Source organism: Tamandua tetradactyla, chromosome 9 (genome assembly GCF_023851605.1).
Source record: "Tamandua tetradactyla isolate mTamTet1 chromosome 9, mTamTet1.pri, whole genome shotgun sequence".
NCBI lineage: Eukaryota > Metazoa > Chordata > Mammalia > Pilosa > Myrmecophagidae > Tamandua > Tamandua tetradactyla.
Window position 1 is genome coordinate 49,057,546 of NC_135335.1, and position 143,613 is coordinate 49,201,158.

At 44.7% G+C, this 143,613-nt stretch overlaps 4 protein-coding genes, 1 long non-coding RNA gene and 1 pseudogene across 11 annotated transcripts; 2 read left to right on the top strand and 4 right to left on the bottom strand.

Annotated features, from left to right (window-relative positions):
- Window positions 1-3,673: 3,673 nt before the first annotated feature.
- PDCD6 (programmed cell death 6) lies at window positions 3,674-33,339 on the bottom strand. 3 transcript variants are annotated; one of them, XM_077116779.1, is made up of 6 exons: window positions 33,153-33,337; window positions 32,334-32,395; window positions 25,059-25,103; window positions 21,340-21,492; window positions 9,999-10,108; window positions 3,674-4,142 (listed from the first exon to the last, which is right to left on the bottom strand). In XM_077116779.1, the coding sequence occupies exons 1-6, from the start codon at window positions 33,251-33,253 to the stop codon at window positions 4,044-4,046; spliced, it is 570 nt and encodes a 189-aa protein (XP_076972894.1). In that variant the 5' UTR covers window positions 33,254-33,337; the 3' UTR covers window positions 3,674-4,043. The 3 variants fall into 3 exon arrangements, with proteins under 3 accessions (XP_076972894.1, XP_076972896.1, XP_076972895.1); XM_077116781.1 differs by having other exon boundaries at window positions 21,334-21,492; window positions 33,153-33,325; XM_077116780.1 differs by lacking the exon at window positions 21,340-21,492 and having other exon boundaries at window positions 33,153-33,339.
- LOC143647113 (uncharacterized) lies at window positions 33,338-42,382 on the top strand. Of its 3 annotated transcripts, none has more exons than XR_013157863.1 (3): window positions 33,338-34,598; window positions 35,377-35,481; window positions 41,472-42,382. It is a non-coding gene; the product is annotated as an uncharacterized LOC143647113 (long non-coding RNA). The 3 variants fall into 3 exon arrangements; XR_013157862.1 differs by having other exon boundaries at window positions 41,506-42,382; XR_013157864.1 differs by having other exon boundaries at window positions 33,338-34,465; window positions 41,506-42,382.
- SDHA (succinate dehydrogenase complex flavoprotein subunit A) lies at window positions 40,908-75,108 on the bottom strand. Of its 3 annotated transcripts, XM_077116777.1 has the most exons (16): window positions 74,978-75,108; window positions 70,445-70,534; window positions 68,653-68,814; window positions 67,480-67,623; window positions 67,004-67,168; window positions 65,999-66,147; window positions 65,219-65,343; window positions 53,118-53,286; window positions 51,134-51,329; window positions 50,267-50,438; window positions 48,497-48,615; window positions 45,993-46,104; window positions 45,646-45,776; window positions 43,856-43,969; window positions 42,642-42,761; window positions 40,908-41,303 (listed from the first exon to the last, which is right to left on the bottom strand). In XM_077116777.1, exons 1-15 carry the CDS (start codon window positions 75,038-75,040, stop codon window positions 42,675-42,677), a joined length of 1,998 nt encoding a protein of 665 aa, XP_076972892.1. In that variant the 5' UTR covers window positions 75,041-75,108; the 3' UTR covers window positions 40,908-41,303; window positions 42,642-42,674. The 3 variants fall into 3 exon arrangements, with proteins under 3 accessions (XP_076972892.1, XP_076972891.1, XP_076972893.1); XM_077116776.1 differs by lacking the exon at window positions 40,908-41,303 and having other exon boundaries at window positions 41,805-42,761; XM_077116778.1 differs by lacking the exon at window positions 40,908-41,303 and having other exon boundaries at window positions 41,805-42,761; window positions 70,445-70,531; window positions 74,978-75,104.
- A 51-nt stretch (window positions 75,109-75,159) lies between these two features.
- CCDC127 (coiled-coil domain containing 127) lies at window positions 75,160-101,619 on the top strand. Its single transcript, XM_077116783.1, has 3 exons — window positions 75,160-75,276; window positions 89,608-89,740; window positions 100,356-101,619. Exons 2-3 carry the CDS (start codon window positions 89,620-89,622, stop codon window positions 101,015-101,017), a joined length of 783 nt encoding a protein of 260 aa, XP_076972898.1. The 5' UTR covers window positions 75,160-75,276; window positions 89,608-89,619; the 3' UTR covers window positions 101,018-101,619.
- On the bottom strand, window positions 99,479-100,123 carry LOC143647116 (ADP-ribosylation factor-like protein 6 pseudogene; annotated as a pseudogene).
- LRRC14B (leucine rich repeat containing 14B) lies at window positions 101,425-107,937 on the bottom strand. The gene is made up of 2 exons (XM_077116782.1): window positions 107,057-107,937; window positions 101,425-104,930 (listed from the first exon to the last, which is right to left on the bottom strand). Exons 1-2 carry the CDS (start codon window positions 107,917-107,919, stop codon window positions 104,285-104,287), a joined length of 1,509 nt encoding a protein of 502 aa, XP_076972897.1. The 5' UTR covers window positions 107,920-107,937; the 3' UTR covers window positions 101,425-104,284.
- Between the last annotated feature and the right edge of the window lie 35,676 nt (window positions 107,938-143,613).

Genomic DNA, 143,613 nt, shown 5'->3' on the forward strand with positions numbered 1-143,613 from the left:
GGATACCAGGCCTGGGTGCTGGTGCTGGGTACAGAGGGGACATGTGCAGGTCCACTGGGGTGGCCCTCGTTCCAGGTCTGCATGGCGTGCCCCTTGTAGCCACATACCTGGACCTCTCCAGGCCAGGGCTGCGCTGTGCTGCTTCCTTTCCTGGGAGCCTCTGCTCAGTTGTGCTTCCTGTCCTTCCTCCGACCCAGGTGCACAGGGCTGGATCCAGCCTCGGTTTCTTGATTGTAACCCGGAGGCGCTGTGGCCCACTTTAGAGGGTGGTTATGAGAAACCCAGAGCCTCCTGCAGGCAGAGCTGGGTGGTCTCCGGCCTGTGCTCGAGCCCCCCCCCCCCCCGGCTGCAGGACCAGCCCCCCTGCACTCTCCTCATTCGAAGTGGAGCCCCGGCTCACCTTCCACGGGACCACCCCTCCTGACTCCTCGCCCTGGGCAGCCCCCACCCCTTCCTGGGAGCGCCTCTGCCCAGGGGCTGGAGCCCCAGCTGCCCAACCCTCCCCACCCCGCAGGTCAGACTGCCCAGAGCACCGCCCCAGCCGGCCGCGGGAGGTGGACGAGGAGGTGCAGACGAGGAGGGGAAGCCAGAGAGGTGCTGAGGGGCGCTGTGGCCTTGCGCTGCCCGGGCGCCTCCTGCCGCCGGGGAAAGTGATGGCTGAGAAGCAGCGCGGCGCTGGCTGCTAGAGGTCCACGCCCTGGGCCGGGGCCTAAGCACCTCCAGCGGGGCCCACAGGGGCCCAGGGACCTTCAGGGGGTGGGGTGGGGGCGGTGGGGCGGCAGCGGGTTCAGGGCGTGGAGGGGGGTTGCCCGGGCGCCAGCCTCGGGGAAGCGGACCCAACGCCTCGAGCGCCGCCGCCCCTGCTGAGGCCCAGGTGGGACCCAGGTGCGGGGCACTCCGTAGCTTCCCGCTTTCATCCCGTGGGGCCCGCCCCCCAGCTGGTAAGAAGTGGAGTGGGGTCAGGACGTGGGGTCTGGGTCCCGACGGCGGCTCCTTCGCGGGAATGGGAAAGCGCGTGGGCTGCCTCGCCCCACATCTCGCACCCGCCGGCTCCCGCAGCTCACCGAGAACTCCCCGCCCCGCCGCGGAGCCCTGGAGCTGCTCACACCCCCTGCTCCCTGACCTCCCCTCTCCTGCCTCAGCCTGGAGCCCCCACCCCTCAGCACCACCTGACGTTTGGGGTCCTGCCCCCTCAGTGCAGGGTCTTCAGTAGCAGAAACTTGTCTCCCTCATTCCTTCCAAGCCCAGGACATGGCCTGGTGGCTGCAGAAGTTGGGGGGTGAGGGCAGAGGGAAGGAGGAGGCGGGGAGTAGTGGGGGGTGGGGGGTGGGAGAGGGAGTGAAGGGGGGCCGGAGGGCCACATTTTCAACCAGTTTCTTTGTTGTGCGAGTGCAGACTACTAGAAAGTCCGTGTTCACCTGCTTACTTTTCTTTGACCCTATCACTGCTCACTTCGCCCCTGACACCTGGAAAGTCAGGCTCAATCCCTTCCCCTGCGCTCTCCTAGTCGCTGGGTTTTCCTTGGTGATGTGGCCTTTTTCCATCCACTGTGCCAGGCACTCAGTGACCCTTCCAAATTAAACTCATGCCCCTTACTTCTGGGAACAACATTTTTTAAAAAAAAACTTCTCTACCATTTCCTCTGTCTTTTCTCTGGCAAATCTGTTAGTTGAGCCTTATGGAGCCATCTTCTAACAGTCTTGACTTTTCTTCCCTCCTTTCCATGTTCTTGGTCTTTTACTCCCAGGCCTGGGAACTGTCTGAGCAGGGGTCTCGAGTACGGTGGCAGCCCCCCTCCTCCCAATGCCAGCACCTGGAGCTACTTCCCGGGACCCTGGGGTTCTCTGTGAGGTGCTGGTTTGCCCACAGGGGGACTGGGGGTCAATGGGGTCTTCCCCACCCAGCTCCTGTACCCCTGCCCCAGCTCCTGTACCCCCACCCCCAGCTCCTACACCCCACCTGTCAGAGGCCGTGTGAGGGTTAGGGATGCAGGCACAGACCCAGGGCAGCTGCCCCTGCTTGTGGGGGCTGCATTAGAGGTGACAGGAACCAGGGCAGGGAGCCCCAGGGAGCTCGGCGGCACTCTCCCTTCCCCCATGCCCAGCAGAGGGGGACTGGCCTCCTGACCCTCCCTCAGGCAGAGGAAACTGAGACTCCCCACCCAACAAGGTGGACTTCGAGTGGAGCAGGCCGGGAGCCCTCGGTCACCTTTCTCTACAAGGCACTGCTGGGGGTCAGAGCCGGGAGTATGGCTTCCATGCGCAGCTCAGATGAGGTGGGGATCTGTTCAAACAAGCAGATGCTCGAGGTGGGGTCTACACTGGCAGGTCAGGCACTGCATAGGTCAGGGTCTACACTGGCAGGTCAGGGTCTACACTGGCGGATCAGGCACTGCATGGATCAGTCTACATACAGCACGTGTTCCTCCTTTCCCACGCAGCCAGAGGCACAGAGCGACCCGACGCATCAAGGCTGCAGATGGTAAGTGTCTCCCCAACAACTTTCTTCAGGCAGCTGCCTGCTTTCCTCCCAGGGTTTGTCGCCCACCCCCACCTCCCCAGACCTGCAGAAGCGGCTCCTGGTTGGCGTGGGAGACTCAGCCTGGCCCTGCATGGCAGACTGAGAGGAAGGTCCACACGGCAGAGCCCTGGGACCCGGGGGCTGGGCCCTCCGAGGGCAGACCCGGGTGGGTAGCTTTCCTCCTCCTTCAGGGCTGTGCCCCTGCCCCTCCCCAGGTACACAGGCCGCGGGGGACCCAGCTGGGTGAGGAGGACAGAGTGGCTGTCCAGGGAACGTAGCAGTGGATGTGAGCAAGGAGGGGCCACGGGAGGGCTCCCCACTTGGGGGGGGTGCAGACGGCCGGGGGTGCCCCTCTATGTGCTGAGGGAAAGGCCACTGACCCACTGCACCCATCAGAAGGGGGAGAGAAAACCACAAGGTCAAAAACCGAGAGGCCGACAGGGCAAGAAGGCCATGGGGCTGTGGCCAACGGGCTGGGCTAGCAGAGTGGACTTGGAGGGAAGGGTCAGCAGCTCTCCGGGACAGCTCACCCAAGCGCCGTGCACAGGAGCAGAGTGGGGCCACAGTCAGCAGCGTCCGGGCAGTGCTCAGCCATTGTCCGCTAAAAGGGGTAACAAGCTTGAGAAATGGCCCAACAAAGACCCTCGCGTGCGGGGACTCATCTCCAAACACTGCACAGATGTAGGGGAGTGGGGGAGCCCCGGATGGCGGCTGCAGCACAAGACCCTGACTTGTTCTACTTTCAGGATTGGAAATTTCACCTTAAAAATTCCAATGAACAACAATCACGGGGCATAAAAAAGTAATGAACAAAACATAGTTGCTTCCTCCTTTCAAGAAACAGAAACTCACACCTTTCTAAGCAAAATCAAGATTTGCAGGCCCCGACAATTTGTATAGAATCTCTTCCCTTCCTGTGACAGCAGCGTCTGCGCTGGGTGCCTGGCCTGGCAAGACTCGGCGCAGGGAGCCCAGCACAGCCGTCACGCCAGGCGCAGGCCAGGGACAAACCTGTGACACGGCACATTTCTTCAACCTTCTTAATTTGAAAAGGGGAAAGTTAATCAAGTCTTTATCATTTACTGCTTACATTGCATATTCAAATGAATACAATAAATTCCTTTTTTTAGAAAAGGAAGGCACATGAAAAGCCTTATGTTCAAATTCCATATAACTTTAAATTCCTATTGGCTAATAATAGTGTTTCCACTATAGAACTGGAGATATCAGAAAAGCACATGATGCATTTTGTTCCTGCAGAGTTTCTGAAACATTTTTCCATTTACCTCATGGCACAATTAATTACCAAAGCAAATGTTTGCATCTGAATAATGATACAGCTATTGTTAAGGCTGCAAAAGTGTTAATCAGCTTATCCACACATGTCCGTCCAGTCAGGTCCCTAAGCCTTAGTCATGTTGAAAGGAAAAGCAGCGTGGCGCTGTTCCGTGCTCTCCATCGAGTGAGGGCCAAGCTTGGACCTCTCTGGTCCTCCCTCCGAGTCCCCTCCGCGCAGGCCGGGGCTACACAATGCTGAACACCATGGACAGGTACTGCTCGTAGGACACCTGGATCCAGCCGTCCTGGTCCGTATCGTAGCGTCGGAATATGTCTGTCAACCTCTGGGGAGGAGAAAAAGTCATTCAGACCTTGGTGCTGATGGGACAGAGGACACGGCCTCTCCCAGCGGGAAATGACTGTGGAGAAGAGCCCAGGGGGACGCAGGGTGATTTGATACCCAGGAGGCAGGTTCACCCACCCAGGGGCACCCTGGAGAAGTGGGGTTTTTCTGTGGTCAGGTGAGGTGGGTCAGAGTTTAAGAAGCTGGCAAGAGGCTGGTGGTTCAGACTGCAGACCCAGCTCAACCACCGGCCACAGCCCTTGCAGTCTGGGACGATTCCTGCCGTGGTGGACCCCTTGGGGCACCTCCTCCCCTACAGCTATCCCAGGCGCATAGGCAGGCTCCCTGCACCTACTCCCAGGAGGACCAACCCACAGATGAAGGCCCGGCAAGCGGACCCTGCAGGCCAGCAGTGCCCTGAGGAGCTGGCAAGAGCACCCAGTTCCCTGCCCACCAGAAGCAGATGCTCCATGCCCACTCCGCCCCAAGCAGGCTCCTCGCAACCAAGGCCACAGGAGCTCCCGCTGGGAGGTGAACGCAGAGGTCCTGAGAGAATGGGGGATGCTCAAGCTGTGCACCCCAGAAAAGCATGTTCTTAAACTCAGCCATCCCTGCTGACATGAACCCACTGTGAGCAGGCCTCTTCAAGGTAAACGGGGTGACTTCAGTTAGGGGGTGGCCTGATAGAATTCCGGGTGGATCTCTCCCCCTACAAAGGCATCAGAGGGAAGGCCAGTGGAGTCCAGGGGCCAGGCACCCAGAAACACAGCCCCATGAAGGGGCCCAGGACCACAGCCAGCCCGAGGCCAGGCTTCCAGGAGAGCACATCTTGAGAATGCTTTGACTTGGGGCTCCTCCAGGCCTCAGAACCACAAGCCAACGAATCCCCGTTGATGAAGCCCATCCAGCGTGCGAGCCTTGCTTCGCCAGCCAGGAAGCCAAGACACCCAGCAGGGCTGACAGCACGCGCACAGCAGCAGGTCTGACTTGAAGAATGCTGGGTATTTTCCTTCCTTTATACTTCAATTTTTTTCCCCAAGATTTCTACAAGTTCTCACGTTATTTAGTAAAAAATTAAAAAAAAAAACTATTTTCTAAAAGCCTTTTTCTTTTTGCAAAAAAAGAGATGAAGGAAAACACTTTTGAGGACTATTTCTTTACCTGAGGCCTGGTATTTCACTTTTCTTTTGATCACTGCCCCCTCCAGCCTGCTGCTGAGGGTCTTTCTTGGAGGCCGGGTCAGGCCTGGGTGTCTGCAGACACAGGGCTGGGTCCCGAGGATGTTAAGCCCCAGCAGGCCGTACCCCGGGGGTCCTGTTCTCACCCTCAGGGCAGCTGGGAAGAGGAGGGGGTGCTTCTTGTGGGGCTCAGCCTGCACTGCCCCAGCAGCCAGAGGCAAAGTAGCTTTCCTCAGGCAGAGCCAGACGGGTTAGATCCACCTCATAACTGATCATTTCAAAGGAAAATCTGCTGACCTCACAGCAATTCAGAGACACGGCACAAAACTAAATATTTACATGGCATCTTTTTCTCAAGTGAGAGAGCACAGCAAAATGTAATCCAATCTCACGAGGAACCCTGTGAGGCAGAGATGGGGCAGGGGCTCTCTCCATTTCAGAGATAAGAATATTCAAATGTTAGCAGACTTGGCTCTCTGACAAATCACTGATGAACGAAGGACCAACTAATACAGACACATTTTTTTAAATGAATATTCCATCTGATTTTATTTTCAAATATACTTTCTGCAGAGCTGATAAATATCAGTACAATAAATTAAAAATTATTCAGAAATTCAGCAACTAGTATGAGGTGGATGTGTTCATCTTTGGAAACATACTGTTTTAGTTTGCTAGCTGCCAGAATGTGATACACCTGAAACAGAAAGACTTTTAAAAAGAGAATTTATTAAGTTGCAAGTTTACAGTTCTAAGGCTGTGAAAATGCCCAAATTAAGGCACCCAAGGAAAGATACCTCGGTTCAAGAATGCTGATGATATTCAGGGTTTCTCTTGCAACTGCAAAAGCCCGTGGTGAACGTGGCAATGTCTGCTAGCTTTCTCTCTCCAGGCTTCTTCTCCAATGGCTTCCGCAGGGATGTTTTCTTTCTTCATCTCCAGAAGTCTCTGACTGTGTGGGCTCCGTTGGTTCAGGTGGCTCTAAAGATTTTTCCTAAATGGTTCCCTCTTAAAAGGCTCCAGTAAGCAACCCCACCTGGAATAGCAGAGACACATCTCCATGGAAACACCTAATCAGCAGGTCCCACCCACAACTGGGTAGATCACAGCTCCATGGAAATAACCAAAAAGCTCCCACCCAGCCATACTGAATGAGGATTAGAGGTTTTTTCTGGGGTCCACCACAGATTCACTGATTACACAGCAACCATAAGGTAACTATGGTGGAACCAAGAACTGTAGCTGCTGCGCTACACGGACACGGGTGTCTCTGGCTGAGCACATTGAAGACAGCTGGACATCCCAACGCTATGCCATGGAATCTGTGTAGGAAGGACACTATGAAATGGTGTCTTCCCAGAGCACCGTGCAGCTGACAGACGACAGGCAGGTTGTAACGCAGTTCTAACGCAATCACAGCCTAATTCACAGGTGTTAACATGCTTTTCCCTTTCCAGAAAGAAGAAAGAAGCTAAGAGATTCCCTGGACCAGTGCTGGTGGGCTGCGGCAGCGTCCCTTGCCCTGACAGGCTGTATGCCACCATCATCACAGCTGGCTCCACATATGGACAGCAAAACGACTTGATTTGGAATCTCAGGTAAATTATAGGTAAATGAAAATGCCAGTAATCAAACACTGAGATTAATAAATAGCACTTCAAAAATGAACTGCATGGAAGGCTGAACTTGAAGAGAGGTTTTATAAGAAAAGGCATCCAGATTTGTTTTTAGGAATTGAACAAAAAGTTTTAGAATGAGTCGCACGGCACACCTCTGTGTCCTGAGAGAGAGGTGTGCGTTTCTGGTCCAGGTGGGCTGAGTGTCGAAGGAGAAGCAGGATCAAGGGCACGAGCTGTCCCAAGCAGGTAGGGTCTTGGGCTGAGCCCCATGGCAGCTCACTGTGTCCTTCCTAAGTGTTGGAGATCTGAGGCACACAGGCTTTGTTCTTTGACTGTGTTTCTGCTGTAGTCTCTCAGTAGTGCCAGAGCTTTGGTTTCAAGCATTTCTCGGGCTGGCTTTGCTCTTGTGGCCTGGTAATATTCGGGTGATCACAGACGTTGTTTTGGGGCAGATACTGCTGAGCAAAGAGGCTAAGGAGAATGCAGTTTTCTGACATTCCCCTTTCTACTCTCTTAGAGCAGGTGGGCTCTTCTGGCTGCTATGGATTCATTAGTTTGCACCGGCCATGGAGGCAAAGGGACTTCAACCATACCTCTCTGAGAAGGCTGTCACCTCCAGAGAGGCACCTGAACATCGAACATCGTCACCCTGAGTAAAGAAGGCACAAGGGTGCATCGCAGCTGGCTGGGAACTTGGTGACCATGTTCCCTGACCCACACGGGAAGCCTGTGTCCTGGGTGCTTTCAGGTAACCCCAGACAGCCGCTCCAGCAGACTGTAGCACGGGGGTCTGGGCCAGAAGATGTATCCCTGAATATCCAGGTATTTTCTTCCCACATCTGGCTTGCAGAGACACTCTTGTGGCCATTTCAAAAACCTCCCTCCCTCCATCATCTTTGCTGAACACTCCCGGTACCCCAAAGTACCCAACCTGTGTGCCACGCCCTGTCCTGGCTGACCCCCACCTTGTGTTCTCATGTTCCCAAGATCTTTCTTGATTCCAACAGGGACGATGGGCATGTTGGGACAGAAATGCTCGGCTTCCGGAGTCCACTGTTCTGGGGTATGTCCTAAATAAAGCATTGGTGCTGTGGACGGAGGACCCTCAGTGCAGGCAGGAGAGCAGCCTCAGGCGATCACAGGCTTCCTGCCCATCAGGGTCCCATGGAACCAACTCTCACGGTGCCACCCACTCTCAGACACAGTGGCACTCGCACCTCTGGGAGCTGGCCCCTGCTGAAGATGATGAACGAGCAGAGGCCACCACCAACCACGCCCATCTTCTTCCAACAGCAGCCCTCACCCACGAACAGGCGGAAGGACGCACGGCCGTGTGGCAGATGCTCTACTGCATCTGGGAACTTCCCAAACCAAAGGCCCTTGGACAGCGGCTCTTGGTCCAGCCTCCTGGACCTGCTACACAACCTGCCAGGGCAGAGGCGGGGTGGTGGTGGTGGCAGGGGACAGGACTGGTGGGGGGCGGCGGCAAGGGGCGTGAGCAAGGGTGGGCAGCGGGTCAGACTCAGTGTCAGGAAACTGGGCCGTGCTACCACTCAGCAGGCCAAGTCAGGGAAACAACGTGCGTTATCATCTCGAGTGAAAACACAAAAAAACGGAGACTATTTTCCAAAATGACAGATCAGTTTTAAAAAACTCATTTTGTGCACCTATTTCAATGGAGTCCAAAGCTGACAAGGTGTGACTTTCACTTGGAGTCAAACCTCAAGGACTTATCACTTCAAGACATACGCTGCTGGAACATTTGTGGGAACACTTGCTTTCGACAAAATGGAATCTGTGTCATAATTAAGGGAAAGGAGGGGAGGGCATGGGAGTGTTCTATGTAACTGACCATGAGTTAAGAAGTGTTAAATTTGAGCGAAGGGCATGAGTACAATACACTGTTCATTCCACTGTTGTTTTTACTTGAAATTTGTCACAATAAAAATTTTTAAAGATATGTAAGAGATTAAAAATCAACTTCCTTTCTAAGAGCCAGGCATCTCCTAGAACCAGAAGTAGGTCATGCTGTGGTAGCAGCTGGGGCAGACCCCGCGCACTGCAGCTTTCCGTGCCTCTGCAGCTGGTAGAGCTCGGTGTGTCAGGCAGACCCCAGCATGGGGCCTGGCTGGGAAGACCGGGACTGGCTGGAGGCCCCACCGAAACCACATGCCATCAGCACAACGGTTAGGGTTAGCTCTCTTAACTCACGGCCGGTTACAGAGAAGATTTCCCTGACCTCCCTCCCTCCCTCCCTTACATGCTGTCGTGGTCAGCTTCATGTGTCCACTTGGTCAAGTGGTGGTACCTGTTTGTCTGGTTGGGCAAGTGTTGGCCTGTCAGTTGCAATGAGGGCATTTCATAGAATTAAATCATGATCACATCAGCTGTATCCACAGCTGATTCCATTTGTAATCAGTCAAGGGGGGGGTGTCTTCTGCAATGAGAGATGCTTAATCTAATCACTGGAAGCCTTTTAAGGAGGATTCAGAAGAGACGGGCTCTCTTCCTGCTTTGGCTGGCAAGCCTCTCGTGTGGAGTTCACCCAGACCCTCTATCAGAATTGTTGGCTTCACAGCCTGCCCTGTAGATTTTGGACTCTGTGTTCCTGTGGTCACGTCAGACACTTTTATAAATTTTATATTTGCGAGTGTTTCCTGTTGATTCTGTTTCTCTAGAGAACCCTAAAACACATGATCACAAGGGAAAATTCACACGTCTTCTCAGAGCACACAATGTTTGTAAACATACAATAGGACATGGTATATATGGCAATAACCTGCTGGGTACTAAAAACTCACCTCTCCCAACTGGACTGCTCTATAGTATTTCCAAGGGGACCAAAAATGATTGCGTGCACCTTCATTTAAGAGCACTAAACAGTTACTCCTCTGAAGACGAGACCTTTTATAAGTTCCAGAAACTAAGTTTATCCACGCATGATTCTAAAGTCACAAATTCCAAAATGATACTTCTCCTTTCTTCCCCCCAAATGTCAAGACCAAGCTCTTGTGTCCATTCTGGCAGCTCCCTGTAAATCCAACCCAGCCCCTCAGCTACCTGCAAGACGATGCAGCCTTGAATGAAGTCATCGAAGGCTATTTGCCCCCTTCCTTGTCGGTCAAATTTTCGAATAAGGATATCGTGAAACTGGTCAGAGAGCCGGTACCCTTGAAGAAAGAAAATCAGAAAATTTGCAACCATCTCCGATCTTTTCCCTCTTAAAGACCCCACAAGTCTTTCATAAAAGCTTATAGCAAACAATACAGAGCTAGGTGGGAAACAAGATGTGCAAATTCATTAAAATGTACTCTGAGAGACAAAGGCAAGTTTTCTTCACAAATCAGTCTGAAGGCATCTCTATTTCCAGCCCTGTGAGGTGACCCGGTAAGTCCAGCCACCTTCCTGTAAGGATGGCGAGGAAAGCAGAAGCCATCCCGTGTCGCTTTACACATCCTCAGATTCCTTGACCACGATCATTACATAGTACCCGCAAAAACCACAATCCCACAGGATACCCAGGTTTAATTTCTTGAATTCAGTAGAGTTAATTTTAAAAAGCCCTTTGCTGATGAATTTTGTTATGTTTACTAATACAGACATGAAGGCTCCAAATAACTTGGTTCCCCTGGGACACCCTGTACTGGAAAGTGCTTTGAAAGATAAGAAAATATCACAGGAACCGTACAATTAAATAAAATGCAAACTTGAGGAAATAGGAGCTCAACCAAAGGAGAACCCCCCCCCCCACACATATGTTGGGGCCTCTCTGAAATCACTAATACAGGGGTGAGCTGGCCTCATCACACTGTGACTGCAAAAAGTCACTAATTCTGTTTTCAGCACACCAGATCCTGCCTAGAAGGTCCCCAGCCAGGGAGCTTCTCCCAGCCTGGCAGCTGCTGGGGGCCCAGGGCTGGGCCCAGACGCCCTCCCAGGCCTGCTGAGTGCCGCAGCTGCCCAAAACCAAGACCTGGCAGTGCCCTTCCCCTCCACCCTCTCAGGCCCACTGCCTGCCGTTACCGGGTATTCTTACTTATTCAGGAGACAAGATCCAGGTGCCAAAATAGTTTTACTGGTTTTCAGTCTTGCAGGAATCTTTGCAAGGATGTATATACCTACTGTCTGGGTGAATTTCACAGTTAATTACCTGTACAAATGCTTAACCACTTTACTGATAAAGATGTAAACATGCAAATGTTTATAAAGTACCTTCCAGAGAGCCTAAAGCACTGGACCCCCAACCCTATGGCTCAAATTTAGGGGAGTCTCCTAAGCGTTTGCTGCAGGAGTCCCTCCAGGCCCCCACCTGAGTGAGGAGAAGCTGGGCCGGGGAGAGGTGCCCCTTCTCCAACGCATTAGTCTCAGTCCCCTCACATGCAGGACCTACGCGCGGGAGGGCTCAGAGCGCCCCAGCTGGGGAGCCCCCGGGGTGTCAGCGTGGTTACAACTCAGTTCCCAGACACAGCTGAGGGGGCACCACTGAGCCAGGTGAGGAGGGGGGCACGTGAGGCAGGCAGAGGTCCCAGAACCTGGGGGCCCAGAGCTGCTCCCCCTTACTGGGCACCTGTCTAGGCCCTGCCTGGAGAACAGACAAAACGGTGACACAGATAATCCATATGACAATGGAAGCAGTTCCTACTGCCTCTGTATCTAATTTCCAATTTCCCAAGTCATTAATGTTATTGTAGAAGAACAAGCAAAAACAGAACACAAAGACTACAGGAAAGAATTATGAAACAAAGTAACTATAAAAAGGATGTTAATCTGGGAGCAACCTGCTCTCTAGGATTTCCCCTAAAGAATAGCCAGGTAAAAATTCAACACCTTCCAATAGTGAGTACAGGCGCCCTGAGCATGCAGAGGGCACAGAGGTGCAGCGACGCTCCTCTCTCTCCGCCTTGCTCTTCTCTCTGCTGCTGCCTGCTGCACCTGCAAGCAGACCACCCTTCTGTGTGCTGAGACCTCCACCCAGCCCCACAGCATGGCTCACACACACCAAGCCACCTGCCTGCTCTTCTCCAAGAGCCAGCCAAGAACACAGCCTCGGGGCATGGGGGCTCTGTCACCTTCTCAGCCCGGTTTTCTCTTTGACAAAGGAGCACCACAGCCCACATCCCAGGGTGATTTCAGGGTTCCAGCGAGACCCAGGGCAAAGGCTCCCGTGGAGCCAGCATGCCCCAGCACTCCTAGGCCTACCCCCAAGGTGGCACAGCCTGCTTCTCCCAGGGCACCTGTACCTCAGTGGTTGCGAGGGTGTCGACACCTCACTTGGAAACTGGGCACAAGAAGATGCACGGATGCCCCCTCCCCGGGCATCTGTACTTGAAGGTGACAAGAAAGCCTGGCCTGGTGGCTTCAGGGCCCAACCCTGTGCAGCCAGCAGGGCAGTCAGGCAGGGCGCCAATGGAAGGAAGAGCTGGATGGTGGACACTCCATCGGCCACCAGGACACTCCACAGCCACCAGGACAGCTGACATGACATCCTGTGAAGCCATGGCACACCTCTGAAAGAGCTGGACATCAATCAAGCACCTCAGAAAATATGAGCACAGGAAGAGACCTGTGACTCGCACAGAGACAGGCAGACAAACTGGCCAAGTGGGACTGTGCTCTTCAGCAAGCCTATGGCAGTAACAGGCAGGAGAGCCGGCAACTGTTCTCGGAAGTAACAGGCAGGAGAGCCGGCAACTGTTCTCGGACCTCGCTTAGGTCCTAATTCAGGCAAAACTGTCATAAAACGACACTGCTGAAACAAAACTCTGAGAGGGCAGGATCTGCGATGATGCCAGGAATTATCATTAATTTTCATGACGAATTAACAACACAGACCTCCTAAGTGCCTGCTGTAGAGATACAGAACGGAGCATGCTGGGAGAAGGCCCTGGAATCGCTCTAACGTGCTTCAGCAATAAAAAGTGGCATCAAGCAAATGTAACAAGAAGACAGGTAATTGAGTGTGGGTGTCCAGCAAATGGTAGTTCATTGCGCCTTTCCACACTAACTGTCAGTGCCTGCTGGTGGGCAGGCTGGGGTGGAGGGAGGGAAATGTTCCATACCTCGACTGCCTTGGTATGGAATTAAATGTAAATTAAACTGAATGCAAATTAAACTTCCATTAATCAAACTGTTTCCCCCCCCTAAAATGACAGCAAAACATTTTATTTCCTGGTGCTCTGTACCTGGCACAGAGAAGTTCAATAATAAATGTTTTAAAAATGCACGGATGGGGTGGGCGGCAGTGGCTCAGCAGGCAGAGTTCTTGCCTGTCATGCCAGAGACTCGGGTTTAATTCCTGGTGCCTGCCCATGCAAAAAAAAAAACAAAAACAAAAACCATGAACTAAGCAGCAGATGGTGAGAAGCTCCAGGATTCAGTCCTTTCATCAAATGAAGTGCTCAGCCCACAGGAACTGCAGCAGCACCTGCCTCAGGACCCGGGACAGCACCCAGGAAGAGCCGGAGAATGTGCATCAACTGCAGCAAATGCAGGTGAATTTCATCCCCCGTGCAGGGACCACCACTCCACACCCCAGAGGCGATGATGGGCCGCAGTGGGCCCTGCAGCCCAGTCCCCCAGTGCCTGAGCAGACAATGAAGACCCAGTCCTCCTAAATCCAGGGTCTGACCATTGATCAGTGCTTCTGATTGGCTACTTCAGACGCTGGGGGTCCAGTTCCAAAGACAACCACTGCTCCAACCCCACACAGGAAATAACACATGATTCTAAAAGAGGCAGGACTTTTCTGGAGCAGAATTAGATTCTGAGTTTAAAAACACAATACCCTGAATGTCCAGTTCTCAATTCTTAAATTAGAGGAAAAAGTTAAGTATGTGTCCAAAATCAGCCCTGAGGAAGCTCAAACATTGAATCAGTTAGTCAAAGACTTTAAATCAACTGTCTTAAATACATCAGTGAATTAAAGGAATCCACACTGGAAACTGGCAAAACATGTCTGAACAAAACAAAGAGACAGAAATTATAAAAGGAACCAAAGAGAAATTGTGGAGCTGCAAAATACAGTAATTGAAAGGAAAAACTCATCAGATGGATTCAACAGCAGATTTGAAGCAGAAGGATCAGCAAACTTGAAGATAAGACCACAGAAATCATGCAGTAAGAAGCAGAAAAGAAAAATGAAGAGAGCCTGAGGGACCTGTGGGCACTTGTCAATTATACCAACATGTGCACTGTTGGAGAGGGATGGGCAGGAAAGTATTTACGGAAGTAATGGCCCCAAACTTTCCAAACCTCATGAAAGACATGAATATACACATCCAGGAAACTCAATGAACTCCAACCATGACAGATTCTCGAAGAGACCAACACCAAGAGACTGTATATAAAAAACTCTAAATCCAAAGGATTTTGACAGTAGCAAGAGAGAAGCAACTTTTCATACAAGGCATCCCCAATAAGACGAACACAGAATTTCTTACCCAAGCCATGGCAGCCAGGAGGCACTGGGATCCTCAGAGAAAAAATCTGTCAGCCAAGAATTCTATGTCTGACAAAATCACCTTTCCAACTGAATGAGAAATTAAGACATTTACAGATAAACTAAACCTGGAAGGTTCAGGACCAGATGACCTGGGCTGCAAGAGCTAGAAAGGAAGTCCTTCAGGCTGAAACAAAGGGCCATGAGGCAGAGAGTGTAGGATAGAAGTCACAAGAAGAAATAAGACCCCTGATAAAAATAACCACACAGGCAATACAGAAACCTCTATTGTCACACTTCTGTTTCTAACACCTCTGCTGCCCTATATGACTTAACAGGCAAAGATGTAAAATTATACTGAAAATCACGTTAATGGGTGATATATAAAGATGTAATCTGAGACAAGAAAGATGGAACAGAGATATCTAAGAGGAGAGAGTTTGTATTCTATTGAAGCTAGGTTGGTATGAGTTGAACTAGATTGCTATTAGTTTTAAGACGTTAATAAGTACAAAGGCAATCACTAAGGAAATAGCTAAGAAATACAGAGAAAAGGAAAGAAGAGGGGAATCAAAATGGTTCACTACAAAAGAGCAACTAAATACAAGAAAAGGCAGTAATAGAGTATTTGAGAACAAAAAACATACAAGACAGAAACAGCTAAATGGCAGAAATAAATCCTTCCATCTCAGTTGTTACCTTCAAATGCCAATAGACTAAATTCTACAATTAAAAGGCAGAGATTGGTAGACTGGATGAAAATGCGAGATTCATCTATACACTGTCTACAAGAAACTGACTTGCATAATCACACAAAGAGATTGAGAGCAAAAGGGTAGAAAAGTATGTTCCACAAAAATAGTCATCAAAAGCAATCCAGAGAGGCTATATTATGTCTTAGAAAACAGACTCTAAATCAAAAAAGGTTACAAGAGACAAAGAAGGATATTATATATTGATAAAGGTTTAAACACCAAGAAAATACAATGATTACGAACATGCATGCACCTTACAATACAGCCCCAAAATAAATGAAGCAAAAATTGACAGAATTGTAGTGAATAATATTTTAAGTTCTACAATAATAGTTGGCGATTGCAAACACTACTTTCAATAACTGACAGAGCATATAAGTAGAAGATCAACGAGGAAACCAAGAACTGGTCAGCACTATTCACCAAGTGGACCTAATGAACACACAGAACAGCCGTAGAGCACACCCTCCTCTCAAGCAGACATGGAATATCTCCCAGGATAGGCCATTTGTTATGCCACAAATCAAACCTTACTAAATTTGAGTTATACAAAGTATCTTCTTGGACCACAATGGAATAAAGCTAGAAACCAGTAACAGGAAGAAATCTGTAAAATTTACAAATACGTGGAAATGAAATAATACGTTATCAATCAATGGGTCAAAGAAATCACAAGGGAAATTAGAAAATATTTTTACACAGATGAAAATGAAGACAAAACATACCAAAACTTACGGGATTCAGCAAAGGCAGTGCTCAGACAGACATTTACAGTTCTACAAGCCTACATTAAAAAAGATCACAAATCAATACTGAACCTGAAATTAGCAGAAGGAAAGAAATAGTAAAGATTGGAGCAGAGATAAACAAAATAGAAAAGGGAAAAACTGAGACTATCAACAAAACCAAAAAGGGTTTTTGAAAGTATCAATAAAACTGACACCCTTAAGCCAGATTGCGAGAGGACACAACTAATTAAAATCAGGAATGGCAGTCGGAACAGTGACAACCTTACAGAAACAAAGAGGATCGTAAAAGGGCACCACAAACAATTATATACCCACAAATTAGAAAACCTGGATGAAATGGACAGATTTTCTCGAAACATACAAATGGACTAATATGATGCAAAAAGAAATAAAAAATCTCATTAGACCTATAACACGTCAGTAATTTAAAAAGCATCCTGGGGGTGTGCCATGGTGGCTCAGCAGGCAGAGTTCTAGCCTGCCATGCCGGAGACCTGGGTTCGAGTACCAGTGCCTGCCCATGCAAACAAACAAAAAACCCAAAGAAAACTGGAGTAGATAGAACTTCCTCAACATGACAAAGGGCATTTATGCAAAACTCATGGCAAATATTATACTCAACAGTGAAAGACTGAAAGCTTTCCCCCAAGACCAGGAACAAGACAAGAACGCCCACTGTCACCACCGTCATTCACCACTATGCTGGATGCCCTAGCCAGAGCAGGCAGGTGAAAGAAGGGACTAAAAGGCATCCAAACTGAAGAGAAATAAGGTAAAGTATCCCAATACACAGATGACATTATCCTATACACAGAAAATCCCAAAGAACCACAAGAAAGCTACTAGACTAATAAACGAGTTCAGCAATGCTGTAGGACATAAGATAAAAACACAGAAGTCAGCAGGTTCCAATTCACCAGTGATACATAATCTGAAAGGAAATCAAGAAACGATTCTATATTCAATAGCATCAAGAACAAAATACCTGGGAATAAATTTAACCAAGGAGATGAAAGACTTACACACTGAAAACAACAAAAACAATGCTGAAAGAATTTCAATAATAAATAAATGGAAAGACACCCATGTTCATGGATTGGAGAACTGAGTATTGTTAAGGTGTCTGTACTGCCTAAGGCAATTTATAAATGCAATGCAATCCTTAAGAAAAGTCTGGCAAACTTTTTTGCAGAAATGGAAAAGTTGATCCTCAAATTTGATTCGAACTGAAAGCGGTCCCAAACAGCCAAAACAACCTTAAAAGACGAACAAAGTTAGAAGACTCACACTTCCTGATATCAAAACTTACTACAAAGTTACAGTAATTAAAACAGTCTGGTGCTGGCAAAAAGATATACATATAGATCAATGGAAGAAAACTGAGAGTCCAGAGTTAGAACCACAATCTATGGCCAACTGATTATCAACAAGGGTGCAAAGCCATTCAACAGGGAAAGTACAGTTCTTAAAAAAATGGTGCTGGGAAAACAGAAATTCCCCCCACAAAAAAGTGACTGTGGAGCTTTACTTCTCACTATATACAAAATTAATTCAAAATGGATCAGACCTAAATTTAAGAGCTAACACTATATAACATTCTTACAAGAAAACAGGCAATCTCTTCAGGATATTGCAGTAGGCAGTGGATTTTTAGGTTTTACACCAAAAGCACAAGCAACAAAATAAAAAACAGATGAAATGTACTTCATCAAAATTAAAAACTTCTGACTTTGGTACGTCCAAGGATGTTATCAAAAACATTAAAAAAAAAAAACAGCCTACAGAATGGGAGGAAATATGTGGACATCATGTAAGGGTGTAATATCCACACTACATAAAGAACTACAGCTCAACAACAGCAAAAAGATGAACAACCCAATTTACACATGGGCCAAGGATTTGAACACCACTTCTTCAAACAAGATAGTAACTGATCAGCCTATGAAAAGGTGCTCAACATCATCAGCCATTAAGAGAAATGCAAATTAAAACTACAAAAAAGATACCACTCCTCTAGGATGGCTGTTAGAGAAGCTGAAAACAAGCATTGGCGAGGATGACAGAAAACAGCACCGCTGGGGTGCCGGCAGCAAGAGCGTGGCGGTCCCGCAGAAGAGCCTGGCAAGCCCAGTCCCAGGTGCATGTCTAGAGGCAATGAGACTCCCACAGGCAAGGTTCATCGCAGTATCGTTCACTACTGCCCAAAGTATCATTCGCAGTATCATTCACTACTCCACACCTGCCCATCTAGATGCAATGAGACTTCCACAGGCGAGGTTCATCGCAGTATCATTCACCACTGCCGAAAGTATCATTCGCAGTATCATTCACTACTACACACCTGCACGTCTAGAGGCAATGAGACTCCCACAGGCGAGGTTCATGGCAGTATCATTCACTACTGCTGAAAGGCGGAAGCAACCAGAGTGATCCAACAGCTGACCGGATAAACAGAGCCATGCACGTGCACACTGTGGAATTTATCCAGCCGTAGCAGGACGTGAAGGGCTGGTATGCATCACAGCGGGGAGCGGATGGACCCTGAAGTTACCAGTGTTGTGTGAAGTGGATTTTAGGGTGATAAAGACAGTCTGGAGATGGATGCTGGTGAGCTATGCTATCAATGTACTTAATGTCAAAAGACTTGTCCACTTAAAATGTCCAAAATGATTTTTATATGATATATACTCTACCGCAATTTTAAAAAATTATATATACATAAAAGAATGACTTATATAATTCAACAGCATGGCCATGTTGGTGATTCCTGGCAGGGAGCGTGCGGGGCTGCGCTAGGGAGTCCTTTACGGAGCCAGTGGGCATGTTATGTGTTCTCGGGAGTCAAAACTGAATAGGAATTTTTATATCTGAGGTATACTTCGCAAACATTTACTTCCAAAATAATTATGCAAAAAGGATCATAAGATCATAAGATCAAAGGATCATAAGATCATGCAAAAAGGATCATGATCCTTTTCAGAGAAAATGATGAGTAACTGTAGGAGCCAAGGGTTAAAACAAGACCTGCAAAATGTGTTGGGAGCAGCTGGCGTTAAGCGTTAAAAGTGGCGGCAAGAATTGAGGAGACAGTTATTTGCTTAATGGAGAACAGTCTGGGAGAGAGAGTGTTTGTTTTGTCTTAGCCCCAGGTTCTTTGTGTTCATCTTAAGTAAGCACTCTGTATTCTCACCAGGTGCATGCATACTCTTTGTCACCTGAACCCTGCAGTATATAAGCAGGAACCAGTTAAGAATAAAGTTGTCTGATGTCTCTGGTCTGTTATTGCTGAGTTTCAGACCCCCTGAACCCATCTGTGTCTATCTTTCATTCTTTCTTTCTCATCATTCCTTAATATCCTTCAAGCTCCGTTTCATAGGAAGCAACAGGAAACAGCACTGGAAAACCTCACTGCTCCACTAAGGTTTATTTCCCATTACTAGAGGTAAGAAACAAAAACAAACATGGGAAAAATTTAAAATAATGTTTAAAATAACCAAAGAAATTCTACAATATTTACTTTCTAGAGAAAAACCTTGGGAAGCCAGAGGGCATTTCGGGCAGTGGACACCAATGCAGGTCCTGCAGCTGTGGCCATGAGGGCGGGGGCGTCTGGGGAGAGCTGTCCATATTCAACATTTTCCAGGGAATTTCAAGCCCAAAGGCCATCGGTATTGAGTAAAACGAGGGTTCTAGGGCCCAGCCAGTTTAGGAGGTGATGGCAGCCTGTGACGCAGCTGTGGCTTGTCTAGAATGGCCTACAGGAGCCATTTATTACCGCCTCAAGCGCACAGCGCCAGCTCTGCTGTATGCGTTGCTTCTGCGGCCCAAAGCCCACTCTCTGTCAAGGAGGTCTCCTTTCTAGCCTTTTGTGTTAGTTAGATTCAGTTGTCAACTTGACCAGGTGAGCATACCTAGTTTTGTTGCTGCGGACATAAGCCAATGGTACGTGAACCTCATTTGTTGCTAATTACATCTGCAGTCAGCTAGGAGGCGTGTCTGCTGCAATGAGTGACGTTTGACTTAATTGGCTGGTGCTTAAATGAGAGAATGCAATGTAGCACAGCCTATCAGCTCGGCATTCCTCATCTCAGGCACTAGCAGCTCAACCCAGGCCTTTAGAGATGCAGAAAGAAGTCACCCCGGGGAAAGTTGTTGGAACCCAGGGGCCTGGAGAGAAGACCAGCAGAGACCATCTTGTGCCTTCCACGTAAGAAAGAACCTCAGTGGAAAGTTAGCTGCCTTTCCTCTGAAGAACCAACAGAATAAATCCCCTTTCATTAAAAGCCAATCCGTCTCTGGTGTGTTGCATTCCGGCAGCTAGCAAACTAGAACACCTTTCCTCCCCTTCAGGGCAGAGAGGCTGGCTGCAATCCGAGTTCCTGGTCAGGCAGCATGCGGTCAAAGCTCCTGCCCCAATCCTGGACCCGTCCTGGGTAGCTCAGAGCACAATTCCCTGTGGGATGTCAGCACCTCTAACGGATCCTGGGCACAAGGTCTTAAGACAAAAAAGGAAAGAGAAATGGAGGAGACAGCTACAAAGTACATGCAGGGGAAAAAAAGGATATAAGCCACTTTAGTTGCCAAAAGTACAATGTAGTTTTTATTAACTTAAAACTTCAAAATATGTAGAATCTATTAAATGAAAATCTGTATTTTTTTCTAGAAGGCAATTGCAAGCAGCTTTTTTTAAGCACAACATATAAGGTAAGACTAGACTGGCCCTGGGTAAAACCATTCCAAACTGCAATCTTGGCGTAACTACTCAGAAGACATGGACTGGCCCCCAAACGTTTCCGGTTTCCTTTGTATATAAAAATTACACTGCTTCCCATCCTCTCAAACCCAAGAATAACATTAGAAGAGTGCTTTAATTCAGTCTGGAAAGGTACTATATAAACAAGCACATACCATTACACAGCATGCATGAATCCAAACACACACATGGCTCACACTCACTTGAGAATGGGAGAGAACACATTCCTACTTTGGAACTCTGTATTTGAGTCGTAGGATTTTTACTGACCAAAGGTTAGACTGGATAATTTACAGAATCTCTTTTTACGGCTATTTTATCATCTTTTCAATATAAATATTTTATATGAAATATAAGCTAGCGTCCAAAATTTTTTTTTCACTTACTTGCTTTATAGAGTTTGAAATCCCACATTCTCACTTTTGTTCATGACATCATTCCACTTGACAGAAGATGAGCTTTGCATAGTCCCTATCTCATTTTGGATGAAAATCTACATAACATTTTCATATCAAATATATGCCTCATGATATAAATATTTGTATTAAAATATAAGCCTGAATGATATAAACAAAAAATTTATATGAACTAGGTTTAAAAAAAAAAAAGCAGTAAGCTGAGCGAAGTAAAAAAAAAAAAAGTTCAATCATACCTAGGTTCCAAAATGAAATATGCTATGCAATCAAGATAAGTGAATTACCAAAACCTGAGAGTGCTTGCTTGAGCTCGTTTTTGTCAATCATCCCAGAATTATCCCTGTCATAGGTGCGGAAGACGTTCTGCCAGTCTGTGATGTACTTCCAGACGCCTGTGAACTCGCTGAAGTTCACGCCAGCCTTGTTCTCTCGGTCAAACATGGCTGAGACAAGAAAGAACACAGGAAGTGCCTGTCAAATTCAAATCCTTCAAGTAGCCGGAGATGCAGTTACAGCAGTCGCTTCAAAGCTCCCCCAGCAGACCTTGGGTTCCCTGAGGAACCCTGCAAGGACCCCGTCCGCTAATCACTAACGGAAAAACATCAGCTGATACAAGTTTATGAGCTGCACTGGAGTTAGATTCCCAAAAGGCTTGTGACTTTTGCCTGCAGCGGGATGGAGACCCTAAACAATGCTGGGAGACCATGCAAAGGAAAGTGCAAAACATGCTGGCAGGCCCAGAAACAGAACTTAACACAGGAGCAGGTTCTCCAAAAGCACATACACATGTGGTCCTTGCTCCACAACAGGAGAAACTGAGGTGAAGAGAAACTGAGGGGACGTCCCCTCCAGCTCTCTCAGGGCATAAATTCTGGACCCCAAAACACAGTCGTAACCCACCCCAGTGCCCCTCTCGTGTGTTCCCAGGGAACCCTCATCTACCAAGGAAGGGTCAGGAGCCTCAAGTACAGGGAAGTCTAGTTGCATGATTTTAAAAAAAAGGCCCTAGTCAGACCATCTTACTAACTTTGTGGTTTTTTTGCATGGACAGGCGAGAATTCTGCCACTGAGCCACCACTGCAACGCCCTCTTATTAGTTTTTGACCTTTTAAGATAAAACCTGCCTCTCTTTTAAAAAAAAAAAATCAGTCTAAGGTAGGCAATGGTGGCTCAGTGGCAGAATTCTCACCTGCCATGCTGGAGACCCAGGTTTGATTCCTGGAGCCTGCCCATGCCAAAAAAAAAAAAAAAGTAAAATCAGTCTAGCTCCACATTCAAATCTATAACTATATTTACACGTAATTGTAAAATGGCCAAAAAATATACACATAAAAATTCAGTCTATACTGCTTCAGGGAAAATTATAAATAACTAGTTTCTTTTCAAGTACAGAGGGTGAAATGAGACTGCAACATAAGTGCTCTCAGTTTGGTCCAATTAATGAAATTTCACATAAAAGTAACATGACAAACTGAATACTGTTTCCTCCAAACAGCTGATGGCACGCTGGCAGTCCTAGCCTGCGTGGAATGTCCAGTACTGGGGTGCACTGGCAGCTGCAGGCCCACAGACACTCCCCGACCAGCCCGGCTGAGCGGAGGCCACTGAGATGGGGATGCAGGGTGGACAACGGCCCAGAAGCGAGGCCCGGTCACCACGACGCCACCACTCTGTGACGCAGGTATGACGAAGCAGCCCGTGATCAACAGCGAAGTACAGCTGGTAACAGAACCTTTTAAAAAGCCCCCAAGCTACAATACCAATAGAAGTCAGAAAACTGTATGAAACACACTTTGCAATACACTGCTGAACTTACAGGAAAATAAGGGAATAGGGAATCCTCAAAAGAAAAAAAAAAAGACGAACTGAACTGGAGCACAGTGTCAGGCTGCTCTGGGAAAAGTCCCCTAAGGGGAACATTGTATTTGGGCGAGGGGGGACTGAAACACAAAGAAGAAAGGAAACTAAGGCTGCAGAGTTTGCTCTGCTCAGCCGGCGTGGGCTGCAGGAGGGCCTTGCTGCTGGACTGTAAAGTGCACACTCCCCTGGGAGGACAGGCTACCCTCCCAGGAGACGTGCTCTGATAAACTTATCCAGGGCCCAGGAAGCGCCTCTTGGGCCCAACCCAGTTCCCAGAGGACCACCTGGGCCCGGTCATGTAAGCTAATTGGAATCTGGCCACTACTGTGCAAAAACACCACACAGGCCGCCTGCAAGCAGTCAGACTTCGGAATCGCACCCAAGAGGAGGAGGCTCTGCCCAGGGGGTTCCGGGATTTCCCAGTGTTCTTCTCTGGGAGTTAGTAAATTCCTGCCTTGTGATGTAAATGACTTTATTTTTCTGTCTTTCTTCTATTAATCAGTAAATAACTATTTGCTTAAATCCGAGCGAGCACCCCTACTCACAAATCTGACCATGTTCAAACTGAAGCCTCATCCCACACCTTCACCCAACTATGGAGTCAGGAGGGTAGACTTTTAAAAGGACCCAACCTCCAGCAAAGGAAAACTTCCAGAAATCAAGGGATGGGCTAATCCGATAAATTTTTCCTAAGAATATGCAGCCACAGGCCCATCTTCATGTGCAGTTCAAATCCATGCTACCTGCACAGCCGTGAAACCTCAAACTGAGAAATAAACACAGCCCCAGGCTGGCCGCACCCTGATCCCTAGGGGAAATAAACACAAATCCTCTTTGAAAGAACACATCTGCAGACTGGGTCTTGGGATGTGCACTAAAAACATTAAAGACAACCATGTAAAATATTTGATGAAACATAAAAGGACTCACAAAAATGTCAAGCAATCAGAGATTATAAAAAATGACCAGGTAAAAAGCAAACAAAAATAAGAACAACCAGGTAAGTATTCTTTAGTTTAACATTCGTTCTCAAAATAAAGAAGTCAGAAGAGGCACTGCTTCAAGATTCTCGTAGACTGGGAGAAGGATCAAAGGAGGAGGAGGAGTTATAACAGAGAAAATGGGATTTAACTAATGACATGACTGATGAATCACTCCATTGGTATTTCTTCTAGTCCTAGTGTTTTGGAGCAGACAGAAGGAAAAATCTGAAATAGTGGAATGTAACCCATAAAAAACTCTGAAATCCGCTCTGTAACTACTTGTTGAAGTGTGCTTTGAAAATTATTGTTTTTTCTTTCTTTTCTTTGTATATATGTTATATTTTACAGTAAAAATGTTTTTAAAACAACCAGGTAAGACTTGAAAAATAACTAAATAACTTAGGGGATAATCTACCAAGAATAAGTTAAACATGAAATGAAACAAAGTATCAATGGCCGAGAGATTCCAAACAGAGTCAAGAGGTTATCCTGGAAGTTATTCTTATGCATTAAGTAGATATCACCTTGTTATTCAAGATGTAACGAAGAGGCTGGAGGGAACTGCCTGAAAATGTAGAGCTGTGTTCCAGTAGCCATATTTCCTGAGGATGACTGAATGATATAGCTTTCACAATGTGACTGTGTGATTGTGAAAACCTTGTGTCTGATGCTCCTTTTATCTACCTTGTCAGCAAACGAATAGAACATATGGAATAAAAATAAATAATAGGGGGAACAAATGCTAAAATAAATTTAGTTTGAAATGCTAGTGATCAATGAAAGCGAGGGGTAAGGGGTATGGTAGGTATAATCTTTTTTTCTTTTCTGTTTTCATTTTATTTCTTTTTCTATTGTCTTTTTATTTCTTTTTCTGAATTAATGCAAATGTTCTAAAAAACGATGAAACTACAACTAAGTGATGATATTGTGACTTACTGATTATACATGTTAATGCATTATTTGGTTTGTTAATTTTTTAAATTAATAAATAAACTAAAAAAAAAGAATAAGTTAAACAGGTTAAAGCATTAGTGAGGAGATAAACGATAGGGAGGGTAGAATGAAAGACACAAGCAGCACCACTTCTAGCTAAGGAGAAGTAAAGGAAAGGAGAAAAAAAAAGGAGCAGCTCTTGTCAGGCAGCACAAGAAGACACTTTTACTTACATATGATTGACCGAACAGTCACAGGGTTAAACGGAGTCCATGTACCTGAAAAGAAACAACCGGGATTAAACTGTAAGAAAAGCATTTCTACAGACACCTGTAAGGGCTTCAGCCAGGGCACTAGAAGCAGAGGGAAAGTAAGTGGCATGCGGGAAGCCCCGAGGACAGTGGTTCTCAGCAGGGCAGCAGAGCCCCCCAGGCACCCCAGATACTTCTGGAGGGATCCCACAGACACCAACAGGACTCCCTCATGTCCTGCAGACATTCGAAGCAGTTCATAATTATTGAGCCTGGAAGCTCATTTTTGCTCCACAGGCAACCAAGAACGCAACCACCAGAAAAACTGAAAAGATCGCACTTGGTTTTTCGGTTTTTCAGTAACTGCTCACCACTTCAGAAAATCACATCACTACTCATAGTATCTAAGTCACACTCCTACAGAAGCACACCTCTGTAGATGCGGCATTCACAGCCAGTCTACCTGTAGGCGCAAGCATTGGACTACTGCATGATGTTTTCCCCCAGTAATTCTGCCTATGCATACTGAAAAACACAATAAACCTACTTCTAAGTTTTCCTCCAGAGTTATGTCTGGACATAGTGCTATTACCCTTGAAAGTGTAAACAAGCAGATACTTCAGAACAATCACAGGGAATTACCAGAGGCTTGTCATAAAGGGGACCACTGATCTGAAGACCCAAGACCTCTGCATTGAACCTCTGTCAACTGTATATCTTTATGCCCAAGAATCCATTTCCATAATGACTTGTACCTTTATTTTATACTCACTAAGAGCAAACTGAAAGATTTTTACAGACGTGTGAGGGGATGAATGGAAAGAGATTCTGTGTTTATGGACAGGAAAACTTGATATTAGGATGTCAATTCTTCCCAAACGACCTACAGATTCAATGCAATTCCAACTGAAATTCCAGCATGTTATTTTGTGGATACTGACAAACTGATTCTGAAATTTATAGGGAAAGGGAAGAAAACTCAGAATAGCCAACATAATACTAAAGACTGACACCATAAAGCTACAGTGGTCCATCATAAAGCTACAGTGGTCCATCAGTGTGGTACTGGCCAAACAGCAGATACAGCAATGGCACAAAACAGGGCCAGAAATAGAACAACACTCTGTCAAGGTCTTTGACAAAGAAGCAAAATCACAGAAGTTTCACTCACTAAGATTACTTTCCAGAAATCTACAACCTCCAGATGGGCCCCTGGACTAGCTAAGTCTTGAAACCCAGAGGGGCCAGCCCTCCCAGAACATCAGCTGGTTCCATCCCCCATCCCATACTATCAACAGCCCTTTCCAACAGGAGAAAGTTAGACTGGGCAGAGCCCAACTACCTTAAAGACTGGGAGAAGGATCAAAGGAGGAGGAGAAGTTATAACAGAGAAGACAGGATTTAACAAATGAGTATGAGTGCTGAACCATTACACTGATATTTCTTTTAGTCTCCAGTGTCTTGGAGCAACCAAAAGGAAAAACCTAAAATTGTGAAACTGGAACCCATACCAAACTCTGAAATCTGTTCTATAACCACTTGTTACAATGTAGTCTGATATTTATTGCTCACAATAAATAGTTCACAATAAGGTTCACAATAAAAAAAAAAGTTTTTAAAAAAGTTTATATGACCCACAATGAAGATGGACACTGCACTTTGCAGGCATTTAATACCTTGCTTATATTATGGTTAAACACACCTGAGGGTCCAGCACCACTCAGGCTGCAGAGGATAAAGACCTTGTGACATCTGAATAGAACACTATGGTCACCTCATTTGCTGGTTTGAAAGGAAGTGTGTCCCCTAGAAAAGCCATGTTTTAATCAAAATCCCACTTCAAAAGGGCAGAATATTCCCTATTCAATACTGTATGTTTGAAACTGTAATCAGATCATCTCCCTGGAGATGTGATTTAATCAAGAGTGGCTGTTAAACTGGATTAGATGACGCCATGTCTCCGCCCATTCGGGTGGGTCTTGATAAATTTCTGGAATCTTATAAAAGAGGAAACATTTTGGAGAATGAGAGATTTGGAGAGACCAGAGCAGAATGACATAGCCACGAGAAGCAGAGTCCACCAGCCAGCGACCTTTGGAGATGAAAAAGGAAAATGCCTCCTGGGGAGCTTCATGAAACAGGAAGCCAAGAGAATAAGCTAGCAGATGACGCCATGCTCGCCATGTGCCCTTCCAGATGAGAAAAACTCTGTGTTCACCATGTGCCCTTCCACTTGAGAGAGAAACCCTGAACATCATCGGCCTTCTTGAACCAAGTTATCTTTCCCTGGATGCCTTAGATTGGATATTTCTATAGACTTGTAACTGGGACATTTTCTCGGCCTTAGAACTATAAACTAGCAACTTACTAAATTCCTCTTTTTAAAAGCCATTCTGTTTCTGGTATACCGCATTCCGGCAGCTAGCAAACTAGAACACCTCACCTACAGGTCTTGTCGCAATTTCATCTCAGAGGAACAAAAAAAAACAGAAACATTCACATTATCCTCCATATAAACCAGTACACTTAACTATTTCCACAGATAATTTGGAGATGGCACTAATGTCATGGAAAATAACAGTCAAAAAGACTGAGACTGAACTAAAAAGCCACCATTCTACAGACACAGTCAATTACCATCCTAATGCTCTAGTATTTTCATATTTCCGGAATTTATACATACCTCCCTTTCCAAGGCCAGGAAAAACCCACCTGACCGCCTCTTCTGCATTAATGCCATGCCCTTTCACTCTCCAAAGAGTTTCCTGCCTCCTAATAATGTCCTGTTGACCAGAAGCTTAAATGCTGGTTAATGAAGACTTTAGTGAATAAGCTGGGTAAAAACTTCACAACCACCAGCATGCATACAACTGGAAAACAACTTGTAACCTTTTGGGAAAATACAATAAGCCTTGAATCACACCTCTCTGAGGCTGCTTTCCACATCACACCCTCAGACTCCAGGACCAGCCCTTCTGTGCATTTCTGCCAAAGGGCAGAGCTATGTAAAAAGGGCATGGCATTTAATGAAGAGTTAATGGAGATTTAACGAAGTATTTAATGAAGAGACCTGCTTGATCTTTCATTTGAGGCACCAGAATCCTGAACAGCCCACAACCGGACAGACGCTTAGCAAAAGCAGCCTGCAGCGTTTACCATGGCACCAACGATGCTTATACCTTAATCTGACAGGTCTCACTCTAGAAATTTGTCTTATGAAACTCTGGAACTAAACACTGCAATTTGCAGGCATCTAATATGCAGCACTGATTAAGGAAAATCAGAAATAACATGATTTTCAGATACAGACAATGGCACAGGACAGAGTCAAAAATTTAATAACATGGAAAAATAATCACAACACATTAAATGAAAACGCAAATCCTAAATCTATCTATTATACCATGTGTGTGAGAGAGTAAGAGATAGAAAGACCAGGGAAAAATACACCAAATGATTAAAATTGGTTAACTTTCGACAGTTGGAATAAAGTTGATTTTTTCTCTCTTTAACAACTTTAAGCTTTTTTAGAAAATCTTACAAAAACCATATGTTACTTTTATAACCAGAATAAAGCTATTCCAATCCTTAAAAATAAATTAATTTCTCATAATTGCAAGAAATAATGTGAAAATCAAAACGAAGGAACCAAACTCAAGATTGTGACAAGCTGCTTCAAAGAGAAACAAGATGTATTAGTTAGGGTTCTCTAGAGAAACAGAATCAACAGGGAACACTTGCAAATATAAAATTTATGAAAGTGTCTCACGTGACCGTAGGAATGCAGAGTCCAAAATCCACAGGGCAGGCTGTGAAGCCGATGACTCCAATGGATGGCCTGGATGAACTCTACAGGAGAGGCTCACCAGCCAAAGCAGGAATGGAACCTGTCTCCTCTGAGTCCTCCTTAAAAGACTTCCCATGATTGGATTTAGCATCACTAATTGCAGAAGACACTCCCCTTTGGCTGATTACAAATGGAATCAGCTGTGGATGTAGCTGACGTGATCATGACCTAATCCTATGAAATGTCCTCACTGCAACAGACAGGCCAGTGCTTGCCCAATCAGATGAACAGGTACCACAACTTGGCCAAGTTGACACCTGTCCCTAACCATGACACAAGATATATGTCAGCACAATAAAAACGAATACGTTAAAAGAGAAAGAAAATGAAACAAAAGACCAGTTCCCTGTGTGCCTCTCTTCATCCCTGGTGACTGCAGACTCAACCTCAGGGCAGTGTTGAGACGCCTTCCTCGAAAACAGGGCGCATGAAAGGACCCACTGTAAAGAACCAGCAAATAACTTCTCAGGATGCTTTCAACTGGATTTTAACAAAGTCCGAGGCACAGATCTAATTGAGGTGAGAGGCCATACTATTCTGTAATTTCAGTTTTCCCACCAGGAATAAATGGATTAAAATCATTTTAATCCATTATTCCTGAAATAGCCTAATTTCAAAAGTCCAATCACTGGAAAACATTTAGAAACGCTACAGTAACTCCAATCATCAATGATTATAACACGATGAAGAGAAAGATAAAACGCTGAGGTGGTTATAAAACTCCGCAGAGAACCTGGGAGGCAAGGGGTGGGAAATGCACCTGTAAAGGGCGGGCAGCATCCAGCAGGTGGCATGGGAAGGAGTCTCTCAGCCAGGGCAGGGGAAGGACCAGGCAGGTCAAGGGTATCTGAGGGGCACAAGGGCTCCACGTGGGTGAAGCTTTTGGAGAAGCAGACAAGAAAAGCCAGGGTGGAAAGAACTAGGGGCCTCAGAGCAATGCCTACACGTGGGTCCTGGGGCACAGGGAAACCCTGGCTAGGCTGAAAGCTGCCACACTCAGGACCAGGAAGCCTGTGTGAGCTCGTTAAAGGACTAAAATCTGTGCTTACTAACAATCTGTCTTATTCCAGAAGGAATTAAAAGAAATTTATGAAGATACTCAAGAAATAGCAAAACAAAGTAAATTTTAATCACGTTACCTGGGAAGAGAAAAACACAAGGATCAGAAAGTAAGGAGTCCAAGAACAGTTCAAGAAATTCATCCCAGAATTCTAAACACTTGCTGGTGCGTCAAAAATTTTGACTTAAAATTTCTAGCAGCTAAACTGAAGAGTAAGATGTAATCAGTTAAAACACTCAGGGTTTATAAGATAAAACAAAACACGAGCATGTTTGCTCAGAACACAGGAACCCACTCTTTCAGAGGAGAGGAGGAGGCTGCCCAGGGAAGGCTGGGGGTTGTCCTTCAGTGCAGTCAAGGAAAGGGATTTATGGGGCCCTGGGAGCTGGCCTCCGTGCGTATACATGAGCTTGGACTAAAGCAGGTACTGTTTCAATGCACTTTAGGAACGGAGGACGGAAAAAGCCTTTAGCATTGTAAGTCCTCTCCAGGGGCTCGGTCAGCGGCAGCCACCACGAGCACCGCTGGCCCCCAGGAACACTAATGCAACACTAATGCTCCCACCCCCAGCAGGTCCCACCCCCGAGTGCATGCCATGTGCCAGGTGGGCAGAGTATGGGCTTCCTTGACTTGTCCTCCCAGTAACCGAGAGGGCACTAAGACACAGAAACCCATGCCCGAGGTCACACTGTCAGAACAGGAAGAACCAGACTGAATGCAGGCAGGCTGACCCGAGCCGGCCCATGTGACCCTTTAGGGGGATAACTGCCATGCTCATGAGGTCAAGTATTTGACCCCCAATCCTCATAGTTTGAAAGTTTCACATGAAGCCTAAACCTGGCCAGTATTCTCAAAAATTCAAAAAAAGGAGAAAAAGGACTGTTCCAACAGATCACAAATCTTTCATCACTCACTGGAAAACACCTCCCAGTGAATGCCTTCAGAAGCATTACCTCCGAAAAGGGGTGCTTATGCAGCACCTGTCACTGCAGTGAGCTGCCACTTGAGCCTGATGGTCATTTGGTCATATTTACCATATGACATGAAGAGATTATCTGTACGGGTCAAAACTTAGTAAGTCAGGATATGCTAAACTGCCGCCTTTCAAATTCTAGGCTCTTTTGACATCTTTCTGGTAATCTTGTTTTTTTGCCTCTCTCAAGTATAACTCAAACATTGAAGGCAAATCAAAAATAAAAAGAGGTTAATAATGATGAGAGAAGTCCTCAGGGCAGAAGTAATGGGAGCATCTTAATTTCCAGAAAGTGATCTATATAATTTCACATGAAATATACGCCATTATCTATGGCCCACGTTCACTACTGTAAGTCTGTAAACAACGTCAGTGGTCTCTTACCTTCTAAAAAGTAAAGATATTAATCTGCTACGACAAATGCCCAGCCTGACAGTGTCTGCCAGGCAATAGAGAAGTGCACGCCAACTGCCTGGCCTAGGCCCAGCACCCTCAGACTCCGACTCCCTCTTCCTACCACTACAAACTGCTTGCCATTAACGAACATTATTAATTCACCTTAAAATCAATTCCTTTTCTAGCTTAAATGGCACACCCTTGGAACAGTTAGCTACAAATATAAGAATCAGAAAAGACACTGCCTGAGATTAAAAAAGGGCAACATCCTAGGCAGGCATTTCGTGAGGGTCCTACTTCAGATGATCCTGGCTACCAAGGGCACACCTGGAGACTGGCCACCACCTGACACTCCCGACAAGAGCCTCAGAGGCACCTCTGCTCGCAAAACCCTCATCATCCTCACACTGGTAAGTTTACCTGCAGGCAATCCCTCCATACCCACCCAGTCATTTCTGACGCAATTTAGTCCTAGTTTTGGCGGATCCTACAGCTACTACTTTACGAATGAAGTGTTGCAGGGACCTTCTTCAAACCCTTCAACGAGCCCTAGCCAGTGTCACCTGATAATCTTACCAGTGCCCTCTGTGACCCTGACTCTCCAGAGGAGTCAGTGGAGTCAGGGACCTAAGAAATTAAACTATCTTGAATATACCTGAAAAACACCTTCTGTACAAAGGTGAATTGCTTATCCCTGCCTTGGAACCTCCACCCCAACTTCCATCTCTAAAGAAGCAAATCCCTGTGCTCGTCCATGCAGCCAACCAACCAGTTCTGTGAGGCACTGGAAAAGCAATGCAAGCAACCAGGAAACCTCGTAAAAAAAGAAACCAGGAAAAACCTCTACCACATACCAGTAATAATCTGGTCTCAGTGACTCCTTCATACTTAGAAACAAGTTTGCGAAAGGCAATTAATTACTGAGGGTGGACTGGGTTTGCAATTTTGAAGTCCTTGTGGCCATAGCTAGGTCCCACTCACCGTTGGATAGTGCTTGCTGAAGCTCACCGTCCGATATCACACCACTCCTGTCTTTATCAACCCTAGAAATCAATGAGACCAGTTAATATGTCCATTAAAAGTACAGGCAATGCAAATCACGGCAAAAAGCTTAACTCCCACTAATCCTACGTGAAACCTGGAATCCTGGCATGTTCCTTCCCAGGCTCTCACTGTTCTGCTCCCACCAAGCTCGCCCGAAGTACCGAGGAATAAGGAGATGAGGCGTGCCTTCGCTGCATCCTAAGCACTTCCTGTGCCAAATTCCAAGTCTGGTTTTCCCCAAAGACACTGGATCTTCTTTCCCATCTGAAGTCTTTTATTTTCCATTTTCCTATCTACCATTCCGACCCTCCCATCGGCACCAGTTTCTTATTCGCGGAACGGGAAATGTTCTCTCGAACAAGTGAGCCACTCAAGTTTCCGTCATTCGTTCACTCAAACCCCACTCAGGACAGAAGGCTCACTCCCCGAGCGCAGCCGTCTTCCTGCTTCTTCCCTGGCTTCTGGCATTTTAACAGCACCAGAGGAGAGGGTCGGGTTGCTATTTTCCTAAAGCAAGCTGTCCGGGAGACCACCCGGGAGCTCCTGGAACTCGCTCCTCAACCGCGGGGCACTCGGCGGAGGCCGGAAGGAACCCGGAAGGAGACGGAAGCCGGGTTTGGCCTGTGGTCTGGGGAGGCCGACGACCAGGCCAGGGACGGAGGGTCGTGGTGAGAGACGCAGGGGTGGTGGGGGGTGAGGAATGAGGCCAGGGACGGAGGCCGGTGGCGGGGAAGCGGCGGGCAGCACGGCCCTCACCTCTGGAAAACGTTCCACAGGAAGCTCTGGTCCGGCAGCGCCGCGCCCGCAGCTGGACCGTGGCCGGCCCCGGGGCCAGGGCGGTACGTGTAGGCGGCCATGGGCCGTGGCGCTAGGAAAGCCAGAAAGACGCGCGGGCGGCTCAGCTTCCGCCTCTGCTGGGGGCGAGGCCTGAGCGTACGTCACTTCCTGGAGCACAGGATGTGCGTGCCCTCCGGAGCGGTCACGGGGCCTGGCGCGGCCAATCCGAGCTCAGCACGTGCCGGGGGCCCCCAGAGGCGGGTCCCGAGCGAGGGTGGCGCCGTCTGTCCGGTGATTCACGGTACTTGCGCACGACGCGTTTTCTAGAGCTTTCTAGAAGGTCGCCTTGAGGCCCCAAGTGGAAGTGCTTAAGTATGAAACGCAGTAATGGAAGCAAGGGCCAACGGCGGCCGTAGGAGCTGGGCGGGGCGGCAGGGGTGGGGCCTCGACCTGCCGTGGGCATTGGGGTCCTCCCCGCCGCCCTCGGACACCCCCGGCCCGCCGCCAGGTCCCCGGATTGGCCTGAGCTATTTGAAAGCAGCGGTCACCCTCCGCGCGTCCTTCCTGCACTCTTCGCGGCCGGCTGGCCGTCGGTGTGTTCCCCGCGTCGCCCCTCCCCAGCTGAAGCCCGTCTCCGTCCTGGACGCCACAGGGCAGGGTCCGGCGCTCAGCCTGCATTTCTAGAGCCGGGGCAGCCGAGTTCCCACGCCCCGGCGTCCAGAGCAGGGCCGGAAACGTGCCCCTCGGACGGGCTTAGCCCCACTTGTCGGTGTGCGGGGTTGAAGCTCGGCGTCTTCCAGGAAAGCTCTGTGCTTCTGGTCCTGGCCCAGCCTTGGGGGCCGGACCTGCTGCTGGAGTCTTCGGGTTTTCGTGGACGTTGACCCACTCGGTTGTAGGCATGGCCTTTGAGTCCGTGGAGCCGTGACTGCCCGTTCCAGGTGGGCCTCTATTAGCTTACTGGAGCCCTTGAAAAGGGGAAAGCCTTTGGCGCGTAGTTTCAGAGCCAGCAGGTGCAGCCGTTGGAGGTGCCTGGAGCGTGGCCGGAGCAGAAGCTAGGCCCTAGGCTGGAGATGCGGGGCCCAGCAGGGTGGCCAAGAGCTGCAGAGCAAGCCAGCACTGAGCTGTGTCCAGGAGGAGCCGAGGGAAGCAGACGCTGAGAGAGGAAACCACTGGCATCAGAAGCTGGAAGCAGGGGACCAGGAGGGGTGGAAGCCATTTGGCCCTTCTTCAGAATCAGGGTCTCTCTGGATGCCTTAGTTCGAACATCTTTAAGGCTTCAGAACTGTAAACTTGTAAGTTAATAAATCCTCTTTATAAAGGCCAGCCCATTTGTTATGTTGCATTCCAGAAGCTTTAACAAACTAAAACATAAGGTTTTTCAAATCCTGATCCAACTAATCTTCATTTGTTTCATCCTCAGAACTGGTAAGCATTTCTTCTGGTTTTGTTTATTTGTTCTGTTTTTGTTTTTTTTTTCCAGTTGCTTATTAGAATGCTGAATGGAGAGCCAAGGATGTGGCCTTTTACGGGCACCTGAGACTTTCCTCCCGTGGGTGTGGCCCCATTATTTAGTGTTGGGTGCAGCTGTGTCAGGGTCAGCGGTCACTCCTCCCAGCTGTTCTCTGTCCCACGTTTCTCCGTCTCTCTCGGCCAGTGAGGCTACATACTTGAGATTTCTCTTAAATTCTTCAAAGAAATTAAGACACTGTGATTCTGCCAGTAGTTTAACGTAATTAGCCACAAACGTCTTCAACAATGTGTTTTTTTGTTTCATGGCTTAATGAACTCAAGCAGTTTCTAGTTTTCTCCTCAAAATATTCACATTACTTGAATAATCCTTTCTAGAATTTTCCATAGCTCTGAAAACATTCTGAAAAATATCTTTACACTCATCTCTGGACCTTTTTGTCTCTAGGACTCCACAAATATTAATAAAGATTAATTATTGACAATAATTTTGCAGCCCTGTTGGTGTGATTCTTCATGCAGTAAGTAAAGGGAGACTGCAGCAAGAAACAGTAAAGACAGGTCTTGACCTCCCTTTGCTGACAGTGTCGCTGGCTCCACTAACCCTAGGCCTATCAGGCCATTTGTGGTCTTTGTTTTTTGTTTTATTTACACTTTATTTTTTGTCTTATTCTAGGGTGGGAAATTCATTCAAGGGAGGAAGGTCTTATTGCTTACAACTGTTGCTGGATTTCAGGTTTCCAGGTTCTTGGCCATGCTGCAAGAAGGAATTCAAGAGCACAGCATAGAGTAAACAGCTAGAAAGTTGAAGACACACGGGCACTCCTGCAAGAAAAGAAAGGTGAAAGGCGAGAGGCAGTAGGCAATGTGGGGCCATTTGCCTTTATAGATTAGCTTCACTTCCTCCCCCTCCCCCTCCCCCTCCCCCTCCCTTACTGAGGCTCCTCCTCCCCTCACTTCTCTCCAGGGCAGGGATCCAGGGGGGTAGACAGCGCATTTGAGCGGGTGGGTTGGTGTGTTAATTTGCAACCTACTGGAATGCAATATACCAAAACGGGAACAGCTTTTTGGAAGGGGAATTTGATAAGTTACAAGCTTACAGTTCTAAGCCTATAAAAATGTTCAAACTAAGGCATCCAGGGATAGATGCCTTAATTCAAGGAAGGCTGATGGGTCTGGAGCTCCTCTGTCAGCTGGGGAGTCATGTGCTGGCATCTGCTGGTCCCTTGCTGCTGGGCTTCGTTGCCTTCGGCCTCTGTTCCCAAGGGAATTCCTCACTCGGCTTCTCTGGGGCTGGCCTTCATCTCTTGGCTTCCCCTGGCTCTCTCCAGATTCTGGCTTGCTTAACATCTCATGACAATGTCTGCTGGGCTCCAAGCATCTCCAGACATCTGTGTCTCTGTTCTCCAAGTGTTGGAATCTGTGTCAGCTCTGGTCTGAAATTTCTTTTGGCGCTGTTGTTTCTAACTCCAAAATGTTTTCTGTTTTAAAGGAGCCCAGTAAACTAATCAAGACCCACCTAGAATGGGTGGAACCACATCTCCATCTAATAAAAGGTCACACCCACAATTGGGTGTGTCCTATCGCCTGAGAGATAAGCTAATTGAAATTTTCCAACCTACAGTGCTGAATCAGGATTAAAGGACATGGCTTTTCTGGGGTACATAATACTTTCAAACTAGCACTTTCCACCCTCAGGCCCCCCAAGACATGTTCTCTCAACATACAAAATACATTCATCTAATCACAATATCATAAAAACCTTAAATCATTTCAGTAACAATACGAAGTGCAAAAGAGTACAGAATCTCATCAAAGTCAACTACAGGCATGGTCTGTTCTAAGGCAGAAATTCTCTAGTTCTGGAACCTATGAAACGCAGAAAAATTATCAGCTGCCAACATGCAAAAGAGGGACAGTCACAGAATACATGTTTCCATTGCCATAGGGAGAATTTGAAAGATAAGCGGGTCACTAGATCAAACAGTCCCAAAAACCTGCAGGGCAAACTCCATTGGATTCTGGTCATCAATCCTCGGGGCTTTAGGAAGGGGTAGTCCCATCTTCCCCAAAGGCCTACACAGCGGCCTGGTTCTCCCAGTGCTGGGGTGAGCTGTGTCACTGGGGCACCTTGGGGAGACCACCTTCCTCTCAGCTCCACCCTCTGCAAGTCTTTGGGCAGCACCTGGACTCTCATTTCCGGGGGGTGGTAACCAGACTCCCCTAGTCCCCATTTCGTGTGCTCCACCCTCTCCAAGGCTCACTAACTAGCAGAGTACCCTATAAACAGTTGCTTTTTACAGACCAAATTGGCCCATCCTTTTTGTCACTGTCCACTCTGGGGCCCCACCCAGCACACTTCGGGGGTATTTGTACAATTTTTTTTCTTTTTTGCATGGGCAGGCACCAGGAATCGAACCTGGGTCTCTGGCATGGCGGGTGAGAACTCTGCCACAGAGTCACCATGGCCCGCCCTTTGTGCTAGTTTCTAATTCATTGTCTAACACTTAAATGTTGCTCAAATGCCCATGTTAGTATTTACACTTTACAAAATGCTTTGGCATATATATTATTAAATCTATTGCTTGCAATGAAAGCTCTTACTATGGTTTTCCTGAAAATTACCTCCTTCATGATTGTTTAACCAGGTCACTCATGTTGACTTTCCTGGTAACTTGCTTAATCAATCATAATTGTGGCTGAAAATATACTAGGTTTGAGAAGAATGTAAACACATTTAGGATTAGGTTTACTGAAGGCGTCGTTCCAGCCAGGATCCCCTCCCTGCGAGGGGAGCAGGCCAAGGAGATTTACATGCAAGAGGTTTTCAAAGTGTCTTCCCCGGACTGGTTAGGAATAGAAATTCCTAGTGAGTCTGAGGCCCAGTCCCTCCGGCTGATTTGGATCACACCCTAGTTTGCCATTGTATTAGGGGTTACATGCATTAAATTCTATAACTTCTGTGCCAGTTTGAAGCTATTAGGTACCCAGAAAAGCATGTTTGAATCCTTATTCTATCTTGTGGGGGCAGCCATTTGTTTTAATCCTGATTCAGCACTGTAGATTGAAACTTCAGATTAGATTAGATTACCTTCGGGAAGATGGGTGGATGTGACTTTTTGAGGGACATGTGATTCCACCTATTCTAGGTGGGTCTTGATTAGTTAACTGGGCTCTTTAAAAGAGGAAACATTTTGGAGGAAGCTAAGAGCAGAGCTGACACAGATGCCAATGCTTGGATGTTCTAGTTTGCTAGCTGCCAGAATGCAATATACCAGAAGTGGAATGACTTGGGAATTTAATAAATTGCAAGTTTACAGTTATAAGGCCAAGAAAATGTCCCAATTAAAACAAGTCTATAGAAATGTCCAATCTAAGGCATCCAGGGAAAGATACCTTGGATCAAGAAGGTTGATGAAGTTCAGGGTCTCTCATCTGGAAGGGCACATGGCGAATATGGCATCATCTGCTAGCTTTCTCTCCTGGCTTCCTATTTCATGAAGCTCCCCGGGAGGCGTTTTCCTTCTTCATCTCCAAAGGTCACTGGCTGGTGTACTCTGCTCTCTCAGAATCTCTCCTTTTCTCCAAAATGTTTCCTCTTTTATAGGATTCCAGTAAACTAATCAAGACCCACCTGGAATGGGTGGAGTCACATCTCCACCTCATCCAGTTAAACAACCACTCTTGATTGAGGCATATCTCCAGGGACATGATCTAATTCAAACATACAATACTGAATAGGGATTAGAAGAAACAGCTGCCTTTATAAAATGGATTTAGGATTAAAACATGGCTTTTCAAGCCAGAACCTGGAGAGAGCTGAAGGCCGGCCCCAGAGAAGCCAAGTGAGGAGCCCACACAGGAAGAGGCTGAGAGCAACCGAGGAGCAAGGGACCAGAAGGTGCCAGCCATGTGACTGCCCAGCTGACAGAGGGGCTCCTGACCCATTAGCTTTTCCTGAGTGAAGGTGATCTCTTGTCGGTGCCTTAATTTGGACACTTTCACTTCCTTAGAACTGTAAACTTGTAACTTACTAAATTCCCCTTATAAAAGCTCTTCTATTTTTGGTATATGCATTCCAGCAGTTGAATAAACTAATACAATTTCTTACCCTTTTTTTTGGCAGGGATTCTTCAGTAAAGACTTTCCCTAATCAACTAGAACTATTTGGTTTCTCTGAAGTACAATTTGTATTTTCCTTTAACTGTCATTTTCAGTGTTACCAGTTAGCATCCAAGTTACTTCCAAGAGTGAGCAATTATGTTTGGGTTTTTAAAAAAAACTCATTATTCAAACAGAGATGAGAGGTTATCCTGATGCATTATACAGACATCCCTCTTTAGTTCATTGTGTATTGGAGTGGCTGGAGGAAAGCACCTGAAACTGCTGAGCTGAGTAGCCTTGATTCTTGAAGGTAATTGTATAAAGATACACCTTTTACACTGTGACTGTGTGATTGGGAAAACCTTGTGTCTAATGTTCCTTTTATCTAGGGTATGGACAGATGAGTAAAATAACATGGATAAAAGTAAATAGTAGAGGGTAAGGGGTAAAATAAATTGAGTAGATGGAAATACTAGTGGTCAGTTAGAGGGACATGTAAGGGGTATGGGATATATAGGTTTTTCCTTTATTCTGTTTATGTCTTTTTCTGGAGTGCTGCAAATATTCTAAAAATGATCATGGTAATGAATACACAACTATGTGATGATATTGTGAGCCACTGATTGTATACTTTGGATGGACTGTATAGGGTATGAAGATATCTCAATAGAAATATTTAAAGGACTATAGTTATGAATTCATGGTTTCAATATGTTTCACGTGTTTCAATCAGTTGTGGTGGTCACTCTGTCAGCTGGGGTCTCTTCACATTGGCCCCTGTACCCTTTTGACACAATCCCAGGAGTCTTTAGAGTTCCCTTGCTTTGGGCACAGAAAACTGTTTTAGCTTATCTTATGGATTTCCTGCCCCAGCCCAGGAATCAGCAGTTTCTTCCAACGATCCCTGGTCTCTTTTAGTGGGAAATGGTATTTAGAGATTACAGTCTAAATGTTTGAGACAGTTCACTGCTAATGGAGTATCTGAAAAAAAAAATCAACTTATACCTGTATTTCTATTTAAAATTTGTTATTACAGGGTTTTCCCCTAACTCTTTATTCTTGTCTTTTTCTCACAATTATTATTAGCTTTAACTCATGGCATTTAATTTCAAGCAATTATTGCCAACATCATTATTCACAGTGAGACTATGATAGTCCCTAAAGCTGTGCACTAAAAACCCCACAGCATGGCTGCCACCACCCCATCTGCAGCTGCTTAGACGCTGCCGGTGCCCGGCATTCACGCACCCTTGCCAAGGCTCTCTCTGGTTGCAAGAAACACCCCGGCAGGCAGAGGGCCTCAGGTGACAGGCTAGGTGTGCCCCAACCCTGCCCACAGGCCTGAGTGGGCTGAGACCTCGCTGTCCCCAAGAATGGCCTATGAGCCGAGGCCCCTTATGCTGACTTTCTCCCTTATCCTGACTCACTTTCCCACTTTTCTCACGTTGCTTGGGTCACCTTCCAAATTCTTTTCTCAGCATCACCTTCCACAGGAGCCATTCCATGGCAGTTAGGTTCATTCATTTCATTTTCTATTTTTCAATCTCAGGGATTGTCTTTAGTAATTTCAAGTTTGGAAACATGTAAAACGTTTGCACATGATTTCAAAGTCAAAAGCATTATTTCAAAGTGCGTTCAGCCTCACTTTGATCACTGTCCCCTGCATCCTCTTCCCTCAGAGCAACCACTTCCCTTAGTGTTCTCTTTTTAGTGAGTGTTTCAAAAGACAGCAAGCATGTATTCTTGCAGTACATTGTGGATACTGCTGGGCACATGCTTACACTTTCTGGAGGGCACGCATCATCTACATCATAGAGATCTACCTCCCTCTTAACAGTTGCCCCATGTCCCATGGCATGGATGCACCCTGCCCTCCATCGGTGGACATCCATATTGCTTCCAGTACTACAAGTCATGCCACACGAGTAACTGTGTATATAAAGCCATTGTGTTTTTTGCCAGAGTTTCTCTGAAGCGGATTCCTAGGAGCCTAACTGCTGGGTCAATGGTAAATGCATATGTGTTCTCTGTAGATGCGGCCACATTCCCCACCACAGGGCTGAGCCTCTTGCATGCCCGCCAGCATGGATCAGTTTGTTTCTCACAGAGTGCAAAGAATTTATGTCAAACTTTGGGACATTTACCAATCAGAGAGATGAGAGATTAGAATTCAGTATATATATATTTTTTTTGGTTAGCCTTTTTTAAACAGCTTTTTTGGGTATAATTAACAGAGGATAACAAACATTCATCACCCCCAAATGATTCCTCCTGCACTTTCATCATCTCTACAGTCTAGCCTTCTCACAGTCTGCAGGGAACCACTGATCTGTTTACAGACATTACAGATTTGTTTGCAGTCTTTAGTCTTTCCAAATAACGGGATCATACGTGTATTCTTTTTTGTAATTTGGCTTCTTTTACTGAGCATGATTTTGGGATTCATCTATGTTGCTTCACAGACAAACAGTTCATTCCCTTTTATTGCCGAGTAGTGTTGTATGGCATGTACACAGCACAATCATTCTTCCCTATGTGAAATGTGTTGTCTTTCTCCAGCTGTTTACGTCCAACAAAGATATTAGGTGATTTCCGAAAAACAGAATAGAAAAAAATAAAATAATGCTAAATGTAATATGCAACTGACTCAAAAACTCCTAACTTAGTTCTAGTAGCTAGGTAAATGCCAGTTAATCTTATGCTTTTATTATGTCATTTCTGGTCAAGAACCTGAACAAACACTGGTGCTCTGCTTCATCAGATCCCAGCCTTGCTGACTGTCCTGGCAAGCCGGAGGGGTGTGCTCGCCCACCCACCTGAGACTGAACAAACACTGATGCTCTGCTTCATCAGACCCCAGCCTTGCTGACCGTCCTGGCGAGCTGGAGGGTGTGCTCGCCCACCCACCCGAGAACCTGAACAAACACTGGTGCTCTGCTTCATCAGACCCCAGCCTTGCCAACTGTCCTGGCGAGCCGGAGGATTGTGCTTGCCCACCCACCCGAGGCTGACTTCCAGGACCTCTTCGCATTCTCCAGGGAATAGCTCAGCACTGGCATAGACAAGCAATAAGGGATTTAATATTTGAAGAACACAATTACCAAGTACGGGACATAGGAAGGAAACATACTATCTCTTCCTAGAAAAGTGACCTCTATGGGGACAGAGAGCTATTTCTTTCCTACATTCTATTTTTTTTTTTTTTTTTTTGTGGGGGGAGATACATGATTCAGGAATCCAACATTCTTCAAATGTAAAATTAATGCAACACTGCCTTGTTTGCCTTACACAAAGCTTTTCTTACCAAAAAGACACTTGAAGGAATAAATAAATTATTTTGTAATGAAAACTTATGGAAAGAACTATCTGTTCTTTAAAGTGAACTGGACCTATAAAAAGACTAGCCTAAAAAACTGGAGCAGTCCATTTACTCCTACATCAGGTTTAGCATTTGGTTATTTAAATACTTGACATGTTCACCTCTTAAACCATCTGCTCTCTAACAACAAGGAGGAAATGTCAGTTTTCTTCATTTTCTGTCAGGTACAAAAACTTTATTTACTTAAATTACAACAAAGTTTCTGTTTTGTGATGGAAGAAAATAAAGATAAGTAGAGTTGATATTTCAGGTCATTAAAATATGCTGAAGGTCAAATAGTAATGGGCTTGAACATAAACGTTCATTTACCTATGTTTTATTTATTTAAGAACTGTGCCCTGTTTTATCGTTTCATAAGAATGAAGCAAGGGACGAAAGTAAGCTTAACTTCTCCTGGCCTCAGTCGCTGGCCAGCTGCTGGCCATGGGGAGACAAGCTCTTGGAACAGCACTCCCTCCACTGGAGCGCAGAACTTTTAAGAGACGGGTAGGGTGTGAGCGCATGCCATGAGCCGTTACCATAATCGTGAAAGCTGTCTTTACACAGAGTCATCAGTAGGAGCGAATAGCAGGTGGAATCGTGGCACAGTCAGCCTCGTTTAAAGTTTTGTCGATCACAGGTCTGTAATCCAGAGTGACCTTGAAGAGAAAAGTTAGTCATGAGAGTACCGACAGCCACTGCTGTTTTAATCTTTAAAAATTAAAGATAAAATTCAAGGGCAGTGGCAGAAACTTGAAAACGATCTTCACGGGCAGCAGCGAGGCTACGGGGGACACCCATGTGGAAGACAGTCCTTAAAACAGCTGCCGAAGATGCCTCAGCAACGCTCTTGCCACGGGAAGGAAGGAACACTGCACACACTAACACTTTAGGTGCATTTAAAATATGCATTTCTTCCAGTTTTCTCTACCTGCTTGTGATTATTTATATACAGGCATATGTACAAACATGGTAAAAAGTGTGCACATACACATACAGCTTAAAGAAACCATTTCAAAATGGTAAAATAGTTCTTCCTGATAGGTAAACGTCTATTTTCTTATTTATTCTTTTTATACTTTCTACATTTTCTAAAATTAACATGAATGTCTTTTATAATAAAAAAATTCCCAAGCATTTTTAAAATAACCTGTATTAAGAGAGGGAAGTCTCACTTCTATATAATGTCAGAAAATAGCCTTTGATAAATTCTGAAAATTACTGATCCCCTGAGTGAATCAGACATAACAGGCACTCAATATATTAAGTGAAGAAGACTAAGCTCAGTTTAATTTCTGCAGACCCAGATTCCATCCCTTTCAAGCTGAGAAAAGCTTCCAGGTGAGAACCATAGTGTTTCCTGACTCTCAGTGCTGGGCCAGCAGGAGAAGCTGTGCTTCAGTGGACTGCAATCTGAGCTGTGACTCCCCATCCCAGCCATTCTGCCTGCCCTGGGTCTGGGGGCTGCACCCCATCACCTGGGCTCCCCTGCAGGGGGAAGCACAAGGCATGAGGCTGGAGGACAGGAGGGGGCCTGGGGTCTCTTCCCTGCTCCTGCTCTGGGCAGGTTCCTGACAGTGGCCTTGTCCCTCCTGAGCCACAACCTGTGCCCCTGCCACCCCACGCCACAGGGCCTCACTGATGCTTCTCACCCCCGGGGGTGCTGCCAATACACTGCAGTGCCTTTAACCCTCTGCCGCACTACGGAAAGGCCACCACCGGGCCCCAGAGGGGAACAGACTACCACCCATACCTTTCCAGTTGTAGCATCAACATAAGAAAGGGTGTGCTTCCTCCAGTGGTCCTTAAACGGTCTCTTCTGTTGCCCCTCAAGGGGCTTAGAGTAATCATACTCATCAACCCGCACCTGGGGCCAAAGGAAGATGGTCCACGTCAGCAAACACCAGCAGTCAGGAGCGACTTCATTAAAACAACACGCCGGAGGCCATCTGACACGCCTACCCCCAAATCCTTCTCAACAGCCTACAAAGAGGCCTGAACCCTTCCAGGCACACCGACAACAGAACAGTGTGCTGGACTTCCCTACCCACCTTCCTCCCCCTCTACGGTTTCTAATTAGAAAGAAAAAAGGAATCAGCCTTTTGTTTATACCTAGAACTGGGAAGTAGGAAACCTAGTGCAGCCCCAAGTGCGGCTGAGAACACGGCTGACCACGCTAGGCACACCGATGCATGGTCCTCGAGCCCACCCTGGAGGCCTTGCCGAGCCTCCCTGGGGACCAGGCCCCTCCCCAGCCCAAACCCGCCATCCCCCAGCCCCGACAGGTTCAGGATCTGCCTAGTCCCACCACTGGGCAGGGGCAGGCCGAACCCAGTAACAGGATCCCAGGGCTCCACCCTCGTGTTCTCTTTCTAGAACTCCTAAAGGACTCTGTAGAATTAGACTGGTCCTCGATGCATCTAAAGGCTTGTCACTACTTGTTGTTTTGCTCTGCATTCTGGGAGACTTCCTTTAATTTACATGTTTTATATTAACAATTATACTGTTATTCTCAAACTCTCTGAGATGCCAAGTGCTCTTGAGGAGGATCCTGTACATGGTGAACGGGTAAGACAGGTAAGATCCTCTTCCAAGAAAAATGGAGAACAAAAACGCCGGGCAGTTCTGCCGTAGCGAGGTGAGCATGAGGGTGGCGGCCACGTGGGGGTCAAGTGCTGCCACACCCCCCGCTGTGCCTGGACAGGCGGGCTGCACCTGCTCCATCGTGAGGCCCTGAAAGTTCACTGCCCTCAGCATATGCAGGGCCCACCCACACGGGCAGGGAGACACCCAGCCCTCTAACCTTCACACACTATTAATCTGCCTACCAATCTCTGAGTACAAGGCAAATTCTAACTCAGCCCAGACAGCGGATGAGAAATGAATACAATTTCACACATCAATAGGACTTCTCTTGCCTGTCCCGTCCTCCCACTTGCCCATACTCAACTGGCTGGGAAAGCTGTCACCCGCAATGGTGCTGCACCAAAGTCTGCAGGTCCACCTTTTGTAAAAGGTCCACCATTTTCACTTGGGTACCAGCCAGACAGATTTTTTATTTATCCTTCTGCTAATTTATTTTATCCTTAGTTTGCATTTGCATCTCAAGCATTCCTTTTAATAATTTTTGCTATGTCGAAGTCTCCTTTCTGGCAGAATCTTACACATATATTTTGAATAAAAGTAAATTTATTTTAAAAAACTAGTGTCTAAAAATCATGATCCACAATCCCTTTCTCAAACCACAGAGCAGGTGTGAAATGATGATTTACACATCACTTTAATTGTGAAAACTAGTGAGTCCGTTGGCCTGGGCAGTGATGCCTTGGCTGCACTTTCAGCCTCTGCCTAGAAAGGGTGAACAAGTTTTGCTCAGAGATGCCGTGACTGGCAGCAAGAGATGCTGAGCCAAAGCTACAAAAAGGCAACACTGGGGGTAAAGAAGGTGCAAACAAAGGTAGGAAAGTTATTCTGATCAACTCTGAGAAAAGGCAGAAGGTGGTGACAGGTGGAGGCGGAGACCCACATGCCATGAAGCCATACCTTGAAATCCTCCCTGGCATGAGCACCTCGTGACTCCTTCCGGGCCTCTGCTCCGTAGATGGTCTGAAGCGCACACAGCAGCAGGTTCTGCAGTTCCAGGCTCTCCACCAGGTCAGTGTTCCAGACCATTCCTGGGGACCACAGCACACGGTGGGCCGGAGACGCCTGGGGCCTGTCAGAGGGGCCGAGCCCCAAAGCCCAGAGGCCCATGGCCCCGTGAGGGCTCTCCAGATGAGGCTGACACACCAGCAGCAGGGACCCCTCCCACACCCTGAGTGCCTGAGACTGGGCCCCCAGCAGATATCCACGCATCCTGGGGATCTGGAGGAACCTGCTGAGCCTCTCACCTCTGTCGAACGTCTTCAGATGCTTCAAGTCTCCATAGAGCTGGCTAATTTTCTCACAGCCTTCCTGCATCAGACTTCCTGTGCGGAACACAGCAGCGTGGTTCTGCATGGACTACAATGCAAAATGCCATTTGCAAACCTTTAATTCATGAGTCATACCAAGAATGTTAAACCTCTAGATTTTTTTTCCTACATTTCATTTTTCTAAAATACTTATGCAAATTAAGTAGAAAAGCCAGGAAATTCAGACTATGAGTTTAAACTTAATTTTTTATTGAATTTAAATGGAATTTCCTGAATTTTAAAACAGAGTTTTGATTAAACCTCATTTAAATGTCCCTGTTTCCATTAGGTGTATGTCTGACCAGAAATCAACACCTCTCACTTGAAGCAGAATACTGTGCATTCGTGGAGCATGGCCAGGAGAGTGAGTGCATGCTGACTGGAAGTGCAATGGAATGGCGTCCACAGCCCACTGGGCACCTGGGATTTGCAGGGACAGGAGGGTTGGGCAGGCAGACGCTTGGGGTCTGGGGGCAAACATGAAAGGAGTCAGCAGATCACCTCTGGTCACACAAAGAGGAAGCCCTGAGGCCACACGGTGGCAAGCAGCAAGTGCTGGAAGCTAAGGCCGCGAACAAGAGGGGCACGGAGGAGGCCTAGGACCCCTCTACCCATCTCCATAGCGGGCCCCGGGGGCCTACTCTCCCAGGCTGTCAGGAGGCTGATGTGAGATCACTGCCAAGTACTTCCCCCAAGGGCCTGCCACAAGCACACGTCTAGCAGGGCTGAGACACTGCTACCGTGCGAGGCGTTCACTCAGATTTCTTGTACATGATTGCATTCCAAGCAGTGTTGTGGATGCTAGGGACACAGCAGGGACAAAAACTGACATCTCTGCCCTCACAGAGCTGGCATTCAGGGTGGGAGGGTGGACCCAGACAAGAAACAAACAAATGCGGGTTTGTTCAATGGCTCTGCCACTATGGCTCCTAATTATTCAAGACCTACATGGCCAGTGAGAACTGGAGAGTAAATGGGAACTCACAGCATGGCATGTCCATGCTACGCTTAGAAAGCACCAATAACTAGATGCTGCGTAAACCCCTAACCAGACAGGAGTCCTCAAAAAAAATCTCCTTTCATCAGGAGCAAGGTGTGAGCTAAAATTATTTTGGTGGGATCATAACTTTAACATCCTAATGGAATGCTAATGGAAAATGATTCTGAGTAATATTCATTTTAGAAAAGGAATCTGTTCTTTTCTGATGAAACATAATTGTTACATTCAATAGAGAAAGCTTCTTTCCTTGAAATAAATGCAGTGTTTTTCCTTCCAGACATTTAAAAACACCCAAATGATATCACTCTGCTGTTGTGTTACCCTTTTGCACTTCCGTGGGGCAAGACCCTCATGGCCCCACAGCACCAGCACCCTCACATTCTGAGCTGCTACAGCACCTTCCCCAGCTCCTGTCCCGTGGGGGGCCTGCTCCCAGCCACTCACTACTGTAACAAGGCCACACGGCCTAAAAAGCTCTGCACAGCTGTCTCTTAAACATGAACGTTCCTGGGAGTTGTTGCCAACCGCCCTTCAGAGAGGTCACACAGTGCCCCTGCACATGGCCGGAGGCGAGCTTGTCATCAGGCCTTTCTCAGTGGGTGACGGTGGGCAGGAAACCACAGTGTCCTCCTATGCTGCTTTTCCTTATGGTTAAGTAGGGGCCACCTTTTCATAGCCTCATGTTTATTTCCGTTTCTTTTCCTATAAATTACTTGCTCCTATTCTGTGATCATTTTTCTAATAGGGTAGCCATTTTTTTCTACCTTTTTTTCTAATAATCTAGAAAATTATTTTGATTTTTAAGAGCTCTGTATGTATTTAGGGCATTAATTCCTTGTATGAAAAACATGGATATATGAGAAATACCTTTGTAACTCACTGTTCTTCATTTAAGGTGTTTGAATTATATGGTTCAGGTGTTGGCAAGTTTTATCTTCCCTTTATGCCTGCTCAGGAGGCTGTGTTTGAAGTCAGACTGACTGGGCGTGGACCTCTGCTAAACCATACACAGGCTGCACAATTGTGAGCCATTTCATTCTCATCTGGGCTTCAGTTTTCTCCAAATAGGCAATGAGCAGTGATTCTAAATGCAGGGTTGGGCATCTGAGAAGCTGTTACTTCAAGGAAGCTGGCCAACAGGGAACTGAACTCCTTCTGACCTTCCACGGTTCCTCCTTCAGACCCGGGACAGTCATATGATGGACCGTGGCGTGGCCTGAGGACAGAAGCACGTGCGAGCACACTACACCCCTGGTGCCATGGGATTGCTGCGTCTGCTCTGGACCGCCCACCTGGCCTCTTATGTGAAGAAGAAATGCACCTTTTAGAAGCAGGTAAACCGAATCCTAAATGACATGACAAGGAAAATGTCCCACTGCTCGTGACCCAAGACAGAGTACGGGGCTGGAAGGTGTTAGAGACAAGCTCTGATCTCTCTTACCTTCTGCATGCTGAGTCGTAGTTCCGATGTTCTTATGCTTCCCTCAGAAAATCTCAATTTGTCAAGATTCATGACGGATTCTTCCCCAGCATTTGCTTTAATTGGGGGAACTTTATCTCCTAATGCAAAGGAAAGCTAGAATTTAATTTTGAAAAACATTTAGGAAAAATGGATGGGTTTTCTTAGAACCTAAATTTTCTATAACACACAGCTTCCTGTTTCTTTTGCTTTTATTATTTTTAAAAAAATTATGATTCAGAAAAACACATTTTCTTCTCTGTAGTTTTAACTGTACCACCACGGTGGGAACGTGGTAAAAACTACCCTTCTGGAGTGAGGTTCTGTGCACCTGCATCAAGGCAGAACAGTGCTAGCACCACAGGGGAGAGCCCGGCAACCTCTGTCTGCTCTTCTCTATCGTCCAGCCTTCTCCAGAACATCACATAAACTAAATCCTACACTGAGTAGCCTTTTGAGGCTGGTTTCTTTCACTCAGCACAATGCATCTGCGACTTAGCTGGTGGTTTGTCCCTTCTCATAGCTGAGTTTTAAAAACTTTAAACATCTGATCCCTCAAATGTTAGAAAATATGGTATTCTTGTGTAACCTCCCTTTTCATTTTTAGAAAGAAAGAGACTCAAATTTTCTGCTTTGCTCTGAGATCTGATCTTGGGCCTCATTGCTTACAAAATGCAGAACCACACAGAGAAATGAGCAGGTCGGAGGTCAGAATATATGGACACGTGTCTTGCCTTTGCAACTGACTGGCAATACCTGGGGATAAGTCCTCATCCCCGAGCGTTTCAGCTTTCTGGAGGTGGTCAAATCAAATGAGAGAATGTCTCTGAAAATGCAACCTTCCATGTTTACTATGTGCATCTTCATAACTACAGCTATAAAAGGGGTAGGCATAACATTTGTTATACCTTCCTGTTGGATGCAACTTAACTAAGGGCCTTACTTAATTAGTGAGTTAATCATGACTGTGGTAATTTCTGTATCATTGCTTCCATCAATTTAAAACTCATACCAAAGCTTTCGGTCTGCAGAAACAGCAGAACTGACAATGAGCAGTGAATCCCAGTGAAATGCAGTGGGACAGGTCTGAGGTCCCCCTGCTGTCCTCGCCATGGGAGCAGCACCCCCTCCTCCCACAGTGGGTGCGGGCAGCAGGTAGGCTGCCGTGTGCCAAGGCCCTGCCCTGCTGTCCATGAGACTTCACTGGACTCACTCTCAACAGATGATTTTTCCTCCTGCCAATTACTTAAGCTACCATAAGAAGAAAACCACCAACTGATATCCACTCTACCCCTGCAGGGAGAAGCAATCATTTATTGTATTTACATTAAGTCATCCTTTTCCCTGTTAATACACAGTAATTAGGTATTTATTTATAAAGGTGCTAAATAATTCTTCTGCAAGTACTAAGAAATTCATTTATTTATTGCAGTTTAAAATATTTCATTGCAAGTAAGTAATTTATGTCTGGCAAGTACCATATAACAAACTTCCCTTCAAAATAACAATTTCCAAATAGTGACATTTCCCAGCAGGATATAGGACTGCAAAGAAAAGGCATGGCCACAGCAGTCCCACCTTCGGGACTGCAATCCCCTCCCACCACACCATGTCTAGACACAACTGTACTACCTCAGGATCTTGGACTTCTCTGTGTCCTCGCTTCTCGGGGAAGAAAAGTCACGTTAAAGAAATCACACTACAACCACCTCTTGCCTTCCGAACAGCCCGCATGCTGGAGGACACACATACCAGGTCTGCAGAACTCCGCAATACTCAGGGCGCACGCGCGGCCGAAGACCACCAGGTCCAGGAGAGAGTTGGCGCCGAGCCGGTTGGCGCCGTGGACGGAGGCGCAGGCGGCCTCCCCGCAGGCATACAGCCCGGGTACGACTTGATCCTGGCCATTCACGTGCCTCAGAACCTGTTGGAGAAAAAGATTTAATTAAGGCAGACCACAAACATGCACGGTCTTCCCAGGCTTGCTTCTTTCAATGGGGTGCCTGCGGGATAGGACTCAGCATACAGGGAGTACAGGGAGCCACCCTCTGCCCCTGCTTTTCAGTTTCTGAATCCATTACACTAGGTAGGTCAAAGGACCCCCACGTCAGCATCCCAACGTCAGTTCTACATGGAAGCTTAGGAGACATCTCACCCCATCTTACTCCCAGACTGTGATTCTGGAAGGACCTCAGACTGCGAGGCAGCAGACTGGGCTATACCCACTCATGCACTTACCATTCATCTATCAAGGGCCAATGACAATCCCCACTCCCTGCACAGGGTGGCAATGAGACGATAATAAAATAACTGACTGGAAGTTCTTTGTTATTTCCCATTCAAAAGGTACTAATTACAAGGTCGTTGTAAAAATACGAGACCATACAGGAAAGAATTCCAAACGTGAAAAAAAACCACAGATGAAATCCCTATGACTATTTACTAAGGAGAAACAACAACTGATTGCTGTTACAGAGACCATCAAAGCATCTGGACATGCCCAGGAGCCCCCCCCCGCCTCGCAGCGACAGCAGCTAAGGGGTGGCAGCCCAGGCAACAAGAGGAAGCCTGTCCTCGCGGAAAGCCTGGAGGGCGCAGGGTGGGTGCCGGCAGCGTCACCTGGCCCCGGTAGTTGGTGGGGATGCCCCCCATGTTGTAGTGCACAGTGGGGAGCACAGGGATCGGCTCCTTGGTGACATCCACGCCAGCAAAGACCATGGCCGTCTCAGAGATGCCCGGCAGGCGCATGGCGAGCTGCTGGGGGGGCAGGTGGTGCAGCTGCAGGTAGACGTGGTCCTTCTCAGGGCCGCAGCCTCTGGCGGGAGAAGGAATACGACACATGAGGCAGAGGACGTTAAGCCACGTCTCATCATTAAAAATTCTGTGATTACAAAATCAGTGAAGCACAGAAGGGCAAACGCTTTGTGATACCAGTAAAATAGGATTTATCATCTCAGAAAGTCATTTCTCAGAATGTCAACAGTTTTATAAGGAGCGAAAAAAGAAAGCATGGCACACTCAGAAATTTTACAAGGTGACTGGCTACACTGCCAACTGCTCTAAGGATGCACCTTCACCCCAGGGCTATGGTATTTTCCTCACTAAAGGAGTAAAAAATTAAACGGTGGAACTTCCACATATTCTTTATGAGGGATAATCTCCAGCTGCTCAGCAGGACCACGAAACCCAGGTTACTGTCTTCAGTACAACACACCCATCCCATCACATCTGGCACGCACACAACCATATAATGGCGCCCCTTCCACACTCTGGCACTAATTCTTTCTCTAGAAGAAAGTAGTAATAGAATTTCTTTCATCCTACCTCCAAATCCAGAAACGGCCATTCATACATCAAATGTCCTCTAAGCATCTACCATCTTCCAGGGAGTAGTCTAGGCCCTGGGCATGCATCAGTGAACACAACAGACACAATTCCTGTGCTCACGGAGCGTGCAGCCTGTCCTGTGGTTCATGACTGGTTGCATTCTCCCCGATAAATGCATGAGAAAGTCCTCTTATGCCAAATACTCCAAAGAACTATTTCATTTCTCTTGATTATTTATACAAAACTTCTTAAAGACCACACTACCTTTCAAGCTGAAGAACAACTCAGCAGATATTTAACAAGTGTTATTATTCAAGGAATAGTACCAGGTACTGGAAGAGCCTAAAGCTTTTTACTGAAGGACAAATAACCCACAAATCTCACACCAAAACATCCACAGGTATACTGAATGCAGTACTGTATCTGAGGCTCTCATGTGAACTTCAGGTTGGGGGGGGCATTATGTCTCTCTTCCTGTCCCACGCTGACTCCAGATCTCATCTCATTCATTCACACACACACTGTTCACACATTTGAGAAAGATTTCCGCCAAACTGGTTAAAGTCCTCAAAACATAGGCCTTCAGAGATGTATCAAGGACTAGTAGACACTGGCCAGGAGTTCCTGGCAGAGGTGACTGTGTACCTGCGCGCTGACAGGGTTGAGTGTGTGCACCTGCACACACAGACGGGTGAGTGTGCGCACCCACGCACACAGATGGGGTGTGTGCACCCACACATACAAGACGGGTGTGTGCACCTGCACGCACAGGTATGGGTGAGTGAGTGCACCTGCACGCAGATATGGGTGAGTTTGTGCACCTGCGTGCACAGGTATGGGTGTGTGCACCCACGCGCACAGACGGGTGTGTGCACCCACACACACAGATGGGTGAGTGTGTGCACCCGCACGCACAGGTATGGGTGTGTGCACATGCACGCACAGATATGGGTGAGTGTGTGCACCTGCGCACACAGGTATGGGTGTCTGCACCCGCGCGCACAGGTGGGGTGTGTGCACTCGCATGCACAGACAGGTGAGTGTGTGCACCCGCATGCACAGACGGGGTGCGTGTGTGCACCCACATGCACAGACGGGTGAGTGTGTGCACCTGCGCATACAGGTAGTAGCTGGCACAGGGAGTTGAGATCCACAAAGAAGTAACACCTACTGAGATGTTAAAATGCAGAGGGGAAGAACAGGCATTGAACAACTGGAAAAAAGGAAAAGACGGGTGTGTGTGCATTCAAACATCCTTGAAGAAAACCGCACAAACCTTCCTTCACGGATTTCCACAGTCATGGAACGGGACACCACATCTCTGGACGCCAGATCCTTTGCAACCGGAGCATATCTTTCCATAAACCTTTCACCTTGACTGTTGATAAGAATGCCGCCTTCTCCACGACATCCTTCCGTAATAAGACAGCCAGCACCATATATGCCTGCAGAAAGCCAAGGAATTCAACACTTAGAACCAACTGCTGCTGTCTGTGTCTAAAATGCCTAATACTTCCTTCAAGATAATTTTGGGGATAAAGGAAAAGGGCATGAAAGGGCATTATACTCAAAACAGAAAAAGAAAGAAAAAGGAAAAAACAGGAACAGTAAAAGGTGTAGTGACAATAAAAAGCCCCAACAAAGCTGGTGGTGAGAAAGAGGCTTGGGCAAGAGTGGCACTGGGCACAAGGAGAAGGGAGCCTGACACTGTGCTGGCAAATGCGATTCACACTTTTTACACAACCACGAATGTGTCAAATGTCTCTTTTTAAAAAATATCTTATTGACACACCTACGCAAATAAAGAGTTTATGCATGGTGTGCAATCAGTGGCTCACAATATCACCACATAACTGTGTATTCATCACTGTTCTGGTTTGCTAGCTGCCGGAATGCAACACACCAGAGACGGATTGGCTTTTAATAAAAGGGGATTTATTTTGTTGGTTCTTCAGAGGAAAGGCAGCTAATTTTCCACTGAGGTTCTTTCTACGTGGAAGGCACAGGATGGCCTCTGCTGGTATTCTCTCCAGGCCCCTGAGTTCCAACAACTTTCCCCGGGGTGACTTCTTTCTGCATCTCCAAGGGCCTGGGCTGAGCTGCGAGTGCTGAGATGAGGAATGCCGAGCTGCTTAGGCTGTGCTACATTGCATTCTCTCATTTAAGCACCAGCAAATTAGGTCAAACTTCACTCATTGCAGCAGACACGCCTCCTAGCTGACTGCAGATGTCATTAGCAACAGATGAGGTTCACCTACCGTTGGCTTATGTCCGCAGCAACAAGACTAGGTATGCTCACCTGGCCAAGTTGACAACTGAATCTAACTAACACAATCACCATGATCATTTTTAGAACATTTGCATCACTTCAGGAAAAGAAATAAAAAGAAAAAATTCATCCACACCATACCATTTAACCCTCCCTCTCATTGACCACTCGTATTTCCATCTACACAATTTATTTTACCCCTTATCCCCTATTATTTATTCATTTTTTATTTTATCCATTTTTTTTTATTCATCTGTCTATACCCTGGATAAAAAGAGCATCAGCCACAAGCTTTTCACAATCACACAGTTTCAAATTTTATTTTACTTTTCTAATGTTCTTTTGTAATAGGAAATTGCAGAGACCATTTTAGATAAGAATACTCAGCTTGGAAAACTCTGACCAAAAGTAACCAAATACCCACAGTAATTATTATAGTTAATACTTACATTGTACTTACTATGCAAAATTTTAACTGGCTTATATACTCACTTAAATTTTACAATGAGGAGCTAGTAGCCTGCCCAGGTCACATAGCCAGGAGGGCAGAGCTCAAACACAAAGCAGAAATGGGGCTGGCCTGTGCTCTCTGACCCAGCCCTGCATCTCTCAGCAAAAAGGACAAGAAACGTCGGGCTCTTGATGTGGGCAAAGGAGACCAGAAAGCAATGCAACATCATTTGAACAGGCCAAAGGGCCACCTCACTTTAAAACAAGAAGATATTTCTGCATTTTATCTCCTTGTCAATTTTCCCAATTTCAATGGAACTTTTTTAGGAGCTTATTTCTCAAATATTGAAAAAGCATAGGAAATACAGAGCTAAATAAACTAGAAGGAATTCAGAGGTCTCATAGACTTTAAAAAAACAAATATTAAGAATTACTGATTGTGGCTCCGGCGGCTATCCAACCACCACCGTGCCCTCTTCTGCCTTCACCAGCTCCTCCGCCACCATCCTCGAAAGCCTTGCCACCCTCACCTTTCCCCCTCCAGAACAGCTACTGGGGGAGCAGAGACGATACAGAGCAGCTCCCGGGGCCAGGACACACATCAAAGGGACGGCGTACCCCATCCTGGAATGGCTGACTGTCTGGGAGAACCAGCTCCGGTGAGATCGCAGAGGGGCGCGGGCTTTCCCGGGCGGGACGGCAAGCGGTTGGAGTCCCTCCCTTACTCCTTCCCAGGCCAGCTGGCAGAATTGGGCAGGTGGTCCCTTTGGGCCGGGGCGGCTGGCACCCTCACCACGCGAGCCCCCAGGACCAACTCAGAGAGTTGGGTCGGAAATCCCCAGATCGCGGAGAACGGTGACCGGAGGGGTCCCTTCCAAACACGTGACTCCCCGGTCCGGCTGGGAACGGTGCACTCTCCCGGGCTGCGGCGGCTGGCGTCCTCCCGCCACGCTTGGCGCCCCAGGCCGACTAGGAAATTCAGTTGGGTGCTCTCCCGGGCTGCGGCAGCCGGCGACACGCCCCGCGTTCGGACCCCCGGGCCGGCTGGCACTCTTCCAAGCCGCTTCGGCTGGCCAACCTCCCCCACAGCGAGAGTTTTCCAAAGTTAAAGGACCCACAGCAACTTTTACTGGTGGAACCCGCAGACAAACGTGTGCCACGAGCGCCACCTACTGGGCAGGATAAGAAAAACAGAGCCCAGAGATTTCACAGAAAAATCTTTCAACCTGTTGGGTCCAACACTCAGGGAAATCTGACTAAATGCCCAGATGCCAGCAGAAGATAACGGATCACGCTCAGAAAATTGAAAATATGGCCCAGTCAAAGGAACAAACCAATAGTTCAAACGAGATACAGGAGCTGAAACAACTAATGCTGAATATACGAACAGAAATGGAAAACCTCTTCAAAAACGAAATCGATAATTTGAGGGAGGACATGAAGAAGACATGGGATCAACAAAAAGAAGAAATACAAAAACTGAAAAAACAAATCACAGAACTTATGGAAGTGAAGGATAAACTAGAAAAGATGGAAAAAACAATGGATACCTACAACGATAGATTTAAAGACACAGAAGATAGAATTAGTGATTTGGAGGATGGAACATCTGAATTCCAAAAAGAAACAGAAACTATCGGGAAAAGAATGGAAAAATTTGAACAGGGGATCAGGGAACTCAAGGACAATATGAACCGCACAAATATACGCGTTGTGGGTGGCCCAGAAGGAGAAGAGAAGGGAAAAGGAGGAGAAAAACTAATGGAAGAAATTATCACTGAAAATTTCCCAACTCTTATGAAAGACCTAAAATTACAGATCCAAGAAGTGCAGCGCACCCCAAAGAGATTAGACCCAAATAGGCGTTCTCCAAGACACTTACTAGTTAGAATGTCAGAGGTCAAAGAGAAAGAGAGGATCTTGAAAGCAACAGGAGAAAAACAATCCATCACATACAAGGGAAACCCAATAAGACTATGTGTAGATTTCTCAGCAGAAACCATGGAAGCTAGAAGACAGTGGGATGATATATTTAAATTACTAAAAGAGAAAAACTGCCAACCAAGACTCCTATATCCAGCAAAATTGTCCTTCAAAAATGAGGGAGAAATTAAAACATTCTCAGACAACAAGTCACTGAGAGAATTTGTGACCAAGAGACCAGCTCTGCAAGAAATACTAAAGGGAGCACTAGAGTCAGATACAAAAAGACAGAAGTGAGAGGTATGGAGGAGAGTGTAGAAAGAAGGAAAGTCAGATATGATATATATAACACAAAAGGCAAAATGTTAGAGGAAAATATTATCCAAACAGTAATAACACTAAATGTCAATGGACTGAATTCCCCAATCAAAAGACATAGTCTGGCAGAATGGATTAAAAAACAGGATCCTTCTATATGCTGCCTACAGGAAACACATCTTAGACCCAAAGATAAACATAGGTTGAAAGTGAAAGGTTGGGAAAAGATATTTCATGCAAATAACAACCAGAAAAGAGCAGGAGTGGCTATACTAATATCCAACAAATTAGACTTCAAATGTAAAACAGTTAAAAGAGACAAAGAAGGACACTATCTACTAATAAAAGGAACAATTAAACAAGAAGACATAACAATCATAAATATTTACGCACCAAACCAGAATGCCCCAAAATACGTGAGGAATACACTGCAAATACTGAAAAGGGAAACAGACACATATACCATAATAGTTGGGAGACTTCAATTCACCACTCTCATCAATGGACAGAACATCTAGACAAGGGTCAATAAAGAAATAGAGAATCTGAATATTACTATAAATGAGCTAGACTTAACAGACATTTATAGGACATTACATCCCACAACAGCAGGATACACATTTTTCTCAAGTGCTCATGGATCATTCTCAAAGATAGACCATATGCTGGGTCACAAAGCAAGTCTTAACAAATTTAAAAAGATTGAAATCATACACAACACTTTCTCGGATCATAAAGGAATGAAGTTGGAAATCAATAATAGGCAGAGTGCCAGAAAATTCACAAATACGTGGAGGCTCAACAACACACTCCTAAACAACGACTGGGTCAAAGAAGAAATTGCAAGAGAAATTAGCAAATACCTCGAGGCGAATGAAAATGAAAACACAACATATCAAAACTTATGGGACACAGCAAAGGCAGTGCTAAGAGGGAAATTTATTGCTCTAAATGCCTATATCAGAAAGGAAGAAAAGGCAAAAATTCAGGAATTAACTATCCATTTGGAAGAACTGGAGAAAGAACAGCAAACTAATCCCAAAGCAAGCTAAAGGAAAGAAATAACAAAGATTAGAGCAGAAATAAATGAAATTGAAAACAATAAAGAAAATCAATAAGACCAGAAGTTGGTTCTATGAGAAAATCAATAAGATTGATGGGCCCTTAGCAAGATTGAGAAAAAGAAGAAGAGAGAGGATGCAAATAAATAAGATCAGAAATGGAAGAGGAGACATAACTACTGACCTCACAGAAATAAAGGAGGTAATAACAGGATACTATGAACAACTTTACGCTAATAAATACAACAATTTAGATGAAATGGACGGGTTCCTGGAAAGACATGAACAACCAACTTTGACTCAAGAAGAAATAGATGACCTCAACAAACCAATCACAAGTAAAGAAATTTAATCAGTCATTCAAAAGCTCCCTAAAAAGAAAAGTCCAGGACCAGACGGCTTCACATGTGAATTCTATCAAACATTCCAGAAAGAATTAGTACCAACTCTCCTCAAACTCTTCAAAAAAATCAAAGTGGAGGGAAAACTACCTAATTCATTCTATGAAGCCAACATCACCCTCATACCAAAACCAGGCAAACATATTACAAAAAAAGAAAACTACAGACCAATCTCTCTAACGAATATGGATGCAAAAATCCTCAATAGAATTCTAGCAAATCATATCCAACAACACATTAAAAGAATTATACATCATGACCAAGTAGGATTCATCCCAGGTATGCAAGGATGGTTCAACATAAGAAAATCAATTAATGTAATACACCATATCAACAAATCAAAGCAGAAAAATCACATGATCATCTCAATTGATGCAGAGAAGGCATTCGACAAGATTCAACATCCTTTCCTGTTGAAAACACTTCAAAAGATAGGAATACAAGGGAACTTCCTTAAAATGATAGAGGGAATATATGAAAAACCCACAGCTAACATCATCCTCAATGGGGAAAAATTGAAAACTTTCCCCCTAAGATCATGAACAAGACAAGGATGTCCACTATCACCACTATTATTCAACATTGTGTTGTAGGTTCTAGCCAGAGCAATTAGACAAGAAAAAGAAATACAAGGCATCAAAATTGGAAAGGAAGAAGTAAAACTATCACTGTTTGCAGACGATATGATACTATACGTCGAAAACCCGGAAAAATCCACAACAAAACTACTAGAGCTAATAAATGAGTACAGCAATGTAGCAGGTTACAAGATCAACATTCAAAAATCTGTAGCATTTCTATACACTAGTAATGAACAAGCTGAGGGGGAAATCAAGAAACGAATCCCATTTACAATTGCAACTAAAAGAATAAAATACCTAGGAATAAATTTAACTAAAGAGACAAAAAACCTATATAAAGAAAACTACAAAAAACTGCTAAAAGAAATCACAGAAGACCTAAATAGATGGAAGGGCATACCGTGTTCATGGATTGGAAGACTAAATATAGTTAAGATGTCAATCCTACCTAAATTGATTTACGGATTCAATGCAATACCAATCAAAATCCCAACAACTTATTTTTCAGAAACAGAAAAACCAATAAGCAAATTTATCTGGAAGGGCAGGGTGTCCCGAATTGCTAAAAACATCTTGAGGAAAAAAAACGAAGCTGGAGGTCTCGCGCTGCCTGACTTTAAGGCATATTATGAAGCCACAGTGGTCAAAACAGCATGGTATTGGCATAAAGATAGATATATCGACCAATGGAATCGAATAGAGTGCTCAGATATAGACCCTCTCATCTATGGACATTTGATCTTTGATAAGGCAGTCAAGCCAACTCACCTGGGACAGAACAGTTTCTTCAATAAATGGTGCCTAGAGAACTGGATATCCATATGCAAAAGAATGAAAGAAGACCCATCTCTCACACCCTATACAAAAGTTAACTCAAAATGGATCAAAGATCTAAACATTAGGTCTAAGACCATAAAACAGTTAGAGGAAAATGTAGGGAGATATCTTATGAAACTTACAATTGGAGCCGGTTTTATGGACCTTAAACCTAAAGCAAGAGCACTGAAGAAGGAAATAAATAAATGGGAACTCCTCAAAATTAAACACTTTTGTGCATCAAAGAACTTCATCAAGAAAGTAGAAAGACAGCCTACACAATGGGAGACAATATTTGGAAATGACATATCAGATAAAGGTCTAGTATCCAGAATTTATAAAATTTAAAAAAAACAATAAAAATTTATTGTTCAACTCAACAACAAAAAGACAGCCAATCCAATTACAAAATGGGAAAAAGACTTGAACAGACACCTACCAGAAGAGGAAATACGGATGGCCAAGAGGCACATGAAGAGATGCTCAATGTCCCTGGCCATTAGAGAAATGCAAATCAAAACCACAATGAGATATCATCTCACACCCACCAGAATGGCCATTATCAACAAAACAGAAAATGACAAGTGCTGGAGAGGATGCGGAGAAAGAGGCACACTTATCCACTGTTGGTGGGAATGTCAAATGGTGCAACCACTGTGGAAGGCAGTTTGGCGGTTCCTCAAAAAGCTGAATATAGAATTGCCATATGACCCAGCAATACCATTGCTAGGTATCTACTCAAAGGACTTAAGGGCAAAGACACAAACGGACATTTGCACACCAATGTTTATAGCAGCGTTATTTACAATTGCAAAGAGATGGAAACAGCCAAAATGTCCATCAACAGAAGAATGGCTAAACAAACTGTGGTATATACATACGATGGAATATTATGCAGCTTTAAGACAAGATAAACTTATGAAGCATGTAATAACATGGATGGACCTAGAGAACATTATGCTGAGTGAGTCTAGCCAAAAACTAAAGGACAAATACTGTATGGTCCCACTGATGTGAACCAAGATTCGAGAATAAACTTGGAATATGTCATTGGTAACAGAGTCCAGCAGGAGTTAGAAACAGGGTAAGATAATGGGTAATTGGAGCTGAAGGGATACAGACTGTGCAACAGGACTAGATACAAAAACTCAAAAATGGACAGCACAATAATACCTAAGTGTAAAGTAATCATGTTAAAACACTGAATGAAGCTGCATCTGAGCTATAGGTTTTTTTTGTTTTGTTTTGTTTTTTTACTATTATTATTACTTTTATTTCTTTCTCTATATTAACATTCTATATCTTTTTCTGTTGTGTTGCTAGTTCCTCTAAACCGATGCAAATGTACTAAGAAACGATGATCATGCATCTATGTGATGATGTTAAGAAATATTGATTGCATATGTAGAATGGAATGATTTCTAAATGTTGTTAATTTTTTCTTAATTAATAAAAAAAACAAACAATATATACATTAAATATTTTCAAATTTCTTGCTCCTGCCATTCCAGAAGGAAGATACTGACAGCAAAGAGGAAAACTGTCCCAGCCTTCAAGCATGGCAGCTACTGCTAATCCCCTGTGAAGTCTCAAAGTGTGGCATCCTCAGCTTATAGACCAGCAAAGAAAAAAAAGAAACACAGAAGGAATTCAGGTTTGGATTTCTCTCTCTCTTGAATCACTTCAGGCTTCATAAATGCAAAGGATTTCTTCTATAAGGTACAGAGTCCACGATGACAAGGTCAATCTGGGGAGAAGCAGGCGGGTCCTCTCTCTGCTGCTTCTCTGGGCACCCTCCTGGTTTCAAGACCCCAGTGATCCGTTTCTCAGGCTCCGCCTGGGCACACAGGTCCACTGAGCACCGTGCCGCCGCCACTTAGCTCTCCAACCTCAGCGGCCACCAAGAGGCCCAGGACACCTTCAGTCCACCAGCTCTCTGCAGTCCCATCCTCCTGACCCCTTTACTTCACATGTCAAATGTGTTTTTAGCATTCACCAAGAAATCTTCCTTCCACTATCAAACTCTGAACCTTTACATGTTATTTTCCTATAGTAACCATGACGACTCAAATTCTTCAACACCCTCTTTCTGAATGGTTTTAACCCACCACCTTTTCTAGATGCAGTGTGCATTCTCTGTGCTTGCTTCATGGGACTCCACTGCAGCAGTTGGTGTATTGGCCACCTCCCTCTTCTCTTAGCATCTGTGAGGACTCTTCTGGTTTTCCATAGTGTCAGCAGCCATTCCTCCTTGCTCTCATTTGAAAGCTACTCTTTCTGTTGAGCTTTAAAAGCCAGGGGTCCTACTTCCGGAAAAGATGGCGGCTTAGTAAGACGCGCGGGTCTTAGTTCCTCATCCAGAAAAGCAACTAAAGAAACAGAAACAACACGAAACAGCTCCCGGAGTCACGACAGAGACCAAAAAGACAGCGTACCCCATTCTGGAACGGCTGAACGGGCAAGGAGAATCCGCTGCAGTGAGATACCCGAGGGGCGCACGTTTTCCTGGCCGGGGCGGCTGGCGACTGGGGTCCCCTCCACGCATGTGGCTCCCCGGTCTGACTGGGAACATTGGATAGCGGGGCCCTCCCGTCACGCTTGGCGTCTCGGGCCAGCTGGGCAATTTGGACCGGCAATCCCCCAAGCCGCGGCCAGCGACCCCCCCCCTCCATGCACGGTTTCCCGGGCCGACTGCCCCGCAGACAAACGACCGCCATGAGCGCCACCTACTGGGCAGGAAAAGAAAAACAGAGCCCAGAGATTCCACAGAAAAACCTTTCAACCAGCTGGGTCCCACACCCAGGGAAATCTGATCAAATGCCCAGACACCAGCAGAAAATAATGGATGACGCTCGGAAAATTGAAGATATGGCCCAGTCAAAGGAACAAACCAATAGTTCAAATGAGATACAGGAGCTGAGACAACTAATGCTGAATATACGAACAGAAATGGAAAAACTCTTCAAAAACCAAATCAATAAATTGAGGGAGGACATGAAGAAGACATGGGCTGAACAAAAAGAAGAAATAGAAAATCTGAAAAAACAAATCGCAGAACTTGTGGGAGTGAAGGACAAAGAAGAAAAAATGGAAAAAACAATGGATACCTACAATGGTAGATCTAAAGAGCAGAAGCTACAATTAGTGAACTGGAGGATGGAACATCTGAATTCCAAAAAGAAACAGAAACTATAGGGAAAAGAATGGAAAAACTTGAGCAGGGAATCAGGGAACTGAATGACAATATGAAGCGCACAAATATACGTGTTGTGGGTGTCCCAGAAGGAGAAGAGAAGGGAAAAGGAGGAGAAAAACTAATGGAAGAAATTTTCACTGAAAATTTCCCAACTCTTATGAAAGACCTAAATTTACAGATCCAAGAAGTGCAGCGCACCCCAAAGAGATTAGACCCAAATAGGCATTCTCCAAGACACTTACTAGTTAGAATGTCAGAGGTCAAAGAGAAAGAGAGGATCTTGAAAGCAGCAAGAGAAAAACAATCTGTCACATACAAGGGAAACCCAATAAGACTATGTGTAGATTTCTCAGCAGAAACCATGGAAACTAGAAGACAGTGGATGACATATTTAAATTACCAAAAGAGAAAAACTGCCAACCAAGACTCCTATATCCAGCAAAATTGTCCTTCAAAAATGAAGGAGAAATTAAAACATTTATAGACAAAAAGTCACTGAGAGAATTTGTGACCAAGAGACCAGCTCTGCAAGAAATACTAAAGGGAGCACTAGAGTCAGAACCGAAAAGACAGAAGAGAGAGGTATGGAGTAAAGTGTAGAAAGAAGGAAAATCAGATATGATATATATAATACAAAAGCCAAAATGGTAGAGGAAAATATTATCCAAATAGTAATAACACTAAAAGTTAATGGACTGAATTTCCCAATCAAAAGACATAGAATGGCAGAATGGATTACGACCCAGCAATACCACTGCTAGGTATCTACTCAAAGGACTTAAGGGCAAAGACACAGACGGACATTTGAACACCAGTGTTTATAGCAGCATTATCTACAATTGCAAAGAGATGGAAACAGCCAAAATGTCCATCAACAGACGAGTGGCTAAACAAACTGTGGCGTATACCTACGATGGAATATTATGCAGCTTTAAGACAGACTAAACTTATGAAGCATGTAATAACATGGATGGACCTAGAGAACATTATGCTGAGTGAGTCTAGCCCAAAACTAAAGGACAAATACTGTATGGTCCCACTGATGTGAACCGACATTCGAGAATCAGCTTGGAATATATCATTGGTAACAGAGACCAGCAGGAGTTAGAAACAGGGTAAGATAATGGGTAATTGGAGCTGAAGGAATACAGACTGTGCAACAGGACTAGATACAAAAACTCAAAAATGGACAGCACAATAATACCTAAGTGTAATGTAACTAGGTTGGAACACTGAATGAAGCTGCACCTGAAATATGGTTTTTTGTTTGTTTGTGTGTTTGTATCTTTTGTTTTTGTTTTTTTTCTTTTTCCTTTTTATATATATATATATTTTATTAGTATTATTATTTTAATTCTCTTCTCTATATTAACATTCTATATCTTTTTCTGCTGTTTTGCTAGTTCTTTTCCTAAATCGATGCAAATGTACTAAGAAATGATGATCATACATCTATGTGATGATACTAAGAATTACTGAGTGCATGTGTAGAATGGAATGATTTCTAAATGTTGTGTTAATTTCTTTTCTTTTTTTTGATTAATAAAAAAAATTAAAAAAAAAAAAAAAAAAGCCAGGGGTCCTGAGGCATCTGGCTCTTCTCACTCCTTTCACCATCTCAGTGTGACATACCCAACTTGGTATCTCACATCTGTACATTCAGTTGTTGGATTTCCCCAATGGACAAGCCAAGGTGACATGGGCCCCCCTGACCCACCTGCCCTCTCCCCACCCAAGACTGGTGACCAGTGCCCTTGCTCTTTAAGCAGGCCAAGCCAAATGCCCAGTGGTCAGCATAGAACCCATCCTGTGCCTCGGGTGCCATCAGGCCCCTGGCCCTGGGTTGCCGCCTGCTTCGTATCCTCACAGCTCTGTCCCAACACTGTGCTCTCATCTGCAGGCTGATGACTGTAGTGGCAGGAAATCTGTTTAGGCCACTTTTCCAATCAAATTTACTGTAATACCCATTGCTCCCTTTCTTCTCCCCAGTTCCCTTGGTAAATGCACACTGGGGTCCCACTCGGGAAGGGTCCTATGAGAACAAGAAATGAGGAGGAAGCCCTCCCTGAAGTGACAGCCTGGTGGGCAAGGAGGACATTAAGCAATTATTTCTTCACGCCTGGGAGAAGGACCACCGAGGTAAGGTTGGAGTTCTTGGGGCCTGCCTAAGGTGGGGACCCAAAGGGCTTTGGGGGGAATCAGGGAAAAATCTCCTAAAGGAAATAACGAGTCAGGATCTGAGAGATGAGAAATAAGGTAGATGGAAATGTACTAGTGCACGGAACTGCAGAGAAACATTCACTCGGATCGAGTGCGAGAAAACCAATCAGCCCTCGGCTCCCCTCATGTGGTCACTTCCTACCTGTGGGGTGGAACTGAACAAACTCCAAGTCCTGACACGCAAGTCCTGCCCTCGTGACCATGGCATTGCCATCGCCAGTGCTGGTGTGGGCAGACGTACAGCTGAAGTAGGTTCGCCCATAGCCCCTGGAAAACAGGCAGTGGTCAACAACAGAGCCCACGGCAGCCCTCAGCAGCACTCATGCAGGACTTCCTTTCTAATCGCACCAGGCAGAGCAGCGTGTGCAGCACCATCTCATACGTACATGCTGTTTGCACCTGCACATGACCTGACGGGGGGGGGGGGGGCATGCTTTCATTTGAATTTCGGTACGCTTTCATACTGTTGGAACATTTTCCCTGATAAGCATATGTTACTTTTATATTGAATGAAACCTCTTCAAAACTGTTTTTTAATTCACTTCAAAAAATGGTTAAAATAACAGACTGTATAAATGAAATCTTTTTTATCACATGAATAAACAGCACTTATCTACCTCAGCCATCAATATAAATACAGTTCCCATTAAAGCAAAAGATATTATGCCAGAAAATGCCATATGACTGCCCAGGCCTCAGCTCCCTCCCAAGACTGAGGGTGAAGAAAATGTACAAGCCTCGAGGCATCAGACACCACCACAGCCCCTTGAAGCAGCAGGACCTCTGGGGTCCAGTCCACAGGCTGTGTCTTAACTATCATGCTCCAACACTCTATCTTTATCAGCATCAAGAAACCCTGAAATCGACTTTCAGGTGACTCGCTTTATAAAGAAGTGGAATACAATAAAAATCAGACTCCTACCCAGTAGCAACGACAGTGTTCTTTGCTCGTATACGGTGTATGGACCCATCTTCTATGCACATTGCGATAACACCACGACACTCTCCATCTTCCATCAGAAGATCCAAGGCAAAATATTCTACAAAATAGCTGGTGTCATATCTAAGAGACTGAAAAAAAAAATCCGCATCTCAAATGACCGCACTGAGTAAGCATTAGAACAATATTTACAGTGACAGCATTCACGTGGATTTCTGGTAACGAATGGCCTCGGTAAACCCAAGGAGAATACAAGGGATTGAGAATGGAGTCAAAGAGCATGACTCACACCCACAGGAGAAAGAAAGGCACTATACTTTCAGTGGTATGAAAGCACATAAAAGACTGTAAACACCTGGCAATACACATTGGGAATAAGACTCTACCTTGGTAACATTTCTAATTTACAAACGTTTCTCTGAGCCAGAGCCTGACCTCCCAGGGTCCCTGGGGACCCACCCCCAAAGGCCTGCACGTGGCACTGCAGAACCTGGGCCAGGTCCCCTGGAGGCGGGCAGGTCCTGGCACACGCCTGTCAAAGCACTCCTGACAGGGAAATTATGGGCATCCCAACACCTGCAAACAATGAGCTGTACCCATTCATTAGAAAACAAGGGTTCAGGATGTTAATATCCATGCCAAAGCTGGCCGGCTGCCCAGGGACTCCTGCCCCGCAAGTCTTACTCCAGTTTTAAAAGCTCATCCTTTTATAATAGTTGCCCTCGGCTTATACTTTTAGTATGACTAATGACAAGTTTCAAACCTACTATGTAATTATTTAATTTTCCAAAACGAATAAAAGAAAATATTGCTTTAAAGACAGCTTTTCACAGAATCTCTGAAGTACTTTCATACTAACAATTAATGTGTACCTCCTAGGTTGAAATATACTACTGCCCTTGGGCCTGCTGCCCAGAGATAATCCACAAGCAGCCACCTGACCAGACCCCTGGCCCCAGTGTCAGCGTGCACCCACAGCTGCCTCACCCTTCCATACAAGGTGTGTAACAGGGAGTGGCCAGTCCGGTCAGCCACGCAGCAGCACCGATGAGCCTGTCCCCCTTTCCCAAACTTGAGGCTCTGCCCACCAAATGCTCGCTGATAAATTTTCCCATCTTCAGTTCTGCTAAATGGCATGCCAAAGTTTTCAAGCTGTGAAACACAAAAAAAAACCATTACCCAAAGGAGTCAAGATATTCGTGGCTTGTTTACACCAAACACCTTTAACATAGACCTGCAAACCCAAAACTGATATATTGTTCACATGAAAATGTTGACATTTCAGAAAACAGGAACGTTTCTTTGGTAAATGAATGGAATAGTTAATGACAGAAAAACATTTTCCTTGACAGATTATTATGAATTTCTTTTTGGCTGACCAAATCTGGTTTTATGCCATAAATATCTTCTAGGACCGTTTTTGCATCAGAGTAGAGGCTGGTGGAGCAACCAAGGGCTTTCACCTCGATCACGGAGGCAGGCGCTTGCTCGGTCATGTAATGGATCGCATCCTGGTCTCCCAGCCAATCCGACCCCTTCACGGTGTCGTAGAAATGCCACTTCCAGTTGTCCTCCTCCATGTTCCCCAGTGCGGCATTGATTCCTCCCTGGAAACACAGCACTCTGAAACACGCCACGGGTGACAGGCCCCTCTGGGTTTCCACACCACTCTCCCGCCAAGGCCCGTCACACTCCCCCACTCTGGAACAAGCAAGCTGCCAGGGAGTGACTATTTGTGACACAGTCTGACTTGAACCTTGCAACAAGGTTCTCTTGGCAGAGTGAGCTGCTAGGCACGACAGATTACAAATCACAGACCTTCCACTCACAAGCAGAGTGTTATGGGCCAAGTTATTGAATCCCTTGGCCTCGGTGTCCTTGTCTATAAAACAGAGAGGAAGCCAAATTCCTTGAAGAGTGGTTTGCAAGATTAAGTGAGAGATTATGTGCAAAATGCCTAACACCTAAAAAAAAAAAGGTACACAATAATCTCTGTAATTTTATGCCAAAACGTTGCTCATGGTGTCCGGGCCTGCACTAAAACCCAAACGTGCTGGACGCCAAATGACAAACAGGGTGTACCTGCTGCAGGTGTCTCAGGGAATCCCCAGAAGCACCTCAGAATCACATCAAGACCCAGTGATTGTCTCAGCATCCCCAGTCACACTTTCCTCAAGAACCAGCATTCAAGGCAAACTGTTTATTTTAAACTCATTTTTATTTCAATAATACTGCACTCAATTCGTGTGTTATTGTACAGTATTAATTAGAATTGTCTTTTTAGGCCATAATTTTGTCCAATAGTGTATGTCATTTGGTTTTGCTTTTATTTTTTTTCACTTATAAAGCAGAGCTCTAAAAGAAGGAGGTGCTCAGAGAATATCTGCGGTACGAAGGGAGTGCCTGAAGGACCTCAGTGGGCGCCCAACGTGCTATTCCACCTCCCACAGTAGGCTCGCCTCCTGTGGGTTCCTGGAACACTGGCCTCCACACACCATCCTCCCTATGAGGAACTGTGTTCCAAGTACTGAACAAAACACAAATAAAATTTTGGAACACTACCTGTATATAAATTGGGTACTACCTACGCTGTGCCTAGAATGAAAGAACAAAAGTACGAAAGCGCTGCACATTACCTGCGCTGCAATAGTGTGCGACCTGGTGGGAAAGAGCTTGGTTACGCACGCTGTGTTAAATCCTGCCTCAGAAAGGCCAAAGGCAGCACGCAGCCCTGCTCCTCCAGCGCCCACCACCACTGCATCAAATTCATGGTCCACTACGGGATACTGGGTAGAAATCTGGAAAAGAAGCACCCACACGTTCAACATTAAGACTGTGGCTATGGTGAAACAGCTTGAAGAAAATGAAAGTCATGATGTTATGCCCCAAGGACTTGACATCCGGTCTGGGAATAGCCTCACAGCACCAGAGGGGTGAGAGCTGTGGTGGGTGTATCCCCACTCAAAAGAGGGATCAACGTGCAGTTCTGCCTGTAAAAGTCTATCCTACAGGACCAGGAAACCTACCATCCATCAGCTGAAACAGCCATTCAGAAAAGCTAAAGTATTAAGGCTCCAATCTGTTAATTCTGTTTACCAAAGCTGGAAACTTCTGAAGCAAAGGAAAGCAACAACACAAATCAAAACATCAGGTCTAAATACAGTTTGTCTTTTCACTTATCATTTTTTATCTTCTCTTTGTGCTTATACTCACATATACATGCTTACAGAAGCAGCTTATAATGTAGTGTAGGCCACGTTTCTCTATTGTGATCTGCAACTTTCTAGGAAAAGGTGAAAATGTTTTTTCATTTAGATAAGCCTATTCCAGCCTGTCAGCAGCCACCTTAGAACTGCAGACACAGCTCTACTTCAGGCCCATGCCTCTGCTTACACGCAAGAAGGTGGCAGCAGCAATCATGGCCACTGCTGTGCACTTAGGGGAGACCTGGTGAGAGGCAGAGTGATGCCGCGTGAAGCCCACGTGGCACAAAGAGCTACTCGGAAGGCTGCACAACCCTCATCTAGGTAGAGATTTTGTCACCACCACAGTGAATACTCTTCACTGGCATTCTATTATTTTGTAACTTTACTTGATTTACATTTAAATCTGGTTTTTATATACATAAGAGCTATAAACAAAAAATCTTTGTCTATTTTTATATTTGTATCACACTTATCTTTTTATATATATATTTTTATTGATAAATCTTAACACACAAACTATCCATACATGGTGTACAATCAGTGGCTCACAGTATCATCACATAGTTGTGTATTCATCACCATTTTTTCAAACATTCGCATCACTCTAGAAAAAGAAATAAAAAGAAAAAAAGATGAAATCCATGTATCCCAGACCCCTTACTCCTCCCTCTCATTGACCACTAGTATTTCCATATACTCAATTTATTTTAACCTTGTCCTCCCCATTATCTGTTTATTTTTTATCCATACCTTTTACTCATCTATCCATACTCTGCATAAAAGGAGCATCAGACACAAGGTTTTCACAAACACAGTCATGCTGAAAAAACTGTATCATTATACAATCATTTTCAAGAATCAAGGCTATTGGATAATGATATAGCTTTTGCAATGTGACTGCGTGATTGTGAAAACCTTGTGTTTGATGTACCTTTCATCTATTATGGACATTTGAGTAAAACATATGAACTAAAAATAAATAAATAATGGGGGAACAAATGTTAAAATAAACTGAGTAGATTGAAATACTAGTGATCAATGAAAGGGAGTGGTAAAGGGTATAGAAAAAAATAGGGGGAACCTGTGCATACCCAGGACATCCAAGAGAATTTTTTCCTTAAAGAGACCAGTATGTTACTAAAATATATTAGAAACTGGTATAGGTCATTACCCCTCTAAACCCAAGGAACAGTTTATAATGGAACAAAATCCATGAACTCACTGAATCTGAAATTTTAGCAGAGGACCTTTTATCTCCACCGACAGTGAAGTGAAAATCACGTGTTCCTGTTTGGAAAGTTGCTGGCCGCTGCTAAAACACAAATGTAGAGCATTAAGTGTCTTGAAGGAGTATAAATAACAAATAACAAGAGCTGTGGGGGAACCTTAAGTAACGTTTCCTCTTCTCCATGTGTTCTTTCAGCCCACCAACTCAACCTCTCTAGACAGCAAGGTACCCCCACCCACAAGGGCTCAGGGAAAACTCGGCCACACCCAAGGCCCCTGGTCCCCACAACCTGACACTCCAGGAAAAGCTGCTTTAGATTAAACTCATCTCCAAACAGGACACTTGCTGAAATCTCCTTAAACCTTTGATTGGAATGTAAAACGAAAAAGGCAACTTTCACTTTAATTTCTTAATTTACGCTCCTTAGTAGAGTGTGGGGAAGACGCCTATATCACACGTGACACGTGACAGGGCTCCACCACCGATGGAGCCTTCTACTGGCGCCGCAGTCCTTTCCACGCACGAGGATCCAGATGTCAGTGAGGTCTTGCGGCTCACTAGCAAGGGTACTAGACATTAAATCAGGAGCCCTATGTTCTGGAAAGGGCTCTACTACTTTTGTGGAACTCAGTAAAAGCTATCACAGCTCTGCAGGATGCGAAGGATACCCCTTGGCTGTGACATGGGGCTCCAGGCCCAGAAGTAAGGACCTTTCTTCACCACTCCCCTCACCGCCCCCTAGGTGTCAGCAGCACCCTCCCTCAGGGCCCCTGTCATGCCCACACACAGTCTCTTTACCTGGACACCTGCCCTGGCTTCACCTGGCTAACCTCTACTAACACTCCAAGTTTCAACTGAAATGTCCCAGCCTATAAACACTTTTTCAAGATACGTTGGTATTAATGAAATCACAATCCAGAGAAAGAGGGTTTGGTACATGCTAAGCACTGGCCAGCCACTTAACGGGGTATTTTTTTCCATTCTTGGTGAATGCATTTTAGAAGACCACTGATACAATGAAGAGTCTTAGAAATATAACAACCAGTTCTAGGAAATAAGCATGATCAGCAATGAGGAGAGGATATGAGAGGCCTTAGGTACTCTACAACTTGGAAGAGATGTTATTCTGTGGAGCAAAACTGCTAGGAAAGAACAAGTAGGGATTATGGGGAGGATTTTAGCAAAATATGAAATGATCTCTAGACTGAGCAGTTTGAAAATGAGCAGACTTCCTTAGAAGGTAGAATTCTCAGGTCAGGGCTAGGGGTGCTGGGCCACAGGAGGCCTGTGAGGAAAGCCACAGTCCAAACGATTGCTGGCACAAACACGGGAGTTCACTTCAGCAGCTCCAACTACCAAGAAGTCTCTTGGATTTTTAAATTCCAAGATCTGAACTGATAAAAGTAATTATTTCTGAATTTTCTAATTTCAATTTTACATCATTCCTTTGTTTTTATTGAGGTTTAAATTTTAATTATTTTATTAATGGTTTTTTTCAGAATATCAATAAAAAAGATTTTCTTCCTTAATATAATTTTTAAGTGGTAAAAATATTTTAACCCAAGAATTAAAGTTCATTGAAACAATTTTAACACAAATGTCCTTGAAAATTTTACAGAGCACAATATAAATTTAGGGTAACGGTAGCAAGAACAATAATAACCAGACGTACAATGTAATTTTTTAAACTGACCCAAAGTAAAATTAAAATAGAAAACGAGATCCCTAACTATTTATTTTTAATTTCTAGGATGTTCATTTTGAATGAATGCATAAACACAGCCAGCTTAAAAAGCAGCAAACGTTAAGCTTTGCGTTTAAATACAATTTTGTGGGAGATTTTAGAATTTGGAGAGCTCAATTAAAATCCAATTTCCATTTTTAGGTAAAACTCATTTAACGTAACTTCTTCAATTAGACAACCATAAGATTTTCTAACAGGGAAACACAAAGAATGAGGAAACCTACATAACATATAACTAAAAATAATACGTGAACCTTAAGACAACAGTCTAACTACAAATGTGTACCTCTCTTCCCTCCTGAGACCCCTATCAAAAAATGATAGAAAAGAAAAAAAGATATATTCTTACTAAATGGAATAAACATTTATCACCTCAAAAGCATAAAAGCAGAAATGACTAAAGTTGGGAGAAAAGTGGGAACGGGTAAGATGTCAATGTTCTCATTGGATAAAAGATAAGGTATAGATCATGAACAAGAAATTAATTTTTAAGTACAATATTTCAAACTACAAAGTAAGGACCTAAAAATGATTGCATACCTCCATCAAGAGGAGAGAGGGGAAGTAGGGTGGTTCGGGTGACCCAAGTCCTCAGCTGTCGGCAAAATCATACCTAAAATTGGTCAGGTTCATCTGCATATCGGCCAGAGATATGGGCACCACCAGGGCTGACACCAGAAACTTCCGAATGGCTCCCCCTGGGGAGCAGGTGGGGGTGGGCTGCTTCCTTTTCATTTATAAAGCCTATACTAGTTGATTTTTACTAAGTACAATTATTTCACTAGGCATTTAAATCTTTTAAAAAACATAGGTCAGAGGGCACTGAGTGCCGGCTACAAGCCCACAGCCATAGGATTCCACAACACAGGGTCCAGATTCGTGTCCAACACCAGATCCGGTACTTTTCCCACTAGCTAAAGTATCTCAAGAAAAATCTGAGAGGGTCTGAACCAAGGGTATATATTGAAAACATGCCATCATTTCTCAAATGTGATTTTAAACACTTGAATGGAACCAGACAAACACCATACAAGCTGTCAAGTTGAATGATACTGCCCGCTGTTATAATCACAAGCAAAACAAAAGATTACTATGAAGGGCTAAGTGTAGAGCTATAAAATACATTCAGAACAATTCATTAAAAGAAAGAAATGGATTTATCCCTCCTAGGACAACTTCTTAAATATTCATGTCATAACATTTGAAAAACCTTACCTAAAGTGAGGAGTTCACAACTATTTAAGGTCTTTGGGTTTTACTTTCCCTCTCTACTGAACTACCTTAGAGCCTTTACAAATTTACACCCAAGCCCATCTGTAGATAGGCCCAAACTTATGGTTCAATTTTGCCATTTCTATGTAACCCACAGGACACTTGTGAGGATTCAGGGAGCTAATGCAAGTAAGTGAAGTGCTGGCAGGTACTAACTGGTTTTTATATGAGAAAAAGACCTCTCCACACCAGAGGTTTCTCCACCTGGACCTGTGACATGCTTACAACCAGACCCTCACTTTCAGCTAAAATCTCACAGCTAAAATTTTTCTCCTCCAGCCTAGATAAAGGACAACAGTGTTTTCACCAATAAATCAATCAAGGGCTGCACGTGGGAGTGGAGGCGCCCCCATTGAGGACAGGGAATGACACAGGAAGGGTCTCAGTCTGCAGAGGGAATGGAGGAGCCACCCGCTGAGAACACACAGCCATGGGCTCTCCTGCAGCTCTGCGATTTACCAACTTCCATTTAGGAATCTCCCCTAAAATGCACACAGGACTTATTAAATGTTAGATGATGTGTGGTTGATTAACTCCCCCCCCAGAGCTTCGTTCAGTGCTTATGGCCCCCCATCCCAGGCTTGGGGAGGGGCGAGGGACCCCTCACAGGGGGCACAATCACGGCACAGCATCTAAACGCCTCCGGGGTCCCCTGGAGGGCCGCCTCGGGCACCCCTCTCCGGGTTGGCATGTGCTTTGTTATCCACGCTTCAAAAGGTGAAACTGCATACTGAGCGCCTCGGTTCCTCGTGGCACCTGGACTCTGTACCAAATTACTAAGCAGGTGGGGGGCCAGGTGCACCAGAAAGAATCACTAAACACAACCTTGCACACTCAGTGGCTGAAAATCCTGCAGGCGAGCCCTGCAGCCATCACCGTGAGGGATACATGGGGACGGACCTGAGGGAGCGCCAAGGTCCGGAGAGCACCGCCACGGCCACCTCCCGCTGATCCGCACGACCCGCAGGCCTCGGGGGCGCGGTCGCGACCCACACGGAGCCCGACCCTTCCCCACCCCCGACCCGTCCCGGGGCTACCCCCAATCCCGCCCTGTCCCGGGGCCCGGGGCTCCCCCACCCTCTGCTCCGTCCCTGGGGCCGCGAGCGCGCGGCGGGGGTTGAACGGCGCCTCGGCCCGCCCGGTGACCTTGGGCACGCCGGTTTCTCGAGGGCAGCGCCGGGAACCCAGGCGAGGCGACCTTCGCCGGCGGGGCCTCTGGACCGCAGGCCTAGACCGGGGCGGTGGAGGGATCCCGCTGGGAGGGGCGGCCGGGTCGTGACCTTCAGCCGGCCGCGGCCGTCTCCGCGCTCTGCACAGGGCCGCGCCCCCGCCCCGCGTCCCCGCCACGCACCCCTCGACCGGGGTCCCAAGCCCCCCACCCCGCGACTCCCGCCCCCCGCCCGCGTCCCCTCCCCGCAGACCCTTCAAGGCCAGGCCCCGACACAGGGGCGGCGGGCACGGAGACCGAGCTCCGTCACCCTGCGGACCGCTCCCCCGGCGGCGCCGCTCACCGCTCTGGTCAGCGCCAAACGCCGGGCGCGCAACAGCCGCGACACGACCCCGACCCCCGACATGTCTACCGGCCACAGCGCAGTCCCGCCACTAAGCGCTGCACGGCGCCTGCGCGCCAGGCCAAGCCGCGGGGCCGGGGCGGGGGAGGGGCCAAGAGGGTAGTGCGCCTGCGCACCGGGCTGCGCCAGGGGTGAAGGCAGCCGCGCCTGCGCAGAACGGATGGGAGGACTGAATCTGGCGCTGAGGGGTCACCGCGGACGGAGGTCCCCTGCGCTGAGGAGAGGCGGCGGGCCGGGAGGTAGGTCCGGGCGCTCGGGGATCGGGGCCGGCCGGGCAGTGCTGGGGCGGGGTCTGGACATCGGTACTTTCTAGGGCCCTGTCCTGTGACTGGCCTCGGAGGCGAGCGGGGCAGGCCGCACAGTCCCACCATCCTGTCGGCGTCCAGCGCGGGGCCCGGGCGGTCCCGCCCTAGCGTTTCTCAGCTCTGGCTGCTGGAGAGCGCAGAGGTTTTCTTTTCTCTTCCGGTCCGTATTTCAAAGCGGTGTGGAAGCTTTGGCTTAAATATCATACTAATTTCCCCCTAATTTTACCTCTTTCACATTTTCCTGGCCTAGTATTTGTAGGATACCCGAAATCTTCTGTGGAATTAAGTGACGTGGAAAGCAGCCATAAGTGATGTCATATGTAATTACATGACCTGCTTTTTTGTAGCAGGCAGGCCCCTTGCGGCAGGCAGAGCACACCTGCACAGTTAGACCATTTTCCCCTTTAAAAATTCCCCAGATTTCTCTGAGCAGCCAGAACTACAAGTAAATAGGAAACTTGCCCTGAGAAGGGGGAAAACCACACATAGGCAAGAAAAGACAAGTTCCTGCAAAGCAATCCCTCCTCTAAGGACTCATCTGCTTCGTAAACCCAGCTTTGTGCTCTTCCTGATTCAAATCATCCAGTCGCTTCCTCCCAGCAACACCACACGCCGTATCAGGAGTACCCTACCCTAAGGAGCCGTCTTGTCTATAAAAACCTCATGTCAGCCCCTATATGGGGCTCAGAGGTGACTTGGCTGACCCCGTGTGCACCGACTAATAAAGCTTGCTTTCTGAAACATCGGAGCCTTAGTCTTGTTCATTTCGGTTGTGCATAGCATTCCTGGAGGCTCGCAGTCTCGTTCCTGGAGGCTCGCAGTCTCGTTCCCGGCTATGGACTCCAGCCCTTTTACCTCCTAACCACCCCGAAGGCTCTTACAGAGTCTTGTCCCTGGTTTCACGCAACATTTCTGGGTGCTCATCTGGGATCAAGAGGCCAGTGATGCTCTCTCCTCCCTTGCCTGTGGCGGAGGCATTGCCCAGACCAGAGACCCGACCAAATCCACTGCCGGCACCAGGGATCTTCTCCGTCATTCGGAGAGTCCTGACCTTCCTGGGCCTGGCACCTGCAGCCCCAGGTACCAGGGAACACTGCCTGTCTGATTGTTAAGCACCCGGGTGCATTAGGAATCAGCCCACTCGTAAATGGGTAGGGGACACCTATGCAAAAATTAACTCAAAGTGGATCAAAGACCTAAATATAAGGATTAGCACCATAAAGCTTCTAGAAGAAAGTGTAGGGAAACTTCAAGACTTAGTAATAGGAGATAGCTTCCTAAACCTTATACCCAAAGTGCAAGCAATAAAAGAAAAAATAGATAAATGGGAACTCCACAAAATCAAATGCTTCTGCACCTCAAAAGACTTTGTCAAAAAAGTGAAGAGGCAGCCAACTCAGTGGGAGAAAATATTTGGAAATCACGTATCAGACAAAGGTTTGATTTCCTGTGTAGACAAAGAAACCATGCAACTCAACAACAAAAGAACAAACAATTAAAAATCATCTGAAGATATGAATAGGCATTATTCTGAAGAGCAAAAACAGATGGCTTAAAAACATGTGAAGAGATGCTCATTTTCGCGGGCTATAAGGGAAATGCAGATCAAGACGACAATGAGATACCATCTCACACCTATGAGAATGGCTGCTATTAAACAGAAAACTATAAATGTTGGAGAGAATATGGAGAAACTGGGACACTTATGCACTGCTGATGGGAACGTACAATGGTGCAACCACTATGGAAGACTGTTTGGCAGTTCCTTAGGAAACTAAATATCAAGCAGCCCTAAGACCCAGCAACTACTTGTTATATACCCAGAAGAGCTGAAAGTAACAACACAGACAGCTGCACACCGATGTTCATAGCACCATTATTCACAATCATCAAAAGATGGAAGCACACCAAATGCCCATCAACACACGAGTGGATCAACAAAATGTGGTAGATAGATAGATAGATAGATAGATAGGTAGATAGAGATATATATGATGGAATATTGCAGCAGTAAGTCAAATTGATGTCCTGAAGCACATGACAAGATGGATGAGCCTTGAGGACACAATGCTGAATGAAATTAGCCAGACACAAAAGGACAGATACTGTATGATTCCACTTTTATGACCAACATAAAGGTATAATCAGAGGCTATAATACAGAATATAGGGGACTTAGAGATACATAGAAGCTAGAGATGGGTGAACCATTAGCTAATATGGTTGAACTCCAATGTAAGGGAATAGATAGGAGTGAAGGTGATTCTCTAGTGGGTCTAGAAGTAATATTACCATATAGAAGACAAGATTGAGAGGGGTTGTATAGACCTATGTGTCCCACTGATTCACACTAGAAATACGAATGAGTTCTTGTAAGAATTACTTCAAAGATATGATTCTTGTACAAAGAGTGTTTAAGTCCAGGGTACAGGGGGATAACTGCTATTGCATGCTATCAGCTGTGTTCAAAAGGAAACCATCGGCAACAGAAGAGTGGCTAAACAAACTGTGGTATATACATATGATGGAATATTATGCAGCTTTAAGACAGGATAAACTTATGAAGCATGTAATAACATGGATGGACCTAGAGAACATTATGCTGAGTGAGTCTAGCCAAAAACTAAAGGACAAATACTGTATGGTCCCACTGATGTGAACCAAGATTCGAGAATAAACTTGGAATATGTCATTGGTAACAGAGTCCAGCAGGAGTTAGAAACAGGGTAAGATAATGGGTAATTGGAGCTGAAGGGATACAGACTGTGCAACAGGACTAGATACAAAAACTCAAAAATGGACAGCACAATAATACCTAATTGTAAAGTAATCATGTTAAAACACTGAATGAAGCTGCATCTGAGCTATAGGTTTTTTTTTTTTTTTTACTATTATTACTTTTATTTCTTTTCTCTATATTAACATTCTATATCTTTTTCTGTTGTGTTGCTAGTTCTTCTAAACCGATGCAAATGTACTAAGAAATGATGATCATGCATCTGTGTGATGATGTTAAGAATTACTGATTGCATATGTAGAATGGTATGATTTCTAAATGTTGGGTTAATTTCTTTTTTTCCGTTAATTAATAAAAAAAAAAAAAAAGGAAACCATCGGCAGTACCACAGCAACAGCAGAGGTAAATAATGAGGTGAGGGACAAGAGTTAAGAGGAGGTTTAGATCTCCTATTTGGCAAGGGTGTGTTTATTGATTTTCTGTCTCTAGGGAGCAATGAAATTATCTAAAATTGAGAATGTTGATGGACTGTGGACTTTGGGCGCTCTACATGATGCCCAATGAATGTAAGTGGCTGAAGGATGCACTGATGGAGAAGTAGAATGGTGAACGATGGTGTACACTTATGAACGAAGGCTCTGCTGCTACAAAAAGGAACAAAGTCATGAGGCATGCAACGATATGAATGAACATGTGGGATATTTGGTGAGATAAAACAAGCTAGAAACAAAAAAAACAACAATGGTATAGTCACCTTTAGAAAATGCTTATAAGAAAACAGGGGCCTAGATTGTAAGCTTTTAAAGAGCAGACACATTAAGTCTGGAGTGGTGGTTATTATATCTGGATTTTGAGAAACTGTTTTAAAAAATATATTACCTTTTGTTTAGAGATAAGAACGAAGCCAAACAGGTTGGGGTTAAAGTAATTCAGAGCATAGGAGTAAGGAAGACAGTGTCTGTATTTTAGATCCACACATACTCTTGGAGACCAATGAAAGATTTATTTGATCTGGAACTGAAATTTTCTGTAGTGCATAATCTAATTCAACCTATCTGTATAGCTCATTTGAACAACTGAAACAGCACAGAGTGAGAAAGAGATTATTGTAATGCCTGGAAACATCCTGGAGTATATTAAGCAGATAATCAAAAAGTATTGGCAAATCCCCTGAAGGAGGGGAGAAAGAATATGGAACTAATAAACCTTACCATAAGGGAATCCCTTGATACTGTGACAAACTTTAGGGACATCCACATCAATAGGCTAAGCCTTCGATCATGAGGCTTACTCTTATGACACTTATAGATAGCGGAGAAGCTTAGACTACATATAGGCATACCTAAGAGTTACTTCTGGAGGGCCTCTGTTGTTGCTCACATTTGCCCTCAGTCTCTCTAAGCCCAACTCTGCAAGTGAAATCATTGCCCTCCCCACTATGTGGGACATGACATCCAGTGGTAAAGGTCTCCCTGACTACATGGGAGATGACTCCCAGGGACGAATCCAGACCTGGCACCATGGGATCAACAATTCCATCCTGACCAAATGGGGGAAAAGAAGTGTAATAAAGTATCAGTGGCAGAGAGAGTTCAAATAGAGTCGAGAGGCTACTCTGGAAGTTGCTCTTAAACAAGCTTCAGGTAGACCTTGCTACCTATCATAACCTGCCTACCCCCAACCAGGACCATTCCAGCCAATCCTAAAGAACACCTGGGACAAGATATAAGATTCCACAAGTGTTCCATGCACTGGAGTAAATTGACAGAAATATACAACCTCCAGATGGGTCCCTGGTCCAGATAAGTCCTGAAACCCAGCCCTGTCTCTCCAGAACATCAGCTAGTTCCATCTCCCTACCCCATATTAGTGACAGACCCTTCCAATATCAAAAATTTAGAATTGCCGTAGCAGAAACAACCCCAAAGAGAGGTATGGAAAGATCAAAGGTGATGGCGGAGTTATACATAGAAGATAAGACTTATACAAATGAGTATGAATGCTGAATCATTAAATTGATATCCCTTTTAGTCTCCAGTATTTCAGGGCAGCTAGAAGTAAAAACCTAAAATTGTGAAATTGTAACCCATGTCAAAGTCTGAAATATGTTCTAGAACTAATTGTGGTGCTGTGCTTGAAAATTTATAGCTTTTTTGTATATATATTATTGTTTACAAAAAAAGAAGGAAAAAATCTATTGTGATGATAAAAAAGTATGTAAGCCCATTAACCTCCTATATTCTGGAGCAGCTAGATGGAAAAATATGAGAGGATCGTATGGTAGCCCATGACAAACTCTGAGATCTATTCTGTAACCACTTTTTGAAGACTATTGCTTTTTTATTTCTTTGTTTTGTATATATGTTATACTATACAATAAAAAAAAGTTGAAAAAGAAAAGCTAAGGGAGCATGAGTGGAAGGGGAGGCTGATCAACCCCCAGAAACTCTCCAAGTACCAATCTCCAGTTGGAAGACCTTGGGAAATGGAAGTCTTCAGGTTCAATTTCGGGGAGGGTGGTGCAGGAGAGGTATCAGGGTGTGTACGTGTGAGTGTATGAGTGAAAGGAATTCCTGGGCCATAGGAGTCGTGCACCAGACTGTGAGTGAGTTCGGATTCTGCGGGTCTGTGGCGATCCTCATACAGTTAACGGTGGGCAACCCTGAAAGGGGGGCTGTCTGGGGGTTTATACCAGACCACCGAAGCCAAGAGTTGTCCAACGTCCCCGCTAGGGGAGTGGCCAGACCAAACAAAGCTATAGTCTGTTCAAAACCCTTTGTTGTTTGTCTGTAAGCTCTCTCCCTAATTGTTGGCCCCACCAGTATGGGAAGGGAAGCCAGTAAGACACCGTTATGGTGCATGATGTCCTACTTTAAGAAGGCTTTTACTGGTGACTGGGGAGTCAGACTGACCCCCGGTCAACTCAGGAAATTCTGCATGCTAGAATGGCCCACCTTTGGGGTAGGTTGGCCGTCTGAAGGAACTTTCAAGTTAGAAAGAGTGAGAGCAGTTTATAGTGTAGTGACAGGGATGCCTGTACACCCAGCCCAATTTCCCTACATTTGCCACCTGACTGGAAGTTGCAAAAAAAGAAGCCAGGGTGGATAAAGGCCTGTCTAGATGGGCAATGCCAAGTGTTTCTCGCCCAGGTGGCAGGAGACTCGCACAAGAGATCGAAAGCCCAGCCCAAAGTCCTGGCTTTGTCTAGCACACCAGATTAGGAAGAAACCCCCCCACCCTATCACACCACAAACACCCACAGTCCTGCCGAGATCCTCCATAGCAAGCCCCAGCTCCCCCAGTAGTCCAGGAACATCGCCCAAAATCCCACCGAGCCTGGCCATTCCTGAGTATCCCAAGCCACAGCAGCTACGGCCCTGGTCGGGTGTGACTGCTCCACTGGCACCACGCCCTTAATGCCTCTGAGAGAAACCTGAGGACCTCCTTGTGTCAATGCTCAGGGAGACATTCAGGACAGGAGAAGAAGCTTCATATATATTCCCTTCACTTCTGCTGACTTACAAAATTGGAAAAATCCTACGCTGTCCTACACTGAGGGGCCCCAGGCAGTGATCAACCTGTCCCAGTCCATCGTCCAAACTCACCAGCCCACCTGGCCTGACTGCAACCAGCTGCTTGTGACTCTCCTCAGCACTGAGGAATGTCAGCACATGGTAGCAGTGGCACGGAAGCACCTGGATGCAGTGCCCCCAATAGTACCCTAAACCAGCCCAATATGCCGTCTGCAGTTTTCCAGGAGACAAACCAGAGTGGGACCCAAACACTGATGCAGTGTTGCAGTCCCTTCAGCGATTCCGTGAAGCCCTGCTCCAGGGCCTCCAGAAAGGGAGCCGGAGAGCCACCAGTAGACCAAGGTCAAGGAAGTTCTGCAGAGGCCAGATGCCCCTGAGCAAATTCCTGAGCAGTTGATGATGCCTTCCACCAATATACACAATTTAACCCTGAGGCCTCAGGGAGCCAGATGCTGATAAACGCCACCTTCGTGCAACAAGCAGCCCCTGGCATTCGACGTAAGCTTCAGAGGCTAGAGGGGTTCACAGGCATGAATACAAACCAGCTAATAGAAGTGGCCAGTAAAATGTAGCCACCAAGATAACCAGGACCAGGTAGAAGCCAAAGAGGGAAAACGGGAATTCAGAGAGAGGGCTCAGATAATTACTGCTGCCTTTGAAAAACAGGTCCACAAGCCCTGATCAAAAGCAACCTGGCAAGCCTGGTCCACTTGGGACGGAACCAGTGTGCTTACTGCAAGGAGGAAGGGCATTGGAAGAATGAGTACCCCAATAAAGCTGTTCTGTTAACAGGCAGAGGAAGGCGGGACACCGGCCCCAGGCCTCTTGCGGACCCCAGTACCGTCGCCCTGGCCGTTGATGAGCTCTCTGACTAGAACAGACCGGATTCCATATTTTTAGGCCCCCAGGAACCCATGGCCGAAGTAAAATTAGGGGCTGAACAGTGGACTTTATGGTGGATACCAGTGGTGGATACCGGTGCTGAACTCTCAGTGATAACCCAGCCCCTGGGAATGCTTGCCCATTCTCTGGCCAGACAATAGATGCAGTGAGTGCCACTGGTATAGTGCGGAAAAAACCATTCCTGAAGGCCAGGGGGTACAGCATTGGGGGTCCGTTGGTGTCACACCATTTTCTGTACATGCCCTGATGCCCGCTGCCGCTATTGGGATGGGACCTCCTCAGGAAACTGCATGCCCGAATTACTTTTGGCCCTGAAGGAGGAAATTAATGGTCCACAAAAGATCCTACTCCTGACCACACCAACTGGTGAAGAGTGGCGGCTGCATGAAAAGTCTGGAGGAGGGGAGATCCGCCCTAGCCTGCCATTCCCAGACATTCCAAGTGTCTGGGCTGAGCACAACCCGCCAGGCCTAGACAAACGCTGCCTCCCAGTGGTAAGTGCCCTGAAGCCCATGGCATGTCCTGTGGCAGTGCGACAGTACCCGATCCCTCAGAAGGCCCTTGAGGGATTCAGGGCCATTTGGCGTGACTGGAATCTGACCAGATTATCCGGCCCTGCAACTGTCCACAGAACACCCTGTTGCTACCCGTAAAAAAAGGTTCAAATGGGATTTTCGCCTGGATCAAGACCTGTGAACTGTCAGTGCAGCCACAGAGACCATTCACTCCGTGGTTCCTAACCCGTATACCCTCCCTAGGCTGGTCCCGGGAAAAGCCATATGGTTCTCATGCTTGGACTTGAAGGACACCTTCTTCTGCATCCAGGTAGCCCCAGTCAGCCAGGAAATCTTCATCTTTGAGTGCGAGAGGCCTTCCATGGGAACCAGAAGATGGTATACTTGGACTCAGTTGCCTCAGGGCTTCAAAAACTCCTCCAATATTTTTGGGCAAGTGCTAGGGAAAGACCTGCAACTTCTCTGTCACCTGGACCAGGCAGGATACCATGTGTCCTGAAAAAAGTCCCAAATCTACCAGTAGCAAGTCAATTATCTGGGTTTCTACCTATGGCAAGGGACCCAAAGCCTGAGACCAGAATGTAAACAGGTGCCATTCCCACACCAACTTCCAGGAAACAGGTCAGAGAATTCCTAGGGGCAACCGGATTCTACAGAGTCTGAATCCTGAACTATGTCCTCCTAGCAAGACCCCTCTATGAAGTCACAAAGTAGGGGCGAGAGAGACCCATTCCAGTGGGGAACTGAACAAGAATACGCTTTCAAGCGTTTAAAACCGCACTCATGGGCAGGACACGGTAGCTCAGCAGGTAGAGTTCTCACCTACCATGCCCGAGACCTGGGTTCGATTCCTGGTGCCTGCCCATGCACAAAAAAAAAAAAAAAAAAAAAATGGTACTCACACAGGCCCCGAGCCTAAGCCTTCAGGAATTAGAAAAGCCTTTCACCCATGAGTGGGAAGGAGCAGCCACTGGGGTTTTAACCCAGACCGTTGGATCAGGGAAAAGGCCTGTAGCCTACCTCTCCAGGTGGGTAGACAGTGTGGCACTAGGGTGGCCTTCCTGTCTGTGAGCTGCTGTTGCTACTGCTCTCCTGGTCCGTAAGCCGGAAAGCTCACATTGGGGCAGAACTGTGTTCATTCCCCATTCATTCACCAGCCTTGGGGAACAGAAGGGACATCTCTGGCTGTCAACCGTGAGACTCACCAAATATCAGACCACCTTGTGTGAAACTCCCAACCTACACCTTGATGTCTACCAAACCCTGAATCCTGCCACCCTGCTGCCTTTCGAATCAGGGCACCCCAAAACACAACTGCATAGAAACTGTAGACGAAATCTACCCCAGCCACCCAAACTTGAAAGACCAACCATTAAAATATCCTGATGTCAAGCTGTTCACTGATAGAAATAAGGGATGGAGTATGCTATGCTGGGTATGTAGTTGTCACCTTAATAAATATACTAGAAGCAGAAGCCTTACCCTCAGGAACGTCAGCCCAAAAGGCCAAGCTCATAGCCCTCATCCTAGATCTACAACTAGTGGCAAGACAAGAAGCCAATATTTATACTGACTCAAAATATACATTTACCACCCTACATGTACATGGAGCACTAAAAAAGACTGATGACAGCAGGAGGAAAGCACGTCATACACAGACCAGAAATCTTTGCCCCGCTAGAAGCAGTCTGGGCCCCTACCACCATAGCTGTCATCCACTGTCGTGACCACCAGAGGGGCAACTCCTTAATGGCAAAAGGCAACCAGAAGGCGGATTCAGCCATCCAGCAGGCAGCGCTGGGGCAATTAATATTTCCCCCAGAAGGAAAACCACTCATTGCTCCTCTCATCTCCCAGCCATTACGATGGTGGAAGAGAACACCAACCTACTCTAGGTCATAGGGCAACTGGCTACGTGTGGAAGGAAAACAATGTCATGAAGGATGGTGGATATTACATGATGAATGCATCATAATTCCCAAAAACTTAGTATGGCCTCTGGTACAGCATATCTACCACCAAACTCACTTTGGAGAAGAAGCCCTTACCGCCAGTCTGAACACTCACCTCTACATACCTAAGCTCCCTTCCTGGGTAAAACTAGTATGCAGAAGGAATACCACCTGCCAAAAGAACAACAACAAGCAACCCAGTGCTAGATGGAGGACTAAATACCCAATTAGTGCGCCTCAGTCCGTTTGAAGATTTACAGGTAGATTTTACAGAACTGCCCTGTGCCCAAGGATATCATTCCCTCCTGGTGTTCACGCTTTCTCAGGTTGGAGAGAAGCATATCCCACCTGCTTGGGAACTACCCAGGAGGTAGCACGAGCCCTTCTACCAGCCTCAAAGCAACAGAAAAGTGGAATGGATGAACCTGACTTTAAAAGGGCAATTAAAGAAAATCTGTCAGAAAACAAAACTGTTTAGAATTAGATCTGCCCCAATAGAAGATAGGTTTTTCCCCCTTTGAACTAGTATATGGGAGGCCACCACCCCGTACCAGAGTCTTACAGAGAAACCTCAGGGAAATTGGGAACTTAAGCCTAACCCAGCACTTGGTTCAGCTGGGACAGGTTTTAAATGAATTAAAGGGAAAGCGTTAGGGACAGTGCCCAAGCCTCTCAGCATCTAGCCCCCATACATGAATTTGAACGAGCGGATCTAATATAGGTAAAAGACTGGAAAAAAGACTCCCTCCAGCCTCACTGGAGAGGCCCTTACATGTCATTTTAGCTGCCCAACAGCTGTTGAAGTTGCCGAAGTCATCCCGTGGGTCCACCACTCTTGGGTCAAGAAAGCTACTGCAGACGGCCCCTGGGAGTGCACCCCTGGATCCTGAGCATCCGATGCACGTCATTCTTTGGAAGTCACCACGGCCTTCTCCGTCACAGCCGGGGTCATCTGACCAGCCTGGTGGCCGAGGCCTGAATAGCCATCGTTACCGTGATGTAGCTCATTGAAAGCAGCTTGTCAGCGCATGACTGAAGCTTGAGAGCGCCAAGCCCTGCTTCACTCATCCCCAGAAGCTTACTGTTTACACACGGCTGAAGCTTGAGGAACTGTGAACTAGTCTAAATACTTCCCTTCTGTCCTTGCTAATCAGGATTCTAACTCTCCTAACTTTCCCAGCTGCATTTCTGGCATCTTCCCTTTATTACATGAATTGTTGACTATTACTTCCAATTGGACTTCTAGCCCTGCTATTCAGTATTGGGCTGGCAGCCATAGCTCCCAAAGAATGGAACTTGCTAGAAAGAATTCTAATTGCTTTAACGTACTTATGCCTGGTAGGATATATCTGTGTCTTGTCCTGCTTGCCCTTTTAAAGTTAATCAGCAGCAATAATCTCCCAGCCTGTAATGACTGTTACAAAGGAACAGGTAGGTCAAAATATTTCTCTGCCCAAACTTACATGCCGGCAGCCTGCTACTACCCCTCTAAAGCTAAACTTTGCTGTTACGGAGGGCACACGTTTTGAACAGGCTACATAAAGTCTGGAGGAGACTGTGCAACTTATGGAAAGTCTGGGCAGACGGCCTGCTGGACTTACTATACGCATGCAGGCTTGAGTGATGGGGGAGGAGTTCAGGATCAGGCCAGAAAACAACAGGTCAAGGACATTAAGAAACAACTTATAGCACTGGCCCAAGGGCCTAAGTATCGGCGAGCAAACCTCCTGGGGCTCAGCCATCTTAGCCAATCTATGAATCCCACACACCAAATAGCACGTGTGCTCAATGCAACCTATGCATTTCTCCATAATGCCAGCCAGCAACTCAGCTCTTGTTGGGTCTGCTTTCCCCTTGCGCAAAACGCTGTTGTGGGCATTCCTTATCAGCCCACCCAAAACCACACGCAGTCACTGGTTGAAAACCAGACCGTACGCGTCGGCCCAGTCACACAAGATGTTCGTTTAATAGTCCCAGGCAACAACTTAACCTGTCTCCAGGGAAACCAGCTGTCAAGAATTGAGTTGCTCAGCACTATACCCAGGCACCTGTGTGTCAGAAACCAGACTCCCCCAGCAGATACAATCCAATGCACTTTCCCTGGGATGTTTTATCTGTGTGGAAGATCCACGTACAAGTGTTTAGAAGCCCACTGGGTAGGAAGTTGTACCCCAGTATACTTAACCCCAGAAGTATCTGTCTACACTGAAACAGAATTTAAACAAGCCTTGAAACCCAAGTGACAAAAAAGTGCCATACTCACTTTGGTCTTAATCGGAGCTGGCATAGCCACTGGAGTAGGAGCAAGGGTAGCAGCGCTAGGTTCCTCCGTAAGTTTCTATTACAAGCTCTCCCAAGAATTAAATGAAGATCTAGAGCAAGCAGCAGATTCCTTGGTTTTCCTCCAGGACCAGTTAAACTCCCTGGCAACTAAGCCTCACAGAATAGGAGGGCTTTAGGCTGACTTACCACAGAAAAGGGAGGAGCATGCATCTTCCCAGAAGAATGTCATTATTTCGTAAACCAATCTGGCATAGCTACTGCAAAAGTCCAGAAACTCAGGGAGTGAATCCACAGCCGGGAAAAGGAACTAAGAACCTGGTGGAATTGGGTTCCAAGAGCCCTGGCTTCCTGGGTCATGCCACTAGCCAACCCTCTCATCACCCTATTATTCCTTAGGTCCCTGTGTGGCCAAAGTCCTCATCAAATTCATTGAAAATGCTGTAACTTGCTGAGCCACAGCAAAAATCCTCATGATGTAAATGTACAGGCTATTAAATTCAGAGTGATGTTAAAACTTCTAAATCAGGGTAAGCATCAAAGAAGGGATATGTAACAAGCAGGCCCCTAGCGGCAGGCAGAGTACCCCTCCTGCACAATTAGGCCATTTTCCCCTTTAAAAATTCCCTAGAAAATAAAAGAAAAACAAAAGAAAAAAAATTCCCCAGATTTCTCTGAGCAGCCAGAACTACGAGTAAATAGGAAACTTGCCCTAAGAACAGGTAAAACCACCCGTAAGCAAGAAAAGACAAGTTCCTGCAAAGGAACCCCTCCCCTAACGGCTCATCTGCTTCTGTAAACCCAGCTTTGCACTTTTCCTGATTCAAATCAGCCAATCGCTTCCTTCCAGCGACCTCTAACGAGCCGTCTTGTCCATAAAAATCTCATGGACAAGGTCCCTGAATGGGGCTCAGACTTTTCAGAGGTGACTGGGCTGACCCGGTATACACTAACTAATAAAGCTTGCTTCCTAGAACTTCGGAGCCTTGGTCCTGGTTCATTCCACTTGTGCAAAGCATTCCTGGTCTCGTTCCTGGCTATGGACTCCAGCCCTGTTACTGCATAACGATCCTGAAGGCTCTTGCAGAGTCTTGTCCCTGGTTTCTTGCAACATTTTCACTTAACATTAGATTATTGAAATTTTATTCTTTAATGCAGTCTTCAGAACATCATTTTGAATTATTTTACTGAGTATGTATCTTATTTTAGTGAGCATGTTTCCAATGGGCCATTCCCATTTTATTGACATTTACGTTGTTTCCAGTTTTCTGCTATTCTAAAGAATATTGTAAATGATGTATTTGTGCATAAAGCTTTTTTTAATTTAAGATTATTTCCTCAGACTATATGTCCCAAAATTGGCTTTGAGGGAATATATATCTCTTAGACATTTTCTTAAAAGTTTCTTAAACACATTTAAATGTTTTTCAGATACCTAATTTTGTTATTCTGTGGTTTCCACATGCCCCGTAATAAGTTCTGAGACTTTTTTTTTCTTTTTTTTTTGTGCATGGGCAGGCACTGGGAATCAAACCCAGATCTCCAGCATGGCAGGCAAGAACTCTGCCTACTGAACCACCACAGCCCGCCCTGAGCCATAGTTTTTGTTATTTCTTTATTGCCTGTCATGATTTTTTTCTAATGTACCCCATGATTAATATTCTTGTAATTAATATGTATTACTTGTGGCAGACACAAAGAAACCAGCTAAGGCCCTTAGGGCTCAACTTTGTGAAGATGCTCGGTCCTAGTGTAGGTGCTTAGTGAATTAGATTTCACATCAGACACCAGCCTCACTATTGAGGGTGTCCCTGAGGCTTAAGTAGAAGCCTCTGCCGTCTTGGTGTTGGTTTTCAGCAAGGTAAGAAGGGACTCCACCTCCCCTCGGCTGTGCCTGGCCTCGTGATGCGGCAGGCACGGTGCTTTCATGCCCTCCTGCCATCCTCGCCCTGCCCTTTGTGCTGAGAATACCCTTTCTCTGTGTGCTGACGTCATCTATCAGAGCCTCGGCCGGGTGAAACAGCATGTCCAGTGAGATCCCACTTCTGTTGAGTTACATGTTTGTATCAACCATATTTCACATATATTTGTACTAGAGAACTTACCCAAGTCTGCCTATATTTAAGTTATTTGGGATATTTCTCTCTCCCCACCTTCCCTCACTAGACTGTGAGCTGCTTTCATCTAGAGTCTTTGAATCCCATAAGGCTCAGTGCTGTTGCACACAGGTAAAACTCAAAAAAAAAACCTTTAGAAAAAAGCTGAAAGAATTTATATGATCCATATAGATAATATAAATGACATATATTTTTATTCTTTTTATATGTTTTTATCATTTACTTCAAGGTATATATCTCCATGAATAACTTAAATGATCCCCCAAATTGGAATATCCGGCCTAATTCCAGGGCTGATGGGAGTGATGGGAGCAGATGGAATTATGCCCTGTTGGTTCCGATGCTGGGATTGGCTGCTTTTCGTAAGTCATGGTTTTCATATCCTTTGCCCTTTCTGGCCTGACCGTTGAAGCATCCTCAGGGAGGCAGCCAGGTGTGCGGGCCCAGAGGTGTGGCGGGTGCAGGTGGACATCTTAGTTTTACTCCATAGAGTGAATGTTGGGCAAATACTTAGCACTGCCGATCCTGGGTTTCCCCATCCGTGGGAGGAGATGGTGAGGATTAAATAAGACAAGAACAGTTAGAAGTGTTTTGTGTGGCATTCACAATTCTGAAGGTGGTTCTTTTCTTTCAGTTGCCCATAGAGACTGTGGGGAAGAATAAAATAGGCGTAAAGGTAAACCAGTTTTGGATGTCTGTTACTGTTTAGGAAATCAGTCTTTGGGAGACTCTCCCTGTGAAACTTCTGCTCAGTCTGACCAGAAATTCTCTTTTGTTTGAATTGACTTTGTACCACTTTTAAGAACTTACCAGCCACATACAAACTTAAAATTATTGCAGCCCTTATCTTATATCTCCCACTACATAATAAATTTCCTGATGTTCACGTGTTGGTTTTATAAATTTTTACATCTTGAGTTTCTTAGTTGGCACTAAACAATGTAAGCAACCAAATAATTGAACCGAAGAAAAGCAAAACCTGCCCCTCCATTTGTAGTGATAGTTTTTATGTAGTGGCTTTTACATGCCAGTATTTCTTAGACCAACAGATTTTACATGGAAGAAGCGGAGGCTGAAGAGTAAGGATTTGTAATGCAGTGCCTCTGCTCTTGGTGAAAGACTGGCAGATCTAAATCAGTCCTAAGGCCATTACCATTTAAAAGCTCACTAGCTCGCAATTTTGCAAAATATTGCTTCACACTTGGAAAGTCTACTTGCTGCCTGTGGCTAGGGTGTTGAACTTCCACCATGGTGACTGAACTGGAAGGCTTAAAATTACACTTAATAATGTAATAACCAATTAGTGTTATGGCTTCCAGAGGCCGTACAATAACTTTCATTTTCCATTTGATTTTCAATCATCTTTAGCTTTTATGACCTTTAATAATAACCTTTAAATTCTTGCCTTCCCTTTGGACTTTTGAAATTATGCTTTCTGCTTCTAAGATTTGTTGAAGAATACTTTATATTTTCTTCTTAGTTGTTCTGCTTACATGATCACAGATAATTTTGTATTCTTACAAGGATTCTCTGAAAGTGTGTTATTAGGTGATTAAGAAGTTGTACCACAGTATATGGTGTTATATCACAGCCTCATAGCATAGTATAGAAGTAAAGGCAGAGAAATGAAAATTTGGTAAAATTATTGACTGGTTTATTAATGAGAGGCTAGTTTTATCCTGGTCATTTAAAATGTTGGATTATATAACTTTTAACGTAGTTCAGAGATATTATGCCTGCCTGAAAGGGCACTCTCTGGCAGAAATTCTTACCCTGGGTAATTTCCCTGAAGAAATGCTTTGAAAGATAGTGGGTACCATCCATGGAGAATGCTAAATATTTCAGCCTTTTGGCAGATTTTGCTCTCTTTTCCAAATCTATTTGATCATCCAGTTTTTCCTACTTTTCTGTTGGTCTTCTTATTTCTCCCTTCCTCATCTGTCTCTGTGTTTTCTCCTTCTCTTACTTCTCTTGCATTCCCTCACTATTTCTTTTCTTCCCCTGATATAGAAGACAGTAGTTTTCGAGCTGGATAGGACTGGCAGAGTTCATTTAGTCTACTTTTTTTTTAATTAAACTTTTTGTTTTGTGATAATTGTAGATTCGCATGCAGTTATAAGAAATAATACAGAGAGATCCCATGTACCTTTTACTTAGTTTCCCCAATAATATCTTGGAAAACTATAGTATATTATCACAACCAGGATATTGATAGATTCAACATACAGAACATTTCCATCACCACAGAGAGCAGTCTTGTCACTTTTTGTGGCTACTCTGACCTCTCACCCTCATCCCCTCCTTAATCCCTGGCGACCACTAATCTCGTCTTCATTTCTGTAATGTTGTCCTTTTGAGGATGCTATATCAATGGAATCACACACACAAACCTTTTTTTCTCAGGATAATTCATTTCTTCCCTCCTCAGCATAATTCTCTGGAAGTTCACCAAAGTTGTTGCACAGTACATTGTTCTTTTTTTTATGTCTGAGTAATATTCCACGGTATGGATATACTACAGTTTATTAAATTAGTCAACCATTGAAAAATAATTGGGTTGTTTACAGTTTGAGGCTATTATGAATAAAGCTGCCATAAACATGTATGTACAGATTTTTGTGTTTACTCTTTTTTTTTTTGGCATGGGCGGGCTCTGGGAATCAAACCCAGGTCTCTAGCTTGGCAGGCGAGAATTCTTGCCACTGAATTCTTTGCACCGCCCAAAACTCATTTTTAATTCTGTTGTTTACCTTTTTGTTGTTGAGTTTTAGTTCTTTATATGTTCTGAATGTTAAACCCTTATATGTGACTTTCATATATTTTCTCCCATACTGTACGTTGTCTTTTCACTTTTTTGATAATGTCCTTTGATGCACAAAGTATTTATTTATGCTATAGTCCATTTTATAAATTGTTTTACTTTCATTGTGCTTGTGCTTTTGTGTAAAATCTAAAAATCAACTGCAGTTACTCCATTACTGCATCATATATTTAGTTGCTTTTTTTTATTGCCACCTTCTTTCCTTTTCTGTATATCTTTTAGTTATTTTCTTAGTGTGATTACAATTAACTTCTTAGTGCTCTCTATTTTTTCTTAAGGCTTTGAGTTACTGTGTATTGCCAGCACCCTTGTGTTCCATTCTGAAGGACTCCCTTGGGCATTTCATGTAGGGCATGTCTTCTGATAATGAGCTCTTTCAGCTTTTATTTATCTTTAAATGTCTTAATTTCTCCTTCAATTCTGAAAGATAATTTTGCCAGATATAGAATTCTTGGTTGACAGGAATATTCTTTTACGGACTTGAAATGTGCTATCCCACTGTCTTCTGGCCTCCATGGTTTCTCCTTTGGAATCCACTCTGAATGTTACTGTTTGTGGCAAGTCATTTCCTGCTGCTTTCAGATTTCTTTCTTTGTCTTTGGATTTTGACAATTTTGCTATAGTGTATCTTGTTTAGAGTCTATACAGCTTGAAATTCGTTGAGCTTCTTGGATATATATATATTCATGTCTTTCGTCAGTTTTTGGATGTTTTGGGCCATCATTTCTTTTTAACATTTATATATTTTAAACTTTTTCTTATTGTGTGGTATAGCATATATACTAAGCAAAGAACTAAAAAAGCAGTAGTTTTCAAAGCACTCTTCAAAAAAGTGGTTACAGCAAATGTTAAAATAATTTCATTTTGAAATGCTAGTGATCAATGAAAGGGAGGGGTAAGGGGTATGGTATGTAAAATTTTTTTTTTCTTTTTCTGTTTTTGTTTTATTTTTCTGTTGTCTTTTTATTTCTTTTTCTGAATTGATGCAAATGTTCTAAGAAATGATTATGATGATGAATATGCAACTATGTGATGATATTGTGAATTACTGATTATATATGTAGAACGGAATGAGCATATATTAAGGATGTTTGTGTTTCTTGTAATTTTTTTTAATTAATAAAAAACTTTTTTTAAAAAAGTGGTTACAGGGTAGATCTCAGAGTTTGTCATGGGCTACCACACAATAAGAAAAAGTTTAAAATATATAAATGTTAAAAAGAAATGATGGCCCAAAACATCCAAAAACTGACGAAAGACATGAATATATATATCCAAGAAGCTCAACGAATTTCAAGCTGTATAGACTCTAAACAAGATACACTATAGCAAAATTGTCAAAATCCAAAGACAAAGAAAGAAATCTGAAAGCAGCAGGAAATGACTTGCCACAATATGATCTTCTCATATTTTTCCTTCTAGCTGCTCCAGAATGTAGGAGGCTAGAGGGCTTAAATACTTTTTTTTCCTTCTTTTTTTGTGAACAATAACATATATACAAAAAAGCTACAAGTTTCCAAGCACAGGGCCATTATTTCTTTAAATACTTTTTCTGGTGCTTTCTCTCTCTCTTGTCCTATGATTACAGTGAGGTCTGTATTGGTACTTTTGATGGTATCCCTTAGGTTCTGCTCAATTTTCTGAATTTTTTCTTTCTGTTCCTCCTACAGGATAATTTCTTGCCTTCAAGTTTGTTGATCTTTTCCTCTGCCTGTTCACATCTGCTGTTGATTCTATCTAATGAGTTTTTCGCTTCATTTACTGTATTTTTGGTGTTTGTTGTTGAGAGCTCGAGCCATCAGTTGATGATTTTCTCCACAGGTGAAGTAGCAGCCTCATTCCTGCTGGGTGGTACTGGGTAGAGGTAAAGTTCTTACTCTCCACTAGCCCTCCTCTGATACCACTCCAGTGGGTGGGGGAGGATTTTTTGTCATTGCTGCCAGATAGAGATGGAAGTCCAGGCTTCCCCTGTGGTCTCCATTGACACTATAAGGAAGAACTTCTTACCACCTTGCGGAGGTGTTGGGGCCCCTCCACAGCCTTGCAAGAGTGGACGTCTACGCTTCTTGCTTACCTGGTGCTTGTGTGGTGGAGGTAGGGCCACTTTTTCCCTCTGGTGTTTAGATAAAGTAGAGTGGTAATTCTCCAAAAGTTTTCTGTGTTGCTAGGCTGTTCCTTTCCTGGTCCTTAACCTAGATAGAGCAAGTTTTGTTGGGATTTTGTCTGCACCCATTGGCATTTCTAGGTTACCAGCTTCTTCAGCTTCAAGTCTAGAGTATGTGAGACAAAAGGAAAACTGTGAGAACTTACACCCCTTGGGTCCAGTGACTCCTAGTCTTCCTTCTCTCCACCTTTCAGTCTTGTTATGAATGTCATTCTTAGGTTTGTTTTATATCTTATGTCTGGGATTTTTGGTTATACTTAGCAGGAACAATGGAGAAATGTGTGTCTACTCAATTTTCCTGGAGGCAGAAGTTCCAACTCCATTTTCTGTACCTAACACTAGGACTCTGAAGTCAAGTCTGCCCAAAGTCATAAGGCAAGCTTATATCAGAATTGAAGATTTTTCTGACTTCCAGTTTACTGTACTGCACCTTCCTCTGTACCTCCATGGTAATCTCCTCACGTGGAATGTTTTCCCCTTTCTGTCTGCCTCTTCCATGAGTCCTTTCTTGATTGTGACCAACAAAAAATTTCCTCATAATAGCAGCCTGTGTTATGTTATCTAATATGTAATTTTAAAAACATTTTTTATTAATTTTTAGTTTTTTTAAAAATATAACAACAAACGCAAACATTCTTAACATATGATCATTCTGTTCTACATATATAATCAGTAATTCACAATATCATCACATAGTTGCATATTCATCATCATGATCATTTCTTAGAACATTTGCATCAATTCAGAAAGAGAAATAAAAAGACAACAGAAAAAAATTCATACATACCATACCCCTTACCCCTCCCTTTCTTGATCACTAGCATTTCAATCTAAATTTAACATTTGTTTCCCCTATTATTTATTTTTATTCTGTATGTTTTACTCGTCTGTTGATAAGATAGATAAAAGAAGCATCAGACAAAAGGTTTTCACAATCACACACACTGTGAAAGCTATATCATTATACAATCATCTTCAAGAAACATGGCTACTAGAACACAGCTCTACATTTTCAGGCAGTTCCCTCCAGCCTCTCCATTATATCTTGACTAACAAGGTGATATCTATTCAGTGCGTAAGACTAACCTCCAGGATAACCTCTTGACTCTGTTTGGAATCTCTCAGCCATTGACACTTTATTTTGTCTCATTTTGCTCTTCCCCTTTTGGTCAAGAAGGTTTTCTCAGTCCCCTGATGGTGAGTCCCAGCTCATTCTAGGATTTCTGTCCCATGTTGCCAGGAAGGTCCACACCCCTTGGAGTCATGTCCCACGTAGACAGGGGGAGGGCATTGAGTTTGCTTGTTGTGTTGGCTGGAGCGAGAGAGGCCACATCTGAGCAACAAATGAGGTTCTCTAGGAATGACTCTTAGACCTAATTTTAAGTAGGCTTGACCTATCCTTTGTGGGGTTAAGTTTCATATGAACAAACCCCAAGATTGGTGACTCAGCCTATTGCTTTGGTTGTCCCCACTGCTTGTGAGAATATTACGAATTCTCCACTTGGGAAAGTTGAATTTTCCCCCTTTCTCACCATTCCCCCAAGGGGGACTTTGCAAATATTTTTTTACTCACTGTTCAGATCACTCTGGGATTTATTGGGGCATCACTCTGGACAAACCAACAAAATCTTATGCCCTACCTAAGGTTCCATGAACTTATGGTGTTCAATTAAGCTGTCCACGTAAGTTATATTAGGAACTACACTAGTCAAAATATAAATTTTGTACCAAATAAACATTTTTGGCTTTAGTCTCACATGTAAGTTAAAATTTTTAAATATTAATTACCATCTATTTTCAGCACCCAGCTGTAATGACATTCCTTTGTTTTTCTTCATGCAAAAACATTTTTAAATTTGTACATTTAGTCACTATCATTATACACTCTAGGCATTCCTTGATTATACCATCTCAGTCTTTATCGTCTATCTTTCTTTCTGATTTCATTTGTGCCTCCAGCCCTCCACCCTCTATCATTCTCACATTCAGCTTCATTCAGTGTTTTAACATAATTCTATTACAGTTAGGTAGTATTATGCTATCCATTTCTGAGTTTTTAGTCAGTCCTGTTGCACAATCTGTATCGCTTCAGCTCCAATTACCCAATATCTTACCCTATTTTTATCTCCTGATGGTCTCTGTTACCAATGAAATTCTCCAAGTTTATTCACTAATGTCAGTCATATTAGTGAGACCATACAGTATTTGTCCTTTTATTTCTGGCTAATCTCACTCAGCATAATGTCCTTAAGGTCCATCCATGTTATTACATACTTCATAACTTTATTCTGTCTTACAGCTGTGTAATATTCCATCGTATGTGTATACCACAGTTTATTTAGCCACTTGTCTCTTGATGGACATTTGGGCTGTTTCCATCTCTTCACAGTTGTAAATAATGCTGCTATAAACATTGGTGTGCAAATGTCTGTTTGTGTCTTTGCCCTTACGTCCTTTGAGTAGATACCTAACAATGGTATTGCCGGGTGTTCTAGTTTGCTAGCTGTCAGAATGCAGTATACCAGAAACGGAATAGCCTTTAAAAGGGGGAATTTAATGAGTTGTTTATAGCAGTGGGCAACTCCCTGTTACTAGTCTCCCCTCCCTTAATCCTCTACCTCTCTCCCCCTAACCCTTTTTCTGATCCTTGATGCCACTTCCAGAATGATGTCAAATCAGTTACTCCATTCCTTTTCATAAAGAATTTTTTGAATGACACCCCCCCCCCTTCGCCTCAGGAGAGCCTCCGTGTTCCTTCTCAGAGTCTATAAGAGCTTCTATGATTTAGCTCCTGAATCTTCCAGAGTCTTCTCCAGCTACTCCTTGATATAAGCTCTCTACTCCAGACTCATCAGACTCCTGGAAGCTTTGTGCTGTCAAAACATGTGATGGTCTTTCTGCATCTGATTGTTCTACCTAGAGTGGCCTTTCCTCCCCAGCCTACCAGCCCAAATCCTACCCAGCCTTCCAGACTGTGTTCAGGTTGACCTCTTTTATGAAACTCTCCCCAACCTCCTCCCAGGCTGAATTAGCTCTTCTCTTCTCACATAACGTAAGCATACCTCTAAATGCTTGCCAAATTTTACTGTAATTTCTGCTTTATTGGTTAGGTTCTCTGGCTGCAAGTTCTTTAGCAAAGGCAAGGTTGGAAATAAAGAAGATGTTTTTGAGTTATTAACTGAAATACAAGCTATTTTTAATTGGACAAGGATGAGTTCGGTTGCCTGTCAAGGTGAAGTGACCTTCAGACATATGGAAATACTGGAGTAGTTGTTCACACAGAGGTGTTGGTTGATGCCATGAACTAGAGAAGATTCCCAAGGGACCTGGGCAAAAAGAACTGAACAGGGAGGGCAACATCTTGGATGTTGGGAGAAGCAAAGGAACCAGTGTAGGCAACACAGATAAGGAAGTGATCAAAACGTAAGGAGAGACCCATGAATCCAGATGTTTTCAGAAGGGAAATGTTAACTATAAGGAGTTAGAGAAAATGGATAGGAAGGGTAGAAGGAGAGAATTGCATGAGAGCAATCTGGCTACATTTTGAGATCTGGACATAAACACTGCTTTCAAACTGTATAAACTATTGTCCTTGGTTGCTTTTGGATCTTGAACTTTGAGATTTTTCTGAACAATCCTTCTAATTTCTGAGGGACTCAAATCCATGCTGCTTACGTGCATGCACACGTGAAAAACATAACATCATCCCAACATTTGCTAAATTATTGAGCAATAATATCATTTCAGGATGCAGTGGATTTCCTGAACCACTGTTCTGTCAAACTCTTAACTGTTAGTGGGATGGAAGAAAGAGTTGGTGACCTCCGCATGAAAGAGGGAAAGTCCAGCACTGGGGTCCCTGCTAGCCAGCAGGCTTGTAGTAAGTTTCCCTTCCTCTTTCCCAGATCTTTGGGGTACTGCAGGTTTCCATACAACAGAGTACAGAAGGCTGGCTGCCTTCAGTTTGTCAAGAATTACTCATTAGACCTCCCCTACTCCCCTGCCCCAGTATTTGTAAGATTCCAGTGTGTCCAATGGGGAAAGATGCCAAACCATGTCTTATAGGATCTCAGAGACTTAAGGGGGGGCTTGCTATCTGTAGCCGTGTCATATTCATCATTTTTGGTTTTGCTTTATATTTCATGTTTTGATGATGATTGTTTAGTTTCCAAGGCTGCTTAAGCAAATACCATGAAATGGGTCAGGTTAAGCAATGGTAATTTATTCTCTCATGGTTTTAAGGCCAGGAAAATATCCAAATGAAGGCATCATCAAGGTGACACTTTCTCCCCGAAAACTGGGGCATTCTGGGGTGGCTGCCAGTGATCCTTGGTTGCTCTGTCACATGGCAAGGCACATGGTGGTATCTCCTGGTCTCTTCCTGGTTACATTTCAGCTTCTTGCTTCCTGTGGCTTTCTCTTTCTCATGTCTGAATTCATTCTGCTTATAAAGGATTCCAGTAAGAGGATTTAGACCCATCCTGATTGGGCTGGGCCACAGTTATCTTCACTGAAAGTAACATCAGAATGTCCTACTTATAATGAGATCACACACACAGAAACGGATTAAATTTAAGAACATGTTTTTCAGGCACATATAAACTTCAAACCACCACAATGACACAGAGCAAAAAATGTAATATATATCAGTTACCATGGCCTCTTCTAGATATCTGAGTTTCATTTTTCACAAGCACACTTCATACGGTTATTATAAACTAAATTTTAAAAACAGATGATTTTTTAAATGAAATACATTAAAAATGAAACAAATCATGATGGGATATTGAGATGGCTTATAATTTTGACTTTTAAACATTCTAATTACAATAAACTGTAGACCTTTACCAAGAGGCTGATGGTTCTAGGGAGTGCTTCTGAAGGAACAATTAGTTTTCACATAATTAATAACCATATTATTGAAGTCCTATGTCCTTTAAGTTTATTCAGAGTTCATAAATGCAAGTAGAAGATCATATTCTCAGATACACAGAAATCTGGTTAAAATTTTTTAAGTGTTCAGTTTGCCTTAAGATATTCCCTGAATTAAAAATTGCTGAGATTTCTGAACGCTGTCTTTTCAGATGTCGCTATCTCTTCACAGCCTGGATATGATCAAATATGCCAAGGTTAATCTTTGACGTTTTCTACACACTGTATTTGATACACTTTTTCAGAATTCACTGCATCTTTTTAAGATCCATTTTGTTTGCAAAGAAATACATTTTGTCCAGGTTTAATATCTGGATGGTTCAGAAGAGTATAAAATTCTTCTTTAACCACAACCATTCTTAACCAATTATTACTAGCAGTCATAAAAATAGTGACTTGTATACCCAGAGATTTCTGTATCTTCCTTGGTCTGACATGTCAAACACTGTAAAAGAAAAACTGCTGAATTTGAATTTTTCTACACTGAATTCTATTGTTGGAATTATGTCTTGAGATTGAACATTTCAAGGATTAAATTTGTTAATGATTATTGTTTTGCCCATTATTATCCAGCCCACGGCACAAACCAGGAACTTCCCCTCCTTCGGGCTAATAAACAGGCTTTGAAAGTTTGTCTAGCAGTCCCATAATGGGATTCAAATATTGACATATCAGTCATATCTATTTATGTGATGGGAATCTGGTGTGGGGGGCCCTTAGCTTCCCTGTCTATGCTCCAATAACCCCTGGTCCAGAGTGAAGCTGCCACCAGGATTTGAGTGAACCAGCAGCCTCTGCCTCAGCTAGAGCCTTAGTGACTGAGCAATACTTGTCTCTTGAGCATGCACAGCCCTTAACTAGTTTTAAGATAAGAATTTTGCATATTATATCATTTCATACAAAATGTTATCTTTTGGTGCTTCTAAGGACTTACTTAAGCCCTAACCTTTTATTGAAATGCGATGCTTATTTTCTCTGTGTTTTCTTTAAGTAAAGATTACAGCATTTCATCTCTGACTTATTATTATGCATACATTTATCTCCCCTTTATTTGTGTCAGGATGGATTTGGTCTAGGGAGTCCCAAAAAGAAATAGAAAAAGAGAAAGAAGCGTATCATCAGAGAACAGCTGCTTTCCAACGGGATCTTGAAGCCAAGTATCATGCCATGATCTCAGAAAATCGCCGCGCTGTTGCTCAGTTGTCTTTAGAACTTGAAAAGGAACAAAACAGAACTGCTAGTTATCGAGAAGCCCTCATCTCTCAGGGGCGCAAGTTAGTAGAAGAAAAGAAGCTTCTGGAACAGGAACGGGCTCAGGTTATGCAAGAAAAGAGACAGTTGCAGCCCTTGAGGAGTGCATACCAGAGCTGCCTGGAAAAGGAAGAAGACTGGCAAAAGAGAGCCAGGCTTTTGCTGAAGGAATTTGAAGATGCTCTTACAGAAAGACAGAATATCTACTGCAGTCTGGTTCTCCCCCGTAACAAGCGACTGGAGATAGAGAAGAGCTTACTGGTTCGAGCGTCCATTGACCCAGTTGCTGCTGACCTGGAGATGGCGGCTGGTCTAACTGACATATTCAAACACGATACATATTGTGGCGATGTCTGGAATACCAACAAACGCCAAAATGGGAGACTCATGTGGTTATACCTGAAATACTGGGAACTAATTGTTGAACTGAAAAAGTTTAAGAGAGTAGAGAAAGCCATATTGGAGAAGTAAGGCAAAAAGGGAACAGAACTTCTTTTATTGAATCAAGCAGACTGCCACGTTGGCGTTTTGGGCTATCCGCTGACGCCCATGTCTTTCGCCCCTGCCACCCGTGTGGTGGCTGTGTAAGCGCCGGTGAGCAGAGCGCTCGTCCACTCTTCCTGCCGTCCATGGATCGACTGTGCTGTCCTTTCTAAGCAGACATGCTGTTAGTCCTGGGAGACAGAGGGTTTCCTTCCTGATTCTCTAGCTGTTAAGTAAACGGATCCTCTGAGTCATGTTTTAGGTGTATTTTTTAGCAGAGCAGTATAATCTTGTGTTTTGGCTTGAGGATAAAAATTGTTTTTAAAAAAAGTCAAACATAATAATCTCACCGTAAATAATTTTTTTTGTCTGTTTTTTTATCACTCCCTAAATAAATTCTGTTTTCCCCTTGAATTATTTTTCTCTCTCCCCAAATTACATTTAAAAGTTGCCAAGTTATGGACAAAACAGGCTAACAGATGATAATAGAAAGTCTTATTATCAAAGATTTATATTTTGAAGATCTCTCCTACCCCACCAAAGTAAAAAAAAAAAGCAAACAAAACCCAGCAGGTGCCTCTTGTGTCCATTTGGTAGCCCAGTGTGTGTTTGAATTTGGCTTTTCTGTATTCAATAAACAGATATTTATTTATGAACAATGATATATAAGCAAAAATACTTGCCCTTTAAATGTAACAATGCTATTGCTTATGTAATACTTTACAAAATATTTTATATACATTATCTCAAATTTTACCTCCTAAAAGGTACACTTAATGCACTATTTTACACGTACTAAATATGAATTGAGCTTTTACTAATTGCTTTATATATGTTCGCTCATTAAATCCTTACCGTATCCCCATGAGGTAAGTACTGTTACCTGCACTTTACAGGTAAGGGAACTGGGACTGAGATACAGAAAACTCATGACCTGCCCAGGGTCACACAGGCAGTAATTTGGCTCCATAAATGCTAGGAGCTTGTACACAATCATGCAATAGTGAGTGGCCAAGCAGGGACTGGAACAAGGTATCTACCTATTTCAAGTCCCTTGTGCTTATAAAACAAATAAATAAACACAGTAAGTTTATAGGAAACTTAACTTCAGTTGCAGGGTCGCCATCATCATCACAGATCTCTTACTGAGTTCATATTGTACCTCAATCTTACATAGATAACTTAGATTTATATGTTGCTTTTTGTCCTCAGAACCACTTTACAGATGAGGAGGCAGGCTCAGGGGCTTAGAGAAGATGCGGGCATTGGCACTAGAGTGTTAGCTCTGATCCCCGGGTTCGGCTTAGAATGGGTTCTTCCCTCAATAGCTAGTCATATTGCCACTTTTCTGTATATTACAATGACTTTATCTGCTCAAAAATAATTTCTTTAGGCAAACTTGTACTCAAAAGTTTTTTCCTTCTGGATTACACCCTTAAAGAACTAGTTTAAGTTTTAGCTCCTGTTCCACTGGTGTGCCATGTATCCTTGAATAAAACACTTGATGTGTTTCTCTTGGTTTTATTTTTTTTATTTAGTAAATTCAAGAATTATTCATCCTTATTTTTTAATAGTGTACACCATACTGCAGTCTAGCTTCCTTCCCTCTAGATACACTAGATTACAATCAGTTTGGACACTGGTGCAGGACTGCAAAGTGAGGACAAGCTTTCTATAGCAAAGCATATTAGGGCATGTTTATCTGTCTTTGTTTAGCATGGCTGGCTCCCATCAGCGACTTTGATATATCCATGTCTTTTAAGTTGATTTTGTTAACGTTTGAAATATATAATGTTATGTCCATTTGCTGGACCAAAATATTTAAGGATAAAATAAGATTATAGTGAACCATTACTAAGGCAAGATGGTTTAAAATTGTGAAAAAGAAGCCAAAATGCTGTTGGGCATGTGTGCACAATTTTAACAACTTTAGAGTAAAACATTGTTATTGGAGGACTGGGAAGAGGGACTGGGAAGCTCCGGGAATTGATCCTTTCACCAAAACTACCATTAAACTGGCAAAAACTATCTGCATCAGCTACTTTAGAATTCTGCATTTAGGGGAACACTTGTAGCGCTCATGGAGGAGCTGGGTGAGGAGGCTAGTAAATTACGGTAGTACCAGTGAGTCTTACCCTCCTTGTGATGGCCACCACCCCCCACCCCACCACCAGGTGGCAGGCACCTGGATAGGGACACCTGGGGGTCAGGAGTGGGGAGGGGAGCACCTGCCATGGGGACACACCTGGGGGTTGGGTGGGGGAGGGGAGCACCTGCAATGGGGAATGTTTTATTTTCAGACTCTTAGATCCTTTAAAAGACTGAATCACCATGAAATACAAGTCATCTCTGAGGAAACTGACTTCTGTTTTACTCGCATTCAGTCACTCTAATACTCAGACCTTGCATGAGAGCTAGGCAAAGCCGAGTCCAAGGGTGCCTTCTGCTCAAGCACACTTCAGGAGCACTCGAGGAGGTTCCGGCCTACGTACATAGCCTTCCAGGGTCTCAGCCGGGAGATTTGGGAGGAAACGAACCCCAAATGGTGCAGCGGGGGGGGGGGGGGGTCACTGCAGTCCTGTCATCACCTTGTGGTCACTCCCTGGCGGGCTCAGACCTCAGCAGCCACCTTCCAAGCCAAAGCCAGCTCGAATCACCCATGCAGACTGTTCCCAGGCTTGCTGGGGCAATGCGGGGCAGAAGCAAAGTCATTCCCAGACACCAAAAGCCACCTTCCCATGCTGGACTTGAGGCTGCGAACATTCGTGGCATCTTGGGTCAGTGCTGCACATGGCCAAGGGGTGACAAAGGGGACACCTGAGTCTCCCGCCCCCTCAGGATCACTGACTACTTTCCTTGCCTCTTTACGTTTGCCCCCTTTTCTGTCGCCGGCTTGTGAATCACTACCTCTCGCTTTATTCAGCCTTCTGTGAGGTTTTCTTATCAGGCCGTGTCCCACATGGGCCTCACATGCCACCACCTCCCTCCTCTGCCACAGAGTCCTGCAGACTCTGTCGTGTGCCACCCCATGCATAGTGGTCAGGACAGACACACTTCTTCCGGGGGCCCACACAGCTGCTAGGACACTGAGGTGCCCCCCAGGGCCCCTCCTACTAGGCAGGGCTTCCTCCCCAGCAGCCTAGCCCTAAGCCAGGCCCAGTTTTCGCTGGGCAAGCGCCTCGGTGGCAGCGTAGCCAAGGCTGGGCGCGGAGCACGGCTGAAACACGAGGCCCACCTCGGCCTGACTTCAAGGACCTATTCCATTTGTTTCAGTGCTCTAGAAAACTTTTCTAGGGCGTTTTTGAAAGCTTGTAACAAGAAAGCTCCAAGTTCATTGCTGGTCTCTTGAATGTCTGGGTCAAAACTGCCGAAGAGCGGCGAGGAGATCCGGATGTCGTCCCGGCCCGCCCGCAGCAGCATCGCCCGAAGCTGCCCTGCGATCAGGTCGTACTTCTGCTGGTCAAACGCTGACAACCCCAGGTCGTCCTGCGGGTAGGCGGTGCCCTCAGGGTAACAGTCCTTCGGCACAGGGAACTCCACGCACCGCAGCTCGGGCAGCGCGCAGAAGGCAGCAAAGAGGCCCTCCAGGGCACGGGCGGACAGCGGGTTCCCGAGGAACCGGAGCTCCCGCAGCGCGAGGCAGGGGCCCAGGCCCACACCCACCAGGCCCGCATGGCTGTCCCCGATGCTGCAGTCCTCCAGCGTGAGCTCCCGCAGCGTGCAGGCAGTGCGGCCCAGCAGCCTGCAGAAAGTCGCCGGGTACAGGCCGGCCAGGTCATGCCCGCTGAGGTCCAGCACCTCCAGGCGGGAGGCCTGGGGGCAGCTGGCCAGGAAGACCATGTCTGCGTGGTTCAGGGAGCAGTGGGCCAGGTCCAGAGCTCTCAGCGGGGTCCTGAGGGGGCTGTAGGACAAGGCAGAGGACAGCACAGGTGAGGGGCCCCAGGTGGGAGCTCTAAGAGGTGAGGGGGTACGGCGGTGACTATCTCAAACAGCCCTGCTGGCAAACCCAGCCTGCAGCCTAATTTCTTACAGCCCTTGAGCTAAGAATGGTCTTTATATTTTTAAATAATTGAAAACAAAAAAGAATATTTTGTGACAAGTGAAAATTATATGGAATTAAAAAGTATATGAGATTCACATTTCAGATCCCTAGTTTTACTGGAACCCAGCCCCTCATCTGCACACATCCTGTGGCTGTGTTGGCACCCTGGGACAGAAGCTGTGACGCTGCTGGCCTGGTCACTAGCTGGGCTGCTCTGCACCAGGTGGCCCCTGGCGCTGGGGGTGCAGCCCAGCTGGGACAGTGTGCGGGAGTAAGGAGTTTCCCCAGGCACCTGAGAGAGGAACCTGGGGGCAGGGAGTCTGGATGGAAATATCCAAGTGGTGCCTACCAGCGAGGGCTTCTTGGAGGAGGGGGCATGTGAGCAGACCCTGGAAGGGGATTCTAATATGGTGTCCAGAGATGGCGTGGGCAGTGCCTCCCCCCACCCAGCCCCTCTGCTCCCAGGCTCACACCCTACCCTGCCCAGAAGGTGGTACGCACCCAGCCTCTGCCCAAAACCCTCCCGGCTCCTCTTCCTCCAGGTCAGTGCCCAACTCCGTGCAGGTGGGCCCTCCGCTCCGGACCTCCCCTCGCTCTTGCTGACCCTCTGTGTGCCACCGTTTCCCCTGCTGGGCCTGAGGTCCCTTGGCACCCACCTGACTCAGACGTCCATCAGCGTGTCCTCTCCTGACCTCATCACCCCAAACAGTGCCCCTACCCACCCAAAACCCGGACCCTCGACAGAGGACAGGGAGCTGGGAAGGGGCTCATTTCACTGCCTCCCACCACGGCTGCGATGACCCAGCAGGAAGAAGCCGAGGAGAGGCGCTGCCCCGTGGAGGTGGACAGGGAGATGCTACCTCCAACCTGCACCCCACCCAGCCCTCACTCCCCACCCCAGCCCCCACCCTCAGCCCCCTCCCTCACCCTACCCACAGCCCCATCCCCACCCCAGCCCTCACCCCACTCCAGCCCTCACTCCCCACCCCCAGCCCCCTCCCTCACCCCCAGCCCACTCCCTCACCCCACCCCCAGCCCCAGCCCCACCTCAGTCCTCACTCCCCACTCCCCCACCACTGAGGATGTAGCTGGGTCCTCGCACCCACACCTCCTCCCACCCCTGCTCACCAGCCCAGGGCCCCCTCCTTGAGGCCCTGCTGGGCACACCCCTTCCTGCCCTGGCAGTGTCTCACCCGTCGTCCCCTCGCTCATAGCTCACCGGAGGGCCAAGTGGGATGACCCCTCCCCTGTGCAGCCCTCCCCACAACACTTTCACGGAGTGGCCCACCCCATCCAGGCTGTTCCCGCAGTCCAGCTGGGGCCCAGCCCAGGCTCCAGCAGTGCGTGGCAGTGGACACCTTTTCCTCCCTTCCCGAACCTTCCTGGACACTGCCCCAGGCCTTCCCCCGGGCCTCTGCCCCTCCACCGCGTCTGTGTGGACAAGAAGCCACAGTGACCCTCGTAAGAGTGGAGCTGGCCACGCCACTCTCAAGCTCAGAGCCTCCAGGGCCCCTCCTCTGCCCCCTCTCAGGGCCTCCACCTCGCCGCCCCCCTCGTGGCCCCTCCCTGTGCGGCCTCCAGCTGAGTCCACACCCCCGGCCCAGGCTCAGGGCAGCCTCGGAGACGCCCGGCACACGCACCCAGCCAGGTCCCACCGGACTCCTGACCTGAAATGTCTGTAACTGAAGCCGCCGCTACTGGGGCCATGGGTAACCAACAGCCACAGGTAAGGAGTACAGCGCCTGGAAAGGCACTTCCAAAGATACCATGGTGCCGGCAGTCCGGCCGCGTTTGCTAGTCGGGGGCTCCCGCCTCACCCGCCGCGGGTCTTCCCCCCGCCCCCACTTATGTCGGCCCGGCCTGCTGCCGTGCCGCGGAGGACAGGTAACTCAGGGAGCAAGTGCGCGGGGCCCAGAACGGACAGGTGCGACCTTCCCTCCCGCAGACGCGACCGCAGCCCTCACGGACCCCGCCCACGCGCTCACCCCAGCAGGCTCTGGAGCTTGCCGGTCAGGGTGGAGAAGGCCACGCTGAGCTTGGTGAGCTGCGTCATCTGGCCGAGCGCGCCGGCGACAGCGGCGAGGTGCGGGTCGTCGCCGTCCAGGGCCTTAGCGGGTAGCGTGAGCGAGACCAGCTGGGGGAGGCCGCGCGGGCCCAGCAGCTGCTGCACGTGGCCGGGGTGCAGGCGCACGTTGTGCACCACCTCGAGCTTGCGCAGCGCGTCCGGCTCCACCAGCCGCAGCACGTGCAGGAGCTGCCCAGGACCCAGGCTGTCCGCCCGCAGCGAGGGGCAGCGCAGCCGCAGCGGGGCCGGCCCGGGGGGCCGCAGGGCCTGCACCACCGCCGCAAAGTTGCCGTCGGTGACGAAGAGGTCGGCCAGCACCTCGACCGGGCGCGCGGGCGCGCCGGGCTCCGCCTGCAACTCACAGCAGGTCCTGGCCAGCAGCTCAGTGCGGCCCCACCGGCCCAGCGTCCTCCCACAGGGGCAGGGCGGCTCCTCTACGTCGCGGAGGCCGGTGAGGTCGGCCAGCCTCAGCCGCCGGCCCGGGGAGGCGGCCCCGCGCACGTGGGCCCCCAGACCGCGGGCACAGGCTTCCAGGCAAACCCTGCAGGCGCGGTCGCGCAGGTCCGCGGGGTGCTCGGCGCTCGGGCCCAGCAGCGTCCCCAGCCGGAACTCGGCCAGCGGCCAGCGGGCCAGCAGCTCGTGGATCACGTCCGCCTGCTCCAGCAGGTAGCTGGCCTTGAAGAGCAGTGGGTAGAGGGTGTGGGCCACGCTCCCCAGGCTCTGCCGGGCCACCTGGGTGTCAGAGGCCAGGGCCTCGGCGGAAGCCAACCGCAGCGACTTCATCTTGTGGGACTGACTGGATTCTCCCCAGCTCTGCCCTTCATGCCTATTTTTAGCTGCAGCTGCTGGGCAGGAGCAGGGCAGCAGGCTGTCATCTGACTGCTATTCCTGGTCCCAGAGGCTTGCTTGGCTGGACCTGCGTCCCTCTGCTGGCCAGGCCTGTCCTCACAGCTGTCAGCTGGCAGAGCACGGAGCTGCTTTCCTTTTGGCTCCAGGGCTAGAGTGGAACTGCCTGGCAGACAGCCGGGACTGAACCACTGAGAATTGCTGCCCACGACCCCCCTCAGGGTGAACGCTCAACCACACCCTTTCCACGAGAGGCACCTGTTTGGGAGCTGCAGAAAGCCTCTGCTGGGGAGGCGCGTCTGCAGTGGGCAGTTCCTGCCCCCACCGAGGCAGCGTCCCCTGTTCTGGGTCCCCGCTCACCACCCAAGTAGGTCCTCTGAGCCCTGGGCCCATCCCATGGCCAGAGAGTAAAGCCAGGCCCTGAGCTGGGCTCTGGGTGCCAGTGAAATTTGCTTTTTAGTAGTGGAGCTCTGGATGAGGGACGTGGGGCCATGGGTGGGGGTGCCTGGGATAACTTTCCTAGTTTTAACAAAGATACATGATGCTGGCCACACAAGGCGTCTGGTGCTGGGCCTTCACTTCCCATGAGCTGGGGCAGGCTTTTGTCCTTTCCCGGGTGTCCGACTGCTGCCACACTTTGGGACCCACCAGTGATGCCCATGGGCCGGGTACCAGTGTCAGGCTGAGCCGTGGCTCAAGCTGGAAGGTAGCACATGAAGTCTGGCTTCTGCCGGTCTCTCCTCTCTGAGCCATTTCCTCGTGACCCACCTGCAGCCTTGCTGACAGCAAACGTGGGCGCACCTGTGCGCTGGACTGCTCTTCACAGGGTTTGACCCCTGTGAGCACCTAGCACTGAAAAGGTTAACTCGGCTGATGCGACCAACACCCCCTGTTGCCCAGTGTTGCTGCAGGACCACCAAGGTGGCCTCATTTGCAAGGAAATGGAGGAAGTGGAAGGGGAGGCAGGAGGCAGAGGGCAAGTGGGCAAGCTGGGGCCTGCCTCAGCCCCACTCCAAGTCCTCAGTCCAGATCCGCCCTGTGCCCCTAGGAACAGTTCAGCAGGTCACTTTCCCTGTGCCTTCGCCCAGGACAAGCCTATCTGTGGCCATGAGTCTCCTGGAGGACCCCGTGGTGTCCAGCTCGTCCTAGCTGTCAAAGTAAGGCGCGTTGTTAAAAGGCTACTTGTTCATGTCTCCAAACTACAAGGAAAAAATAACAGGTCACCACAGGCCTCTGCTGCCCCACCCTGGGCCCACCCCAAGTCCTGTGACAGCCAAATCTGGTGCCCCCGGGGGGGCTTCCCAGGGAGCTGCAGGACAGGTGAGCCCACGGCCAAGGGCACCCCACCCCTTCTCACTCTCCCAGGTAAGCATGGAGCAGGTTATGGCCGACAGAGAACAGAGCACAGTGGGGACAGGGGCTGCAGGGCTGGAGGAGGGGTATTGGGAGAGGGGGCCAGTGTCCAGGAGTGGCTTGAGTGGGGCCTGGCAGGACGGCCGTCTTCGGCCTCCAGGCACCGCGGGGCGGGGCTCACCTCCCCCTCCCCAGGCCCCGATTTGTGACCCACGTGTCGATGTGAAAGCAAATTGGACCCAATGCAAAGGACAAAGCAGTAACCGGAGTGCGCTGGGCCAGGTGGTGGGTCTGCAGAAATTTTCTCGTCGCTTCCCTTGTGACAAGAACGCAGTGGTCCATGAACTCGGGCGGCTGTGGTCCCGTGCGCACGTGGAATTCTCCCCTGGATGGCCAGCTCCCACTTGCAGGAGCTGCCTGGAGCCCACGCGAGGTGCCACGCGCTCCCCCCACGCTGGCTCAGCCCTGGGCCCGGTGGGCGAGTGCGGGCTGTGCGGGGGGCCCCAGGGCCGCGAGTCCTCACGCCGCTCCCTGTCCCTGCGAGTGCCTGGGGGAGAGGAGACACCTCGCGCCCAGGACGTGAGCCTGCTGGGCCGCGGGACAGTTTCCAGTCGAACCCGGGCGTCGGGGCGCCACCTGGCCAGGACGAGCAGGGCCTGCAGCAGCGTCCTCGGTGGCTTGCTCCGTGCCCGCCCCCGGCCTCGGCCCTGCGCCCCGCGCCCTTTGTCCCGCGCCCCCGGCAGGCAGGCAGGCCGCATGGGGCCACAGCCACGGTGCACACTGACCCGGAGGGCGCCCCGGGAGGGAGGTGGGGTGCGTGGGCGCGGGCAGCGGCTTCCCTGGGAAGGAATCTGGGGGTGGCTTCCACCTTCCCACTCGGCCAGGCCCCACAGAGGGGCTGCAGCTGTCACCCCGGGGCAGAGGCCTGGGACCTGGGAAGCAGATTCCGACGAGGAGGAGGGAAAGCGCAGGTCAGAACCAGTGGCTGCTGCCAGGCTGAGGCCGGCTCGCGCCTCTGGAGGTCGGTCCCCATCCTTGGGTCCAGGCCCTCCGAGCATGCCTGCCCGTCTGCAGTGGGGGACATGCCTGAGGAGTGCACGGGGAGCCCGAGACCACGATCCCAGCGATGGGGCCAGTCAGGGGGCAGCAGCCTCGTGAGTATCTCCGAGAACAGACAGGGCTCCACCTGCCCGGGCCCTGACCACACAGCCAGCCCTGTCCCTCCTTCCTTTTTGTCCACCTGGGCCCCTGGGTCTATCTACATAACAAGCTCCTGCTCTTCTCTCTCTCTCTCCATTTTTAAAATATTTTTATTGTAAAACCTTAACAAACATTCCATACATGGTGTACAATCAATGGTTTACAATATCATCACATAGTTGTATATTCATCACCATGATCATTTTTTTTAACATTTGCACCACTCCAGCAAAAGAAATAAAAAGAAACAACTCATGCATGCTGTTCTAGTTTGCTAGCTGCTGGAATGCAATATACCAGAAACGGAACGGCTTTTAACAAGGGGAATTTAATGAGTTGCTAGTTTACAGTTCTAAGGCTGAGAAAATGTCCAAATTACAACAAATCTATAGAAATGTCCAATCAAAGGCATCCAATGAAAGATACCTTGATTCAAGAAGACTGGTGAAGTTCAGGGTTCCTCTCTCATCTGGAAGGGCACATGGCAAGCACGGCGTCATCTGCTAGCTTCTCCTGGCTTCCTGTTCCATGAAGCTCCCCAGGAGGCATTTTCCTTCATCTCCAAAGGTCGCTGGCTGGTGGACTCTGCTCCTCGTGGCCATGTTGTTCTGTTCTACTCTCTCTGAATCTCTCTTTCTCCAAAATGTTTCCTCTTTTATAGGACTCCAAAAACTAATCAAGATCCACCCAAATGGGTGGAGACATGTCGTCACCTAATCCACCTTAACAACCAATCTTAATTGGGTTACATCTCCAGGGAGATGATCTAATTACAGATTCAAACATGCAGTATTGAATAGGGATTATTCTGCCTTTACAAAATGGGATTTTGATTAAAACATGGCTTTTCTAGGGGACATACATCCTTTCAAACCAGCACACATGCCATATCCCTTACCCCTCCTTATTATTTATTTTTATCCATATTTTTTCCATACCTTGGATGAAAGGAGCATCAGACACAAGGTTTTCACAGTCACACAGTCACACTGTAAAAGCTCTATCATTATACTATCATCTTCAAGAATTAAGGCTACTGGAACACAGCTCAACAGTTTCAGGTACTTCCCTCCAGCCACTTCAATTCACCATACACTAAAAAGGGATATCTATATAATGCATAAGAACAACCTCCAGAATGACCTCTCGACTCTGTTTGGAATCTCTAAGCTGCTGACACTTTATTTTGCCTCATTTCTCTCTTCCCCCTTTTGGTCGAGAAGGTTTTCTCAATCCCTTGATGTTGAGTCCCAGCTCATCCCAGAATTTCTGTCCCACATTGCCAGGGAGATTTACACCCCTGGGAGTCATGTCCCATGTAGGGGGAAGGGCAGTGAGTTCACCTGCCATGCCATGAGAGAGAGAGGCCACATCTGAGCAACAAAAGAGGTTCTCTGGGGGTGACTCTTAGACCTAATATGAAATAGGCTTAGCCTGTCCTATACAGGAATAAGTTTCATAGGGGCAAACCCTGAAATTGAGGGTTCAGCCTACTGATTTGGTTGTCCCCACTGCTTGCAAGAATATCAGAAATTCTCCAGATGGGGAAGTTGAATATTTCCTCCTTTCTCCCCCATCCCCCAGGGGACATCACAAATTCTTTTTTATTCACTGCTCAAATCACTCTGGGATTTATTGGGGCATCACAGCAACCTGGACAAAAAAAAAAAAATCTTATGCCCTATTCAAAATTCCATGTACTTCTGGTGTTCAACTAAACTGACCATACAAGTCAAATTAGGAATGCACTACCCAAAATATAAATTTTGCACCAAATAAATATCTCTCTCTTTGGTCTCACACAGAAGTTAGTTTTAAAATATGGACGCTATCATCCTTCACCCTGTATTCTGATCTACGTTAGTCCTGTCCAGATCAGCTTCATTCATCCCTCTAGTTGAAGTCTGACCCTTTTGTCAACTTTTTTTTTATTAACGGAAAAAAGAAATTAACCCAACATTTAGAAATCATACCATTCTACATATGCAATCAGTAATTCTTAACATCATCACATAGATGCATGATCATCGTTTCTTAGTACATTTGCATCGGTTTAGAAGAACTAGCAACACAACAGAAAAAGATATAGAATGTTAATATAGAGAAAAAAAAATAAAAGTAATAATAATAGTAGAAAAACAAAAAAAGAACCTATAGCTCAGTTGCAGCTTCATTCAGTGTTTTAACATGATTACTTTACAATTAGGTATTATTGTGCTGTCCATTTTTGAGTTTTTGTATCTAGTCCTGTTGCACAGTCTGTATCCCTTCAGCTCCAATTACCCATTATCTTACCCTGTTTCTAACTCCTGCTGAACTCTGTTACCAATGACATATTCCAAGTTTATTCTCGAATGTCGGTTCACATCAGTGGGACCATACAGTATTTGTCCTTTAGTTTTTGGCTAGACTCACTCAGCATAATGTTCTCTACGTCCATCCATGTTATTACATGCTTCATAAGTTTATCCTGTCTTAAAGCTGCATAATATTCCATCGTATGTATATACCACAGTTTGTTTAGCCACTCGTCTGTTGATGGAGATTTTGGCTGTTTCCATCTCTTTGCAATTGTAAATAACGCTGCTATAAACATTGGTGTGCAAATGTCCGTTTGAGTTTTTGCCCTTAATTCCTTTGAGTAGATACCCAGCAATGGTATTGCTGGGTCGTATGGCAATTCTATATTCAGCTTTTTGAGGAATCGCCAAACTGCCTTCCACAGTGGTTGCACCATTTGACATTCCCACCAACAGTGGATTAGTGTGCCTCTTTCACCGCATCCTCTCCAGCACTTGTCATTTTCTGTTTTGTTGATAATGGCCATTCTGGTGGGTGTGAGATGATATCTCATTGTGGTTTTGATTTGCATTTCTCTAATGGTCAGGGACATTGAGCATCTCTTCATGTGCCTTTTGGCCATTTGTATTTCCTCTTCTGGTAGGTGTCTATTCAAGTCTTTTTCCCATTTTGTAATTGGGTTGGTTGTCTTTTTGTTGTTGTTGAGTTGAACAATCTCTTTATAAATTCTGGATACTAGACCTTTATCTGATATGTCATTTCCAAATATTGTCTCCCATTGTGTAGGCTGTCTTTCTACTTTCTTGATGAAGTTCTTTGATGCACAAAAGTGTTTAATTTTGAAGAGTTCCCATTTATTTATTTCCTTCTTCAGTGCTCTTGCTTTAGGTTTAAGGTCCATAAAACCACCTCCCATTGTAAGATTCATAAGATATCTCCCTACATTTTCCTCTAACTGTTTTATGGTCTTAGACCTAATGTTAAGATCTTTGATCCATTTTGAGTTAGCTTTTGTATAGGGTGCGAGACATGGGTCTTCTTTCATTCTTTTGCATACGGATATCCAGTTCTCTAGGCACCATTTATTGAAGAAACTGTTCTGTCCCAGGTGAGTTGGCTTGACTGCCTTATCAAAGATCAAATGTCTATAGATGAGAGGGACTATATCTGAGCACTCTATTCGATTCCATTGGTCGATATATCTATCTTTATGCCAATACCATGCTGTTTTGACCACTGTGGCTTCATAATATGCCTTAAAATCAAGCAGCGTGAGACCTCCAGCTTCGTTTTTTGTCCTCAAGATGTTTTTAGGAATTCGGGGCACCCTGCCCTTCCAGATAAATTTGCTTATTGGTTTTTCTATTTCTGAAAAATAAGTTGTTGGGATTTTGATTGGTATTGCATTGAATCTGTAAATCAATTTAGGTAGGATTGACATCTTAACTATATTTAGTCTTCGAATCCAAGAACATGGTATGTCCTTCCATCTCTTTAGGTCTTCTGTGATTTCTTTTAACAGTTTTTTGTAGTTTTCTTTATATAGGTTTTTTGTCTCTTTAGTTAAATTTATTCCTAGTATTTCTTTTTCTTGTCTAATTGCTTTGGCTAGAACCTCCAACACAATGCTGAATAATAGTGGTGATAGTGGACATCCTTGTCTTGTTCCTGATCTTAGGGGGAAAGTTTTCAATTTTTCCCCATTGAGGATGATATTAGCTGTGGGTTTTTCATATATTTCCTCTATCATTTTAAGGAAGTTCCCTTGTATTTCTATCTTTTGAAGTGTTTTCAACAGGAAAGGATGTTGAATCTTGTCAAATGCCTTCTCTGCATCAATTGAGATGATCATGTGATTTTTCTGCTTTGATTTGTTGATATGGTGTATTACATTAATTGATTTCCTTAAGTTGCACCATCCTTGCATACCTGGGATGAATCCTACTTGGTCATGATGTATAATTCTTTTAATGTGTTGTTGGATATGATTTGCTAGAATTTTATTGAGGATTTTTGCATCTATATTCATCAGAGAGATTGGTCTGTAGTTTTCTTTTTTTGTAACATCTTTGCCTGGTTTTGGTATGAGGGTGATGTTGGCTTCATAGAATGAATTAGGTAGTTTTCCCTCCGCTTCGATTTTTTTGAAGAGTTTGAGGAGAGTTGGTACTAATTCTTTCTGGAATGTTTGATAGAATTCACATGTGAAGCCGTCTGGTCCTGGACTTTTCTTTTTAGGAAGCTTTTGAATGACTAATTCAATTTCTTTACTTGTGATTGGTTTGTTGAGGTCATCTATTTCCTCTTGAGTCAAAGTTGGTTGTTCATGTCTTTCCAGAAACCTGTATTTCATCTAAATTGTTGTATTTATTAGCGTAAAGTTGTTCATAGTATCCTGTTATTACCTCCTTTATTTCTGTGAGGTCAGTAGTTATGTCTCCTCTTCCATTTCTGATCTTATTTATTTGCATCCTCTCTCTTCTTCTTTTTCTCAATCTTGCTAAGGGCCCATCAATCTTATTGATTTTCTCATAGAACCAACTTCTGGTCTTATTGATTTTCTTTATTGTTTTCAATTTCATTTATTTCTGCTCTAATCTTTGTTATTTCTTTCCTTTTGCTTGCTTTGGGATTAGTTTGCTGTTCTTTCTCTAGTTCTTCCAAGTGGACAATTAATTCCTGCATTTTTGTCTTTTCTTCTTTTCTGATATAGGCATTTAGGGCAATAAATTTACCTCTTAGCACTGCCTTTGCTGCGTCCCATAAGTTTTGATATGTTGTGTTTTCATTTTCATTCGCCTCGAGGTATTTGCTAATTTCTCTTGCAATTTCTTCTTTGACCCACTCATTGTTTAAGAGTGTGTTGTTGAGCCTCCACGTATTTGTGAATTTTCTGGCACTCCGCCTATTATTGATTTCCAACTTCATTCCTTTATGATCCGAGAAAGTGTTGTGTATGATTTCAATCTTTTTAAATTTGTTAAGACTTGCTTTGTGACCCAGCATATGGTCTATCTTTGAGAATGATCCATGAGCACTTGAGAAAAAGGTGTATCCTGCTGTTGTGGGATGTAATGTCCTATAAATGTCTGTTAAGTCTAGCTCATTTATAGTAATGTTCAGATTCTCTATTTCTTTATTGATTCTCTGTCTAGATGTTCTGTGCATTGATGAGAGTGGTGAATTGAAGTCTCCAACTATTATGGTATATGAGTCTATTTCCCTTTTCAGTGTTTGCAGTGTATTCCTCATGTATTTTGGGGCATTCTGGTTCAGTGCGTAAATATTTATGATTGTTATGTCTTCTTGTTTAATTGTTCCTTTTATTAGTAGATAGTGTCCTTCTTTGTCTCTTTTAACTGTTTTACATTTGAGGTCTAATTTGTTGGATATTAGTATAGCCACTCCTGCTCTTTTCTGGTTGTTATTTGCATGAAATATCTTTTCCCAACCTTTCACTTTCAACCTATGTTTATCTGTGGGTCTAAGATGTGTTTCCTGTAGACAGCATATAGAAGGATCCTGTTTTTTAATACATTCAGCCAGTCTATCCCTTTTGATTGGGGAATTCAGTCCATTAACATTTAGTGTTATTACTGTTTGGATAACATTTTCCTCTAACATTTTGCCTTTTGTATTACATATATCATATCTGATTTTCCTTCTTTCTACACTCTTCTCGATACCTCTCTCTTCTGTCTTTTCGTATCTGACTCTAGTGCTCCCTTTAGTATTTCTTGCAGAGCTGGTCTCTTGGTCACAAATTCTCTCGGTGACTTTTTGTCTGAGAATGTTTTAATTTCTCCCTCATTTTGAAGGACAATTTTGCTGGATATAGGAGTCTTGGTTGGCAGTTTTTCTCTTTTAGTAATTTAAATATATCATCCCACTGCCTTCTAGCTTCCATTTCTGCTGAGAAATCTACACATAGTCTTATTGGGTTTCCCTTGTATGTGATGGATTGTTTTTCTCTTACTGCTTTCAAGATCCTCTCTTTCTCTTTGACCTCTGACATTCTAACTAGTAAGTGTCTTGGAGAACGCCGATTTGGATCTATTCTCTTTGGGGTGCGCTGCACTTCTTGGATCTGTAATTTTAGGTCTTTCATAAGAGTTGGGAAATTTTCAGTGATAATTTCTTCCATTAGTTTTTCTCCTCCTTTTCCCTTCTCTTCTCCTTCTGGGACACCCACAACACGTATATTTGTGTGGTTCATATTGTCCTTGAGTTCCCTGATACCCTGTTCAAATTTTTCCATTCTTTTCCGGATACTTTCTGTTTGTTTTTGGAATTCAGATGTTCCATCCTCCAAATCACTAATTCTATCTTCTGTCTCTTTAAATCTATCATTGTAGGTATCCATTGTTTTTTCCATCTTTTCTACTTTATCCTTCACTTCCATAAGCTCTGTGATTTGTTTTTTCAGTTTTTCTATTTCTTCTTTTTGTTCAGCCCATGTCTTCTTCATGTCCTCCCTCAATTTATCAATTTCGTTTTTGAAGAGGTTTTCCATTTCTGTTCGTATATTCAGCATTAGTTGTCTCAGCTCCTGTATCTCATTTGAACTATTGGTTTGTTCCTTTGACTGGGCCATATTCTCAATCTTCTGAGCGTGGACCATTATCTTCTGCTGGCGTCTGGGCATTTAGTCAGATTTCCCTGGGTGTCGGACTCAACAAGGTTGTAAGATATTTCTGTGCAATCTCTGGGTTCTGTTTTTCTTATCCTGCCCAGTAGGTGGCGATCGTGGCACACGTTTGTCTCACGTGTTTGGAAGGGATCCGCCCGGTCACCGTTCTCCGCGGCCTGGGGATTTCCGATCCAATTCTCTCATTTGGTCTGGGGGGCCGCGCATGGTGGGGGCATCAGCCGCCGCGGCTTGAGGGGACCCTGTGGCTCCTTTATTAATTCCCCTATTGGTGTTTGGTTGGACCCAGTCCCTGCCACTGTCGGAAATTCCCTCCTCTCCCTGGAGGGGTGTTGGTCGCCGGCCGCAGTGGCCTGGGGAATTCACCACCGGATCAGGAAGCCGCCTGCGGGGGAGGGGCATCGGTCGCCGGCCTCCTCGGCCTGGGGAATTCGCCACCGGACCAGGAAGCCGCCCGCAAGGGAGGGGCGTCGGTCGCTGGCCGCCGCGGCATGGGGAATTCGCCACCGGGCCAGGAAGCCGCCCGCGGGGGAGGGCCATTGCCGCTTGGGTAGCCCTCTGATCCAAGACTCGTAGCCGGTCCAGGAAGCCACCCGCAAAAGAGGGGTGCCAGACGCCACGGCTTGGGAAATTTGCCTCTCCGAGACTCTCAGCCGGCCTGGGAAGGAGGGAGGGAGGAGCTCCGGCCGCCACATCTGCCGCTGCTCGGGGAATCGCGCGCCGCTAGGGGATCTCACGGCAGCAGAGTCTCGCAGTCAGACTAGCCAGTCCAGACTGGGGTACGCTGTGTGTCCATTCCCTGCTGTGGCCCCGGGAGCTGTTCTGCACTGTTTCTGTTCACCTAGTAGTTGCTCTGGAGGAGGAACTAAGATGCACGTACCTTACTAAGCCGCCATCTTGGCCCCCTCTGCCCATTTGTTTAAAATTAATTTATTAATTAAAACAATGAAGAACAAACAATAACATTAACATATAATTCCATGCTACATATATGTTCAGTAATTCTCAGTATCATCACATATTTGCATAGTCATCATTTCTTAGAACATTTGCATCAATTCAGAAAAAGAAATAAAAAGACAACAGAAAAAGAAATAAAACAATAAGAGAAAAAAAAGATTATACATACCATACCCCTTACCCCTCACTTTTCATTTATCACTAGCATTTCAAAGTAAATTTGTTTTAACATTTGTTCCCCCTATTATTTATTTATGTTTGTTTCTTTCTTAATTTTTTATTAATTAAAAAAAATTACAAGAAACAAACATTCCCAACACATACACTCAGCAATTCACAATATCATCACATAGTTGCATATTCATCGTCATGATCATTTCCCAGAACATTAGCATCAATTCAAAAAAAGAAATAAAAAGACAACAGAAAAAAAAATTTTACAGGACATACCCCTTACTGATACCTTTTATTGATCACTAGCATTTCAAACTAAATCTATTTTAACATTTGTTCCCCCTATTATTTATTTTTATTCCATATGTTCCTCTCATCTGTTGACAAGGTAGGTAAAAGCAGCATCAGACACAAGGTTTTTGCAATCACACAGTCACATTGTGAAAGCTATATCATTATACAGTCATCATCAAGAAATACGGCTACTGTAGCACAGCTCTACAGTTTCAGGTAGTTCCCTCCAGCCTCTCCATTACATCTTGGATAACAAGGTGATATGTACTTAATGCATAAGAATCACCTCCAGGATAACCTCTCGACTCTGTTTGGAATCTCTCAGCCATTGACACTTTGTCTCATTTCACTCTTCCCCGTTTTGGTCGAGAAGGTTTTCTCAATCCCTTGATGCTGAATCTCAGCTCATTCTTACATTTCTGTCCCACGCTGCCAGGAAGATCCACACCCCTTGGAATCATGTTCCACAAAAACAGGGGGAGGGTGGTGAGTCTGCTTGCTGTGTTGGCTGGAGAGAGAGGCCACATCTGAGCAACAAAAGAGGTTCTCTTGGGGGTGACTCTTAGGTTTAGTTTTAAGTAGGCTTGACCTATACCCTGTGGGGTTAAGTTTCATATGAACAAACCCCAAGATTGGGGGCTCAGCCTATAGCTTTGGTTGTCCACACTGCTTGTGAGAATATCAAGAATTCAACTTGGGGAAGTTGAGTTTTCCGCTGTTCTCACCATTCCCCGAAGGGGACTTTGCAAATAGTTTTCCACTCACTGATCAGATCACTCTGGGATTCATCAGGGCATCACCTGGACAAACCAACAAAATCTCATGTCCTATACAAAGTTCCATGTACTTAAGGTGTTCAATCAACTATCTACATAAGTTATATTAGGAGATGCACTAGTCAAAGTATAGATTTGTACCAAATAAACATTTTTTGCTTTTGTCTCACACATTAGTTCAAGTTTTAAAATATCAGGTACCATCTATTTTCAGCACACTGCAGTAATGACACACTTTTGTTCTTCCTCATGCAAAAACATTTTTTTAATTTGTACATTTAGTCACTATCATTTTACACTGCAGGCATTCCTAGATTATACATCTCAATCTTTATCATATATCTTTCTTTGTGATTTCATTTATGCCCCAGCCCTCCTCCCTCTATCATTCTCATATGCAGCTTCATTCAGTGTTTTAACATAATTGTATTACAGTTAGGTAATATTGTGCTGTCCATTTCTGAGTTTTTATGTTCAGTCCTGCTGCCCAATCTGTATCCCTTCAGCTCCAATTACCCAATATCTTACCCTATTTCTATCTCTTGATGGTCTCTGTTACCAAGGAAATATTCCAAGTTTATTCACTAATGTTAGTTCATATCACTGAGACCATACAGTATTTGCCCTTTTGTTTCTGGCTGATCACACTCAGCATAATGTCCTTAAGGTCCATGCATGTCGTTACATACTTCATAACTTTATTCTGTCTTACAGCTGCATAATATTCCATCTTATGTAAATGTCACAGTTTGTTTAGCCAACTGTCTGTTGATGGACATTTCGGCTGTTGCCATCTCTTGTTAATTGTTAATAATGCTGCTATAAACATTGGTGTGTAAATGTCCATTTGTGTCCTTGGCCTCGTGTCCTTTGAGTAGAGACAGCATATAGATGGGTCCTGTTTTTTAATCCATTCTGCCAGAGTATGTATTTTGATTGGAGAGTTTAATCCATTAACATTCAGTGTTATTACTGCATGGGTAGTACTTTCTTCTACTATTTTGCCTTCTGGATTTTATATGTAATATCTAATTTTCCTTCTTTTTACCTTTTGTTCTAGTTTGCTAACTGCCGGAATGCAATATACTAGAAACGGAATGGCTTTTAAAAGGGAGAATTTAATGAGTTGCAAGTTTTCAGATCTAAGGCCGAGAAAATGTCCCAATTAAAACAAGTCTATAGAAATGTCCAATCAAAGCCATCCAGGGAAAGATACCTTGGTTCAAGAAGGCCGATGAAGTTCAGGGAATCTCTTTCAAGTGAGACAACACGTGGCAAACACAGTCAGGGCTTCTCTCCGGGCTGGAAGGGCACATGGTGAATATGGTGTCATCTGGTAGCTTTGTCTCCTGGCTTCCTGTTTCATGAAGCTCCTGGGGAGGCGTTTTCCTTCTTCATCTCCAAAGGTTGCTGGCTGGTGGACTCTCTGCTTCGTGCTGCTGCAGCATTCTCTGCTCTCTCTGAATCTCTCTGAATCTATCATTCTCCAAAATGTTTCCTCTTTTATAGGACTTCAGAAACTAATCAAAACCCACTCAAATGGTGGAGACATGTCATCCCCTAATCCAGTTTAACAACCATTCTTAACTAAATCACATGAACCAGGGAGATGATCTCATTACAGTTTCAAATATAGAGTATTGAATAGGGATTATTCTACCTTTAAGAAGTGGGATTTATATTAAAACATGGCTTTTCTTAGGGGGTATATTTCCTTTCAAACCAGCACACCTTTACTCATAGTATTCCTTTCTACACTCTTCTCCACACCTCTCTCTTCTGTCTTTGTATCTGTCTCTAGTGTTCCCTTTAGTATTTCTTGCAGAGCTGGTCTCTTGGTCACAAATTCTCTAAGTGATTTTTTTGTCTGAAAATGTTTTAATTTCTCCCTCATTTTTGAAGGACAATTTTGCTGGATATAAAATTCTTGGTTGGCAGTTTTTCTCTTTTAATAATTTAAATATATTATCCCACTGTCTTCTTGCCTCCATGGTTTCTGCTGAGAGATCTGTGCATAGTTTTATTGGGCTTCCCTTGTATATGATGGATTGCTTTTCTCTTGGTGCTTTCAAGATCCTCTCTTTCTCTTTGACCTCTGACATTCTGATTATTAAATGTCTTGGAGTATGTCTATTTGGATCTATTCTCTTTGGGGTACACTGCACATCTTGGATCTGTAATTTTAAGTCTTTCATAAGAGTTGGGAAATTTTCAGTGATAATTTCCTCCATTCGTTTTTCTCCTCCTTTTCCCTTCTCTTCTCCTTCTTGGACACCCACAACACATATATTCATGCACTTCATATTGTCTTTCAATTCCCTCAGTCCCTGCTCATATTTTTCCATTTTTTTCCCTATAGTTTCTGTTTGTTGTCGGATTTCAGATGTTCCATCCTCTGATGGAACAGACAGAAATCCTATGTTCTGTCTCGAAATCTACCATTGTAGGTTTCCATTGTTTTTTTCATCTCTTCTACTGTGTCTTTCATTCCCATAACTTCTGTGATTTGTTTTTTCAGACTTTCAGTTTCTTCTTTTTCTTCTTTCCTTGCCTTCTTTATATCCTCCCTCAATTCATTGATTTGGTTTTTTTTTTTTCACAGTCACATTGTAAACTTTATATTGTTATACAGTAGTCTTCAAGAATCAGGCTACTGGAACACAGCTCTACAGTTTCAGTTACTTCCCTCCAGTGACTCCAGTACACCATAAACTGAAGAAGGGATATCTATATAATGCATAAGAATAATCTCCAGGATAACATCCTTGACTCTGTTTGAAATATCTCAACCACTGAAACTTCATTTCTCTCCTCCCCCTTTTGGTCAAGAAGGCTTTTTCAATCCCTTGATGCTAGGTCGTGGCTAATCCTGGGATTTCTGTCCATGTTGCCAGGGAAATTTACACTGCTGGGCATCATGAACCACGTAGGAGGGAGGGCAGTGAGTTCACCTGCTGAGTTGGCTTAGAGAGAGAGGCCACATCTGACCAACAAAAGAAATTCTCTTGGGTTGACTCTTAGACCTAATTTTAAGTAGGCTTAGCCTACCCTTTGCAGGGATAAATTTCATAGGGTCAACCCCCAAGATCGAGGGTTCGGCCTGTTGATTTGGTTGTCCTTACTGCCTGCAAGAATATCAAAAATTCTCCAAATGGGGAAGTTGAATATTTCCTCCTTTCTCCAAGGAGACTTTGCAAATACTTCTTTTTTTTTTCCATTCTAAATATTCAATCAGTAATTCTTAACATCATCACATAGATGCATGATCATCGTTTCTTAGTACATTTGCATCGATTTAGGAAAGGAACTAGCAAAACAACAGAAAAAGATATAGAATGTTAATATAGAGAAAAAAATAATAAAAAATAATAATAATAAAAAGACAGAAACAAACAAACAAAACCAAAAACAAATTATAGCTCAGATGCAGCTTCATTCAGTGTTTTAACATAATTACATTCCAATTAGGTATTACTGTACTGTCCATTTTTGAGTTTTTGTATCTAGTCCTGTTGCACAGTCTGTATCCCTTCAGCTCCAATTACCCATTATCTTACCCTGTTTCTAACTCCCGCTGGTCTCTGTTACCAATGACATATTCCAAGTTTATTCTCGAATGTCGGTACACATCAGTGGGACCATACAGTATTTGTCCTTTAGTTTTTGGCTAGACTCACTCAGCATAATGTTCTCTAGGTCCATCCATGTTATTACATGCTTCATAAGTTTATTCTGTCTTAAAGCTGCATCATATTCCATCGTATGTATATACCACAGTTTGTTTAGCCACTCGTCTGTTGATGGACATTTTGGCTGTTTCCATCTCTTTGCAATTGTAAATAATGCTGCTATAAACATTGGTGTGCAAATGTCCGTTTGTGTCTTTGCCCTTAAGTCTTTTGAGTAGATACCTAGCAATGGTATTGCTGGGTCGTATGGCAATTCTATATACAGTTTTTTGAGGAATCGCCAAACTGCCTTCCACAGTAGTTGCACCATTTGACATTCCCACCAACAGTGGATGTGTGCCTCTTTCTCCGCATGCTCTCCAGCACTTGTCATTTTCTGTTTTGTTGATAATGGCAATTATGGTGGGTGTGAGATGATATCTCATTTTGCTTTTGATTTGCATTTCTCTAATGGCCAGGGACATTGAGCATCTCTTCATGTGCCTCTTGGCAATCCGTATTTCCTCTTCTGGTAGGTGTCTGTTCAAGTCTTTTTCCCATTTTGTAATTGGGTTGGCTGTCTTTTTGTTGTTGAGTTGAACAATCTCTTTATAAATTCTGGATACTAGACCTTTATCTAACATGTCATTTCCAAATATTGTCTCCCATTGTGTAGGCTGTCTTTCTACTTTCTTGATGAAGTTCTTTGATGCACAAAAGTGTTTAATTTTGAGGAGCTCCCATTTATTTATTTCCTTCTTCAGTGCTCTTGCTTTAGGTTTAAGGTTCATAAAACCACCTCCAATTGTAAGTTTCATAAGATATCTCCCTACATTTTCCTCTAACTGTTTTATGGTCTTAGACCTAATGTTAAGATCTTTGATCCATTTTGAGTTAACTTTTGTATAGGGTGTGAGATACGGGTCCTCTTTCATTCTTTTGCATATGGATATCCAGTTCTCTAGGCACAATTTATTGAAGAAACTGTTCTATCCCAGGTGAGTTGGCTTGACTGCCTTATCAAAGATCAAATGTCCATAGATGAGAGGGTCTATATCTGAGCACTCTATTCGACTCCATTGGTTGATATATCTATCTTTATGCCAATACCATGCTGTTTTGACCACTGTGGCTTCATAATATGCCTTAAAGTCCGGCAGCGTGAGACCTCCAGCTCCGTTTTTTTTCCTCAAGATGTTTTTAGCAATTCACCCTGGAAGGGCACCCTGCCCTTCCAGATAAATTTGCTTATTGGTTTTTCTATTTCTGAAAAATAAGTTGTTGGGATTTTGATTGGTATTGCATTGAATCTGTAAATTAATTTAGGTAGGATTGACATCTTAACTATATTTAGTCTTCCAATCCATGAACACGGTATGCCCTTCCATCTATTTAGGTCTTCTGTGATTTCTTTTAACAGTTTTTTGTAGTTTTCTTTATAGGTTTTTTGTCTCTTTAGTTAAATTTATTCCTAGGTATTTTATTCTTTAAGTTGCAATTGTAAATGGGATTCGTTTCTTGATTTCCCCCTCAGCTTGTTCATTGCTAGTGTATAGAAACGCTACAGATTTTTGGATGTTGATCTTGTAACCTGCTACTTTGCTGTACTCATTTATTAGCTCTAGTAGTTTTGTTGTGGATTTTTCCGGGTTTTCGATGTATAGTATCATATTGTCTGCAAACAGTGATAGTTTTACTTCTTCCTTTCCAATTTTGATGCCTTGTATTTCTTTGTCTTGTCTAATTACTCTGGCTAGAACCTCCAACACGATTTTGAATAATAGTGGTGACAATGGACATCCTTATCTTGTTCCTCATCTTAGGGGGAAAGTTTTCAATTTTTTCCCATTGAGGATGATATTAGCTGTGGGTTTTGCATATATTTCCTCTATCATTTTAAGGAAGTTCCCTTGTATTCCTATCTTTTGAAGTGTTTTCAACAGGAAAGGATGTTGAATCTTGTCAAATGCCTTCTCTGCATCAATTGAGATGATCATGTGATTTTTCTGCTTTGATTTGTTGATATGGTGTATTACATTAATTGATTTTCTTATGTTGAACCATCCTTGCATACCTGGGATGAATCCTACTTGGTCATGATGTATAATTCTTTTAATGTGTTGTTGGATTCGATTTGCTTGAATTTTGTTGAGGATTTTTGCATCTATATTCATTAGAGAGATTGGTCTGTAGTTTTCTTTTTTTGTAATATCTTTGCCTGGTTTTGGTATGAGGGTGATGTTGGCTTCATAGAATGAACTAGGTAGCTTTCCCTCCACTTCAATTTTTTTGAAGAGTTTGAGGAGATTTGGTACTAATTCTTTCTGGAATGTTTGGTAGAATTCACATGTGAAGCCATCTGGTCCTGGACTTTTCTTTTTAGGAATCTTTTGAATGACTGATTCAATTTCTTTACTTGTGATTGGTTTGTCATCTATTTCCTCTTGAGTCAAAGTTGGTTGTTCATATCTTTCCAGGAACCCGTCCATTTCATCTAAATTCTTGTATTTATTAGCGTAAAGTTGTTCATAGTATCCTGTTATTACCTCCTTTATTTCTGTGAGGTCAATAGTTATGTCTCCTCTTCCATTTCTGATCTTATTTATTTACATCCTCTCTCTTCTTCTTTTTGTCAGTCTTGCTAAGGGCCCATCAATCTTATTGATTTTCTGATAGAACCAACTTCTGGTCTTATTGATTTTCTCTGTTGTTTTCATGTTTTCAATTTCATTTATTTCTGCTCTAATCTTTGTTATTTCTTTCCTTTTGCTTGCTTTGGGATTAGTTTCCAGTTCTTTCTCCAATTCTTCCAAGTGGACAGTTAATTCCTGCATTTTTGCCTTTTCTTCTTTTCTGATATAGACATTTAGGGCAATAAATTTCCCTCTTAGCACTGCCTTTGCTGCGTCCGATAGGTTTTGATATGTTGTGTTTTCGTTTTCATTCGCCTCGAGATATTTACTAATTTCCTTGCAATTTCTTCTTTGACCCACTCGTTGTTTAAGAGTGTGTTGTTGAGCCTCCACATATTTGTGAATTTTCTGGCACTCCGCCTATTATTGATTTCCAACTTCATTCCTTTATGATCCGAGAAAGTGTTGTGTATGATTTCAATCGTTTTAAATTTGTTAAGACTTGCTTTGTGACCCAGCATATGGTCTATCTTTGAGAATGATCCATGAGCACTTGAGAAAAAGGTGTATCCTGCTGTTGTGGGATGTAATGTCCTATAAATGTCTGTTAAGTCTAGCTCATTTATAGTAATATTCAAATTCTCTATTTCTTTATTGATTCTCTGTCTAGATGTTCTGTGCATTGATGAGAGTGGTGAATTGAAGTCTCCAACTATTATGGTATATGAGTCTATTTCCCTTTTCAGTGTTTGCAGTGTATTCCTCACGTATTTTGGGGCATTCTGGTTTGGTGCGTAAATATTTATGATTGTTATGTCTTCTTGTTTAATTGTTCCTTTTATTAGTAGATAGTGTCCTTCTTTATCTCTTTTAACTGTTTTACATTTGAGGTCTAATTTGTTGGATATTAGTATAGCCACTCCTGCTCTTTTCTGGTTGTTATTTGCATGAAATATCTTTTCCCAACCTTTCACTTTCAACCTATGTTTATCTGTGGGTCTAAGATGTGTTTCCTGTAGACAGCATATAGAAGGATCCTGTTTTTTAATACATTCAGCCAGTCTATCCCTTTTGATTGGGGAATTCAGTCCATTAACATTTAGTGTTATTACTGTTTGTATAATATTTTCCTCTATCATTTTGCCTTTTGTATTATATATATCATATCTGACTTTCCTTCTTTCTACACTCTTCTCCACACCTCTCTCTTCTGTCTTTTCATATCTGACTCTAGTGCTCCCTTTAGTATTTATTGCAGTGCTGGTCTCTTGGTCACAAATACTCTCAGTGACTTTTTGTCTGAAAATGTTTTAATTTCTCCCTCATTTTTGAAGGACAATTTTGCTGGATATAGAAATCTTGGTTGGCAGTTTTTCTCTTTTAGTAATTTAAATATATCATCCCACTGTCTTCTAGCTTCCATGGTTTCTGCTGAGAAATCTACACATAGTCTTATTGGGTTTCCCTTGTATGTGATGGATTGTTTTTCTCTTGCTGCTTTCAAGATCCTCTCTTTCTCTTTGACCTCTGACATTCTAACTAGTAAGTGTCTTGGAGAACGCCTATTTGGGTCTAATCTCTTTGGGGTGTGCTGCACTTCTTGGATCTGTAATTTTAGGTCTTTCATAAGAGTTGGGAAATTTTCAGTGATAATTTCTTCCATTAGTTTTTCTCCTCCTTTTCCCTTCTCTTCTCCTTCTGGGACACCCACAACACGTATATTTGTGCGGTTCATATTGTCCATGAGTTCCCTGATCCCCTGTTCAAATTTTTCCATTCTTTTCCGGATACTTTCTGTTTCTTTTTGGAATTCAGATGTTCCATCCTCCAATTCACTAATTCTAGCTTCTGTCTTTTTAAATCTACCATTGTAGGTATCCATTGTTTTTTCCATGTTTTCTACTTTGTCCTTCACTCCCATAAGTTCTGTGATTTGTTTTTTCAGTTTTTCTATTTTTTCTTTTTGTTCAGCCCATGTCTTCTTCTTGTCCTCCCTCAATTTATTGATTTGGTTTTTGAAGAGGTTTTCCATTTCTGTTCGCATATTCAGCATTAGTTGTTTCAGCTCCTGTATCTCATTTGAACTATTGGTTTGTTCCTTTGACTGGGCCATATTTTCAATTTTTTGAGCGTGATCCGTTATATTCTGCTGGCGTCTGGGCATTTAATCAGATTTCCCTGGGTGTGGGACCCAGCAGGTTGAAAGATTTTTCTGTGAAATCTCTGGGCTCTGTTTTTCTTATCCTCCCCAGTAGGTGGCGCTCATGGTGTTCGTCTGTCTGCGGGTTCCACCAGTAAAAGATGCTGTGGCTCCTTTAACTTTGGACAACTCTCGCTGTAGGGGAGGGTCGCCAGCCGAAGCGGCTTGGAGGAGTGCCAATCCGAATCTCCCAGCTGGCCTGGGAATCCGCGCTTGGGGAGGGTTGCCAGCCTCCGCAGCTTGGGGGAGTGCCTGTCCAAACTTCAAAGCCGGCCCGGGGCGCCAAGCGTGGTCGGGGGGTGCCGGCCTCCGCAGCTTGGAGGAGCGCCTGTCCAAATTTCCCAGCCGGCCTGAGGTGCCAAGCGTGGCGGGGGGGGGGCGCTGGCCTCTGCGGCTTGGGGGAGTGCCTATCCACCGTTCCCAGCTGGATCAGGAAGCCACGTGTTTGGAAAGGATCCCGGTCGCCGGTCTCCACGGCTTGGGGGATCTCCGATCCAATTCTCCCAGCTCGTCCGGGGGGCCGTGCGTGGGGGGGGGGGCGCCAGCCTCCGCGGCTTGAGGGGATCGCCTAATTCTCCCAGCCTGCCCGGGACGGAGGGAGGGAGGGACTCTGGCCGCCTGCCACCCTGGCCCGGGGAAGCTCGTGCCCCTCGGTGATCTCACCGCAGCGAGTTCTCCTAGCCAGTCAGCCGTTCCAGAATGGGGTACGCTGTCTTCTTGGTCTCTATCGTGGTTCCGGGAGCTGTTCTGTACTGTTTCTACCTCCCTAGTAGCTGTTCTGGGGGAGGAACTAAGACCCGCACGTCTTACTAAGCCGCCATCTTCTCCAGAAGTTCCTGCAAATACCTGTTTTGGTTTTTGATGAGGTTTTCCTTATCTGTTCGTACATTCTGAATTAATTGTTTCAGCTCCTGTATGTCATTTGAATTGTTGGTTTGTTCCTTTGACTGGGCCATATCTTCAATTTTTCTAGTGTGATTTGTTATTTTTTGCTGGCATCTAGGCATTTAATTAGTTTATTCTGGAGATTGCTTTCACTTCTTTTATCTAGGGTTTTCTTGCTGGATGAATTTGTTGTCTATCTGTTCTTAAAATTCCATTCAGTTTTATCTGGACCTTTAGCTTAAGTTTTGTTTAACAGAGGAGAATTTTTCCGTTCTTGTTTTCTTGTTTCTTGCCCTGCTTGTGTAGTACCTTTCCCACACACACACTTAGGAGGGTCTACTTAGATATTATAGACCCAAGCCATATTTTCTCAGACCAAACTGGCCTCCTATCAGGAGGAAAGAGTCACCTGCATCGATTTTCCCTGAGGGTGAGACCCAGCAGGTTGAAAGACTTTTCTGTGAAGTCTCTGGACTCTGTTTTTCTTATCCTGCCCAGTATGTGGTGCTTGTCTGACTGCAGGTCCCACCAGCATAAGATCATGTGGTACCTTTAACTTTGGCAGACTCTCCCTGCTGGGGGCGTGATGGATTCAGAGGAGAGGTTCTAGGCTGGTTTTAATGGCTTCAAATTACCAAGCCCTGGTGTCTGAATTCCTTGATGGAGGGATTCCACCTGGGTGGGGCTTCACCCCTCCCCTGGGGGAGGCACAAGCTCCAGATAAGCCCCCAGAAGAGTTGAGTTCTGCCTATGCCTGGGGCAGTTGCAGCCTGAAAAGTCCTGCCGCTGTATCCAGAGGCAGTCAAGCCTTTGTAGATACACAGCCACAAAAACCTCTGTTTCCTACTTTTTTCCCCCCCTTTTTCTGTCCGTCCTGCCCCCTTGGCGCCGGGGCAAAAATGAGCAACCTCCGCTTTGATCAGGTTCACCTAAGCTGGGGGCCTATTTTTAGTAGTCAGAATTTGTTAATTAGTTCCACAATTGGCATTTGATTGTGCCCAGTCCCTGCTGCTGGTAAAGTCCTTTCCTTTCCCCTCTGGGAAGCGGCCTGTGGGGGAGGAGCACTGGCCGCCATAGCTTTGAGAACTCACTGTTCTGGGGGGTGCTCACAGCTGATCCAGCTGGTCCAGACTGGGGTACACTGTGTGTCCGGTCACTATTGTGGCTCTGGGAGCTGTTCTGTACTGTTTCTGGTTATTTAGTAGTTGTTCTGGAGGATGAACTAAAACGCACACGTTGTTAAGTCGCCATCTTGACCCGGAAGTACACTTCTGCCTATTTTTAAACTTTGTCTTTTTGCTGTTGAGTTGAAGAATCTCTTTCTATATTCTGGATACTAGACCTCTCTCTCACATGTGATTTCCAAATACTGCCTCCCATTGCGTCGGCTGACTTATTTTTCTTTACTTTTTTTTTTAATTGTGTACTATAACATATATGCAAAGCAAAGAAAGAAAAAAGCAATTGTTTTCAAAGCACTCTTCAACAAATAGTTACAGGACAGATTCCAGATTTTGTCATAGGCTACCATACGATCCTCTCAGATTTTTCTTTCTAGCTGCTCCAGAATATAGAAGGCTAGAAGGCTTAAATATATATATTTTTATTTTAAAATTTTTTAGAAGGTTTAATATTTTTTATCAGCATAATTTTTTCTTTCTCTTTTTGGAAAAATAACAAATGTACAAAACAGCAATAAATTTTAAAGCACAGCACCACAATTAGTTGTAGAACATATTTCAGATTTTGACATGGGTTACAATTCTACAATTTTAAGTTTTTACTTCTAGCTGTTCTTAAGATACTGGAGACTAAAAGAAATAACAATTTAATGATTCAGCATTCATATTCTTTTGTTAAATCCTATATTCTCTGTACAACTCCGCCATCACCTTTGATCTTTCCGTCTCTCTCTTTAGGGGTGTTTGGGCTATGGCCATTCTAACTTTTTCATATTGGAAGGGTCTGTCGGTATTATGGGGTAGGGAGATGGAACTAGCTGATATTCTGGAAAGGCTGGGCTAGGTTTCAGGGTTTATCTGGTCCAGGGACCCATCTGGAGGTTGTAGGCTTCTGGAAAGTTACTCTAGTGCCTGGAACCCTTGTGAAATCTTATATATTGCCCTAGGTATTCTTTAGGATTGGCTGGAATGTCCTGGTTGGAGGTTGGCAGGTTGTTATAGGTAGCAAGGTCTACCTGAACCTTAAGAGCAACCTCGAGATGATACTTTATTACACTTCTTTCCCCCTTTTTGGTCAGGATATAATTGTTTATCCCACACTGTCAGGTCTGGATTCATCCCTGGGAGTCATCTCCCACATAACCAGGGAGACTTTCACCCCTGGCTGTCATGTCCCACATAGGGGGGAGGGCAATGATTTCTCTTGCAGAGTTCGACTTAGAGAGACTGAGGCCACATCTGAGTAACAACAGAGGTCCTTCAGAAGTAACTCTTAGGTATGCCTATAGTAAGCTTCTCCGCTACCTACATAAGCTTCACAAGAGTAAGCCTCATGATCGAGGGCTTGACCTATTGATTTGGGTGTCCCTAAAGTTTGACACAGTATCAAGGGATTCCCTGATGGTAAGGTTTAATAGTTCATAGTCTTTCTCCCTGCCCTCAAGGGACTTTGCCAATACTTTTTGATTATCTGCTTAATATACTCCAGGATGTATCCAGGCATTACAATAATCTATATAGGAATAAAGGACCTCTTTCTTATTCTGGGCTCCCCGTGTTTCGATTGTTCAAATGAGCTATACAGATGGGTTGAGTTGGATTATGCACTACAGAAAATTTCAGTTCCAGACTAAATAAATCTTTCTTCCATTGGTCTCAAAGAGTATGTGTGGCTCTAAAATATAGACACTGTCTTCCTTACCCCTGTGTTCTGAATTACTTTAACCCCAACTTGTTCGGGTTCATTCTTATCTCTAAATATCAGGTTATATATATAAAACAGCCTCTCAAAATCCAGAAATAATAATCACCACTGTGGACTTAATGTGTCTGCTCTTAAAGCTTACAATCTAGACTCCTGTTTTCTTATAAACATTTTCTAAAGGTGACTATACCATGCTCGTTCTTTTGTTTCTGGCTTGTTTTGTCTCACCAAATGTCCCATATGTTCATTCACATCGTTGCATGCCTCACGACTTTGTTCCTTTTTGTAACAGCACAGCCTTCGTTCATAAGTCGACACCATCATTCACCAGTCTACTTCTCCGTCAGTGCATCCTTCAGCCACCTACATTCATTGGGCATCATGTAGAGGGCCCAAAGTCCACAGTCCATCAACATTCTCAATTTTAGATAATTTCATTGCTCCCTAGAGACAGAAAACCAATAAACACATCCTTGCCAAATAGGAAATCTAAACCTCTTCTTAACTCTTGTCCCTCCCCCCATTATTTACCTCTGCTGTTGCTGTGGTAGTGCCGATGGTTTCCTTTGGAACACAGTTCATCGCATGCAATAGCAGTTTTCCCCCTGTACCCTGGACTCAGACACTCTACAAAAGTGTTTAATTTTGAGGAGTTCCCATTTATCTATTTCTTACCTCAGTTCTTATGTTTTGGGTGTAAGGTCTAGGAAACTGCCTCCTGTTCTAAGATTTATAAGATATTCCCCTACATTTTTTCCTGAGAGTTTTACGATCTTAGCACTTATGTTTAGGCCTTTGATCCATTTTGGGTTAATTTTGTATGGGGTGTGAGATATGGATCTGCTTTCATTCTTTGGCATGAGGATGTGCAGTTCTCCAGGCACCATGGACCGAAGAGGCTGCTGTGTCCCAGGTGGGTTGGCTTGACGGCCTTAGCAAAGATCCAAGCAGAGCGAGGCCTGTGCTTTCCTGGCATCCAGGCTGTCTGGCCCTGGGCTGGCGAATGAGCTGGGGGCCCAGGGGGCCCCGTGGCCCCTGCCCTGCCAAGACCCAGAGTCCTCAGCACCACTGCCCCCGGCCCCACCCAGGCCCTGAGGTGTTGCTGGAGCCAAAGCTGCCCAGTGGCTCGGGACCGGAGGGACACTGGGCGGAGGGCAGCTCGGGCCCCAGTAGGAGGGTCTGCGTGCAGTCCAGCTCGGCCTCCTCTCCAGGCTTCTGGCGGCACAGACCCGGACCTGGTGTGGCCGCCCGGTCCCCGCAACGACTGACGCAGGCTGGGACGGGCCTGGAAGGTGAGGGGGGCCCCGGACGCCAGTGGGGGCACAGCGAGCCGGCCAGCTGCTCTGAGGTTCCGTCCTCCCACCCCTTTCTCCAGAGAAGAGAAGAGAAAAAGAAGAGTGAGATCGGAGAATATCATGCTGCATGTGTCCAGTGAGAAGCACCCACCACCCTTGGGGAAGATGTACTGGCCGTTTCTGTAAGGCCTGGGTATATGGTATGAAGAAGCCGCTCTCAATTTCCCCCCAACCTTTTAAAGAAAACTTTTGTCACATCCAGGTTTTCTAGATGTAAAGAGATTGCTGACATATGATAAAGTAGAGTTAGAAAATCACGCATCTTGTAATACGCATTAGTTAGAAAAAAAAGAAATGTCTTCAGGACATGACTCTGAAGTGGAGTTCAGGCGGCCTCTGGAAGTGACACTGGGCACGGCACAGTGATGACTGTTCTGCAGCAGGAGGCCAGGAGGAAGAGGAGAAGGTCTAGGTCAGACTGGCCATATTGAGAAGATGTTTCCCTGTATAACCATCGTCTGTGTGTGCGTTTTCTTTTCCCAAGTGAGTGTCCTGTTATCAGCATCATTTGTTGAATTCGCTCTGGTATCTCTGCTGTGCATTTTTCAGGGTTTTCTATATATAGTATCATATCATCTGCAACAGTGAGAGTTTTACTTCTTCCTTTCAAATTTGGATGCCTTTTATTTCTTTTTCTTGTCTTATAGCTCTGGCTAGAGCTCCCAGCACAACGTTGAATAACAGTGGTAACATCCTTGTCTTGTTCCTGACCTTAGAGGGGAAGCTTTCAGTTTTTCCCCATTGAGGACGATGCTAGCTGTGGGTTTTTCGTATATGCTTTTTATCATGTTGAGGAAGTTCCCTTCTATTCCTAGCCTTTGAAGTGTTTTCATCAAGAATGGATGTTGAATTTTGTCAAATGCCTTTTCTGCATCAATCAAGATGATCATGTAATTTTTCTACTTTGATTTGTTGATATGGTGTATTACATTAATTTATTTTCTTTTGTTGAACCATCCTTGCATACCTGGAATAAATCTCACTTGGCCAAGGTGTATAATTCTTTTAATGTGCTGGTGGATACAATTTGCAAGAATTTTGTTGAGGATTTTTGCATGTATATTAATTAGAAAGTTTGGTCTGTAATTTTCTTTTCTTGTAATATCTTTGTCTGGCTTTGGTATGAGGATGATGTTGGCTTCATAGAATGAGTTAGGTAGCCTTCCCTTCTTTTCAATTTTTTTGAAGAATTTTAGCAGGATTGGTACTAACTCTTTCTTGGTTGCTTGGTAGAATTTATAGGTGAAGCCATCTGGCCCTGGATTTTTCTTTTTGGGGATCTTCTTGAGGACTGAGTCAATCTTTTTACTTGTGATTGGTTTGTAGAGGTCGTGTATTTCTTCTTGAGTCAATGTTGGTTGTTCATGCCTTTCTAGGAAGTTGTCCATTAGACCGTCTATGTTGTCTACTTTATTAGCATATAGTTGTTCATAGTATCCTCTCATTTCCTCCTTTATTTTTGCAGGGTCAGTGGTTTTGTTTCCTCTTCCATTTCTGATTTTATTTATTTGCATCCTTTCTCCTTTTCTTTTTGTCACCTTGCTAAAGGTTATCAATTTTATTGATTTTCTCAAAGGACCAGCTTCTGGTTTTCTTGATTTTTCTTGATTGTTTTCAAATTCTCAATTTCATTTATTTCTGCTCTAATCTTCATTATTTCTTTCCTTTTGCTTGCTTTGGGGTTAGTTTTCTGTTCTTTCTCCAGTTCTTCTAGTAAACAGTTAATTCCTCGATTTTTGTTCTTCTTTTTTGATATATGCAATTAAGGGGTTTCCCTCTTAGCATCACCTTTGCTGTATCCCATAAACTTTTTTTTTTTTTTTTTACATGGGCAGGCATCAGGAATCAGACCTGGGTCCTCTGGCACGGCAGACGAGCGTTCTTGCCTGCTGAGCCACTGTGGCCCGCACCCCCATAAATTTTGATACATTGCGTTTTCATTTTCATTTGCCTCAAGATATTTACTGATTTCTCTTGTAATTTCTTCCTTGACCCACTGGTTGTTTAAGAGTGTGTGGTTTAGCCTCCTTATGTTTGTGTATTTCCTGACCTCTACCTGTTATTGATTTCCGATTTCATTCCTTTATGATCTGAAAATGTGTTTTGTATGAGTTCAATCTTTTTAAATTTACTGAGACTTTCTTTGTGTCCCAGCATATGGTGTATCCTTGAGAATGATCATGGGCACTTGAGAAAAATGTGTATCCTGCTGTTGTGGGGTGTAATGTTCGTAAATGCCTGCTAAGTCTAGTTCATTTATTGTGTTATTCAAAATCTTTGTTTCTTTATTGATCCTCTGTCTAGATGTTCTGTCCATTGATAAGAGCAGGAAATTAAAGTCTCCAACTGTTATAGTAGAGGTGTCTATTTCTCCCTTCAGTGTTTTCAGTGTTTGCCTCATGAATTTTGGAGCACTCTGGCTTGGTAAATAAATATTTATGATTGTTATGTCTTCTTGTTGAATTATTCCTTTTATTAGTACATGGTGTCCTTCTTTGTCTTTTTAAATTGTTTTACATTTGAAGTCTAATTTGTTGGATATTAGTACAGCTAATCCTGCTCTTTTCTGTTTTGTTGTTTGCATGATATATCTTTTCCCAACCTTTCAATTCCAGCCTATTTTTGTCCTTGGGTCTAAAATGAGTCTCCTGTGGACAGCATATAGATGGGGCCTGTTTTTTAATCCATTCTGCCAGTTTCTGTCTTTTTTTTTTCTTTTTCTGCATGGGCAGGCACTGGGAATTGAATCTGCGTCTTTGGCATCGCAGATGAGAACCCTGCCTGCTGAGCCACCATGGCCTGCCCCAATCTATGTCTTTTGATTGGGAAGTTTAGTCCATTAATATTTAGAGTTATTACTATAAAGGCAATACCTTCTTCTACCATTTTGCCTTTGGGATTTTATATATCATATCTATTTTTGTTTCTCTTTTTACATTTACTGATAGTCTTCATTTCCACACTCTTCTCTACACCTCTCTCTGTTGTCTTTTCCTATCTCTCTCTAGTGCTCCCTTTAGTATTTCTTGCAGAGCCAGTCTTTGGTCACAAATTTTCTCAGTAATTGTTTGTTTGAAAATGTTTTAATTTCCTCCTGGTTTTTCAAGGACAGTTTTGCTGGATATAGACTTATTGGTTGGCATTTTTCTCTTTTAGTATCTTAAATACCACAGCCATCTCACCTCCATGGTTTCCGCTGTGAAATCTCCACATAGTCTTACTGGGCTTCCCTTGTATGTGATGGATTGATTTTCTCTTGCTGCTTTCAAAATTCTTTCTCTTTGACATCTCACAGTCTGATTAGTAGGTGTCTTGGAGTATATCTGTTTGAATGCTCCAGGGGGCCTGTCTGGAGGCAGTGGTTACCACCCATGCCTGGAAGCAGCCCTCAGGCTGGCCGGGCCTCCCTGGTGCCCCTGGCTTCCCTCGGGTCTCCACATCGGGCACACAGCTGCCCTCTCCTTGGTGGAGACAGCCTGGGGTGCTGGGGTGGCCTGGGAGATGTGCCGACCCGGCCTCTTCCCTGTGCCGAACACAGCCCCTCCTCCACCTGGATGTGTGTGCACACCTGCACGCTGACCAACGGCCTTGCTGACTGCACATCTCTGAAATGTCCACGTTGAGACATTGGGATGTGTATGTCACCCCCGCTAAGTGCCATGTGTGAGTCCACCAGCACTGAGTCTCCTCGGCCCCTCTGTCGTCTTTCAGCCCACCCTCCCCAGGCATCCAGTGCCCTGCCCGGCAGGTCAGCCCACACTGGGGGCGGCCACATGGGTGGCCACAAGTGCACCCGTCTCGCATCTGTGTGTGAGCAGATTGGGTACACACCAGGGAGCCGAGGGGCTGCTTCCCGTGCTTGGTGTGTGTCCAGTGATTCAGAAACTGCCAAAGAGCTGGCACCATGTTGCACCCCCAGCAGCGAGGGAGACCCCCGCCCCTGCCCCCGACCTGGGCACAGGGTCTTCCTTCCTGCCCTGACTGGCTCTGGCCGGGACACAGCGGTATCGCCCTGAGGCTGATAGTGCTGAGATGCAGCGGCTCTCCACGTGCGCTGCTCACCCAGGCAGCCTCTTTGGTTCCAGTTCCTATTCAAATCTTTTCCCCAGCATTTTTGTTTGTTTTCTCATGGTGGAGTCTTCCATCCCATAGGCAGTAACTATCCCCGTTTTTTCTAGATCTTTAATTTCTCAATGACATTTTTTGTGGTTTCACTGTGTAGGCCTTGCACTTTTTTTTGCCAAATTTATCCCTAAGTACTTCATATTTTTGATGCTACTGTACATAGGTTTTCAAAATGTTATTTCCACTTGTTCATTGCTAGTATATAGAATTCGTTTGATTTTTGTATATTTTGTATATTGCATGTTTGTTTTTCTTGTCTCTTGTAATCTGGATAAGCTCAGTGATAAATTCTAGTGACTTTTTTCATAGACTGCGTTAGGCTTTTTACACAGACCATCATAATGTCTACAATAAAGGGAGTTTTACTTCTTCCTTTCTGACATGGTGTCCTTTGACACCAGCCCTGGCCCAGGCTGTTTGTAACTGTCCTTTGTCAATCTCACGGAGTTCTCTCCACTTTGAGTTTGTGGAAAGTTTAAAAAAAATGTTTCTAAAATCAAGAATAGTTGTTAGATTTTGTCAGTTTCTTTTTCTGTATCTATTGAGATGATCATAGAGTTTGTCTTTTTGTAGTTTGTTAATATGATGAATTACACTGACTGATTTTCAGATATTAAACAAACCCTGCATTCCTGGGTGCTGAAGTCGGTGATTTGATACCTTCTTTTCTGTGTAACTATTCACCACTATAAATGCCCCCTCTATACTGTTTTACAGCATACATAAACTCGGATGTTTTTTTCCATATGGTTAAAATGTTCTCTAATTTCACTTTTGATTCCTTCTTTGATGATGTATGGGTAATTTAGAAGGGTATTATTTAGTTTCCAAACATTTGGGGAGTTTTCCAGATATTATTGTAATTAATTTTTAATTAAAAACCAGAGAATATATTTTCAGTGACATGAATCTTTTAAAATGTACTGAGACTTCCAGAACCTAAACCTTCAGTAGCACATAATCTAACTCAACCTGTCTGGATAGATCATTTAAACAGTCCAAATACAGGGAGCCCAGAAGAATGAGGGTCTTTAATCCTGTATAGCTTAATGTATACATCCTGGGTAACATTCCAGAGTATATTAAACAGATAACCAAAAAGTTTTGGCAAAGTCCCTTGATGGAACTATTGATCTTTACCACTGGGGAAACCCCGGATACTGTGTCAAACTTTAGGGACACCCAAATCAATAGGTCAAGCCCTCAATCAGGAGGCTTACTCTTGTGAAGCTTATGTAGGTAGCAGAGAAGCTTAGCCTACCTATAGGCATACCTAAGAGTTACTTCTGGAGGACTCTTTTGTTGCACAGATGTGGCCTCAGTCTCTCTAAGCCAAACTCTGCAAGTGAAACCACTGCCCTTCCCCCTACATGGGACGTGGCAACGTGGGAGATGACTCCCAGGGATGAATCCAAATCTCGGCACCATGGGATCAACAATTCCGTCTTGACCAAAAGGGGAAAAGAAGTGTAATTAATAGAGTATCAGTGGTAGAGAGAGTTCAAATAGAGTCAAGAGGCTACTCTGGGAGTTGCTCTTATGCAAATTTCAGTTAAAGAAGAATGGAAAGTCTGAAAAAACAAATCACAGAACTCACGGGAATGAAAGGCACAGTAGAAGAGATGAAAAAAAAAAAGGAAACCTACAATGGTAGATTTCAACAGACAGAGGATAGGATTATTGAACTGCAAGATGGAACACCTGAAATCCAACAAGAAACAGAAAGTATAGGGGAAAAAATGGAAAAATATGAGCAGGGACTCAGGGAATGCAATGATAATATGAAGCACACAAATATAAGTGTGGTGGGTGTCCAAGAAGGAGAAGAGAAGGGAAAAGGAGGAGAAAAACTAATGGAAGAAATTATCACTGAAAATTTCCCAACTATTAGGAAAGACTCAAAATTACAGATCCAAGAAGTACAGTGTACCCCAAAGAGAATAGATCCAAATAGACGATGTCTAAGACACTTACTAAACAGAATGTCAGAGGTCAAAGAGAAAGAGAGGATCTTGAAAGCAGCAAGAGAAAAGCAATCCATCACATACAAGGGAAACCCAATAAAACTATGCGTAGATTTCTCAGCAGAAACCAAGGAGGCAAGACAGTGGGATGATAAATTTAAATTACTAAAAGAGAAAAACTGCCAACCAAGAATTCCATACCCAGCAAATCATCCTTCAAAAATGAGGGAGAAATTAAAACATTCTCAGACAAAAAATCACTGAGAGAATTTGTGACCAAGAGACCAGCTCTGCAAGAAATACTAAAGGGAGCACTGGAGACAGATATGACAACACAAAAGAAAGAGGTGTGGAGAAGAGTATAGAAAGAAGGAAAATTAGATATGACATATAAATTCCAAAAGGCAAAATGGTAGAAGAAAGTACTACCCATACAGTAATAACACTAAATGTTAATGGATTGAACTCTCCAATCAAAAGACACAGACTGGCAGAATGGATTAAAAAACAGGATCCTTCTATATGCTGTCTACAGGAAACACATCTTAGACCCAAAGATAAACATAGGTTGAAAGTGAAAGGTTGGGAAAAGATATTTCATGCAAATAACAACCAGAAAAGAGCAGGAGTAGCTACACTAATATCCAACAAATTAGACTTCAAATGTAAAACAGTCAAAAGAGACGAAGAAGGATACTATGTACTAATAAAAGGAACAATTCAACAAGAAGACATAACAATCATAAATATTTATGCACTGAACCAGAATGCCCCAAAATACGTGAGACAAACACTGCAAACACTGAAAAGAGAAATAGACACATCCACCATAACAGTTGGAGACTTCAGTTCCCCACTCTCATCAATGGACAGAACATCTAGACAGAGGATCAATAAAGAAACAGAGAGTTTGAATATTATAATAAAGGAGCTAGACCTAACAGACATTTATAGGACATTAAACCCCACAACAGCAGGATACACATTTTTCTCAAGTGCTCATGGATCATTCTCAAAGACAGACCATATACTGGGTCACAAAGCAAGTCTCAACAAACTTAAAAAGATTGAAATCATACACAACACTTTCTCAGATCATACACAACACTTTCTCAGATCATAAAGGAATGAAGTTAGAAATCAATAATAGACAGAGCGTCAGAAAATTCACAAATACGTGGAGGCTCAACAACACACTCTTAAACAACCAGTGGGACAAGGAAAAAATTACAAGAGAAATCAGTAAATATCTCGAGGCAAATGAAAATGAAAACACAACATATCAAAACTTATGGGACGCAGCAAAGGCAGTGCTAAGAGGGAAATTTATTGCCATAAATGCCTATATTAAAAAAGAAGAAAGGGCAAAAATTCAGGAATTAACTGTCCACTCGGAAGAACCGGAGAAAGAACAGCAAACTAACCCCAAAGCAAGCAAAAGGAAAGAAATAACAAAGATTAGAGCAGAAATAAATGAAATTGAGAACATGAAAACAATTGAGAAAATCAATAAAAAACCAGAAGCTGGTTCTATGAGAAAATCAGTAAGATTGATGGGCCCTTAGCAAGATTGACAAAAAGAAGAAGAGAGAGGATGCAAATAAATAAGATCAGAAATGGAAGAGGAGACATAACTACTGACCTCACAGAAATAAAGGAGGTAATAACAGGATACTATGAACAACTTTATGCCAATAAATACAACAATGTAGATGAAACGGACAACTTCCTAGAAAGGCATGAACAACCAACTTTGACTCAAGATGAAATAGATGACCTCAACAAACCAATCACAAGTAAAGAAATTGAATCAGTCATTAAAAAGCTTCCTAAAACGAAAAGTCCAGCACCAGACGGCTTCACATGTGAATTCTACCAAGCATTCCAGAAAGAATTAGTACCAATCCTGCTCAAACTCTACAAAAAAATTGAAGTTGAGGAAAAGCTACCTAAATCATTCTATGAAGCCAACATCACCCTCATACCAAAACCAGGCAAAGATATTACAACAAAAGAAAACTACAGACCAATCTCTCTAACGAATATAGATGCAAAAATCCTCAACAAAATTCTAGCAAATCAAATCCAACAACACATTAAAAGAATTATACATCATGACCAAGTAGGATTCATCCCAGCTATGCAAGGATGGTTCAACATAAGAAAATCAATTAATGTAATACACCATATCAACAAATCAAAGCAGAAAAATCACATGATCATCTCAATTGATGCAGAGAAGGCATTTGACAAGATTCAACATCCTTTCCTGTTGAAAACACTTCAAAAGATAGGAATACAAGGGAACTTCCTTAAAATGATAGAGGGAATATATGAAAAACCCACAGCTAATATCATCCTCAATGGGGAAAAATTGAAAACTTTCCCCTAAGATCATGAACAACACAAGGATGTCCACTATCACCACTGTTATTCAACATTGTGTTGGAAGTTCTAGCCAGAGAAATTAGACAAGAAAAAGAAATACAAGGCATCAAAATTGGAAAGGAAGAAGTAAAACTATCACTGTTTGCAGATGTCGAAAACCCTGAAAAATCCACAGCAAAACTACTAGCGCTAATAAACGAGTACAGCAAAGTGGCAAGTTACAAGATCAACATTCAAAAATCTGTAGTGTTTCTATATACTAGTAATGAACAATCTGAGGAGGGAATCAAGAAACGAATTCCATTTACAATTGCAGGCAAAAGAATAAAATATTTAGGAATAAATTTAACTAAAGAGACAAAAGATCTATACAAAGAAAGCTACAAGAAATTGTTAAAAGAAATCACAGAAGACCTACATAGATGGAAAGGCATACCGTGTTCATGGATTGGAAGACTAAACATAGTTAAGATGTGAATTCTACCTAAATTGATTTACAAATTCAATGCAATACCAATCAGTATCCCAACAACTTACTTTTCAGGGAAAAAAATGAAGCTGGAGGTCTCACACTGCCTGACTTTAAGGCATATTATGAAGCTACAGTGGTCAAAACAGCATGGTACTGGCATAAAGACAGATATATTGACCAATGAAATCGAATAGAGTGTTCAGATGTAGACCCTGTCATCTATGGACATTTGATCTTTGATAAGGCAGTCAAGCCAACTCACCTGGGACAGAACAGTCTCTTCAATAAATGGTGCCTAGAGAACTGGATATCCATATGCAAAAGAATGAAAGAGGACCCATATCTCACACCCTATACAAAAGTTAACTCAAAATGGATCAAAGACCTAAACATTACGTCTAAGACCATAAAACAGTTAGAGGAAAATGTAGGGAAATATCTTATAAACCTTATAATTGGAGGCGGTTTTATAGACCTTACACCCAAAACAAGAGCACTGAAGAAACAAATAAATAAATGGGAACTCCTCAAAATTAACACTTTTGCACATCAAAGAACTTCATCAAGAAAGTAAAAAGACAGCCTACACAATGAGAGACTATTTGTAAATGACATATCAGATAAAGGTCTAGTATCCAGAAAGATAGATGTTAAAGACTGAGATGGTATAATCTAGGAATGCCTACAGTGTATTAATAATAGTGACTAAATGTACAAATTTTAAAAATGCTTTTGTATGAAGAAGAACAAAGGAATGTCATTATTGCAGTGTGCTGAAAATAGATGGTAATATTTTAAAATGTCACCTTATGTGTGAGACTAAAGCAAAAAAAATATTTGGTACAAAATTTATATTTCGACTAGTGCATTTCCTAATATAACTTATGTAGACAGCTTAATAGTACACCATAAGTACATGGAACCTTGACTAGGACATGAGATTGTGTTGGTTTGCCCAGAGTGATCCCCCGATAAATCCCAGAGTGATTTGAACAGTGAATAAAAAAGTATTTGCAAAGTCCCCTTTGGGGAATGGTGAGAGTGGGGAGAAATTCAATTTCCCCAAGTTGAATTCTTGATATTCTCACAAGCAGTGTGGACAACCAAAGCTATAGGCTGAGCCCCCAGTCTTGGGGTTCGTTCATATGAAACTTAACCCCACAAAGGATAGGTCAAGCCTACTTAAAGTTAGGCCTAATGTAGAAGCCAAGAGTTTAAAGCAAGACCTACAGAATTTGTTGCAAGCTGCTGGCCTCGGGATGACAGCAGTAAAGTGTGGCGATTGTTATGTAGAGCAGTCTGGGAGGAAGAGAATGTTTACCCAAAACAGTTATGTTAAGTATGAAGAA

What these genes read in the sequence shown, in the direction of transcription:
- PDCD6 (XM_077116781.1), bottom strand. Translation starts at nt 33,253, where the DNA reads ATGGCCGCCTACACGTACCGCCCTGGCCCCGGGGCCGGCCACGGTCCA. An exon ending in CTGTGGAACGTTTTCCAGAG is followed by an intron (nt 32,396 to 33,152) that starts GTGAGGGCCGTG and finishes ATTGATTTCTAG; the next exon opens with GGTTGATAAAGACAGGAGTG. An exon ending in GACTGTTCGGTCAATCATAT is followed by an intron (nt 21,493 to 25,058) that starts GTAAGTAAAAGT and finishes TTCTTGTCTCAG; the next exon opens with CCATGTTTGACCGAGAGAAC.
- SDHA (XM_077116777.1), bottom strand. Translation starts at nt 75,040, where the DNA reads ATGTCGGGGGTCGGGGTCGTGTCGCGGCTGTTGCGCGCCCGGCGTTTG. An exon ending in CTGCTAAAATTTCAGATTCA is followed by an intron (nt 68,815 to 70,444) that starts GTGAGTTCATGG and finishes CTTCTTTTCCAG; the next exon opens with ATTTCTACCCAGTATCCCGT. An exon ending in AACACTGTCGTTGCTACTGG is followed by an intron (nt 65,344 to 65,998) that starts GTAGGAGTCTGA and finishes CCTGTTTTCCAG; the next exon opens with GGGCTATGGGCGAACCTACT.
- CCDC127 (XM_077116783.1), top strand. Translation starts at nt 89,620, where the DNA reads ATGAATAACTTAAATGATCCCCCAAATTGGAATATCCGGCCTAATTCC. An exon ending in GCTGGGATTGGCTGCTTTTC is followed by an intron (nt 89,741 to 100,355) that starts GTAAGTCATGGT and finishes TATTTGTGTCAG; the next exon opens with GATGGATTTGGTCTAGGGAG.
- LRRC14B (XM_077116782.1), bottom strand. Translation starts at nt 107,919, where the DNA reads ATGAAGTCGCTGCGGTTGGCTTCCGCCGAGGCCCTGGCCTCTGACACC. An exon ending in AAGCTCCAGAGCCTGCTGGG is followed by an intron (nt 104,931 to 107,056) that starts GTGAGCGCGTGG and finishes CTTGTCCTACAG; the next exon opens with CCCCCTCAGGACCCCGCTGA.